The sequence below is a fragment of the Brachycentrus maculatus genome, unplaced genomic scaffold (assembly GCF_059751285.1).
Source record: "Brachycentrus maculatus isolate JH-2025_06_01 unplaced genomic scaffold, ASM5975128v1 h1tg001124l, whole genome shotgun sequence".
Taxonomy (NCBI): Eukaryota; Metazoa; Arthropoda; class Insecta; order Trichoptera; family Brachycentridae; genus Brachycentrus; species Brachycentrus maculatus.
In genome coordinates, this window is record NW_028281822.1 from 123,128 (window position 1) to 267,306 (window position 144,179).

Below are 144,179 nucleotides of genomic sequence, written 5' to 3' on the forward strand. Positions count from 1 at the left end.
CTAAGTCAATCGTTCTTATTCAAAGTCTATAAGTACGGTGACAAGCTTGTATCACGTCAAGTTTTTATGTTATAGTATATAATTGTTTGTATGGACCCCATACGTTGAAGCCGTAATAGTGGTTGGTATCTAGACATGTTTTAGTCTAAGGTCTATGGGATTCAAAAAAAGTATTGATAATTATGGAGTAACAGTGGAAATATATGAACTTATTAATATGTATTATTTTTTTTCAACTCTTTTCTTTTCAAAATCTTATACAATACGTTTTAATTTTTTATGTAGTTTTTTATATAGTATTTGGCCAGTTATTTTTATTTACAAAAGTAGTGAAAAAAAAAGACATATCAGCACAAAATTATCTTTACATTTTAAAATGAAGAATTAAAAGGGTAATCAAGTTTTTTTTTTGCCCTTCGATTAAAATTCGATGTTCATGATATACTACGTATTGTAATATCAACAACGATAAGTACATTTTTGCAATTCAAATTCTACCATAGATAATAACGATGTAAATTCTCTACTTTTCGTGCAGTTTTCTACTCCGCTATATTGAAAACGTACGATAAAAAAACGAACCGTTAATGACACTTTTCAATATCGAATCACACCACCGCGCGACCGGCGCAAATTTTAAATTTAAATTATAAGAAAACATTGCGGGGAGGCTACGCCGAAAACACGACCATCCCCCAGCGGACGTCGCTGCAAACTGAACGGGGTGAAAAGTGGAAAATGGCGTTCGACGTAGCTCGGCGGGAAAATCGACGACAAGAACGCGCATATAGGAAAGAAAGAGACACAATGTGAACCAATAAACCAAGGCAATTCGTTATTTTTGATCTCATAGGTAGGTACTATACTACAAATTATACCTTACTCTCTTTCAACTCATATCCATTTTATGAAGCGTTACCATCTAACTAAAGGTATATTTTTTATTGATTTGGCATTAATTTTGTTGAATGACATGTCGATCATTAAATTTAAACATTTTTTCATTAATTGATCGACATTCACTTTGTGGTAAAATCTATCCATTTTTAATTTAAGTTTTACTAAATAAATACCACTATTTCTTAAAATCTATTGTGACACGTTTTTCGATGCATTCTTCATCATACGGTGTTTGAAAATGATGCGGAATGCATCAAAACACGTGTCACAATAGATTTGAGAAATAGTGGTACTTACTAAGTAAAACTTAAATTAAAAAAAATAAACACCTGTATTAGACCACTAATCAAGTTAAATTTCATACGACTACTTTAGAAAACCACAAGTCACCTGTCGATGAAAACATTTGTAGTTTTCGAAACTCGTCGTGTGAAACAAATTAATCAATTAGTGGTCCAATAAAAGTGTTTAATTTTTAGTAATTAACACATTTCGGACGGGTGTTCTTTAAGCCTGCGGACCGCTGGATAATTATGTACATATAGTTAATACTTTAACAAAGAGATTGGTACATAATATTCATGTGAAAACATTAAATATGTAATTCCTTCTTTTCTGCCTTTGAAATGAGGCCGATGCAGAAGGTAAAAATACCCTTCCCGTCCTTAAGCACCAATCGACTTAACGGATAAAAATACCTTTCCCGTCTAAAGTGTGTTGACTTAAGGGTATGGTGGCGTTTTTAGTTCACAGCATAAAAAAACAAAATATTTCGGGTGCCGGGCCAAAAGTTTGTTTTTAAACATAATTTCAATTGCATGAAATACTTTTTGTTTGTTAAAAAATGTTATCAAGAACTTCCATATTCTTCTTTGTCTATGTTGAGATGTCAAAAAAAATCAAAAAAATGTTGCGGAATGCAACGAAACAAGTGTCACAATAGATTTTAAGAAATAGTGGTATTTACCAAGTAAGACTTATATTAAAAAGGGATTATTATTAAAATGTTTTTTTAAATGATTTACAAATTTAATTAAAATGGACAACATGACTTTTGAAAAAAGGACAACTCATATCGCTCACTCCTTTCAACAACGTCCAATATCAAAAAACTTGATTATTCAGGAGACCGTTTTTAAAGTATAAGAATATAATGAAATGTATTAAAAATAGATATCAAGCCACTTATTGATTTTTTACTGTGCAACACATATTTTTAGGTAAAACCTGAAGGTTTTTTCTCCATTTTAAAACTATTTAGTATATTTAAAAGAAATAATTAAAAATTACCTTTTCTTCAAAATGCAAAAACAACACTTTCTGCCCTGTAGCGGGTAAATATTAAGTTAAAAATATGCCGCTTTTGCTGGGATATAGTACATTTTCTGGGCATTCCGAAAACATGCATAACTGAAAATTGACGATTTTTGATTTATGATGTTGTTGAAAGGAGTGAGCGATATGTGCTGAGCATGAACGATAGTATAAAATATTGATAAGCTAAAATAAATGTAACAAAGTAAGTCATCTCACTTGAGGTATGATCCCAATCATTTTACGCGGCGATATAAAAACAATAAAAACTTTAACTGGGTAAATTACAGAACTTTCTTAAGGGTTTACTCTCAAATATACAATTCAGTACGCGATCGGCTGCGCGAGACGCCACACATCTTGTTCGCGAACAATTATTTTTGAAGAATATATATCGTAATTTGTTTTTTTTTTTAAGAATACATAATATTTGAATTTTATATTTGACCTTACCTTTCAGTAGCTCTTTTCTTTCCAAAACTATATATTTATTTCGAAGAAAAGCTTATTTTTTAAATACAAAAACGGATTTTTAAGCAAATAATTCAATTATGTTCAATGTTAGGGATTAAGCTGCGATTTTTCGTATGTTAGGCCTTAAAATGTAAATTTTCCCAACTGAAAAACGGTAAAAATGTCATTTACGGCAGTTGGTCGTGAGATAAACGATATGTAATATCAGTTATACAAGGACACTTAATAAAAAGTTAATATTAAAATATACGAGAAACGGACAGGATATAGATTAAAAAATTACCATAGATACATTAAAACTTCCAATAAATGAAGGATTTTTTTTAACACTTTTAAATTATTTCACCCTCAAAAATGTTCTAGTTACACGCACGTAGACGTCAAATTCAAATTTGTGGGGCATTTCGGGGTGGCGACGAACGCGACCATCCCCTAACGAGATGTGTGGCCAACTGAACGGGGGGTGAAAAGTGGAAAGTGGCGCCTCAGAGAGCGTGGTGAAAAAACAAATGAAAAATACACACTGTTAGGGGGGAAACGGAATTATGTATGAATGCGTATAAAGGTACATTTTCAATCATTCTCCCAACATATGAACATCGATTTTTTATCATGTTAAAACCCAAAAAGGGCTTGAGAAAAATATCAAAAAATATCTCGAGATATTGATAGAATGATTTGCGGCCTAGTAAGCTGAGCTTCAATAAAACTAACACTCACTACTTCTTTTCGGAAAAAAAAGGAAATCTCTTAATGTAAACATTGCAAATGTGGACAAGATATAGGGGATGCAAACCATACGTTCTTTCAGTGTCCGCTCACAACAGAGGAGAACTTTCTAAATAGCTTAACACGGGCAAGAATCCAACTCCCCACCCAAGTATCCACCCTTTTTTTTAACCTAATTTTAAAACTGCGAGCATAATTTCTAAAATGATAAATGTAAACGCATTTAAACTATGAACTTTTGTATTAATTGTTATTATTATCTTCTATTATTTTTTGTTTGTAAATAAAAATAATACTTGACACTGGCAGAAACATCCTTTTACTGGGTGACTGCCAAATAAATAATTTAAAAAAAATTTTAACATCGAAAACGATCGCCTGAAACAAAAAAATCTGACGAAATATTTGGGTTCCCAACTCACATGGTCCAAACACATTAATAATATAAAAGAGTGTCCCAATTACAGGAATATTATATCGATTGCAGGGTCTTTATCGACGCTTCAATCAATATGTTTTGTCAGAATACTTTTCCACCTGTCATTCCTTTGCTGTATCTGGAGTTTAGGGCACTACGCACCAAATGGTGCCCTACTACGCACCCTATGCACCATTGGGTGCGAAGTAGGGTTAGAAATAATTGAGTTAATCAATAATTGAGTTTTATTTCTCTAGTTATTACCTCCACCAATACTTCAATGTTTTTTGGCCGTTAGTTTGTGTGATCACGTGTCGATGAAACTACTAACTGTAGTTTTCGAAACTAGTCGTGCGAAATGAAATTAAGCTCAATTAGTGGTCTAATACAAGTGTTAATTTTTTTTTGATAATCAACATGTCATTTTACAAATTTAATGCCATATCAGTAAATAATATCTGAATTAGTTTTGATATCAATCAGTTGAAGAATCTTAAAGGATGACATTTTGATTATTTACCAATCAAACCGCGCTAGACAATGCTGAGCGAAACGAGACATATTAAGATAGTGCTGAACATTTAACTGATAATTTTTAAATAGTAGGTTAATAGGTATTCGCGACCTTATCCGGGTTTCCAATACGATAAACAATTTTCGAGAATAATTTTTTTTTTTTCAGAGAAAAAACCTCAAACAATTTTAGCTTCAAATTTTTTAAACGCACGCCCGTTAAATAATGAGGGAAATATATTTTTTAAATACATGTTTGTCATACAAAATATGTATATAAATCAAGTTGTCGTATGTTAATTTTTTATCGTTATATTTGTGAGATGGCAATTGTTTTCATCAGTAAAAATATAACCAAGTAATGTGTACAATATAAATTGAAATAAATTTAATATTTACGATTTCTAGGCATGCCTTGGTTTTCAGTAATACTTTTATTGACTAAAAGCATTTTGTTGATTATAAAAGTTCTTGTTTTTAGGTAATAAATATTCCTTTTTCTTCTTCCTTCGATATGTTTTCAAATGAAAGATATCATAATTAGCACAATATTCTTAAAAATTCAAATAATTGTGAAATTAAAGACATATTTCATGCAAAATTAATTTACACTTTAAGTCAAAATTCTCAATTCATGACTTTGGTTTGCCATTTTTTTAATTACTAGGGAATTAGTAATGAGTAAGAAAATGGTACTGACTGAAAAATTAATATGAATATTTTATACAAACATTTTTATTCACATAAAATTGATCATTTTTATAAAATACATAACAACTGTGTCCATCTTAATAGTGGAGAGCGATAATGTGATTTTTCAGAATCAATTAATAAATAAGCTAACATGAAAACAATATTACTTTCACAATAGCTCTATCATAAAATATATTTTTATTCCTTTCGATTTTCAGTTTCATTTCAAAGTCAGCAAAGATTATTACCACTGTACAAACTTCACAGCTAAATTGAAGTGCTATAAGTCAACTTTGGTTGCAATTAGTTTTACATGGATTTTAAGCATACAATTAATACATCTTTTGCTCCTTTCAAAATTTGGTAACTGAAGTGAAAGACCGATCAAGACTGACCTTATTTCCATGTAAAAGACTACCAAACCACCATTTCACCAGATGATGGTTGAACTAGGAATAATTGAAAAGATTATGAATAATAAATAAATAAAAATTTTGAGATGTCAAAAATTAATATGAAAAATAACTCCTATAATTGGAAATAATCTAGATTGTGAACAAGTATTTGGACACGCTCAAATTATTGTAAAAAAATTAACTGGTCAAATTGTAAGCTAAAATAATAAAAATGAAAATGATATTTTCTGGCGTTTCTTATGTATGTGATTATAATCCAGGATTCGGACCTCACATACTAATATAAAAGTTTCTGCTTGATAAAAAGCTTCTTTTCATCTCACCAATAGATGTCTCTAGTGAAGTTCTAGTGATTCAAGAACAAGGTTTCTAAATTGGTTCATATATATAGAACTTCCAAGAATTTGAGTAGTGTGGTTGTCAATAACGGGTTGAATTGGTGAATGTTACATGTGTGTAAAGTGATCACTTAAACCAGCCTATGACGGTCGTCAGCCCCGTAAATGCCCAGACTTCCATATTCTTCTTCATATTTGATGAGATGTCAAAAAATAATATGAAAAATAACTCCTATAATTGGAGATAATCCGGATTTGTGAACAAGTATTTGGACACACTCAAAATGTTGTAAATAAATTAATAAGTTCTTTAAGGTGGTATAGACATATGGGGTGAATGGATAACAAAAGAATGACTAAGAAAGTATAGAACGAAGACGACCAAATAAAACTTAGCATAACCAGATCAATCAGTACCTAAGATTTGGTTGTGTCAAAAGTCTACGTCACCGGAGGGCACGTATGACTAGATGTATGGATGTGAAGGAAACTAGGAAAGATGTTAGGACAGAATAACGTAGAGTTCTATCCTCTCTGTCTATCCCTGCAAATAATGACGTGATGCTAGTAGCAGTAGTAGTAGTAATAGCAGTTAACACATTGATATAGTGAGGTTTTTTCATCAACCTCGATCCTAACTAATGTACTAATAAGGGTCGTCTACTAATCATAAGTAACCTAATCACAAATAACCGTAAACCCAATTCCAATCCGTACAATATTTTTTGGTGTCTCTCGCGCTCTACCAAAAGTAAGCAAATAGAACGCTTTTAAGCGTCTCCCGCACTCTACTAACAGTATGTAAAAGACGCTTTTAAGCATTTACCGCAAACAATATGTTAATATTAACAATCTTCTCAATAGTGTAGAACAAAGTTTGTAAATTAGTAATTACAATATTATTTATAAACTATTATGGTTATTATTTATTATTATTAGTGTGGGCAGAAGACAGATCTCCTGGCTCCGGAATATACGAGATTGGACGAGGATTATGACCGTCGAGGCGCTGTTTAGAGCTGCCCAAGAAAAGGACAATTACTGTGTGATAGTCAACATCAGGGAGACCTGATATGACACGCATAGAAGAAGAGAATAATCAATATGGTCAAAATTACTTTCTACACTTATGCAAAAATATAATGATAGTGATGGCATACTTACAGTAATATTATCATAATAAAGTATGTTAATAAACATAATTACATTAGTAGGTATCTAAAAAAGTAAAATCAATTATCTTCACTGGATACATTGTTCACATTCTACGATAATGCTTTTATCTACTATTCGAAGTATAAACAAGACAGTAAAATGTTACCATTAGTGTTCTAATTAGAAAAAAAATACAAAATTTATATGATATTGTCAAGTCGGTGGAGCAAATCAATATTTTTTTTAATATGTTCATGATAAATACGATACATTAATGCAACGATGATCGCTGATTAAATGGCAAATAAAATAATTTTTAAAAAATAATGACAGCTGACTCACCTTAGGTGTTCTGATGAGATCCATCTTCAAAAACTTTCACCCAAATGTCAACAAATACACAAAAATTCTAATAAAAACTCAAAATTATTTCATGACAAAAAAACAAGTTTACTACACTAAGAAACATCAAATAAATAAAGTATTTATGTATAAAACAGTAATTCTACACTTCAAAATGTCACCCATATGTTTAGCAACCGCTTGTCAAACAAAACTTTAGTCGTTTTATCTTGTTGGCTAACCTGAACATTAAGTCTCCTGCACATAATATCTGTTTATTTGTAAAAAAATGTCGGAATACAAAATTTCATGCCCTATTTTTCCTGTTTAGTATGTACGTGTGTAGTATGTTTTCTAATAAATATTTTTACCTATCTATTAACACAAGTTGGAATGACAAATAGGAATAATTTATCCCTTTAAAACGGTATCACGTTGTCTAATAAGAATCGTATCAGATAAAATGCTAACCCGTGTAAAGAATAATATAAATAATAAAACCCTTATCTGCACCCCAATGATGCATAGGGCACTGCGTCATATAAACGCAGTGTTATCTTGATCGTTTACACATGAAGGAAAGGTGATCAGCCCTCCGCTTCAGGTACCAGTCTAGGGTGATAATATTGAATAAATATTACAGTGAAAACTTATATTTATTTTAACCCCCTTGGGAATCGAACCCGGGACCTCCAGAACGGTAGCCGAGCGTGCTGACCATTACACTACGGAGGCGGACAAAGAATAAGAAAACATTTACCTATATACATAGACAATTCCATACACAAAAAGTTGAGATGGGTACAATACAATCTCTGTCTACATTCAATTTCATCGGAAAATTATCTCTAATTCAAGGAACTAATTTCTTAACAATTCTCTTACATTTTTACCGTTTCTAAAACGAGTTTTGTAAATAAAAAAATTACAGCATGTATGTATCTTTTGAAATGGATGTGCGATTACTATTTCTTGTCTTTCTACGATTGTCTGTCAATTATCTGGCCTTTAACCTCATACTGAATTAGTAAACGAAACAAGCTTAATAACAAATATATATTTGATTTCAATGATAACTCACTAGAAATCTTATGTTTAAATGTGATTAAAGGTAAATTGTGGTTAATTTAAACAAGTTTTCACAAGTTATATAAGTTGACTTTAGCGCTTTCTGCATACGTAAACCTGGATCAGGAATTTTTTTTCACTGTATACGCTGCTACAAGAAGACGAAAAATAGATCATAAAAAAGTTTTTTTTGGATCGGATACTGTTTGGCGTATGCTAACTACCGACGAAGGGTGTACTTTCCAAGAGTTTTTAAACAATAATTTGTCTCATATGCTTGATTAGTCTTCCCTTTACTCTAAGTTTCGCTGTTGTTTAATTAAATGAATTATTTTTTTAACTGTGGGCTTGGTTTTAACATATTAAAGTGTCATTAAACTTTAAAAATTTATTTTGTACTACGTGGTGACCTCACCTTTTTTTTTACAAAAAATAGGTTTTACTACTCTATTTTTTTGATAAATGTATGTAGGTAGGTAAAATAATTATTTTATTTTTAACCGTTCTACAGATAGGTTTGACGAAGTGTATGTATGTTGTACTTTATCTTTGACTTTTGTCCATTTGTCTATAGTTTTGTTTCAAGGACAATTTTAGCTGTGCGTTTTGGAAAATATTTGTTCGTGGGATCTCTGTTATTGATTTATTTTCGCTGACAGTTTTATCGTGAGAAATTTTACTAGAAAATGGATACAAATAATCCGGATGAAACGGTTCGTGTACATCTTCAAATATTAAATGACAGCATACTCTTAGCAACTCGGGAACATGTTTTTTAACGCTCGTCACTTTTATTTTGTTTGATTTGACATCTGGTATGGATTATATTTGTGCATTATAATACTCATTTCTAATGCAATATGTTGTTTTATTGCAGAATATGGGGGAAAACACCAATAATTCTGCGGTTTTGCCGATCAACACGCCCTTGACAGTTGCCGTGCCACCTCCCGGAATGTCACACGCAGATCTCTTTAGTCGAACTCGTATGAATATGATAAACCAATATATGCAAATGTCGGGTATGTATTGTCATAATTCATTCCATTTTAATTTTATTGTTGACATTCCTTTTTTATACAAAATAACAGACATATGTTTTAGAGTGTACCTTTAATTTTTCATTGAATTTTAAATCACTTAAAAGATGGCTGTTCTTGACTCTATTCCTACCTTTTGTTTATGTGGCCTAAATTAATAAAAAAATATGTACAAACGTGTGTCATAAACACAAAGTGATTAATTAGTACCAGCGATTGTTTGTGATTCATCAACAATATGTTATGACCTTCTCATACAAAAGCACTTTGCCATACCTTTTTTTTTAAAGATGCTAAACTTTTCATCTTTAAAAAGTGATGTGCTCTCTTCAATCGCTATCTTCTTCTTCTAACCCTTATCCGCACCCAATGGTGCATAAGAAACTGCATCATATAAAAACAGTGTTATCTTGATCGTTTAACATATGAAGGAAAGGTGATCAGCCCTGCGCTTCAGGTACCAGTTCAGGGTAATATTGAATAAATATTAGAGGGAAAAATCATTTGTATTTATTTCACTTCCCCTGGTAATCGAACCCGGGACCTCCAGCAACCTCTCCTACGGAGGTGGACAAAATCGCTATATACTATAAGTTAAACTGGGCCATCCACAAATATAAATATATTTTCATATTTAAACACTTCAACAAGAAACAGATTATTATATATAGTTTTGTTACATAAATTTAATCCCTGATAAACATTTTTTGCCTTCTCTAAAGTTATTTTTTAATTTATATTTTCTTCCCCATTGATTGATAGAAAAGTATCAATTTGTATACTTTTTTATTAAATGTTTCCAAATTAAGATTTTTAGTTACGGCAACACTATCAATGAAGGCTCATTTATCAATTCCATCAATAAAATTAAGAAAGGTGTGTTGGGATGGATTGGACATGTGGAACAAATGAGTGAGGAAAGAATGGTAAAACTAATTTATGAGGCGAACATAGTTGGAAAAGATGCGGAGGAAGACCGAGGAAAACTTGTCACGATCGAATACTTGAAAGCGGCCAGGTCAAGAGTCAAAAGAATCGACGGGTATTTATGAGGAGATGCATAAATATGGAAGAGGCGAGGAATGTTTGCAAAGACAAAGTGGTATGGTGTTCCATGTTCGTGTCGGGTTGTGGTCCCGTGTTAGGTGTCGCGGACTGTTGGGTCAGAGTTTCTCGGTTCAAACCCACTCTAGCACAATTTGATACCTATTTCTAATAATAAGCCGCGTAGGGTCATAGAAATAGTATGAAATTGAAGTATTTTTGTAAATAATGAAAACACAAATATTTATCTTTTTATTAAAAAAAAATTTAATTTAAATTCTCTCTGCCTACCCCGGCGTTGAAGCGGAGTGATAGTTAGTTAGTTAAATGAGTCAATAGAACAGTTTAAAAACTGGTTAGTTATTGTCTCCGTGACTTTTCAGACAACAGTATGGACAGCATACCTCCTCCCAAGGCAGACTTCTCGGCCCCCCCTCCCTACGATGTGGCTGCCAACAGCAAACTGCCCACCTACGAGGAGGTCCAAATGGAGAAGTCCCTGCAGGGAGAGACACAGCCCAGGGTAATCAAAATCATATCATTTATTAACCCTTCGGTTATCAAAATCCGATATATCGGCTTTCGGTACTCCAGCGAGAAGTACCAGATCTGACGTAATGATTTATAAAAGTATCAGATACATTTTGGACAGTATTTTAGGGATTCGTTCAGGGTTGTGTAAAAATTTTCGATTCATATTATGTTTTTTTTTCTTCAATAAGTTATACATCTAAATTTAGAAGTTTTGATCATTTATATTTTACAATTATTTGTTATATTACAAAAATACTTAAAGAGATTCGAGAAAAACAAAGCACATCAAACCAATTTTGTTTCCGCGAAAGGTAAGTTGTGTAAACCTGTGATATTATTCGAAAATATAAATTTTAACCTATCAAGGTTAATTTAATAAACAATATATAGTAAATTGATACAAATGTCAAACATGCATTAGAAAAAAAAAATTTAATAAATTTATTTGTTAATGACTGTATTCCTTTCAATACCGGATGTCAACAATTATGTTAGCATCGTTTGATCTTCAGTGTTATGCGTATGGCATAAAAATGAGGTGGACATTGAGCGAGCAGCATTTATTTGCTAGCCATTTAGTTAGTGATTTTTTATAACGTTGCATACATTTAGTTATATAAAATCCGAGAGATATTTTTGCTACACCAAAGATAGAACAATGGCACAGAGTGTTTATAAATTATCTAACACATTTGATATTTGAATTATTTTTGTTTAAATTGTTGTTTTTCTGGCACAGTAACCCCAAAAGTCCTAGTAACTAAAGGGTTCGTTTGTGCCATTGGACATGAGGATTCCCATATAGACAATGGCTTCCAAATTTTGTCATTTGACAATAATACTTGCACTATCTGGTAATATAATAACACTATCTGGTTGTTCTATGTGCTATTATGTTGTTTCCATTCGTATTGATGGGCAATTTTGTCTCAGATTCCGGGTGCTCAGCCTCCGCCGATCACAGCCTTCCTCACCATGGACTCTGTGGAGGGCCAGGCTGACTTTGATGCCGACAATGGAATCCTCGGAACCGATTTTATGTTCTTCACGGCATTCTTTGGTAATTTATTTTGTTCTTCAACTTTATTTATTATACTCAAACTTGACGCATAAATGCTTCCTTTAACTTTTTCTTTTATCAACCCCGACCCTAATTAGTATACTAGTTAGGGTCGTATACAAATCACAAGTAACCTAATCACAAGAAACTGCAAACCCAATTCCGATCTGTACAATGTTTTTTGGCATCTCTCACACTCTACCAAATAAGCAAATAGAACGCTTATAAGTGTCTCCCGCTCTTAACAATATGTAAAAGACACTTGCACTTGACACTTTCTCGAAAACAATGTATTAAGACAGTAAGTAAATTTTTACTTTTTAACATCAGTCTTGATTCGCCGGTTGCATAAGCAATTGAATTATATGCCGTTTGCTAATTCTTATTTACAGGAATGACAATTTTGAGTGATTTAAAAATTCACATTTAATTGACTGTTCTGTTTGTATCATTGGAAAAATATTTCATTTGACTATAATTAACACATTGTTGTCAGCGGGTTTTTCATTAACCCTGCTCCTAAATATACTCAGAAAGTCTGCCGTCCGACCCTCAGTATACTAATCACAAGTAACCGCAAACCCACTTCCGATCTGTACAATATTTTTTGGTGTCTCTCGCGCTCTACCAAAAGTAAGCAAATAGAACGTTAATAAGCTTCTCCAGCTCTCTACTAACAGCATGTTAAAGATGCTTTTAACCTTTCCGGGAGTATGGACGTAAATGAACGTTGGTGCGAATTTTCATTAAAGGAGTATCGACGTTAATGAACGTCGAAGTCTATCTGTCAGTTTGTATAGTAATGACATCTGTGGATATTTGTATTTATCTTTGTCATTAAATAAAACCTAGAGATGGTGAGCTTTATTTTTTATTTTAATTATTCTTACATAATTTTTATCTTCATAATACAAAGAATTCATTTTAAAAAAATCACATTTAATGTAAAAAAACCCACTCTCTAGAGAAAGTCGGACATCGAAAGTGGAAAGGTTAAGCGTTTCCCACGAATAATGTGTTAGTGAAATTTTATTTATTTCTTCAATGGATTGATTTTCAGTGGCTTTCCTGTTCAATTGGATCGGTTTCCTGCTGTTGATGTGCTTCTGTCACACCATCGCGTCCCGTTACGGAGCTCTCTCTGGGTTTGGATTGTCTCTGGCCAAGTGGACCCTCATTGTCAAACATTCCACCGAGTTTGCTAGCCACGACAACTCTTGGCTGTGCTGGTTAATTATGGCCTTTGGTGAGTAACTAGATTATTAATATCTCAATATAAAGAAGAGTAATGTATTCTATCACTGTATCTAAAATTCAAACTAAATTATTGCCTTTTCTGAAAAAATGAAGTTTCTGAAGTTCTGAAGTTTTATGAAAAAAATTGCATGATAACCAATTATTATTAATGACGATGACAGTGGATACCTAACTGCAAAGCTAGCACACTTCGGACAGGTGTTTTTTACGCCTGAGAACCTTTTATTTGGATGTATGCAATGACCGAATCCCGGATTATTTTTATATACTGGGGAACGCCTGGAAACATGATGATGATTTTTTATGCAGCCTATAATTTGACCACTGAATTTTTGAGTGTCTAAATACTTGTTTACAAACCCGGGTTTTCTCCATTCAGGAGTAATTTTTATGTTTTAGTTTGCATAAGCCCTTCGTTCGTATAACATCCATGACCATCTCATCATATGGCTTGCTTTTCTAGACTCTCCACCATGTTATTGATTTTCTTATCTTTTGAAGAAATCAGTATCTCAATTAATGATTTCTTTAGTGAAGCCTGTGACAAAAGTAGGCTTTTCTCAAAACAAATCAAATCCCACCGCTGGCAATAGGATTTGATAATCATAATACATATATAGTGATGACCTTAACAAAGAGATTGGTTCATAATGTTTGCCTAAAAACATTTAGTATGTAATTCCTTTATTTCTGACTTGGTAATAAGCCCGAAGTAAAAATACCCTTCTCATCCTTTAGCATCAATCGACCAAACTGGTACGAATACCTTTCCCGCCCATAGTGTGCTAGTATCGCAAGCTTCATTCAAATTTTCAAATGCAAGTTTCAAACAAAATTCAAGATTGTTTTAAAAATCGGTCTAGGTATTTTCATGTACGGACAAGCCTTTAATACATCGTTGGCGGGCGGTTTTTTTATCGACCCCGAATCTAATAAGTATATTTATCGCAAGTAACCGCAAACCCAACTCCGATCTGTACAATGTTTTTTGGCGTCTCTCGCTATAGGCAAAGTAAGCAAATAGAATGCTTATAAGCATCTCCTGCTCTCTACCAACAGTATGTAAAAGACGCTTTTAAGTGTTTCCCGCACACAATGTGTTAACATAAAGGCTTCATGGGTTTTACTACAACAAAAAAATGTGAAAAGACATTATAATCGTTCATTATCATTTTTAAATTTTCAGGTGTGCTTATCTGCATCCGCGCAATAATCCAATACCTGAATATAAAGAGAGGATGGCGCCTACTTTCGGGAAACGCTCAAGAAAGGTTGCTGGTTTTCAATTAAAATTTTGTAAAAATTTTCATACATTCGTATGCTCCAAAAATTTATTTATTTCAAATAATATTAATTTCTTTAATCATAAAATATTATTTATGAGTCAATGCAAACTATAAAATGATCATTCCAAAATTTCCAAATGTTTGCCAGAACCAATATTAATAGATTACTTACTATTGAAAAATGCGTATCGAAAAATGTGTGGCACTTTATTTTCAATTTACTAATTTACACTATCTAAACTGATTTAATTTACTAAATAAGAACAAGTTCACCATGGTTTAGGAATATATATGCAGTTTTATTTATAAAAAAGGTATTTAATCATTGTTATTTGAACAAAGTAGTCAATCGATAGGCTTTCCAACTTTTTCCTTTTATAAAATCAGTTGATACAAATATAGCGATTCAATTGGTAATAATTTGAGTTTTTCAAGTGCGAGACTCAATTTACCGAATTAACTGGGAAGTGAATTATCCGGTATGTTTTGTTTTCGAAAATTACAAAAAAAGCAGCTACCAAAAATATAAAAAACGTTTTTACCACGATCAAACACACTTCCCTCTTATAAAACATGTGCACATTATATTTGGTATTGCTTGCTTGGTAAAAGAAGTTATATGAAACATATATCCTTTAAAAAAATAACTGAAAGAATGTCGTTCAGTTTTATACTGTCAAAATCAGTTTTGTGTCGAAAGTGGCAACAGTAGTACCCTCATGAATTCAACAGAAGTTGTCGAGGTGTAGTCGGCTGTTTATGTTGTCTGTGAATTTGGGTATCTTAAGCACGTAACTTCTTACATCAATTTAAAATAATTTTTTTATATATTTTTTTTTAGATCTACTGGCAACGTTTTTCACTATCCATCTCGGTAAATCGGGAGTCTATTGTACCTACATGCAAGACTGTAGTCTTCTATAAATAATGCGGTACAATATTGCCTTAAACTATATAAAGTTATTCTCGCATATTTCAATGGTGTATAAATGTATTTGAAAATAATAGAAAATGTAGTAGCGAAGCACTTTTTAAACTACAGTAGACGCTCTCTAACCAGCCTTGACGAGACCGACCTGGGGCCGGATAACGAAAAAGCCGGTTAAAGAGAAGGTGGGTAAAAAACACATTTAAAAAAAAAATTCGCATGGAAGAAAAAAAAACATCATTTTTCAAAACACTAAGAAAACAAAACTTTTACTCTGTATTAGAAACTCACGCATTAGAAATTAACATTTCGCAAATTGTAAAAAATATGTACGGGAAAAAGCCACGCGTCACTCCAAAAATTAATTCCTAGAAGAGGCCAGTTAAAGCGGCGCGGTTAAGAGAGAGTCTACTGTAAATATTTTGTAACTTATTCAAGATAATAAAATGTATGCTGTAGTTCTATGATTTATTACATAACACGTGTAATGATATAAATTTTTTAAATCATTCAAAAATGCTGTAGCTTTATTTTTTATTGATTCTAATGTTAATTTTCTGTTAGGATATCCTTTAAAATGTGTTATAGGTAATTATTTATAAAAGGCATTTTAGATTTATTTAGTTAAACTTAATAAGCTCTGGTTGGTTTTGTTTCTCTTGTTTTTATTTTTTATAGTTGAAAATTAGAGTCATTATTTCTACAATTCGTCTTGTATTGTAGTATTTCTGTGATCATTCAAATTTATTATCCGTTATAATAAAGCAATATCTTGAGAGCCACTTTTAAAATATATAGGGGAGGAAATTACGTAGATTTTTACCTATCCCGTTATTTTTTTATTTAATGGCTCCGAGATATTACTTTATCATTAATAAAATCAATAAATTTATAAATAAATTCACTGATATATAACTTGTTGAAGGAGCTACTCTGTAATTTTACTGGAAATTTTTAGTTTACTCACTGACGTTTCTTGGAAAATTGAATTATAATTGAAATTTGATTATTTGAAATTATGAAAATTGTATATAAAACACACAATGTAAAATATATGGTATTGTCAGACTTGCCACTAAATAAGCGAAGGTTATATTTTTCTATAATATTGCGAACATGGTAGTCAAAACCCAAAACCCTTAGCCACCACACTACGGAAACAGACATAAGGAGTGGAGTCAAAATTAACACGTTGTCGTCGGGACACGGCATTTGCCGTTTTTCGCGGACTGTCGGTCAACTGTGGGACACGGCAAATGCCGTTTTTGTCGACTGTTGGTTATCGGCGGGAAACGGCAATATACGGGTTTGTTATCAGCGTGAAATAAAACGCGTTGAAGGGTAATCTGCTACCTGGGTGCTAGACGATAGTCTGTTGACGTTATTTGAGATGTCTTGTCCAGATTGGCTAGTGTGTCGCTTGTAAAGGCATCCCCAGAAATCTAGAGTTTTTATGCGATCTCAATCTCAATTTTAGTTTGAGCCATTTCACGTATTGGACTATTTTTCATACCGCTCGCACTGTTTTGTTTACTGTTTGGTGTGTTATTATTTGAATATATTAGCATTGTATAGGGAATGATACCTCGGAGGGGAAGACTATTTTTTATAGTTTACAATGCTTCAAAAATTGTGAAATATGGAATACTTAATTAAAAATTATGATTATAATTTATTTTTGATGATCAAATGTCATATATGATTTGTTTGAAAATTTCAATCGAAAATATTATTTGGTTTAGAAATAGTGTCAATTTTAAGAAAGCGCTATTATTTTGCGCCAATCGCGAAAAACACCCGCTATAGGCTAGAGTCTATTGTTCGAAGCGCCCGACTACAATGTGTTAATATACTAATCCAGATTCGTATTAAATGTGGTATCAATATCTCACTTTTTAGTAAGATTGACAACCTTACTTATAGTAATTTACGAATGTGACTACACTGCATTAGTCTTACGCAGTGTTGTATGCACCATCGACAAAGAATAAGAATAGCTCTTTTGACTTTTTCAGAATTCATTATAAATTTTAAAGATTTTTATCAATCTTTTATTATGGTTATAGTTTGGTGTATATTTATTGTGATGGGAATAATGTCTATTTTTATTATATATATACTGCTTGTTAGTTTATTTTTTATGGTTAAATTTCTGAATTCAAAATTTAAATTCTGCGTGATTTCACAATTTAAATAAAATCTTATTCTCCTCTTTTAGGCAAAAATAATAACTAACAATTACTTTAATGCCCTTTCTCTTCACGCATTAAATAGATATGTACATTAATGCTCAAAATATGAGCCTTAAAAAAAATTAAAGTAAAAAAATTGTCATTATCTTAATGTTTTGTGTTGCAGCCCAAGAAAGGTCATTGTGGTGTTTGTTAATTTAAAAATTTTGTCTGAAAGGAATAATATAATCCCAAATAGTTTTAAAAAATCTGCTGGGATAACATATTTATATAAAAAAGCTAATAAAAATTCCTTAATTATGTTTTTTTTCAAAACATCTTGTAAATGCCAACAGAATTTACTAAATATACCACGAAAATCTTTTAAACACTAGTCCCAATTTTTGTTACTTTCAATGTACACAAATGTTTAAAAATCTATATTTTATTTTTATTATTATTATTATTAAGTACTTTACAAAGCCCGTGAAGACTTAGATTTATTAGTGGATTTAGGGCTTTTCAAATATTCATATAGGCAACTGATATTCACGGTTTTAGGCACAGAGAACAGAATAATATACATACATGAAAATTTTATTGGATTATAAAAAATTCAAAATGCATCTGCAAAAATCAACACACTTAACTAAAGAATTGTCAGCAGACTGTGTAAAAAATCCATATAGACCTGGTTTGAGTGAGTGTTTAACATAGTAACTTGAATTTGACTATGAAAATTTATAAGATTTTCACTGTTCGTAGAACATTATAAAGGGAATATGTACATAGTATGTATATGAAAATTTTGGCTTGCCAATTTTTCAGTAGAATTGTGTTTAATGCAATGGTGCAAATAATATGCATATTAAGTAGTGGTTGTTTCCAAGAATTGATCAAATAGCAGTGTTTTTTCTTTATTTCCTGGTAAATTTTGAAAATGTCACTTTTACTGTTATCCAAATTGAGAATATTTTTATGTGTTGTGTGTAGAAGGGTTTAGTTATTTTTTTTATAGAGTGCTTAGCAATTGAATCAAACCATTTTGATTATTTTCCCGTACCTATCGTTTTATTTAAAGTAAATTCATAATACTTGGTACATTGCCTATTTGAAATTAAAACTAAAGTTTTATTAATCGTGCTCAGTCCAACGTATAAAAATTGTAAATATCTAGGATAGTAAACATAGCGTGTATATATTTTCATTGTAATTAGATCAAAACAGATCTCCTTGTCTTTTGCCATCCGTTCCGATATGAAAAACGAAATTCCGGAGTATTATATCAAATGCTTTATATGTCTATGATACTGTCGAACGGTAATTGAGTGAAATTTCGGGTTGTAAAAGATAGCAAAGAGTGAAAAATTTTTCACTAACACATTGGATGTAATAATTTTTTTAAATGTAAATTACTCATCACTAATGTGATGAAAAAAGTATATATACGTTTATTATTACAATGTTAGGAAAAGCTTTTGATGTCTGTTGGTGCGTAAAAATCAAATATGTATTTTATCTTTTTTAATCTTAATAAACAAGACAACAACAAAAAACTGAGTTATTTATTTATACAACACTTTCATGTTATTTGAGGTTAGCGAATATTAAAGTAAATATAGATTTTATTTTTTATATGCAGTGGAAATATCTTCAGCCATTTAACCTTTAGGAGAATAATGACACCTTATTTTCGAAGCATATTTTTTATAAAGTTTTTGCTTTCACGCCTATGTATGTACTATCAAATTAATTTTAATAAATAGTACTTGCAGTGACATCTGTGAAATTTTTTGCATAGTTTTTTGAAGCTTGTATAATTGGTAAATTTTATTTTTATAATGTTTTGGCATCACTGATAGTTGAAAATTATTAAAATGAGCTGTCAATTTTATTGCGTGAATTGATCACAAATCCATGTTTTCCCAATACTGCCATATATGGTAAAGGCAGTAAAAGCATGTACATCCTAGATGTTTGGAAGAGGAATGCAAAGGGCTATAAAGCCCTTTAAAGTTTGGAAAAACGGTAAACTTATAAAGCCTTTATCCAGAGAGAGGAGAGTGGTAAAAATCTATGAAAGTGATGAGATTATGGACACATAGGGTCCCAAGGATGGAGTGAAATGTAATTTTAAAATTATTTAAAAAATAAAGTCACAAAGAGTATCTGAATATAGTTTAGTTTACAAGAGCTCAATCACTGGGAGGTTAAAACAATGTTATTTTTTAATGTGAATAAATCATGTCCGACATGTGCCATGAGCGATGCAAGGTTTTTTTTATGAATGATATTTATGTTTTAAAAAAATGATCCTTAATAATAAAAAAAAACATTTGTGCCAATAAATAGTAAATTTATCATCTTTAAAGGTTGTAAAAAATTAAAGATAAATTTAGATATTTTCGAGATTTATTCAAATTACATAAAATCATAAATTAAATGTCAATAATTCAGCTCTCTTCGTACCACTTGGACTTGACTTTCTGAGAACTGGGTCCGGGAATTAATTTGCTCTTGTACTTATTAACTAAATCTGTGAAACTCTTATCTTCTTTCAACTGCGAGGATTTCTTAAATTTAGTATTTTTATTTGTGTTCTGTTTCTGCTTAGGCTGTTTGATTTTCTCTTTTGTTCTGATATCCCGCGCTCTCTTTGAAGCCTTTTGTTTCTTCTTTTCACTTTTTACATTTTCTTTATGAGTTGCCGCTTCTGTCCTCAGCTTGAAATTACTTCTCAACCTGGTCTTACCCGGTTTAGCCGTTTCTCCTGAATATTCACCCCCGAACCTTCCTTCTTTCTTATCGAAAGTATTTTTATTCCTGTCTTCCGATTTCCACGTCTTTTTGTCAAATTTACTTTTCTTATGCGGTAGCTCTTGGTTTACGTCCATCGGTTCTGATTTTCTTTTTCTTCCATCGGGTTGTGGTTTATTAAACTTCTTTTTATTGAACTGCGCATTTTTATTATCATTGTCATTATTGTGAGCAACATAGGATTTGCTTAAAGGATTTCTAACTAGGGATTTTTCTAATCTTTTCTTCCTGGCGTTTATGACAACTTTGTCTTCTACGGAAAATGACACAATTGGTCTCTGAAAAAATGACAAATCATTAACATCATTTACAAAGGACAAAATTATTAATTTGAACTCATTTTAAAAGGGTCTTACATTATTCTTATCGAAGATAGAAGGATTATTGTTCATACGCCTTAAACACGCCAAGGCATCTTCATGTTTAGTAAACATTACAAATCCGTAGCCTTTTGACCTGTAAAAAAAGGGTTAGTATTTATTGGAAGATGGAGAATTTTTAAAAGCTCTACATATAAAGGAAAAATTGTAACACATTTAAAAAGTATGAGAATTTTTTTGACATACTAATTGATAATATTTTGAATATGTCCAAATTTTTATAATTACATATACAGATACTGGATTAATCCCTTGAGGGAATACAAAAACTGCTCAAATATCACACTTTCATTTTATTTAATTACCTCCAACATATGAATGCTCTAATTTAGCCATACAAGAGAGAGCAATGGGGTAATTTTTTCTTATTTTAGAAGCCATTGATTAAACATTGTTTTATGAATAGAGGTTAATACAACAAGCGATACTCATCGCTTCATATTTTAATGTAAACGGTTTGGGTCCCATAATAATATAATTCCAAGTTGGAGGATCAAAGTAGAAATATACACGCTTGTATAACCTCAAACCCTTGCATTCCAGCTCCAATTATATTTAAAGTAAGGAAGAAGATACAAATATGCAGCACTTGTTATTACCATATATAGCTGGCTATACACTAATCGAGGTTTGGTTGGCAGCCGTAAAAACAAATCAAAAGCAACACCCCTCATACTGATTCAGCCATTGAAACTTACTAACTAACTATCACGCCGTTTCCCGCAGGGGTAGGCAGGGAGAATCGAACGCCACAACACTCTGTCTTTGCAAACATTCTTCGCCTCTTCTACATTCATGCATCTCCTCATACATACCTGACGATATTACGACTCCCGACCCGGCCGCTTTCGAGTATTTGACATACATGACCGTGCCAAGTTTTTCTCGGTCTTCCTCTGCTTCTTTTTCCAACTACATTCGCCTCACAAATTTGTTAAACCGTTCTTTCTTCACTGATACGTTCCAAATGTCCAAACCATCTCAACACACCTTTCTTAATTTTATTGATAATGCTGATCTCAGCCTTACATTCTTTTGTCTTTTGTCAATTAAATTATCGATTACTAAAAATAATTCATTATAATGAATACTCACATGTGTTTTCCGTTAGCACCAAGCGGCCCCTTGAGATGTTTCATGACCCGGCATTCCTTGAGGCAGTACGCCTTAACGTTAGCCATTTCCAGACAAACCCGTCTCAAATCTTCGTCGGCGTAGTGAGGAGGAATGTTGTGTATGGTAAGACGGTACCGGGATATGAACCTGTTGAGGTTTCGGAGCATCTGGGACTTGTTCTGCTCTAAAGATAGCCTTTTTGCCATGTCAGAGGCGGACACTCCAATCGCTGCTTTAGTGTTTGCCAGGATCACTAAAAATGAATATAAATTTTAAGGAAAATGATCAAATCGAAATGGTAACTGGGAGCTTTTATCTCGCAAAAAAATCACAAATTCTATTCTTAAAGAAAATATGGAAATGAATAATTATAGAAACTTTTTTTTTATATTATATGAGTACATCATTAATTTATATTACAAATGCTGGATTTGGTTTTCCTATTATTATATCAAAATTGAGAATGATTTAATATTTCAACATAGATAAAGAATATTATTTATTGATTCAGCATTAACTTTATGGAATGACATGTTGATTATTTTATTAAAATTAAACACTTGAATATACCACTTTAATGAGTTTTATTTATATATACGACTAGTACATATATAAATATACTTCTGGTACAAATTGATTTTAATTTAATTTAACTTCTGGTAGAAGATGAAAACATAAGTTTTCAAAATTAGTCGTATATACCACTTTATCATTTATGTCATTCCACAAAGTTAATGCCGAATCAATAAATAATATAGTCGTATATATAAATAAAACTCATTAAAGTGGTATATTCAAGTGTTTAATTTTAATAAAATAGATAAATAATTCTATTGAGACGAAGTCTGGGTATTCACAGGGTTTACGATCCATCATTAACTGGTTTGAGTGATCACATTATATAATATATAACATCATCACTCTACCCATGACTGACAACCACATTGCTAAAATTTTGTAAAGTTGTATAAAGTCACAAGAGAAAATACACATTTTTTCCAGAATGAACTTCATAAGCATATTATTTTTTGACATCTCATCAAAGATGAAGAAGAATATGGAAGTCTGGGCATTTACGGGGCTGACGACCGTCATAGGCGGGTTTAAGTGATCACTTTACACACGTGTAACATTCACCAATTCTACCCATTATTGACAACCACACCACTCAAATTCTTGGAAGTTCCATATATATGAACCAATTTTTTTGAATTGGTGAATGTTACACGTGTGTAAAGTGATCTCTTAAACCAGCCTATGACGGTCGTCAGCCCCGTAAATGCCCAGACTTCCATATTCTTCTTCATCTTTGATGAGATGTCAAAAAATAATATGAAAATAACTCCTGTAATTGGAGATAATCCAGATTTTGTGAACAAGTATTTGGACACACTCAAAATGTTGTAACTTCATAAGCAATACCTATGGTTGAAATTTGTAAATTAACAAAGACCTTCGCTAATCCGAGTAACCTTTCACGTTATAACAGATGAAAAAACTATCCTGATATTAAAATTTGTCGGTCTATGTGATTTTGCAGTTTGTCATCCATGTGGAGCTTCTAGCTAACTCAATTATTACACAAAATACGAACCTCCTTCCTTGATAAGGTATAAATTTCTCGAGTCTTTGGGTTGCTTTTTAGATTTGCTATTTTTCCCATTTATCCGATCTCGGAACATTGCAGGAAGGGCCTCTAATACCTGACCTTCCAGAGTGAGTCTGTCTGGACCCGCACTTAAGAATATATCTGCATCTTCTTTGTTCTAAAATTTCAAATAAAACAATTTTTTAATAACATTATCCATTTTTCTATATGTAGAAGCCTATAAGGCAAAATAATGTTACATACTTTGCAAAACTGAAGCATGAAATTACATACCTAATATGAAGATTTTTTTACTTTTCTAATGAAAATTTATAAAAATGACAATAAGTCAAAGGAATATTTAGTGTTCTGCACCATTTACAAACAGATTTTTGTTGGAATCATGTGAATAAGCATTAGGAGACAATGAAATGTTTTCAGTTTTTCAAGCCAAACCATTAAATTATCATTTTGTACATATGCCAGTATGCAATTAAGATTACCAGAAAACAAAAAAAAAACTTGTTTCCACTATCCATCAACACACTTAGGACGGAAAAGGGATTTCTACCCATTCGGTCAATTGATGCTTAAAAACGAGAAGGGTATTTTTACCATCTGCACTGGCCTCATTGAAAAGTAAAAAAAAGAAGGAATTATTTGATGTTTTTATATGAATATTATGTACGAATCTCTTTGTTAAGGTCTAAAATATGTGTACACAATTATCAAATTCAAAATGTCTTAGAGAATATCTTTATTTTATCAAACCATTATATATTGATTGCTTTAAAATATAGCAAAAGTCAGAATCATTATTTACTGTCTAATGTTTTAACTAATTATCATTTTAGTTAAAAGTTTACTTTAATCAACAAAAATTAATATTAAAATGTGACATCAGTGCAAAATATCCCAGCGAGTTCATATTTGTTTGGATTTTTTTTGTAAACCCTTTTAAATAAATATCAAAACATAATTAATATTTTAAGCACTTTGTGATTTTTAATTTAGCAACTTAAATTATAACTTGGTTACTTAATTAATTATTATAATAGATTATATATACAGGTTTTGAAGTAAATAGCTTCTTCCTCAAGACTAATTAACACTTCAATTAGTATTGAAGAAGCCGTTTGCTTTAAAACCAGTCAATGTTATAATTAAGTTATAAGATATATATGTAGTGGTTGTATACCTAAGTAAATTTATTACTTTTTTTTAAAAAATACAGGAAAAAAAGTAGATGATTCGAATTTTACCTGAAATCTGATAAATGCCGTTCCTTTCGAATGCTCCGTCAATTTATCCATACAAACCAAACAGTAGTTTGTCTCCCCGAACTGACGGACAAATTCAGTCAGCTCTTCATTACCTATACTGAAAGGTACATTCTTCAGAAATATGGTCCTCCCATCCTCTGCGTCATTGGCAGAAACCCTGAAAAGAATTTAGGAGCTGATGTCATTTCAAAATATTTTTTCGACTCGTATCTGCACCCAATAATGCATTTGAGACTGCATCGGACAGACAAGATAATAATTTAACCCATCGCACCACTAAAAAAGATGACACAATGTGTTCATGCAATACACTATTTCATTTTGACACATTTTTTCATTGCAATAACATTAAGACTAAATTAAATTACACACAAAATAAAAATGATATAACATAAAAGCATACTTTTTGTTGTTGTTCGTAAGCTAGATCATTATGGCTCATCCCCAGTTGTGAAAGTTATTGTCATTTAGTTTAAATGTAAAAAAATCATATAATTTATATTTAAAGCACTAACTTTGAGATTTTCTTGAACAACTTGTCTTGAACAATCAGTTTTGATAAAGAAGCAGTTAGCTTAAAAACCGGTAGACATTATAATTACATATGTAATTTAATATAACTTACATAATATAACATATTATAATAACATATTTATCGTGATTCAAAAACTACATTTAAAAGTTACACTTTAATTATAAAAAAATCACTTCAAAGACAAACTGGCGAATCACCGGATTTTTGAGTCAGTGACAAATTGACCTTGACCGTTGTGTGTTGCAATGGGTTGATCGTGAATTACATATAGAGAACGTGATCGGAATTTCACTCCCAGATTCTTGGGTATAGAATTGGAAAATATATTAAAAGTTACAGATGACATAAGTGAAGGTCAGGTTGAAATACATCACTGCCATGTGTGAAAAAATGAAGAAGTAATAGTGTAGTAGTGTAGCTTGTGTAATTTGGATTTACATATATTTAGTTGTTTTTTAAAAATAAATAAAATATGAATGAATTGAAGCTTGTGTAATTTGGATTTACATATATTTAGTTGTTTTTTAAAAATAAATAAAATATGAATGAATTGAAAACATCCTTACTTTAATTTGCTTGGATCAGTTTCTGTTGTTTGTGAAACGTTATCGTCGTCAGCTTCTTCATCATAATCATCATCATCTTCGGGTTCTTCATCATCATCTTCTTCTTCTTCATCACTCGCTGCTTCACTATCACTGCCATCTTTCGAAACTTCATCTGAAAGTTTTACGTTTGAATAAGTATGTCACCATAAGGAAATATGTAATACATATGATAAACACACTTCAAAAAGTGACCTATGTGAATAATTTTGACAAAACTCATTCGAATGGTTGAACAGTCTGCAAGTTTTGTAAATTTGTTTCTCAAACTATCTACAGTAGAGCTCCCTCTTATCCACCTTTGGCTGTTTATTTTAGTGTAAATCTGTTGTATAATCCAAAATATTGTTTATTTTAGTATAAATCTGTATTTTTTGTGTATTTTCTGATAATCCAACCTTATTTGCACTTCAACCATACACTCAGTCCCAAAGGTGATTTCTTAAAGGGGTGCTACTGTAGTTTAAAAATTTATCAATACTTAAAACAATAATTCAGTACTATTAAAATATTTCGTCATGGCATTTTAAAAATATTTTTGGCTTGGTAAATTTACACAATATACTCAGAATATATATTTTTTGATTCCCTAGGAATTAAGCTCGAAGTCTCATGGATGTTAACTAAATGTAGTAGCCAATAGACTACTACACATTGAAGCAGATATGTAAATGAATATATGTACAGAAAATGTGACAGTTTTGTTCTATTGTTTACAGATCTCAAGTGAATCCATTTGAAGCCAACTTCTTTATTGTAATTGTAAAATACTCGGTGAAAATAAAATCATGTTTTACCATCATCAGCATCCGACCCTTCTCCATCTGATCCATCATCACTCTCAGACTTGATTTCTTTCTTATCTGATTCTCCATCAGACTCCGGTTCTGACTTGACATCATTCTTCAAATATTCTTCTTCGTCTTTTTGCTGCGTAATATATGACATGTATTTGTTTTTGGCGATGGCCCAGTCCACATGAATGGGGCGACCTAAATCAAGAAACAGGGGACAAATAAGAATAAGAAATAACAAAAGCAGTAAATGCAATCGGAAATTCAAATCTTTTATTTTTTTCTAATTACATGTGAATTATTTTCATTTCGAATTATCAACTATATCAAATTATCGAGACTTTTGTGTGAAAATCTTTAGAGGGACTAGAATGACAAAATATTTTTCAAAATAACAAACTTTTCGATAAATATGATAAAATAAATGTAATTTAAAATTAACCTGTCTGGGAGTGAGTTTCTGCAGACAAAACTTTATCTGGAGAGTGCGTTTTTTTTTTTTTTTTTAATTATTTGATTATTTTATATCATAAAATAATTTCAAAAAATAGTAATCAATAATAATAATAATAAAATAATAATAAATGCTATAAGCATCATATTTTCTTGACTAAAAAAATATATATTTACGCCAGTAAACATTTTTTATATCAAAATTATCGATGTTTTATTTCATGGGTTTTCTTTGACAGCGTCATTACGATGACGTCTCACAAACATCGTTTTAAGTTAAATGTCATGGGTAGATAGAAAAATAATCTGAACTGTGGTTTTAGTGTTTAAGTATAACAAGCGATGACAGTACAAGTACCATTTTAGAAATAACCGTCACCGGACTTTAGTTATAAGCGCGGCTGTCCATGTATGCCTATACTCGTTAGAAGAAAGTTTTGTTTAGATGACCATGTATGGCCACACTCCTGGACAGGTTAAAATACAGAAATATCTACAATAGGCTAAAACAGTGTTCCGCAAACTTTTTGTATTCAAGGTACACCTACCAAATTAAGAAATTTCAGAGGTGCATATTTACCATATTAACTAACTAACTAACCATCACGCCGCGTCTCCGCAGGGGTAGGCAGAGAGAATAGAGCGCCACACCACTCTGTCCTTGCAAACATTCTTCGCCTCTTCCACGTTCATGCATCTCCTCATACATACCCGCCGATTGTTACGACTCCTAACCTGACCACTTTCAAGTATTTGGCATACCTGATCGTGCCATGTTTTTCTCGGTCTTCCTCTGCTTCTTTTCCCACTAACATTCGCCTCATAAATTTATTTTACCGTTCTTTCCTCACTCATTCGTTCTACATGTCCAAACCATCTCAACACACCTTTCTTAATTTTATCGATAATGCTTATCTCAGCTTTTTTTTTTTTTACCATATTATGGTAACATATTTAACATATTATGTTCAAAGCAAAATGTGAGCCTACTTAACCGAGCACAGGCAATCAAAATTTGAAACTTTTGTGTTATTTTCACAAAACTAGACTTTTTTCCACGACACACCAAATAATCACCACGGTACACCAGTGTGCCGCGGCACACACTTTGCGGAACAACGGGCTAACGAACGAATAGAAGAAGTGAAAAAGGTGTGACGAACATCACACAATAGTCAGATTATATTTATTCGCCTTACATATCTGTTTTTATTTAACTCTGGCTTAATCTGTATTTCAAGTAATGAAAACAATAAAATGACAGTACCTAAATAAGGTTTAGCGTTAGTGTTCAATATCGCTTTGGTGGCACATTTTACATCCTGGAATTGAACAAAGCCACATCCTACAAGGTCTCCATTGGGTTTCTTCAACAATGTTGCTTCCATCACCTCTCCATAAGGGGCAAAGTGCTTCGCGAGAGATTGCTCCGTAGCTTTGAATGAAATGTTTCGGATGATCAATCTTGCTTTTTTGATATTTTTCAATCGAGCGGCCTCTTGATCTTTAGTTTTTCGGTCCATTTTTTCTGAAAATTTAAATTTAAAATCAAATGAAGAAAGTTAAATTATAAAACAAAAGAAAATACATCATTTTCCTTATCACTTCATGAATTTTACCCCTCAAGAGTGTTCTAGTCAGAGTTTTGTTCCTTGAACAAAATGAAAAGATAAAATATGAACAATATAAAGATTAGTCTTATCCTTCAGATGTTGTAATGTATTACAATTTGTATACATTACAACATCTGAACACTATATATATCAGAATATATTATCCATAACTTGATTATAATATTAACCAGACTTGGAGCAAACAGCTTTTTCAAAATGAATTTAATACCAAATCTATCTAATTTATGAAAATTCAATTATTTGGCAGTTAAAAAGGCTAAGGTAATAATCTCTTGCGGCTATTTTCATTTTGAGTAGCAGCTATACTCAAAGGCATCAGGGATGGTGAATAAGTAGAAACATTTTTCAATTTCTTTTTTAATTTGAATTTTTTTATTTTTTTTTATTTTATTAAGTTCTTTATTGCGTGTGTGTAATACACTTAATTGTTAATTTTTACCAATTATTAGGAAGTGTTTTCGAAATATTATTAGCATCAGAAATTGAACCCGAAGGCTCATACATAAAAGTCAAAAACGTTTACATTTAAAAAAAGAAAATTAAGTATTTTGTTTCTCCAGATTTTGGTCAGTTCTTTTAAGATGTGCAAATAAAGTACATGTGATAAAAGTATGTATCATTCACTCATTTGAATTTGAATTCCAGCTTACGTTTATTTGAAGGTTGTTCAGATTCATCGTTTTCAGATTTGATGGATGCAACTTCTTCTTTGATTTCATCGGCGTTAGCTTCGTCATCGTATTCAGGTTCTGATTTAATCTCTTCAACTTCTTTAGGTTTTGCATTTTTACTATAACCTGGTGGAGCATATTGGTGTTTGGCCACCGCCCAATCTACCTCAATAGATCTGCCTGGAAAATATATGCTCAACATTTAATTACACCACTTAATGCTAGGATTATTCTTCTAAAATACAAGAGGTACAGAAATCACAAACTCTGTTAGATTTTAACATCAGAGTATATACATATATACAATAAGCAGACATAAATGTGTTATATATTAAATGCTCAAAGTATAAGTATAAGTCGGGAAAAATCCACATTTGAGAAATATTTGTGTTTTTCTTATTAACACAAATATTTCAATTTCATACTATTTCTGTGAGCCTGAGCGGCTCATTATTAGAAATAGGTATCAAATTGTGGTAGAGTGGATTCGAACTGCGAAACTCTGACTTAAGAGTCCGTGACACTAACCACGGGACCAACCCGACATTGATATCCCAAAAGGGATTTAAAATCATCATACTGTGACATACCTAAAAATGGATGTGAATTTGTAGAAGCAATTGCTCGTTTTGCGTTCTCGAGATCTTCGTATTGAACAAAGCCACAGCCAACTAAATCTCCATTGGGTCTCTTCAATAACGTGACCTGAGCTATTTTACCAAACGGCTCAAAGTGACTCTTCAAAGTATCCTCTGTAGTCTTAAAAGATAAATTTCTAACAACCAAACGAGCGTTGACATCAAATGTAGGTTTTTGTTTCTTAGAAAATTTCTTGTTTCCTTTCTTTCCCTTAAAATTAAATGACTGCTTTCCTTTTTTGGGGCCTCCTTTTCCACCAGCACCGAATTTTTCTGTAAATGTATCTTCGAATTAGAAACAATATTATATTCAAGATAATAATATAGACATAATATTAACTATATTACTTACGTTTACCCATCACTGAATTTGGATTTTTTTAAAGGAATCAATAAAATATGTATTTCAGCAGCTATCAAAATCGAGCGAACATAACCTACAATTTACTCATGCTTTAAAAACATGCCAAAAAGACGTAAAGTTTGACAACTGCATTTTGTCTATGATCTAAAAGTGTTGTCCTCTAGTCATTTATAGTCTTTCTGACTTCTCTCAATAGGTAGGTAACGAGGTAATATTAGGGCTCGGAATAAAAATATAACGGTGTTTGTTTTCATCAAACACATAACAAATTCGATTTATACTACTTCTTCTACTATTACTTCTATCATCACGCCGTTTCTTAAAGGGGAAGGCAGAGAGGATGGAATATACTTTTTTGGTCGTTCTCACGTAATCCATTCGCTCCACATGTCCATACAACCTTCGGAGAACTTTTATTAATCTTTTCAACTATCTGTAGTTCAGCTTTACATTCCTTTTAATTCTGTAATACGATTGTCTGAGGGAACGCATTTCAACGACGTTATTTCTGCATTTATCCTTCCTTTGCCAATTCCATGTTTTACTTCTATACATCAGTGTCGGTACTACCACTACATTATGAACCACCAGTTTATCTTCTAGGGACATATTTATTATATTTTATTTTATTTATTCTATTCCCTGTATTCACCCTACTCTCAATATCTTTATGATTTTGAGAGGTATGAAAACAAAGGTTCAAAATAATATACAGTTTTACAAAAAAAAACAATATGCTGTGACTAGACTCACTGTAACGGTAAATTAATAACAACCCTGAGTTTGTTTCTTTACAACGAGACGGTTCCTTTTAGAGATAATGGATAATAGTAGACAATGACACCCGAAGTGTGTTACTTGTGTCCAGTTTATTTTGCTGTTTTGTCTTGGTTACTGTCACTGCAGAAAACCCTTTTGTACATAGATAGTGTTAGATAAGCAATGAAAACATTGTATACCGCCATCTGTGGGCGTCGGATGTAAGCAAGCAGAGGTGCGCAAGAGAGCGGCGCAGAGCGAATAAGAGGATCTACGACAGTGGTCGGTCGATTAGAAAAACACGTATATTGTTATTAAATAAACTCAATTAAAAGTTAATCTTTGTTCTCTTTGCATCCTTCCCTATTCCCGTCAACAGGTTATGGGCCCAGGTCGCGATTGATGTGCGGATTGCAAAGATTTTCGTGGATTTAAAAAAAAAAAATTGAGGTTAGCCGGCTTTGTGGTCGGAAGAAAAACGCGGGTGTCGCGGTCGTTTTAAGTTTGTGTGTGAATTACGCGTGGTCGAGAGTAAAGACTTATTCGAAATGGAGGAAACTCACGCTACTCATAGTGTAAAGGCAGTGAAGATTACCAGCGAGAACTGGAATCTTTGGAAATTTCAAACGAAAGTGGCGCTAAAGGCCAAGGGTGTATTTGATGTAGTGGACGGTGCGTTTGAGAAGCCAAGGCAGGGCAGTGCGTCAGTTGACTATGAGAAGAAGGCGAAGGAATGGCAAACGTGTGACAATAAGGCGCAGGGCATCATCGTCGATAGGATGGACGAATCTAGTATGGCTCACATTATAACATGTGAGACAGCCAAAGAAATGTGGAGGAAATTGCAGGTCGTGTTCGAAAGAAAGTCGGAGCTGAGCCTCCATCTACTGCAACAAAGATTTTACAATTTTAAATTTCATGAGACGGACAAGATGGTAGATTTTATAACCAAATTAAATACGATTACCAACAATTTAGAACAGGCTGGAGAACCAGTTGCAGAAAGCATGATTATAACTAAAATTTTAATGTCACTACCCGAGAGATTCAGACACTTCATATCAGCATGGGACTCGGTGCCTAAGGAATCGCAGGAGCTAGATGCACTAACATCCAGATTATTAATAGAAGAGGACAGAAATATTGCAAGCATGCAAGAAAGTAAAGAAGAAAAACGTGCAGACATAGTTGCGTTTGCGGCAAAAAGCAAAATAAAATGTTTTAGTTGTGGAAATTTCGGACACTTCAAGAGTGAGTGTAAATTCAGAGGCGGAGGAGGTGCAAGACCTGCAGGGAACGGGGTACAAAGGTGTCACTACTGTGGTATTCCAGGGCATCAAATAAGATACTGTAGAATAAGGTTGAATAAACAAAATTCAGAACCCAGACAGCCGGAGGAGACCAAAGAAACAAATGCATTTATTAATGTGCCCGAGGCATTTGTAGCGACGCAGCGGGAAACAAACTGGTATTTAGACAGCGGTGCAAGTGAGCACATGTGTAACACGAGAGAAGCATTCAAAAGACTTGACAGCCTAGGCAGTTCAAGAAGCGTAAAAGTTGGTGATGGAACAAGCTTAGAGATTGAGGGAATTGGAAAAGTAGAATTGGAGGCATTCAACGGAAAATACTGGATTAAGACAGAAATCGATAACGTGTTATATGTACCTCGACTAAAGGTAAATCTATTTTCACTGGGCGCTGTTCTAGATAAAGGATTCACGTTCGAATCAAATAAGTATGAATGCAAAATAATGCAAGGAAAACGTGTGGCGACGGTAGCAATCAGAGAAGAAAAACTATATAAATTACAATTTCGATACATGTCATCATATGCAAATTTCGCTACCGCATCGTTGAAAGAATGGCACGAAAAGTTGGGGCACCAGAACATTAAGCATGTAAAAGAAGTGTTGAATGTAAATAATGTATCGTATGAAAATGATCCGAACTTCTTTTGCGAAGCCTGCATACAAGGTAAGCAGCACAAATTGCCTTTTAACAACAGTATAAGTAAAACATTGCGTACGGGAGAATTGATCCACGCCGATGTATGCGGTCCGATGGAAGAATTTTCGGTAGGCGGTTCAAGATATTTTCTTCTCATGAAGGATGACTACTCAAGGTTTCGCAAGGTATATTTTTTGAAAAACAAATACGAAGTTAAAGAAAACATTGATCACTTTATTAAGAGAGCAAAATTCGAATGTGGAAATGAAATTAATACCTTGAGGTCAGATAACGGATTAGAATTTATTAACACTGAAGTGAGAACATTGCTTAATAAATATGGGATTAAGCACGAAAAGACAGTACCGTATACGCCTGAACAAAATGGAAAAGCGGAAAGAGAAATGAGAACGATAGTTGAAGCTGCAAGAACACTGATAAGTGCAAGAAAATTACCGAAGATTTTGTGGGCAGAGGCGGTGAATGCAAGCGTCTATGTAATAAATCGAACAGGCCCAAGTACACAGAAAGGAGTAACACCTTTCGAGTTATGGTTTCAAAAGAGTTTTAAACTCGATCATTTTCAAATTTTTGGCATCGATGCATACGTCCACATCCCCAAGGAAAAGAGATTAAAGTGGGATGAGAAAAGCACAAAAGGAATATTTGTGGGATATGACGAGAATACAAAGGGGTACAGGATATTTTGTCCTTCAACTAATAGCGTGATCCTCGCAAGAGACGTGATATTCAACGAGAGCAATAAGGAAGAGCCAAAACTTCAAGAGATTCGAGCAACAATCGACGCAGGTGACATTGCAGAAGAAGAAGAAACAACTGTTGACAACATTACTGATGGAGAAGACAATGAAGACGAGGAGCAAGGACAAACGGAAGGGGCAGAAGTCAACAAAAGACGAAGACAGCAACCCAGTTGGCTACGCGATTATGTGACCTACTTCACATCCGAGAGATTTGACATCGAACCAACAACATTTCAAGAAGCCATCGACGGAGTCAATGCAACGCACTGGAAGGCAGCAATGGAAGAGGAACTTGCAACAATAAAGAAAAATAAAGTGTGGACTGTTTTAAATAAACTTCCAAGTGATAAGTGCGCGATTGATTCAAAGTGGGTTTTTAAAATTAAGACAAATAGCGAAGGCGAGAAACAATTTAAAGCGCGTATTGTGGCGCGAGGTTTTATGCAAAATAGTGATGAGTTGGGCGAAATTTATGCACCGGTCGCGAGATTAGAGACTTTTAGAATTTTTATGTGTGTGGCAAATAAGTTCAAACTAGAGGTACAACAGTTGGATGTAAAAGGCGCATTTTTGTACGGTAAAATAGAAGAAGAAGTTTTCATGTGGTTACCAGAACAACCGGAAAATCCTGACAAACAAATTGTAAAATTAAACAAATCCTTATACGGTCTAAAAAAGTCACCAAAATATTGGTATGAGGAGTTAAATTCTGTATTACTAGAACAGATGTTTGTGCGTTCTAAAAACGATTATTGTTTGTACATATACACGAAATGTGAGGTTAAAACTTACTTACTAGTGTATGTTGACGATATTCTTATAGCAGGAAATGATGTGAAACACGTTGTTAAAATTAAGAACGAATTGAAGAGCAAATTCGAGATTAAAGACTTGGGTAAGGTGAATTATTATCTGGGAATTAGAGTAAGCCAAGATGTTACAAAGGGTGTTACAATTCTAGACCAAAAATTATATTTAGAAAAAGTACTGGAAAAATTCAACATGAGTGACTGTAACGGAGCAGCAACATGCTGTGACTCAGGTATGATTTTTGAAAATCTAATAAGAGAAAAGTCGGAGAGTGCAGAGATTGAGCACAAGTGTAGACAGATTATCGGAAATTTGATGTACGCAGCTGTAGGGACAAGACCAGATTTGTGTTTTATTACTAACAAGTTGGCTAGATTTCAGAGCAAAGCATCTTCTGATTTGTATAAAGCCTTAAAACGAGTACTGCGATATGTTAGAGCCACCCTTGATGTTAAATTAATATATACTGCTGATTCTAATTGTTATTTGGAAGGATATGTAGATGCAGATTGGGCAGGCGATAAAACGGATCGGAAATCCACGACAGGATATATTTTTAAAGTGTTTAATGGTTGCATAAGTTGGGCATCCAAGAAACAGCAAAGCGTCAGTTTGTCATCTACTGAAGCTGAATATATTGCCTTGAGCATCGCTTGCGCACAAGCGTGTTGGATAAGGGGAGTATTGGATGATTTTGAAATTAACATTACAGGAAAGATTTTAATATTTGAAGATAACCAAGGTGCGATCAAGTCTGCATTGAATGCAGGGACGCAGAGACTCAAACATATCGATATAAGATATCATTTTATCAAGGAGAAAGTTGAAGATGGGTCGGTAGTGTTAAATTATATTAAAACCAACGAGCAAATTGCAGATATTTGTACAAAGATTGTTAACAAAGTTAGGGCTCAGTATTTGCTAAAGAAAATTTGTAATATGTAGTATACGGGTGTTTATTATTTTTTTTAATGGATTTTTCATTGAGGGGGGGTGTTAGATAAGCAATGAAAACATTGTATACCGCCATCTGTGGGCGTCGGATGTAAGCAAGCAGAGGTGCGCAAGAGAGCGGCGCAGAGCGAATAAGAGGATCTACGACAGTGGTCGGTCGATTAGAAAAACACGTATATTGTTATTAAATAAACTCAATTAAAAGTTAATCTTTGTTCTCTTTGCATCCTTCCCTATTCCCGTCAACAGATAGGATGTCGGAAATGGCAAAAGAATCGTTTTTTTGCGTATTTTTTTAACAGGTCTTTTGACGGCTTGGTATCATTTGATCCATGGACCGGTACCGATCCGCAGCCTGGGAGAGGTAAATTAAAAGTAAGTGTATTGACTAAAATTTTCACTCATGAATTACATGAAATGCTAAGTAAAAGTAAATAAGCTACATAAAAAGTAAATCCACTCAGGAGTAGGTATAGGAATATAAGACTTATACAGTCGAAGCCTTACTAGAACGATGATAAGCGGTGTTGTATAAGCCGTAGCTCGATTTCAGTCACTCGGATGTAAGGTACCTAATTTAAAAAAAAAAGTAAATAGTAAGTAGGTACTACATTATTTTTATAGGCTGATGTATACAAAAAATAATCATATAAAAACGTCCATAAGAGTTATAATGGCGTGAATCAATTTAATAATGGAAGAAGTATTCTAGTCATTCGTCAACTACCTTGGTAACGGTGGTGCTCAAAATATTCAGTTTTATTTTGTGGTGAATTGTTGGGAACGGCTAAAAATATATAATAAACAATTGACGGTGTATTTACCGCGATGTGAGTGCTTGTGATGAATTTAAAATCATTTTACTAATGTATAAGTGCTGAAGACTGCGTCGTTTTAATATAGTTTTATTCATAATGACATCCCTTAATTTGCGAGATCAAAAAATGGAACAGCAAGTAAGTGGCCCAATCAATTATTCAAACACAGAAATTATCACAATACAAATCGATTGGGTGACATTCTTAACATTTCATAGCAACCTATATTCGGCGATGTCGTTTATTCGTCAAGTCTTAGCAATTCCTCGTACATTATTAATTGTTGGAAGTAAAATAGGGGTGTGTTTTTTCTAATTTGTTTACAGAGGCAATTAATGGAGCAAAAGATGAGGCAGAAAAGGCAAAATGTTGGAATGGTCCAGGCAAATGATCTCCGCGTGTCTTCGGGCAAACACAGACCTACTTCAGGTACAAGAAATAGAGAGTTACATGGTAATATAATTTTTTTTGTTTGGTTTGTTGTTTTGCTTTTTTTTTAAATTTGACATTGTTTTATTATTACCATTAATTAATCTTTATGGATTCTGTTCATCTTTTTTTTTTTAAATTAGACTCGTCCATGTTTTAGTGGTATTTGAATCAAGTTATGTTTTTTCTACTTCATGTCAATATAAATTTTATGAAAGAGTAGTACTGTGCACATTGAATAAAGATTATTTTTGAAATATTATGTTTAAACGTTAATTTTAGTCAACTTAAGGACTTTTATTGATATCATAAATCATAAATAAAATCATGAATTGTGTTTTGATTATAAATCTATTAAAAAAATATAATTTGCCGCCTGAATGGAGAAGTATCCTATGTAACATACAAGTAAATTTCATCTTTATTAATGTATTGTGTTCTTTATGCTACTGATTTTGTCATGCAGAAAGATCTTGAACTGAAATACATAGCTATTTAAACATTAAATTAAATATTCAAAAGAAAGTACTGCTTGCTGATTGAGAGAACTTGCTAACGAAAGCCTAATTGTCTTCTCTGTAAAATTTTGTTATATCGCTCACTCCTTTCAACAACATCATATATCAAAAATCGTAAATTTTCAGTTGTGCGTGTTTTCAGAATGCCCAAAAAATGTACTATATCCCAGCAAAAGCGGCACATTTTAAACTTAATATTTACCCGCTACAGGGCAGAAAGTGTTGTTTTTGCATTTTGAAGAAAAGTTATTGTTTAATTTTTTTTTAAAATATACTAAATATTTTTCAAATGGAGAAAAAACATGGTTCAGGTTTTACCTAAAAAGATCTGTTGCACAGTAAAAAGTTCAATAAGTGGCTTGATATTTATTATTAATACATTTTATTCTATTTTTAAACTGTAAAAATGATCCTCTGAAAAAAAATTTTTTTTGATATATGACGTTGTTGAAAGGAGTCAGCGATATGAGTTGGAATAGTTCTGCATACAGGTGAGTAATTGCAGAACGAATACAAAAGTGTTCAAAGTTATTCAGGTTGAGTGAACCTATTTTCTTCAAAACATGTTCACTCAATCTGAGCGTGTAGGTATTTATGCATCGACCATGGCCACAATGTTTCAACATACTTTAATATTATGTGCACATATAATTCCTTAGTTATTTTTAGAATAGGTACTTGTTTAGTACTTTGAGAATATTGATTATACAATTCCTACCACGTTGTATTACCCTGTAATTACATCATCCAATAATTAGTTATACTCCACTACACTTGCACATCCATAGGCTAAATTGTTTTGTCTTTCTTTGACACTTCTTTGCTGTTTGTTTATTTATTTTATTCACAATTTGTTAAATCAATTGATTGATCGTTTAATTTATTCACAAATTTTAAGCCTATTTTATATATTGTTTCGGCATTAACTTTGTGGTAAGACATGTTACGATGATTAAAGAAACATTGGTTTTTATACCACTTGAGTTTTATTAAAGACTACTAGTTTCGGAAGCTAAACTTCCAACGTCAGGTCTGAATAATAACTAAAATATACAATATTAATATAAAATATAGCTTCCGAAACTAGTAGTCTTTAATAAAACTCAAGTGATATAAAAACAGGTGTTTCCTTATTCATTGTAATTTTAAGCCTAGTTTGTTGATGTATTTTTACATTATTATTCACATTATTAAATACTCAATTTGTCCACCTCCATAGTGTAGTGGTTAGTGCATTTTGGTAACCATGTATGAGGTCCCAGGTTCGTTTCTGAGGGGGTTCAAAATAAATACCGATGAATATTTCGGTCTGATATTTATTAAGTATTTATAATAACAATAATAATAATTTTACTCTAGCCTGGCATCTAAAATGGAGATCTAATCATCATGTCTGCATGTAGAACAAATACAACAGAACTTTAAATATTTGGGAACCAAATACTTCAATAACCTTCCTACAGATATAAAAAAAGATTTGAAGAAATTCTAATTCTAAAAAATTGATTAAATGCCTAATGTACATGTCAATCAAAATAAAAACACACAAAATGAAATACAAAAAAACTATTATATGTCTCATAAGCATAAACAATAAATAATGAGTTTAAGTCCCTCTCCAAGCACAAGAGCTTAGTCTCTTTATTGGAGAGAACAGCATAACTAATTTTAAGATTATTCATCGTAGAAATGTCTATCAAATATTAATGAAATTATTTTAAAAAATCATGTAATTATATGAAATAAAAAAGTGAAAAAATTATAAAATATGTATAAATAAAATATAAATATAGAAAACTTTGGCATATTCAAGTAACAACAAATTGCATTCTCAAGTAAAAACGGTATCTGGTATTTTTTCCTTAACATTTTAAAGTTATCTCTATTTTTTGCTCAGTATAATAACAAAACTATTAAAAGATGAGGAAAACAAGTTTTAATTGATTAATAGAATGTATACACCTACGTAGACATGTTTTTATTTATGTTCTGTCTCTTTTCCTCAATACATTATGACCTTTGGTTAATACGCATTCAATTTTATTTAATGTAGTTTTTTGGTGACTACTATTTGTAATCTTTTTTAATACCTTAATGTAGTCATTAACCATTTATTAAAAAATATCATTCTGTATTAATAGACTAACATTACTTGTGTTTTTACAAATCGATTAATGGAACTTGGTATTAAGTGTTTTTCATTAAAATAAGCCACTTTTTATGTCATCTATTTATGTTACCTTTAAATTGCCCTATTAGAGTAAATTGCTTTGAAAAAAATCATTAGAAAAAAAACAGTAACTCTAATTGTCAATCATTATAAGGCAGGTTGATCGTTTATTTTGCCTGTTTTGTTGACAAATAACTAGTTTCATTGCTACAGTAACATCATCAGACTAGTAGAATTATCATGGTTGATAATATGGTCTGGAAGAATAAAAGCCCAACAAATATAAAAGTAAAATACAAATTTGATAGCAATATGTAGTAAAAATTGAATATATTGACCAGATGTGTTTACACTTATTCAATTTAATTCAATTTATTTACAATTAACGTGCACATTACAAACTTAAAATTTAAAGCGTATACATTAAAATTGAAAATATGGAAGAATACTATTGCTAAAGGTGTAGAAGAATCCCGCTTTGGAAAACTCCTTCAGACACATGGAACAGATCAATATCTAATGAGATATTGTTCAACATAGCGGTAGCTCTTCCTACAGGCATAACCATCGGCAGGTTGGTCCTGTGTATAGGAATGTGAAACAATCTATGCCGACGCTGTCTTAGGTAACGATCGGGAACATACAGACCAATGTTCTGGATAATTTCAGGATTATCGATCATACTGCGCAACAATCGATAAAAACTTGCTAACGTGATTTAGACCAGTGTTCTCTGGTGTATCATTTATAACCTGGCAATGTTAGTCCACTTTTTGCTGGTCAAACTTATGTACAGTACATTCTTTTTTTAATTTTTTTTTTAGAGAAATATTTGTGTTTTTATTTTTTACACAAATATTTCAATTTCATACTATTTCTGTGACCGTAAGTGGCTCATTATTAGAAATAGGTATCAAATTGTGGTAGAGTGGGTTTGAACCGAGAAAAATCTGACTTAAGAGTCCGCGACACTAACCACAGAACCACAACCCGGCACCTATTGTCACCTATTATTGTTATTTCTATTGTCACCAAGTCATAATATGATATTTTCTTCCAGGTTACGATGGACCAATGCAGTTTATGATGTCACCTGTAAACCCAGATCAAGTTATTCCCTTGCAAACAAATAGAATATCAACATATGATGGTAAGTTGTAAAAATATTTTATCCTTTGTCGTTATTATTTTAAAAAAAGGTATTTAGAAATTGATAGTTTAATAGATTTATATTATCCACTGACACTTCGTGATGGAATTGCATTTTTAATTTATTATTAGATTAAAACCAATATTTTTAGCTTTTCCACTTTTTTATTTGACCAGCGACCGGGTTTCGTCGTTACCGACATGTCCAGTCTGATGATGTCGGTAACGACGAAACCCGGTCGCTGGTCAAATAAAAAAGTGGAAAAGCTAAAAATATTGGTTTTAATCTAATAATAAAATAAAAATAAAAAAATAAAAATAAAAAAAATTGATAGTTTATTCCTGTATTATGTTGACATTTTCAAACTCCATAGAAGGCATAATTATTTTGAATCGATTCATAATGCAGATTCATTCCATATATATATATATATATATTTTTACTGTAAATAATGCAATAAAATGCGCAATGTCTGGGACTCATTGCTTTGCTTGACAATACCAAATGGCACCTCTTTAACACCAGCATCCTGATAGTGCTGCTCTACAGATGCGAGTCGTGGCACCTTGCTAAAGCTTAGAGCAAAAACTAGTTATAGAAAAGTTAGTTTTAGAAAAAAGGTTTTTGAAGAAAATATTGGGTGTAAGATAATATGACTTTGCCTGGAATGAGGATATGAAGAGAAGAGCGCAGCAGAATCATTAAAAAGTCCTTAAAAGGAGAAGATGGACATGGTTGGGACGCGTCTTGAGAACGCCACCTGAGAGCATTAACCCACATGTCTTTTCTTCCAAAAAGATTTTTCACTCGTTTTGTTATATTGTATTAACACAGTGATATATGTGTCATCTTATAATAAAAAAGAGCTGGCAAATATTCCAGTTCTCCCAGATAATCCTGTTTTTATGGTAGTCCTGTAAAGCTGCTTTGGGAGGTATGATTGTCCCGGGTTTTAATTTGTCTTTTCTTTCATTTCGCAATCAGAGCAACTACTTTGTCTCAAGTTTTCGGAACCTAATTCCTGGAATAACACTTGAATATTTATAAGATTTTCCATTTTCAGTATTCAAGTCAGTAAAAACTGCTCATCTCTATTATGAATCGTGCGTCTCTTCATGTGCCAACAACTTAAACATTTACATGTCACTCTAACGTTTATAAAATATTATTAAATATAACAATAGCATTACGTCACTAATATTCCCCATCCTACTGAAACAGTTGACAAGGCCATTGAGTAATAGGTCTCTAGTTATGTTAATTTATTTACGCAAAAATTTAACAATAGTTAAAACATCTTTGTCATCTGTAAAGTTTACTTTGCTCAATGCCATTTAGTGAGTCATTAACATATCTGTGGTTACCTCAAGACAGACATGTAATGTAACTGCCGGAATTCAAATAATATAATATCTTCATATTCACAATTTCAAGAAGGTATGCTAACGCTATTCATAATAAAATTCATACTTCATTAAATTGTTCTGTCAACACACTTTCCTGTTTTTGGGACTAAGCTAATAAACAAATATTACGCGGGCAAATAAAGGCTAATAAAGCAAAGAGCAATTTGTTTAACTTTTTAAATTATTTTTTGTTTTTCCTATACATGCATAAGTAACTATTTTCTACAATGATATATAAGTTTTGAATAAAAATACAAGTTAACTTTTCACCTTGTTTTCAATTTGTTTTGAGTACTTATTCAACTAGTTTTGGCAATATCTCCACTTTTTATATATACTAATTTGTGTTCCTGAAAGGTTAAGTTTTCATAGAAATGTCAAAAAAAATTTCTGAAAAAAAACAAAAAAAATATATTAAAATTTTTATTTTTTACAAGCTGCCCGAAAATGAGTGCCATCATTTAAAAAAAACTATTTCTTGAATCCATTTTAAAATCATGTTAAATATCACTTTATCTGTAAGTGTGATATTGATTCAAAATATTACAGCGAGTATTAGGTAACGCATATTCAGTTTACTTGTCTAAATATCACCTCAAATGGACTCGCACGGTTGCTTTTTCAATATCAGCATCAGGATATTTTAGGTAATTTGTTTTAATATGTTGCTGGCTAGATAAAAGATAAAACATGTTTGATCATTCTGTTACCCCTCGATATTGCTTGTTCAAATTGATTAATGATTGATTGCCAATGACTTGTTAATTAATTGATCTTTTTAAAAATATCCAATATCGCAAATTGGTTATGTATTACTTGTTACGATTATATTTTGATTCAAATGGCTACGTCACATTGTATTATTTTAATTTTTTAAACATAGAAAATGAATAAGTTTTGCCGTATGACAATTACTGTATGTGTATAGAAATTAAAAAGAGTTCCAGATATTGTAATATTGATAATATTATAAACTTTCTGATCATTAAAAACTGTATTTTTGAAAAAAACAATGTATCAATGTCCAATTTCAAAATACCTGTCATAAAGCTGAGCTTCCTCTTATTTGTATATCAATTGTGTTCACAATCACAGCCTGCAGTAATAAATAAAAAAAAAACTCTAAAAAATGCAAAGCTAGAAAATAAAATGCATAGTACATTGCTGCTTCATGTTTTAAAAAGAAAAAAATAACACCCATATATGGAAATCTTAATGATGTGTGGCAGTTATACCGTAAAAAGGTGTATTTCTATGTTAATGTTATTTTTATTTTTCAACAACAAAGGAGATTTGTGACTATAAAAAGTGGTTGTTATTAATGTTGATTCTATCGGAAATTTAACCTGCGCCCTGCACAACATCACAAGTGTTGGTCAACTGTTAGCTGAAAATATGTATGATAACCGTGAATTTGTGACAGCAAACAGTTATAACTTGTAACTTATAAAATAACTTATTTTGAAAAACTCAGTTATAGCATCAATCGGTTTTTAAGAAAACAACTTGTTCCTTAAGGCAATTAATGTAAAGTAATACTATATATAAATATAAGTGATTTTTTTTTTCACTGTAATATTTATTCAATATTACCCTGGACTGGTACCTGAAGCGGAGGGCTGATCACCTTTCCTTCGTGTGTAAACGATCAAGATAACACTGTGTTCATATGAAGCAGTGCCCTATGCACCATTGGGGTGCGGAAAAGGGTTTTATTATTATTATATTAATACTATATAATTTTTTGGAAAATATGTTAAACAAATACACGCTACTAGCACCAATTAGCGTTTGAGTTCGCTCGATAAAATGTGTTGATAGAAGCAATGTCTCCAGATTTAGGTAACCAAATAGAGGTGATGAGCGTAGAGGAGAGGTTGGGCCGCACTGGACTGTCGGGAGCCGGAGACGACCACGCCCTGGATGAAGAGGAGGACGAAGAGAGTAGGCCCGTGGCGCAGGGCGGGGTGCTGCAGAGCGTGAGCGCGGAGGAAGTGCACAGCGCGCCCATCGCGCCCAACCCGCCCGCAAGGGCCTTCCAGCATTCCAACACGACTGAGGTATCGATCATTACCTTATTAATACATTGTGTCGTGCGTCGAATACGGCTCTTGTGTCCATGCAAACATCGCGACCACGGGTTAAATAAAAATAAGGATTCATAGACGGTTTTATGTGTTTTGAAAACACATAATTGTTTTATGGTGTTTAAATAGAATGTAGAATTTAAAAAAGAGTTTTAAAATTTTTGCTAATTTACGTTTATCTATATGACATTATTTTATACGCATTGAATTTGTTAGTTAAAATAAGCTTTATACTTTAACAATCCGCAAATAATGAATAGTTTATATAAAATCAGGGCTTTTTTTTAAAACAAAAAAGGTCTAAGAATTCACTTGTAAACTGTTTTTTTTAATTTATTTAAATATCATTTTAATATTCATTACGATACCATATTTTATAATTTAGATGAATTATATAAATATTGATTGTAATTACGTAAGCATAAACATTGTTTCGTCTTATTCATTTTGAATATTAGAATAATATATGTTGTAGTCGTACAGGAGAAAGTGACCAACTAACAAAAGGTAAAATGTTCAGGAGGGCCATTTAAGTCACTTTTGCTTGGCAAGAAAATAAACATCAAGTCATTTTTACCAAGTCAATATATTATACTTCCATGTTTAAAATCCTTTGGGATGTTTTTCAGGGCAATATTAAGCTAGTATGATATCAAATAGTCAATGATCACGTTTTTGTAAAAAATGCACTTGGTCACTTTCTCCTGTATGACTACGAAATATCCGGTAAAAAAAGGTCTCGGGACCTTTTTTCACTTGTGTTCCACCGCTTTACATGGAAAAAAAGCCCTGTATAAAATCATTCATTGTTTTTAATCAAATAAAATTTAATCATTCAAACATACATACATTATCATGCCTCTTACAAACACATCCTCCAAATATCATCATCATCAAAGTAAGATATTCTAAATGATACCATGTCATACCGATTACAAGATGCAATTGAATATTTGTCCCCAGAACCCTTCGGAGATGGAGGGCGTGGTGGAGGGCACGGTGGAGAAGTTTGTGGTGATGCCGGCGCTGCAGGGGGCGCTGTATAAGTGCCGCATCACGCGGGACCGCAAGGGCATGGACCGCGGCATGTACCCCACCTACTTCCTGCACCTGGAGAGGGACTACGCCAAGAAGGTGTTCCTGCTGGCGGGTAACCTAATCTTACCTCTACGCTCTTGAAACATAGTGTACAATAAGTAGATACCTACATTATTCACAAAAATAAAAAAAACTAATTTTTTATATTGATTTTTCAACATAGATTTTTTTTCTCTCTAATATTTATTCAATATTACCCTGGACCTGAAGCGGAAGGCTGATCACCTTTCCTTTGTGTGTTAACGATCAAGATAACACTGTGTTTATAATGCAGTGCCCTATGCACCATTGGGGTGCGGAAAAGGCTTTGAATGAATCATATTGATTTTTCAACATAGATGATGAAGAATATGATTGGTAACAAAAGCGAATGTGGCTGGTAAAAAAAACCATTGGAAGTACGAGGAAAACTTGGCATGATCAAGTATTTCAAATACTCGAAAGCGGTCAGGTCAGGAGTCCAAATAATCGGCGGGTGTGATGAAGCGATGCATGAATGAAGAAGAGAGCGAAGGTTATTTGCAAAGAAAGATCGGGGTGGTGATCTACCCGACCCTAATGTATGGAAGTGAAGCATTGAGTTGGCAAAAGAAAGATAAAAGTAGACTGTGGAAACCCATCATAGGTTGGTTTAAGTGATCATTTTATGCATGTGTAACATTCACAATTGTAACCATGATCGACTACCACACTTCTTATGTGTGTTAAAATTTTCCCAAATTGTTTTACATACCAGAACACGCTAGAAAATATGATTAAAAAATTTTATGAAAAAAATATTGAATACTTTCATTAGTTATTTTTTCATAATATTTTGAATAAAATGACCTTCAGACTTCCATATTTTTCTTCATCTATGTTGACATATCAATATGAATAACTGCCTAGTGGACAAAACCCAGATTTGTAAACAATAATTTGGACATACCCAAAATATCGTGATACTTTTTTGTTTCAAAATTCAGACATTTTTCTGCGCAAAAGTGAATTTTTTGCAGAAAATTTTGTCCCATTTTATTAATAGGGGAATTTTGCAAAAACAACTTTCTGTTAACATTTTCTTTACGTAGTACAATTTTCATTGAATTATTTTATGAATAAAGACAATTAACCAGTTGTCAGTTTATCCCGAGCGTGACTCGAGCAATGAGTTTGCGTTGTATTGATGACTCCGAGTGCTGATTGGGCAAATCGTATTCCAACTTGGTTGTATTGATTTCTTTGAGCCAAATATATTTATGTATTTGTTTTTATCGACCAACACGAGCAGTGTTCGGCTAGTCCTGTTTCCAGTTGTTTGGTGATGATTTCCTGCACCGATAAATTTTCTTGCCAAAATTCGACTGTTATGGTGCATAGGGCACTGCATCAAATTGACTCAGTGTTATGTTGATCATTACTTACATGAAGGCAAGGTGATCACTCTTGCGCTTCAGGAACCAGTCCAGGGTAATATTAAATAAATATTACAGTGTAGAATCACTAATTTATTTTCACCCCCCCTGGGAATCGAACCCGCGATCTCCAGCACGGTAGCTAAACACGCTGACCATTACATCACGGAGGCGGGCAAAAAAAATTATTCTGTGCTTAAATAAACCATATTTCCAGGACGAAAAAGGAAGAAATCTGCCACGTCAAATTATTTAATATCCACCGATCCGACGGACCTCACGCGCAACGCAGAGAGCTACACGGGCAAGCTGCGTTCCAACCTCCTGGGCACCGCTTTCACAGTGTACGATAATGGAAAGGCATTCCGGAAAGGCGGAGACCAGGTCCATTGCCGACAAGAACTGGCCGCCGTGGTATATGTGAGTATACATTTTGTTCACTTTGGAAATCATTCAGGCCTTTCCTTTGGCTTGATGGATTGAAGATGAATCACAGAGGTTCTTTCTTGTTTTTCTCAACTGTACTCTAAAAAGCCACAGAGTGATATATATACACAATGTTTTTTTTTTGCCAGAATAAACGGATATATAGTTAAAATTCAATCTGTGAAGTCAATAAAAACTACAAAAAGCTATTCGAAGAAGCAAATTTAAATGTTTTAATGTTTTCATTTCAGTAAATTTAACATCCCTTGAATTTTCCTTAAAATGTTGTAAGCAGATTGCAAGATTTTCATCCTTACTTCTTTGGGATAATTTTTAATCACATGGTTTTTTCAAAATATCATACTTACAATCTTTTATGTACATTTTGATTCCCAGTTTTCAGTTTTTTCCAAGAATTTGAATGTAATAAAAAATATTATATTTAAGTGAAGTTTTGAATGTTTTCTTATATACGCAATTTGATAATAAAATTATATGTATAACTTGTATTTGAATCAAGAATTTTACATATTAAAAAGTTTTGTTATACTATGATTTACCAACTAGTTAATATAGAGGTCTGAGTGTATTAAATTTGATGGTTATTTGTATGTAATGTATCTCTGCAGGACACCAACGTGTTGGGATTCAAGGGCCCCCGAAAGATGACGGTGCTGCTACCCGGCATGACGCTGGATCGGCAGCGCGTGGCGATCTGCCCAAGCGACGACTCCGAGTCGCTGCTGGAACGCTGGAAGACCAAGAACACGGACGACCTCATCGAGCTGCACAACAAGACCCCCGTCTGGAATGACGACACGCAGTCCTACGTTCTCAACTTCCATGGCAGGTAAATATATACGGGACAATACGGGTCTCTTAGCATTTGCAAGGAGCTTTAAGAAAAATCTCAAATAGTAACTTCTACGACCATAATGTATTCATCAAATGCCTTGAAAAAACATTCAGGAAACACTAAAATAAGAACAAGGAACTCCTAAATACATATTCCCTTTAAAAAAAATCATTTTAGCCTTTTTAAATTTGTTTCTATCTGTTGGTAAGGTGCTGGAAGATGGTTAGTAATAACTCGCTAGTACTTGGACTTTGATTTATTACAAATCGCTCACTCCTTTTAACAACGTCATATATCGATAATCGACAATTTTCAGTTTTGGAATGCCCAGAAAATGTACTATATCCCAGCAAAAGCGGTATATTTTTAACTTAATATTTACCCGCTACAGGGCAGAATGTGTTGTTTTTGCATTTTGAAGAAAAGTATTGTTTAATAATTTTTTTAAATATACTAAATATTTTTCAAATGGAGAAAAAACCTTCAGGTTTTACCTAAAAAAATCTGTTACACAGTAAAAAGTTCAATAAGTGGCTTGAAGTATATTTTTAATACATTGTATTATATTTTTAAACAAAAACGATCTCCTGAAAAATCAAGTTTTTTCGATATATGTCATTGTTGAAAGGAGTGAGCGAAATGAGTATTATTAGATAGCTAATTGAGCGACTGGTTTCTAGGAGAGACTAATCTAGAATGCCCTTGCCAGACTTTGTGGGTATGCCCACGATTGCAGCTTTGTTGTTGTCACCAACATACCCACATTCCTAACACTATCAGTTTTATTATATATTTTAGACATTATTTGAAAACCTTATCAAATTACTTGAAAATATTTTGCAATGAAAGTGTTAAATATATGCATATTTGGCATAATTGAGATTATGAACAAATTATTACAAATGAATTGGATCCTAAGATCTGTTTTCAACAGGAGTCTACTTAAGGAGTCCAGTTGACCGTACGATTAGATGTATGTAGTCGAGGAAGTAAGAGATACTAAGACAGTCAGTTTAATAACCTAAAAAACATATGTGAAACCTTTTTTTTTACAGAGTGACTCAAGCCAGTGTTAAGAACTTCCAAATTGTTCACGACTCCGATTCCGACTATGTTGTCATGCAGTTTGGTAGGATCTCCGAGGATGTGTTCACAATGGATTATCGGTACCCACTTTGTGCTCTTCAGGCGTTCGCAATAGCGCTCAGCAGTTTTGATGGGAAGTTAGCTTGCGAGTGATGGCCAAAAACCATAAGATGCTAAGTATTATTATTGTAATAAGATTCTCAGGTTCCGTGCAGAGAAAAAGTACGCATTTCGAGAGGCTAATGTAATATAATAGTGGTGGAATGAAATGTGGTTTATGTTAAACAGCAGGCCTTTTCAATTATTTATTTTAAGAATGTTTATTTATGAAACTGTTTTTTTACATGATTTTATTATGTAATTCTTGACTGCTATATTTGCAGTTTATAATCGAATTGAAATCTTGTTAAAATTGGATAATTAATTAAAAAAATATAATTTCAACTCGGAAAAAAAGCAAATGCAATATCAAAAAGGTTTTTTTGTTTAGCTAGATTTTATATTATTATGTATTATGTTCAATGATTCCTATCATTCAAAGAATGAATATTCAGTTGTCAGTTAAAATGAGATTTTGTCTTTGAAATGTATAAGTATGTACTAATCATTACAAACTTTCATGCATTTGAACACAGACTAAACATGCTTTACTAAATTATTATATTTTTATATTAATTCTCTAATTTTAACTGTTCCCAAACATCTATGTGCCTAAATAAACAAGATAATAAAAAACGAACACATTCATGTATGCTTTATTCCGTACTTTAGTTAACATTAGCTATTCTTTTTACTACTCTTTTTTCGTATTTTAACTCAGTTCCACCACTTATTGAATTATAGTGTACTAATAATGTTATATTTACTACTATTGACTGTTGATCTAGCTAAAAGTATTAATGTAATCACATGTAATTGGTCTGGAATCTACTGATTGATTTTTATCGCTTTTTATCATTGGGAAGATTAATCTCATTGTATTATGTATGTGCTGGTCACTAAATTTACATTCTTAGATTTTTTTACAATGAATATTATATGTATATATTTTTTACTATCCAAAATTTGTCAACTCTTTGATTTCTCGTATATATTTATTGTAAATATTTGTAACAATGTCATTAATTGAAACAGCCAATAACATTTTGTTCTTTATTTTGGAGCTTCTTACTTAAAAATTATTTCTCAAATACTAATATTTATAATTCAATATCAACAAACCAAAAATAATTAAAAAACCTTAATTTAAATGTATGTATGTGAGGTAACAAGGCAAAAAAAATCCCTCATTTGGAATTTTTTTAAAAATGTATCTCTCTCTAACCCCTTATCCGCACCCCAATGGTGCATAGGGCACTGCATCATATATACGCAGTGTTATCTTGATCGTAAACACACGAAGGAAAGGTGATCAGCTCTCCGCTTCAGGTACCAGTCCAGGGTAATATTGAATAAATATTAGAGTGAAAAAATCACTTAAATTTATTTGACCCCCCTGGGAATCGAACCCAGGACCTCCAGAACGGTAGCCGAGCGTGCTGACCATTACAATACAAAGGCGGACAAAATGTATACTTCGCATGAAATATATGTATTATTATATGTATATGTATTAATTAAAATATAATTATCATTTATATACTCCAAAATAATAATTATTGCAAAGTGGCATTTTTGCTTCATACATCTTGTGTACATATATGTATTACATAGGTGATGTAATATTATTGAACTATAAATGAAAATTATTGGTGATTTTCAATTTCAAAATATCTGAAAGAGATTTTATGTATTAAAATGAATTTTAAATCATTAATTGAAATTTTTTATTACATACATAAGTTTCTTTAAATTTTCATTAATATTGAAAGAATAAAAAAAATGAATACATATGTAGTTCTAAATTGATATATTGTATTATATACATTTGCATCACATGAGCATGGGTATATTTTTCCCCAAAAAAAGAATTTAAAAAATCACCAAAACATTTTAAAATTAAAAATAATTATTTTTATATAAATGTAATTATGAAAACAAAAAAAAACAAACCATTGAGGATTTGATCATGAAATATGTTCCTTGCGAATTTTTTTATGAATGAACAATTTTTTTGTTATTTTTGATAAAAAAAAAGTAAATATTTTTCTTCTTTAATTTCAGTGCCTTTAATTTAACGATTTTTCAATTAGAGTTTACGTTGCTGTTGATATTTATAAAAAAAATATGTTTAAATATTGTAATATGTATGTGTACTAAATGTTTCTTCTCACACCAAAATTATTGAAATACATAGTAACCAAATAAATTAGGTATTATTTAAATATCAAATGCATATATACATACATTCATTAAATAAATTTTAAGTGTATAAAAACCTAATTGGATGCGATTATTTCAGATAAAATAAAATGGTAATCAAAGAATCGCAAAAAAATGAAAATATTCCTTTTCTCTGCAAATTTAATGTTGATTTTAGGAGGGAATTGCCCAGCATAGTTGAGGATGTTTTTTGTAATGTGATGCAAGCAGATATTGTGTAGGGGGAATTGCATTTGTCTTGCATTTGTGATGGAATGAATAAAAAAAATATGTATATTTATTTCATAATATGTATTGAACAATTTGTGAAAATCCACATTCCATTTATAAGAAATGCATAAGTCTGTGACGTAAAGTTTGTATTTTGCACAGTTCGGTGCACAAATTTAGTGTCAATGTAAGCCACAAATATATGCTCAATGGATTTTTATATATATACAATTAAATAAATATTAAATATTACATAGTGTGTGTAGATTTTTTTAAACAATTAGTTATGTAATTTAGAAAAATGAGAATTCTGGTTTTTCCTCATCATGCTATTTGTTGTATCATTGAAATATGATCTGTAAATGTTTACAGCCATTTTTAATTTGTCTTGGATCGTCCCGGTAATAATTATTTATTTCATTTATAAATTTTAACCCTCAATCGAAAACACATATTGACCATTTCCCGGTAAGATCAAGTTTTTATTAGTAAAATTTGTCGAAAGTATTTTATTGTTACTATCGTGATGAAGTTGAGGAAAATAAATAATGAAAAATTTTGTAATAAAAACTTCAAAAATGTTTATGATCCATTTTATACGTAACTTATATTTTTAAAAGCAATTTTACTATTTATTTTTATCTAAACTTGGTAATGATTTGTTTACTTTTTTTTTTAATATTCCTTTGAGATAATTATTTATCCTGTATTTATAAAATACACAATGTATTATCTAAACTCTAGTAAATAATTGTTTAATTTCTTATATTTTCAAAATATATTTTATCTACACATAAATGCATGAATTAATAGTCAGAAAAGTCTCCTCCAGCCATTTGTTCACTATAAAATATGCTTATAGTACCTATAGTTATTATTTGTGTATAGCCATGTATTTTCAAAGACAAGTATTTTTATTCCTATTGTATTTTGTTGTGAATTAATGTCACATTCCCATAGGTAAAAACGTTTTGAAATTGATGTGTGTATATATATTTATATTAGGTAGATACTTAAACATAATATTACAAATAATTGAATGTGCCTGCGTTGAAATCAGATATGTATTTATATTATATTTATGTACATTATATAAATGTGAGCTTATAAGTGGGATTATTTAGACAAATTTGAAATAAATTAATAAAAATATTAATATTTTCACATACACAATTATAATATTCCCCCCTGAGCTGTCTTCACTTTCTGATTTGCTAAATTTAATTTAACATTGTAATTTTAATTAGTCATTTATTTTGTAATTTTGTATTTTTAGATATTTTTATGAATAGCTATAACTTTGGAAAACTAGTAAAATCACAAAAATATATAAACTGTGAAAATGTATGAGCCAGTTTGTGGTTCCATGGTTAGCGTTGCAGAATCCAAGTTACCGGGTTCAAACCCGCTTGAACACAATTTGATTCCAATTTTTGATAACGGGTGGCTTATACCTACGAGATTGAAATATTTGTGTAAAAATATTATCAACACAAATATTTTTATTTAAAAAAGAAAACACTGAAGTACAATTGTGATAATTTTCCAAAGTTATATGTTGCACAAATTTAGGTTTAATTTTTTAAAGTATTCAATATATTTTATTTCTTGTGGATAATATGATCGACTAAGAGTTATTATGGAGTGAGGTATGAAATCCAGAAACTCAGGGCCAATGCAATAAATCGACCTAAACCAATCGGAGTCGACTCTTGATCGTTCCTAACCTCTTGTCTTATTTTAGCTTGGCAAAAAGTGAAAGCAATTTCTATTCAATACCCCTTGGTCATTTTTATGTCTGTATTTTTGGAAATGGCAGATGACATAAAAGACAATTTTTAAAAAATTAGTTTGTTACATCTGTGTATAATAAAACTTATCCAAATGTCAACAATATGAGCATGTGTTCAATGCATAAAATTGCATGTTTGAGGTTATGTTTCTACAATTGACACCTTAAGCCGTATTCATGATGAAATATCTATGAATGAAAAGAGTTAAAATAAACCTCCCTTTGTATGTCTTTCAACAAGACTTAGCAGGATATAACTCTTAGCCGGTGATATATTTACAAAATTAATGCATATTGTTTACTGATATTTACTTTGAGGTACAGAGTTAATTTTCTTTTTGAGATTATTATCAGTTGTAAAGTTTGCCATTGAATAATAATCATGTCATTGTGTCTCACTACTAGGCATTGAGAATTCATAGTTTAAAACATGAGCCCGCAGTATGAGGGGTATAGAATTAATACCAGAAGTGTCTACTTGCTGTCCATTAGCGGCAAAATATTTTAATGATAAAATCATAAAAATACATTTCATTCAACATTTATTCTCGATGTCTTGCAGTCAATTTAAGTCACTAAGCTTGCCTAAATATATTATGGGCCTTCCAGACATTTGAGAAAGCAAATGTATCATTCGGTTTGTCTATGGTTTCCAGTGGGGGCGAAGCGGCCAAGTAAAGGGAGTTTGGTTATTTAGGTAGGGTCGGGTTGAATTAAAATTTGTGTAAATCATATTACAAATATTTGAAAAAAAAAATCCATTACTATTGGTCTGTTGACAGTCAGCATATTATTTATAGACAATAAATAATAAATAACTAGAGATATGTTTTCGCCTCCACAGGTCTGTAATCATATTTACAAATGCCTGAAAGTCCCATTAGAAAATACGCAACTGCTGTTGAAAAGCCATACCATTTTTGTAAGTCACCTATTAGGGAACAAAACCATTTTTAAGTATTATTATTTTATTATTATTGTACGGAACACAAACATCTAGTCGTTAGTTAGTATTTTTTATGTGTTTACTTATTATTGCAAACGCAAAGTGATATCGCCGGAATAATCTCAATTCATCAGTACTTTTGTATTTTCTACCTTTAGATTTATGGTTGTAGTAAATAGAAAATTTATTCCTATTTTTTTCCATAATTTTAAAATTTAATTTAATTATAAATAATGCATTGTATCATTATTTGAATATTTTTTAAATTGATGTTCTGATGATTGTATTAACAGTTTGGATTGATCCAAAGTAATTAAACAGTTGAATACTTATATGTAAAATGGAACCATTTCACAATATTGAAATAAATCACTTGTTTATTTTGTAACTATGCACAAAGTTTTTCATTTTATTTTTATGTGTTTTGTCTGTATTCTGACAGGGATACCAGCGAACTCTATACAAGGCACATATTTTCTGCTTTCAATTTCATTATAATTTAAAATTTAAGCTTTATCATTTGGTCTTCTTCATTAAAAAGTCAATGAAGTCAATAAGCATGTTTCCCTTTCTTAGGCAAACGACGCCTTATTTTTACAATTTGTTAAGAAACTATGAAAATTTTACGTGTCATATTAATATGGTTGAAATAGCTAGTAATTTTACACAATTCAGGATTATTAACGTGTTTAAAAGGTGGAATGGTTCCTTTTTGTTTATTTCCGACCAATTTTCAAAATGAAAATGGTTTGTTTTTACAATATTACTTTATTTGTTTTGTGCAAAATTCAATTTGAAACTATCCCATTTGAAATGCATAGAGAATTGAAGTTTATATACATAAATTAATCATGAACATGCTTGCGGACCATGTTGTATATTAAAAATTTCATATATATTTACTTTCAAGATGTATTACAAATGTCACCTGTGGTGAAGTATTACCAAATTCCATGCCATTTTTCTTCAACTAATGATTATTACCTTGTATCAAAACAGTAAAAATACATATTTACACTCAGTGTTGGGTTAAACCATGTTATGATGTTACCAATGTAACTTAACCTCTCATGTAGTAAGATATAAATGACATTTTAAAACATCGTTTGTTCAGTAGGTCTAGCCGATAAATGATTCAATTGTGTTGTATCGTCAATAAACGGCGTTGATAGTACGATCTCGACATAATCTGTAAATAATCCAGAAATAGTCACTACGCCCTAAACGTGGGGTCACTCTCTATGCGATCTGGTATTTTACAGTCCCCCGGTTGCGGCGGTACGCACGGAGAGGTTAATCATGATCATGGTTATATGTTATAATGTAAACAATGTAATTAAATCATGACCGTGTTATAATGTTTATAATGTAATGGTGTTAGTAAAACAAATTAAAAAATCTAAAAAAAAATCCAAATTGTTCTAGAGCAGCGGTGTCAAACTCAAAAGGCACCAAGGGCCGGATAAGGTATTTTGGGTATGACGGCGGGCCACATAAAAAAACTCAAAAATCTCGTTTTCATTTTTATTTAACTTTAAGTGAATAATTTATCATCAAAGATAGTCACATGATACCTCATGTAGATCCAAGTAAATGATTTGGTACAAGAATATCATATGTTCCTGTACAAAAAAATAATTTCAATAAAGAATTAAAATAAATTGAAAAATATAACCGTGGGTATCCGCGGGCTGCGAGTTTGACATGCCTATTCTAGAGCATATTTCCTAATATGTATAGGGACACGAATTTCACTACAAACTCTGTAAAATTATGAATGTGGTGATTTACAAATGTAAATGTGGTTTAACTCAAGATGCGAATAATAATTAATAATTTAATCATAATTTACGAATAATAGTTCATCAAATGGTTTTAAGTGTATTTGATTGATTGTGCCTTTTATTTAATTGACATTTAATTGAATCGAGCAAGAGGCGTATTATATTATAAATATATTTAAATTACATGTACGTATAAGAGGAATGTATATACATATTATACAATCATCAAGGCATTCCTTTTATACTATGTTTTAAATGGAAAAATGTGTTTATTAGTTTGAATAGAATGAAACTGTATACATAAAATGAGGAATAAATTATTTATTGAAATCCTTCATGTTGTTTTATTGTATGTGATTTATGTATATGTGATCTCCCCATTTAATTACTAGGATTTATTCTAACGATGTGGTATTTAACCCTTAAAAATAATAATAATAAAACCCTTATCCGCACCCCAATGGTGCATAGGGCACTGCGTCATATAAACGCAGTGTTATCTTGATCGTTTACACATGAAGGAAAGGTGATCAGCCCTCCGCTTCAGGTACCAGTCCAGGGTAATATTGAATAAATATGACAGTGAAAAATCACTTATATTTATTTTATCCCCCTTGGGAATCGAACCCGGGACCTCCAGAACGGTAGCGGAGCGTGCTGACCATTACACTAACCCTTACACATTTAACCCTTAGGTTACCAAAATCCGATATATCGGCTTTTGGTACTCTAGCGAGAAATATTGTATCTGACATCATGATATATAAGAGTATCATACATTTTGGACAGTATGTTAGGGATTCCTTCAGAGTTGTGCAAAATCTTTTAATTCATGTTGTTTTTTTTAAAAAAGTTATTCATCGAAATTAAGAATTATTGATATTTTACATTTTACAATTAGTTGCAATGTTACAAAAATACTTAAAGAGAAACGAGAAAAACGAAGCATACCAATTTTGTTTCCACGAAAAGTTAGTTGTGTAAAGCTGTGATATTATTCAAAAAGATACATTAATAAACAATATGCAATAAATTGATACAAATATATTACAAAAATAAAAAAAATATATTCACTCACACCTACTATTGTACTCCTCTCAAAACCTGATGTCGGTATTGTTTGATCATCAGTGTTATGCGTATGGCGTAAAAAGGAGTAAGTGAGCAGCATTAATTTACTTATTAGTCATTTAGTTAGTTATTTTTTATAACATTGCCTACATTTAGTTAAATAAAATCCAAGAGATATTTTCGTCGTGCCGAAAATGGCACATAGTGTTTATAAATTATCAAACACATTTTATATTTGAATTATTTATGTTTAAATCATGTTTTTTCTGGCATGGTTAGTCCAAAAGTCCTGGTAGCCAAAGGGTTGTCATTTGGGCGGTACCCTTATCAACTTCTTTGGATGTCTACTTATTCCACATCAGAGATCTATCTCTGATATTATGACATTATGCATTGTTACGCATAATGTATTATATCAGAGATAGATTTATGATGTCGAATAAGTAGGTATGCAAACAAGTTGATGATGGTGAGCTTGGATGATATTACCGCTGTGTTCAGCGGTAATATCATCTACGATATAACACATTTTAGAGCGATGACAAGACAGCTGCCATGTCGTAGTTGGGTAGACGCTAGAAGAGAAACTGATGTCACTGATTTAATTTCTGCCAATTGCAGAGAATTCAAGAAAAATTTATTTTCAGTTGGTCTGGGTGTTAATGATGTATTTTTCACATCTAACTTATCCTAACTGTCCTATCTGCAGACAAGCCTCTAAAAATTAAAACAGGCTTTTTAAAACAGTTGTTCTCTGATAACGATGACGGGATGCGAAGGCATGATGATTACAATGAATTGCTGTGAAGTTCAGCAGGCGTAGGATAAAGTGTGAGTAGTTGTGAAGGGCTCATATAACATTTTTGGTAAATTAACTCTTCACCAGTACAAGAGATTGAAATAATTTAGTTTTTCACATCAAATTGGACGTTTCACAAACCAAATTGGACACCTAACAAATCAAACTGGACATTTTACAAAACTAATTAGAGGTTTTATGGTATTTAATTTTTTTTAAATATAATCACTAGTACTATATATACCGTCTTTTATTCTAAAGACTAGCAATTGCATTAGTCGTCAAGTTGGCAAGCCTGCGCAGCGCACTGTCATAGTTTGAGTGCGTAATGTGTATGGTTTGAGACAAGATTTTCAATACTATTTTCAATCATCAGTACCATTTTGAATATAAATTTTCAAACTTTTTTTATAAAATACTATATAATGTCCAATTTGGTTCTTAAAACGTCCAATTTGAAGTGTAATGTAACACCGCTTATCATGGCCCTACTAAGGCTTCAACTCTAAGTTTTATAGCCTATAGGCTAATTGTGAGTGGATTTACTCTTTATATCTAGAGTTACTATACTGTCATGTGATTCATGAAAATTCTCTGAGCAAAAACACTCGTATCAAAGTAGCGGTGACCTTATACATGTCAGAGGGAGATGGCAGGCGATTGCGCTCTCTTTCCCTCTACGCCATGATTATCTACGGCTATCTCCGTCCGCTATTGGTCGGACGCAGTGACTATATATACGGGGGTCACCCACAAATAAATTAGACACATTTTCTCAACCACACCGCTCCATACTTACTCTCTCTACCTCCCAACTTCACTCTTCCTAGGAACATTCGACCGCTGCCACCACCTCCAGCTCGAGTCCACTCGATATTGGATTTACTCGGAGCCTACGTCACCCGGATTGATCGACACTGCCAGTACACAGAATGATACTGGTCTTACAACCTGGTTGTCTTCTTCAGGTTGTAGCTGCTGGTACTACATACTGGCATACCCGCAAGGGGTATTAAGGTAATCATCTTTGGAGAGCCAAGGAAGAATTATTGTTTGATGGCCGCGGACACACTAACGCCCGGCTACTCTGTGATTACACCGGCACCTACTCGGAATACCACACATTGTACGGACGCAATTAATTCGCCGCGTCTGGTACAGAGAGATAATGTTATATTTTTTAACACACTAAGGACAGGAAAGGTATTTCTACCCGTTCGGTCGATTGATGCTTAAAGACAGGAAGGGTATTTTTACTTCCTGCGCCGGCCTCATTTCATTCAGAAAAGAAGGAATTATTTAATATTTTTTTATGAATATTATGTACCAATATGTATGGTTAAGACCTTAACAAAAAGTTGTTAAGGTCTTAACCATACATACACATTTATTGATTCCCATTGCGAGGGCTCCGCGTAAAAAACACCCATCCTTGGTGTGTTCATATTTCAAACATAATAAAGTTACAAATTACTTTAGCTAATGCACTTTTCTATCCTATAGCCATGCTTACTATTAAAACATTGTTGTCAGGCAGTTTTTTAATCAAACCTGACCCAAGTTATACTCAGTCTGCCGCCCGACCCTCAGTATACTAATCACAAGTAACCGCAAACCCAATTCCCATCTGTATGTTTTTTGGTGTCTTTCGTGCTCTACCAAAAGGAAGAAAATAAAACGCTTATAAGCGTCTCCCAATCTTTACCAACAGTGTGTAAATGACGCTTTTGACTGTTTACCGCAAACAAAGTGTTAACAAAATAAAATAAAAAGTATCATGTTGGAAAAATTACCAATAAACTTTGACTTTTCCATTTAAATCATCATAAAACCTATAATGCCATTGGGTAAACAACGAAACCATTGTTACGATTAAAATGTGAAGAAAAATCTGATTGCCATAAGAACTAATTTTCTATATTGAGTTCTGAGTGGAAGTTTATGAGGTCGCTTTATTATTTTTTTTATCCGTTTCTTCATTCTCAGACGATCCACTCGCTAGGAAGACATTATTATTTCTGCAGTCTGTAGCTGTATATCAGTATTGTAAAAGTAATAAGAAATAATTACAATATTGTACACTAAAAATTATTATGCTTGAAATTTAAATCTTGAAAGTAAATCATTGAATTGAAATAAGGCCATTAAATTAGCAATAATTTACAATTCTAAATTTCAGTGAACAAATAATGAATGACTGGAATATAACATATATAAATCAAGTACATCCGGCTATTTTTAGGGGGTGTAATTCAATGCGGATTTGGTATAAACTGAACCTGTCATTTTTAGCTAAAGCTTTTATAATGACATCAGATGTGATAAATTAGCAGCCGTCAAAAACGTTTACAAGGATATTTGTGACGCTACAAATCCAAATACAAATGCGCATCACTTTAAAAACATTATCATTTTAACCTGTCCGGGAGTAAATTAACGTCGGTGCGAATTTTCCTTTAAGGAGTATCGACGTTAATGAACGTCGAAGTCTGTCAGTTAGTATGAAATAATTTGTATAGCAACGACATCTGTGAATATTTGTGTGTAATTTTGTCATAATTGAAAAATATTTCAAACAGGTTTTTTTAAAAGTTTTTTAAAATTATTTTAACATAATTTCTATCTTCATAATAAATTGATTTAATGAAATAAATAAAAAAATTCATGTAAAGAACCCACTCCCCAGAGGAAGTCGGACATCAATTTTTGCACTCCCGGAAAGGTTAATTGGGGTTTCTCAGTTAAACCCAAAATTCACAAAAATACAAAAACTTCATTTGCTCTATTTAACGGCGATATAAGCCCGATGGGTACAGGCTTTAACACTGATATACAGACAACTAGACCAGTGGTTCTTAACCTGGGTTTGGTGAGTCAGTCTTCCCGGGTTCGGCGGAGGTCAAAACACACGCCCGAATTATTGTTGTAAGATATTATGAAAAATGATACGACATATGACATATTCATTTATCCAATAGATCTAGTATATTATTTTAAAGGATATTATCGATTTAGCAATAAATTTTTCCAATCAAGGGTTCGGTGAGACTAAAACTGGTGAGGTTCGGTACCTTTAATGCGGTTAAGAACCACTGAACTAGACTTATATTCACTTTCACTGAAAAATAAAGATTCGAATATAAATTAATATAGAAAAGCAAACAAAAAAGGAGTTTAGACACTTATTTATTGTAAAATGTCATACAATATTTTATCTTAAAATACGTTAGATTAGCGTCTGAACATGGACTTATTCAGTTTTGGCGGCAGCGGCCTTGGCTTTCTTGGGCTTGATGGGGCGCTGCGACCGGAGCACGGCGGACGCGCGGCGCAGGGCCACCTTGGTGAGGTCGCTGCGGTACTTGTTGCACTTGATCAGCCTGCGCAGCTTGTGGAGAGCCCTTCTGGAGCCGGACTTGAAGGTCCTGCGGACGATGCTCTTGGCGGGCTTGCGACGCGCGCTCGCCTTCTTGTACACGACGGTGAACCCTTTCTTGTCGGGACTGTCCACGACTCCGATACTCTTCTTGTGGATCAATCCATTGTACCGGAATGAATTCAGGTTAGTAAGATTGTTAGGTTCCTTACTGAAGGGCTTCTTGATGTTGCGCCGCTTGACCAGGAATGCATTGTTGTTGCGGATGATCATCCATGCTAAGTGGGCCGACATGGTGAATTTGTGATATTTTTGACAATATCAAGCTTAAATAGTCAAAAATCTAGGATACGATTTTGACACACCACGCTTTCGCAGAACTCCACGAAAAAAGAACCATAGACGCTGTCAAATTTCAACACGTGGTCATAGACAACAGCGGATATTCTTTACTTTCCAGAAATAATATCTATGATTTTCTTGTAGGTAGAGACTTCCATGATGCTTTATGGTTACATATATTGTTTATGTAACTGAAAACGAAATGGTGGCAATTTCAAATCAAGTTGGTAACAAGTATTGGGAATTTCGGAAAGTTCGGTCCGTTTTACAACAGAGGTCTCTAGCTGCTTCAAGCCTTCAAATCTGTAATTTTTTTAGCGACTGAGTATGTCAATTAAATTACTGAATTTAGATTTTAAATTACTGACAAATTTGTCATTCTTATATTTGTTTTATCGCTCCTTAAAATGTCGACTTTTGTGGTAAATAAAAAGCATTTGCGGGAAGTTCTGCTGTTCTGTTTTAATTGGAAGAAGAGTGCAGCTGAGGCGCATAGAATCCTTGAGGAAGTTTATGGCGATCATGCCCCATCGGATAAATCATGCAGAGAGTGGTATAGACGCTTCAAAGCTGGTGATTTTAGCATTGACGACAAAGATCGCTCTGGAAGACCGAAAAAGTTTGTAGACGAGGAATTGGAGGGTTTAATCCATGAAGATCCAACTCAAACACTCAAACAACTGTCAGAATCATTAAATGTTAGTGTGTCAACAGTGAGTGAACGTTTAAAGACCAAAAACAAAAGAAAAAGACGAAGTGTTTTTTCGACTCGGAATTCATCTACTGCCAGAAAGATGGGGAAAAGTGGTGGCTAACGATGGACGGAATTTTGATTGATGTATTTTTTATTTTACCTCTCAAATAAATGCGATTTTCATACGGACAAAACTTTCCGAAACACCCAATATGACGATTTTTTTTAAATTTAATTTTCAGAGCATCATTATTACTATCCGTAAATAATATAGAAGAGGTAAAGAAGACTTTCCATCTCTGTAGTTAACGTGATTGGATACCATTCTGGAGGACCCCTGGTTAGATTCTCAGGGGGGGTCAAAATTAATTTTGGCGATTTTTCATTCTTATATCTTCATGTAATTAACGACCAAGATAACACAGTTTTGATATCATGCAGTACCCTATGCACCATTGGGTGCAGATAAGGGTCAGAAGAAAAAGAGGAAATGACACAGTTGAAATTTTAATTAAACAATTGTAATCCATGTTTAAAATATACACAAGGTGGAAGGATTTGAAATGAAACAATAATTTTTAATAAAAATGATAATCACATTTATTGAAATAAAGATGTATCGATAAATATACATAGTTAAAATATGTTACCGAAGAAATATGCAGTGACATATTCAAGGCAATTTGCTTTATGAACATAATATTAAGGCACCCAATAAATTTATTTGACTATTTTAAATTATAATAAGCGGATACTTGTTTCTAATATAAGCTCTTAGGCCAATTTCAGATGATAAAATATTGCAGTTTGACATTTAATTATTAAAAACTTTTATAATGCGTATTTTACATTTCTATTGTCTAAATACGTGAAAATGGCCTCAAAATAAAATATTCCCTAGAATACAAATACTTTAGTGGCTTATGTGATACTAACATGTACATATAGATTTAGCAAAACCAAAGGAGTAATATTAAAAATAAAATGTATTTTTATACTGAAATATTCATTTATTGATAGTGTTTTTGTGCTATTGCTATACAAAGTGAATGTTGGTGTTTTATCAACTAAATTGAGTCAAGCAAACAGCGTGAATGAATCTGAATGTATATATTTTGCTGGCATAATGAGTGCTATTGAGAATAATGTATACTGATTACTTGACAATATTAGAATTTGACTAACAATTTATGTATATTTTGAAAGAGTAATGAATATAACAATTTTCAAAGATATTCAATAAGTTTTTATATTGTATTTGACCTCTTTTCTCCAGAAATAATAGTTTTACTGGAGAAAATGAGTATTTTATCATGTTTATTGGATGAATTTCAACAATTATAAGTTAAATTTCGACGTGTGGTTTCTAAATTTTCGGGTTAAACAGGCAAAAGATCATTTGCTTTAATGCCGAATGATGATACAAGTATTTTTAAAAACACTACAAACTATGTATGTATGTATTTCTTAACACAAATAAAATACTACTAATTTTTCACAAAAATGATAGTCAAATATGATGGTAATCTTACATTAGTATGATATTTATTCAGTTATTGCATATTTTTGGACAAAATTTATTTTGATATGTGTCGTAATTTGTAAGGTATACTTTATTTCACTATATTTTGTTGTAAGAAATATAATACATACATGTGTGGCAAACTAATATTATGTAATCCAATAGTTTCAAGCTTTCATCTAAGGCACTTTACCACGATAAATAATATGTGACTGTAAAAATATACATTTCTGATGAAAAATGTATTATTTTCATATTTTCAGTGTTTCTAATTAAAAATTAATGTATATTTACAGTCAATTTAATATATTATGAAGAGATGTGCTAATACTGATTGTCAGAAACACTCATAAAGCAAACAATAATAAAATGGTACAGTATAGATCGTTAAAAAAATAGATATGTACATTTAAAAAAGAAAATTACATACAAGTAATTTTGTTGATCCACAAATAAACATGAAACCGAATTCAACAAGTTGAAACACTTTTTCGAGTTTTTACTTGACCATAGCTATAAAAAAGGCTCAATTGTTCTGGAAGAATAGTATCAATTTGACCACAAAATTTCAAACAATATTTTTATTATAGTTATGTAACTCTGATACTGCCAGAAAATATAACTCATTTTATTTATTGTTTCAGCATTAACTTTGTGGTAAGACATGTTACAATGATTAAAGGAAACACTTCGTTTTTTACCACTTGAGTTTTATTATAGACTACATGTTTCAGAAGTTAAACTTCCATCATTCGGGTCTGTATAATAACATACAGACATCTGTATAATACATATAGTTATTATACAGACCTGAATGATGGAAGTTTAAACTTCTGAAACATGAAGTCTATAATAAAACTCAAGTGGTAAAAAACGAAGTGTTTTCTTTGATCATATAACTCATTAATGTTGGTAAGAGAAATCCTTCTGTTTTGTTGTTTTCTCTTTTATCATTGACATATTTTTTATTAATACAAATTTGAAGCGGAGCATATTTTTGTATTTGAAAAAAAAAAGTTTAAATAATAACTCAATTTGTCAATGATACTAGAGACTATAAACACTCTTTGAAAATGAGAAATTTTGTAAATTTTGTTACCATGTTTATTTTTTCAGTATTGTTGGTAAACACATCTTGATAATTTCTATACAAATTACCTTGCATATACATATTAGTTAAAGCCAACCTGTGCAGTTCATATATATTAATATTGAATAAAGCAATCGATCAAATAAAATCTTTAAAATATAAAATAATGACTACCAGGTATAAGAATGCGTGTCTGCTATAACTTTTCAATAAACACATATTATTGAAAACATGGCAATTTTCATGACAAACTGATAATTTAAAACAAATGTTTCTTCAGAAAAACATCCATTTATTTTTTTCTCAAAGTAGAGAAATAAAACAAGGATGTTCTGAGGAAAATAACAAGAAAAAACTTAGGAGAACTTCAATTTTCATGTTCGCTTTGCACATTTCAACATGAGATCCCCTTTTACTAAAAAAAAAGATATCAGATATGAAAATACAGTGGAACCTCTCATAATTCGTTCAAGAATCTTACTCGCTAAGCGAAATATTTTTTGTTTTGACTGGCGCGGAAGTCCTGGTTCACAAGTTAATGTTGTGAAAAGAAGACTTGACCTTTCTCTGTACCTCGTTATGAGAGGTTCCACTGTACAATCCTTAAGTTGAAACAAGTCGGTCTGTGTTTTGTGTAGCACAAATGAAATTTAAATTGAAATAATGTTTATTTATCAAAACTTGATTGCTCGTTTTAAAACCATTTTGGATACTAATAAATAAACATTTACACTCAAACTTTGAAATAAATAAAACTCCTTTTCTAAAATACAAGGGGGATGCTACATACATATATATTCATTGATTTAAAAAATATATATTACGTATATATTTAAGAGTAAAAAAGCATTGTACAAAAAACTTACAAACTAAAGCAAATTTCATCAATCAAACTTTGCGATACAGCTAAAACATGTAATATTTCAATTTTCAGACTTGTGTAGACCCATTTTAAATGCCTTATGAAAATATTCCCTCAAGCTTCTGAATCAAAGAGGATCCTAAGTATTCTACAAACATATAAAATCACAACTTAAACTCTCATATTTAAAGTTTACTTTATTGCTAATAAACAATTTCAGTATATTTGCACTGCCTGGTTTGAAAGAGATTTAGATATTAATAAGTAGTAAAATATTTTTATTTTTATTAAAACGATCCTACTAATACAGATGCCGTTTTAAATAATAGGAATCATGGTATGTATTGCTTATAAAAAAATAATATCAATATTGAGAGAAATGAAAATCAAAATACCATTTTTAAAATTACATTTCAGATATTTAAAATAGTGACAACCAATTTACTCTAAATAATACCTGTCACTTTCAAAAAGTTCACAGAAATGACATTTATGTAGATTATATGTACATAAGGTTAAATATATTTTTTCCTTGTAGTGGCATCAATGTTGGTATTTAAAAAAAAGTCAGTTCGAAATGTTCTAAAGTTAATTTTGAAATCAGTTGCAGTTAAAAAATGTAGACTTTATTATAGAAATTGATAATATAATAGAAAAATCATGCGATTTATTTATTGTTTTTGCATGGAATGACTTTTCAACTATCGGTATCACAATAGAAAAATGAACCACTAATTTAAAAAAAGGCAGAATTTAAGGTGAACACCGTAAAATACGATATAAATTAAATTCAAGGCCTTTTCAAAATTAATCTCTACAATGTTTTTAATCTAGTAATTTGGAAAAAAAGAATATCACTACATACAAGGAAAATATATAATCAATTCTCTACGTCCATGAATTTTTTTAAACCTTTTAATATGTGTAGTAAATACAGCTAAAAATTGTCACATACTTTCAAATAAGATTCCATGGAATTTAAAAAAAACTCTAGACATAAAAGTTTCTTTCTCTCGAATGTCGATACGTATGTAAACAGCTTAATGAATTTCTCAAAGCCGTAGTTTATTATCTAAATTGTCATGCAAACTAACAAAATCTATGAAACATTAACAGTAATATCAACCTAGATACATTTTATTAATATAAAAAAATCTAAATATAAATCTGTAAATGTTGTTTATGTATAATAAAAACGAACATAGACAACACATAATAAATAACAGACAAGAAACTATACAACATAGTTTATTAATTTTGAATGATAGACAGTATATTTATCTTAGGATTGGTCGATAGGAAGATGAGGGAACACTAATAGCAGTCTGAAGTTTGGTCACCCGGGCGGGGCGCAAGGGAATACATACTCGGAGGCCTAAAAACAACAAAAAAAACCATCAGCAACCTTTAACTCTTAAGTATTTTTTTAACTAGTGAATCCAAGAACACAACAAGCCTATTCTAAGGGAGTTGGCGTATGTGATTTTAAAATACGGGAACAAATCTATAGGCGGTTAGGGATTGGGTTCGTTAGTTGGTGATGTTATTTTGTTTAGTATAGTTCAATCTTACTGACTTTTTCTAGCATTGTTTTTGGCATTTTTTTTATACATACAGTAGAGACCGGACCCCATTCCAGTAATCGGATAATTGTATTCTTTTAATTGATTGGTCTTCGCCCTCTATCAAAAGTTTCCTTAAAAGTTGGCCTGTAATGGCGCTTTATGGTTTTGATAACAGACTGGTACATTGGATGCAACAAGCATGTGACATTTGGTGGTAAAAAATTGTTTTAAACTGGCTATTCCCTGTTTCCGACAATTCTTCGGTGGGATGAGCTGGTGAATTATCAACAATCAAGCACTTTCACGGTGTCTCACAGTTTCATGGTTTGGCACTCTCATTCGCTAGTTTCATCGGCAATGTACAATTTTTTTACTAAAAACTTTAAAAAAAACTTCCTAAGAACACAACTCTAAAATTTAGATTAAGCTTCACATACGGTGTTTGAAAATGATGCGGAATGCATCAAAACACGTGTCACTATATATTTCAAGAAATAGTAGTATTTATAAAGTAAAGCGTAAATTCAAAAAATTAAAATTTTCACTAAAATCCTTTCTTTGGAGACTGCTGATAACTTCTTACCACTTAAATCTAATTCCAGGACATCGAGCCTGTATTTCTTAAGTAATTTCGTTTGCCGTCCAAATATTTTTTCTGAAATTCTGAAAGCGATTTGGATAATCAGTGATTCGGATAGTCGGAGATCGACTAATTGGAGTTCTACTGTAATATTTTTGGTTTAAATATGATAAATAGGAACTGGAGAGAACGTCCAAGATGAATTTATACAAACCTAAGTGAGGACTTTCTAGGTATTCCTGTAGCTGGTCTAGGAAGTCCACTTGGCTTCGGTAATCTCTGCGCAGCGGGGGCTGAGTTTTGGGGAGGCACTGTTAATAAAAAACAAAATAAAAATAAAAAAATCACAAAACAAAATTTTATTTGAACACATTGTTGCCAGGCAGGTTTTTTATTAACCCTGACCATATCCTTTCCAGGAGTACAATAATTGATGTCTGACTTTCTCTGGGGAGTGGGTTTTTTTACATTAAATATGTATTTTTTTAAAATAAAATCGTTGTATGTATTATGAAGATAGAAATTATGTAAAAATATATTTTTTTTAAAAATCAAGCTCATCATCTCTAGGTTTTCTTCTATGACAAAGTTAAATCCAATTATCCACAGATGTATATATTACTATACAAATTACATTATACCAACTGACAGATGACTTAGACGTTCATTAACGTCGATACTCCTTTGAGGAAAATTCGCACCGACGTTCATTTATGTCCTTATTCCCGGAAAGGCTGATTATACTCAAGTCTGCCAGACGCAGGGCAAATGAACCAAAATCGAAAAATGTGTTTGTGAAAACACAAACCTGCAGCGGACGATGCAGCGCTGGGAGGCCTCAGGTTGGAGGACTGAGGAGCCGGAGCAGGGGGGGCCTGGATCTTGATGTAAGACTGGCTGTTGGTGACTCCGGCGACAGACGGCCGACTGCTGGCGGGCACAACCATCTAAACAAATCAAAGTAAATAATAAACGATGGACTTCTTAAAACAGGGGTTCCCAAAGTGTGCGCCGCGGCGCCCTGGTGCGCCGTAGAAAGTCAAAGGGGCGCCGTGAGTCGATCCTCTTATCATTACCCGAAACCACAAATATTCACGGGTACCTATAAAGCAACAATTTCTATATGAGAACTAGCATCTTTTTACCCAACTTCTATTATTGTAGGTACCTATTTCTTTCTATTATAATAAATAAACATATGTATATAGTCACATTATCTATTCCAAATAGCTTACTAAAGTAGGGCGCCGTGATAAAATACTAAACTTGGAAGTGCGCCGCAGGCTGAAAAAAATTGGGAACCTCTGTCTTAAAATATACATAGACTAAAAATATATACAACAATTTTGTAACAACATGTGGCTTTACTGCAGAATGTTTCGTATTCCCTGGGTCATATTATTTTTTGACATCTCAACATAGATGAAGAAGAATATGAAAGTCTGGGCATTTATAGGGCTTACGACTGCCATAGGCTGGTTTAAGTGATCACTTTACACACGTGTAACATTAACCAATTCTACCCATGATTAATAACCACACTACTCAAATTTTTGGAAGTTCTATACATATATGATCAAATTTCGAAACACTGCTTGAATCACTAGAATTTCACTACAGACATCTATGGTGAGAGGAAAGAAGCTGTTTTAATTGAGCAGAAACTAAACTTTTATTTGTATGTGAGAAAGAAAACAACCTTCTCATTTTATTATTAAAGCTTATAATTTGACCAGTTAATTTATTTGCAACATTTTGAGTGTGTCTAAATTTGTGAACAAGTTATTTGGACACACTCAAAATGTTGTACTTTTTTTTGACATCTCAACATGGATCGGGAAGAATTAACGGGTGACTCACATTGCCTATATTATGTTTGGCTCTCATGGGCTGCCCGTAGGAAAGGCCGCCCCCAGAGTTGGCATGTGCGGCCAAGTTGGCGCTCATCCTGTTGGCGTTCCCTTCCAACTCATGCGCCTGTGATCTGGGGGGAGCGGGACGGGTGAAGTCTCGCCGAGGCATGTTGCTTGTGCCGTCCTGTAACATAAAAAGAGATTGAATGAATTAATTATTAGTTTAACGAGCAATTAAGTTAAATGAAGAGATATTTCAGACAAAAGAAATGTATTTTCTATTTCTTTATTTTAAATTCTTTTGAATTTCACAATTTTATTTATTTATTTTTTAATTTATTTTATTTCACAATAAATATATCATAATTACAAGTGCAAAACAAAAACAAAACAAATTAATATAATATATTTTACAAAAAAAGATTTCGCAAAGGCATGGCCTGTGTTGGGTATGTATTTTATTTTAGCGTATAATTAGATGTTTGTGATGTACTTTTTACATTTACCTTCCCTATCCTTACTATCCTACCTGTAGTTAAGCCTACAAAAGTAGAGGTTTTGCGGGTTATTTCTTTAAAAAAAAGAGTCGTTAACACATTGTTGTCGGACGATTTTTTCATCAACCCCGATCCCAATTAATATGTATATATATACCAATTATTACCACAAGTAATCGCAAACTCAATTTCGATCTGTACAATATTTATTGGGGTCTCTCTCACGCTCTCTACCAAAAGTGAGCAAATAGAACGCTTATAAGCGTCCCCCCCGCTCTATCAACAGTATATAAAAGACACTTTTAAGCGTTCCTGCAATCAATGTGTTTGATATTTATAGCTAGCCTCACATGCTGAAGACAATATACTCGAGTGCTATTATTTATAGCCAAATGAAGTCACATCCTTGGAGGACCTCTACTGGACTCCGAGAAGGTAAAGCTCCTACTCGGCTGTCCAAACTTAAAACACAATAAGGGACATTTTTTTTGTAGCAGGTTTTTTTTTTAATTTTTGGACTAAGTTTCTACTTAGTCCAAAAATGCAAAAAAAACCTACTACAAAAAAAAGTCCCTTACTGTGTTTTGAGTTTGGACAGCTGTACTACCAAGACAGGTCATGAGTTACATGACTCACGTAGGTCTTGGCAGTGAGCTGTAATACAGAGGGAGGTCACAATAGACCTAATATGGTCGGAGTGACATAAGGGATGCAAGATCCCTTGACCTCAAAAAAAAAACATTTATAGCATTTGGTTTGTGGTTACTCATTTTTGAAGAATGTTAGTATATAACCACTAGTCACTACCATAGCACTATTCACACACATAACTACAGAAAATATTAATCACATATGTTTTTGGTCAACCCAAGGACCAATGTGCACAAAGGATTGCAGAACAACATAACGACACTAAAGACTGAGGCCATCAGTGCATCTTTAGACCATTACACTACAGAGGTAGATTCAGTGAGTCTCTAAATTAGCAGTCTCTGTGTGAATATGCACAAACCTTGGACACCAGGGTGTAGCTAGCTTGTCGCACCAGCGGCGCGGGACAAAGAGCCGGATTGGAGGCGTGGAGGGTGAGGCGGGACGAGGGGCGCAGGGCCCCGAGCCCCCCGAGCCCTCCGATCCCTCCCATGGCCGACCAGCGGGGAGCGGCTGAGGAACAAACAGATGCACATTTATACGCCTTTTTTAAAATTTTTTTTAATTTTATAGTTACATTTTTTTATACAATTTCTATACATTTATACATATGAAAAAATAAAACTGCGCTCTTGTGCTTGGAGAGGGACTTACACTCGAGGTTTACTGTTTCATTTGATGAATGATAATGGTCTTTCTCTTTTTATTTATGTATTTCTTTTTAAGATTCACATGTAATGGGCGATAATTTTTTTCTTAACTATTTTGATATTCTTAATTAACAATTATCTTCTAATTTTTTTTATTTCTTTAGGGAGTTTATTAAAGTATTTAATTCCTAAATATTTGAAGTTTTGATGAAATTGTTTAGTATTACATTTTGGAGCTGCAAAATTATTTTGGAATCTCGAAGATAAATTTTAGTATTTATTTAATTGTATTACGCAATAAAATAATAAAATAAGATGACGGTGGCTTGTCAACTCACGAGGTATTCTGTTGAGCTCCTTGTGTGAGCTGTACTGCCGCAGTTTGGAGGCGGGCAATCCGCTTTTCCTCCGGAGTTCGTTGTTGGAGCTGGTGAGCTGCTGCTGCTCTTGTCCCAGTCCTCCCAAGCCTCGGGCGGATCCCAGGGGGCTACTCCTTGCGTGGACCGTCTTTGCTGGGCTGCCTCCCGCTGATCGGGATACGTACAGGCCTGACGAAGAAAGAAAGTCATTAAATCCCTCTAATTCATCCAGCACAATTATTTTAATAATTTTGTGTAAATGAAGAGAAATGGATGAAATCAAAAAAGAGGTTAGTAGAAAGTTGTCATGCTCTGTTTACTCTCTACCAATAACCTAGTTATGGGTGGGGGGGTTTACCAGTCTCATTAATTCCTGTCCTTTCCTTCTCCTTCCTACAAAATCTATTTTTTATACCATACCCTTTACCCTTTTACTCCCTTCCTCACACACACACACACTCCCACTCTTTTATTTTATTTTTTATCTAGTGATGTTTTTGATCATTATTATAACATAAATGTGGAATTGTGTAATCGGATTTTTTTATGAATGTAACTATTTCTTATTATAAACTTTTACTAAATGTAAAGCTGTACAATTTCCAAAAAAAAAGAAAAGAGACAGGTATGTCTTGAATACAATAGACAAAATTTCAGTGAGAAAGTAAAAATGACTAACCGCAAAGTAAATGCTATAAATATTAAAAATATTAATACGTTTGCGAGAAACGCTTAAAAAGCGTCTTTTAAGTACGGTTGGTAGAGCGGGAGATGCTTATAAGCATTCTATTTGATTACTTTTGGTAGAGCGCGAGATGCCAAAAAACGTAAGGATCGGAAGTAGGTTTGCATTTTCTTGGGATTAGTATACTGAGGGTCGGGCGGCAGACTGTCTGAGTATAATTAGGGTCGGGGTTGATGAAAAAACCGCCCGACAACGATGTGTTAATAGCAAACTCTTTGATGCACATATAAGGTTTATTCATTTTAACTACATAAGGTCATTTTGCATGAACATGAATGATTTATTGACTTTTCTATCAGAACAGTGTTATATGCCCACATGAGAGAATTTTTTTAATACAAAAAATTGTGGTGAATAACATTACCCTATTTTCCGTAGGCAGTTGGAAAATGTAACCAATGGAATTTTTGTACTAATTTTATTTGAAAAAACTTTTATTAAAGCGTAAAATAGTGTAGCTTAGTAATATTAACCAAGAGCAGTATTTAGAGTCGATCATGCGAATAGACAATAAGGCAGTTGTATGTTTATTACATCTCAAACATAAAAAAACATAATCTCAGATCATTTAGTTGGAGCTAGAAACTGATGCCAACTCTAGCGCAAGCCTAAACTTGTATTGTATCGCCTCTAAAGTCACAATTATAAGATATTTAAATTTAATTTTAAAAAGAGGTTTGACGTTAAGAATTGAAATTGATAACAACTGTATTTGTCAGTATTTTTGGTAAAAAAAGATATATATTCTTATGCATAAATACAATTCTCATAAATATATTAACCTTGCGGTGCTAAAAATTTCCGTGAGCTACGATGATATGTATTTTGTACACCATATGAAAATATAATTTAAAAACCAGAAAAATGTAAATATTCCTAAATGTTTCTTTTATTGACCATAGTTGAAGTTCAAATGCATCAATTTTGTAATGTTAGCTCTGATAAGTATCTGAAACTGAAAAAAACAAAAAATAGCAAGTAGCCGATTCTATATTCCGAGCTCATATCTATTATAATTTTTATCGACATTTTCATTATTAGAGTTGAATTGTAGTAAATATATTAACGTTACATTGTCATAGTATTCATTTCTTTAATGAGAATTTCATTGTCCATTTGCAATATCGGATTTCACGCTAAAAGGCTCAAAAATCTCTCATTGGCAATTGCAATGTTTTGTTAACACACTATCTGCGGGAAGGGTAATTATACTGTTTTACTCGACTGGTGGTGTTCGGCGGGAAGGGTAATTTTACCTTACCATTGTAAAGTAAATTCGTAAATTGCGTGTAAGTTATTTTTACGCATGACTTTTGCAGCATCTTTTGATCTCATTTCATATCATATAAATTTATACAGTATGGTTAAATGTTATCACTTCTTTTCAGAGATGTTTATCTCTATTATGAGCGCGAATCCGCCCGCAGATAGTGTGTTAAGAAAGGCCTAGTATAGTTAGTGTTCATACCGTTATCCGATCCATAGCTTCCGGGGGGCTTGGCCTTATTCATGGCGTTCAGCCCTGACTTCTGCGCAAACGGCATCCTCATGGAACCGGGCGGGTTGGCCTTGATCTCCGGCGCCGAGGACTCCCGCTTCACGGGCAGCAGCCTCCTCGGGGAGCCGGCCATCTTGTTGAGGCTGCCCAGGCTGGAGCTGTTGGCGCCGAACTTGTTGGGCTCCGTCGGGGAGTCGCTGATGTTGCTGGAGGCGGAGGAGGAGGTCACCATCTCCTTGGGCTGGTTGAGGATCGGCGAGAGGGTGTTCTGGTGGAATAGCATCGCGGCCGAACCCACGTCTTGCTGCAACGGTTTCGAGATGGGAGTCGAGATCACTTGGTAGAGCTCTGCGGATAAAAGAAGAAAATATATTTATAGGTGATTAAAATAATCTCATCTATGTTCAAAAGGAATAAGCTCAACACACTACGGACGGGAAAGGTATTTCTACCCGTTTGGTCAACTGATGTTTAATTTAATTTTTTTATTTTATTTCTTAAGTTAGCTTATATTACAACTAATATAAACTATTATTTACACTTAATTTACATCATCTATGTATATATTTACATCTCCTTACAGTAAACAAAACATGGACGGGAAGGGTATTTTTACCTACTGCGCAGGCCTCATTTCAAAGTCAGAAAAGAAGGAATTACATAATTAATGTTTTTTATGAATATTATGTACCAATCTCTTGGTTAAGGTCTTAACTATATGTACTTAATTATCAAATGTCGTCGCTAGCGGTCCGCAGGCATAAAAAAACACCCCTCCAAAATGAGTTCATATTTATGAACTCATTTTGGAGGGGTGTTACTTAACAAATGTGTTCATAAATACTTGACTGATGGTGTATCAATCGATGTTGAAAACCTTACCGGTATGCGGAAGGATCTAAGTCCATTGCATATATACGTACACAGGTTTCAAGAATTAATTCAATATGGATGTTCAATAAAGGGCAGAATGGTGAACAAACTAAGTGAATAAAGTAATCGCTTCAGCCGGCCAAATGCCAGGTCGTAAACCCCGGGATGCTCAGACTTCAATCTTCTTACATAAAAAAGGGAAAAATGATACATGTTTCATGTCAATTTGAGAATACTTAAAAAAAAAACAATACATTTCTTCCACCTTTTTTCACATACAGTCTTCACTGATGTTTGAATTTTTATTTACTTGGGATTTAGCAGGGTTCATTGATGATAAATATCCAGTCATTTATTTTGTGGTAACACCCTTGGGTTGTCACGCTGACGTAAGCAGTACGGAGGCGTTTCGATACGAACTAAACCGTAGTTTTCCGAGCGGACCCGACTGAAGCGAGAGAGCTGAAAAGCCGCGAGAGTTGCTTGGGTCGTTGACGAAAACAGACGTTTTATTTAGATCTTAACTTTACTTCTTTAACTCCATATATTGTAAATTATTTGTCATTATTAAATTCCAGTATTTAGCATAAATTCAATTAATTAATAAATTCAATTCAATTAATAAATTCAATAAATGTATTTATTTCAATAAAGGAACCAACTGTACATCATTTTGTTTTCATTCTGTGCACTACTCCTTTACATTGACAAACACGATCACCAACACGTGATCACAGAACGCGGCCACACGAAGCCCCAAAAATAGCTGATCCCGAAACCCATAGCTATAAAAGTGGACCAAACAGCTATAATTTACTGAATATTTTTTTATTATTGTCATAAAAATATTTACTTTGCTCTTGCTCGTAGGCGAGGTGTTCCAGATCATCCATGTTGTGACGAGCTAGTCGGTGTGGACTGGAACTGCCGCTGCTGTTCTGTTCCAGGCTGTCACTTGAGCCTCCCGCCATCGTTAGACTATCCTACTCAACAAAAAACAATCATGTCAAATTTAAAATGGTATTACATATTTCTTTAATTAAATTTTTACTTGGTAAATACTATACGGTGTTTGAAAATGATGCAGAAGGCATGTCAAAATAAATTTTAAGAAATAGTGGTATTTACCAAGTAAAACATACATTAAAAACGGATAGATATTACCACAAAGTGACTGCGAAATCAATAATTGAAACAGTATTATATTTATTTATTCACTTCCATTCACTAACCTAATATAGTAAAATCATGTCAATTTGTATAATGATAAAATGAATTTTTCCATAATTTAATGAACGAAATTCCAGCCCCACAAATAATTTTTGATGTTTTAGAAAATATTTATCTCAAAATAAAAATAAAATTATAAAAAAAACATGGAAAAATATCAGTAAGGGAAAGTTATTTTTCAATTTATTTAAAATACCAGTTTTGTTTACATTTGTTAATAAAAAAAAACAATTTTAATATGAAATGCGAGTGAAAAAAAGCCACTCAATTAAGAATTTAATAAAAAAGCAGTGAGTCTGTTAATTATATATTAGTTAACAGAAATTAAATGTAATATCTGATAAATTATTCACGGTAATGATGATTAAGTACCTTTCTTCTCTGCGGAGTCCAGGTGAGTCTCTCAGTCGGAGACACCTCTCGGCTCTCCTCAGTCCCGGATATGTTTACCAGTTTTTCAGTAGAAACATAACACTGCTTATTGCTATCGATCACATTAGTATCAAGATCTTTGAGATCCTCCGTATCCGTATTAATCAGAGTTGCTGTGACATTTCGTATGGACGGCGGAGTCAACTTCCTGAAGGTCCCGTTGCGTTTCGGAGTTTCTCTGTCTCTCGAATCTGCGTCGTATGTACCGTTAAGCTTCTTGGTGAAGGTGTTGTTATTTTCCACTCTATTGTAGTGCTTCGGCGATAAGACTTGATTGGGAAGAATGATGGTTTGTTCCATTTCCATCTGGGGTCTAGTGACGGTCCTAGTTCTCTGTGGTATTATATTTCCCTGTGGCAATTTATTGTATGTGATGTTTAAACTTTCTCTTCCAGTTTCTTTGAGGAAAGAATCGCTCATTCCGTCTGTCATGAGGAACGAGTCCTCTTTGTTTATCGAAGAATTCATGTTTTCTTTTTCGCTGTCTTTTTTGCTGCGCTTTTCCATGGACCTCAAAAGATCTCCGGATAGCCCTCTTAAGTCTTCGGTGTTACAATTCGCATTGAGCATCAGGAATTTGTCGAAATTGTCGTCCGGTTCGGGCTTGAGGAATGATTTACGTAATTGGAATTTAGGTTTTCCGTTGGGCAAGTTCTCTTCGGTGGGTTCGAGGAAGGTGTTGAACGTTCCGGAATTGATCAGACTGCTCTCCATGCTGTCCTTCTTGGACTGCTGAGTCCCGGGAGAGCAGAAAGTGGTGGAGTTCACGAGGCTGGATTCCATGGAGCTGGCCAGGCTGGGCGGGAGGGACCCGATGAGACTGTCCTCCTGGCAGTGAGACAGCATGCTCGTGTTCATTTCCTTTTCGTCCAAGATGCTGGTGGTCATGTCGAAATGCAGCGAGTTTTGCGCAGTGTTGTCTTCGAAGTTTGCATCCTCTTCATCTGCTGAAGGAAAAATTAAATGCAAAATACATGTTAATAATTTGCGAGACAAGTAAATGTAAAATCAGTATATTTGATAACATACCACAGGCATATAATCCAAAGCCGGCTTAGAAATAGAGAAAAATAAAAATAATTCATTCAAATTATAATCATTTAAACATGAGCAAGTGTATGAGTATGGGGTATGCAACACTGAGAACCCTAGCCATTAAGAATAATATTGTAATAGTTGATTAATTTGAAACATTAATATTAGGTTTGATAGTGCAATTCATTTTTGTTTTTTAGATAAAATATTCATGTACACAAATATTACAATTTCATACTATTTTTGAAGGCCGAAGCAGCCTGCTATTAGAAATAGGAATTAAGTTGTATTAGAGTGTGCATTGAACCCAGAAAGAGACAGCAACACTAACCTGATTTGGAACTAATCATACAAAACTATAAAAACAATGTCAAAAGATGTATGTACAAATGATATTTGTAATCTGTTTAAAAGGATGTACTATATCAGTCGTCTCGTGAAAGTCTTCAGTATAATGTATTATAATTAATGATAGTTACCATTAAACGTAACATCTTTTCTGGAGCACATGGATCCTTGACGAGAGAATGTTCCGGAATTGAAGGTTCCAGAGCCATCCATAGCAATAGAACTGACCAAACTCGGAGGAGACATGTTGGCTAGAGAATCGTTCCTGTGATTTGAACCTGTTGATAAAAAAAAATACATGAAATTATAAAACAATGTCTTAATTAAAATACTTACAATAAATTGTACGGATGACATATTTTTTATAGATTTATGCTTTTGCCAAATGTTTTCAAAGATATTTAATAAATAAAATATTTTAAATTTAAGTGGTATTTACTAAGTTAAGCTTAAATTAAAAATGGATAGATTTTACCACAAAGTGACTGCCGAATCAATTAATGAAAATAAAATATGGTTTATATATATTTTATCAAGTAGAAAACACAATGATAGTTTTAAATATTGATGAATGAAATTATTTAAAGAAGTGTTTTCTGATGTTTAAAATGGTAGACGATTCTTCTCTCATAATATCAGACATTTATTTAGAATCTATAATTGGTCAATTTCCTTTACCACTGATCTTATTGAACGTGTTGTGAAGGTTGTGAGCTGGTTCCGAGAGGTTGATTTGTATGGGTTTGGAGACGCCATAACTACTGAGGTCATCATCGCAAGTATACGGCGGCGATGAGAACTCCGCATCATCTGACATCTGCAAAGGAAAACATTACGTTCAGAGAATGAAAAAAAAAGCGATCTCTCGGAATGTGCGACAAAACGATGTATGATAGATGTTCGAATAGTGAAATAAGGAAGGAATGCAAAGCTGAGACAAGCATTATCGGTAAAATTAAGAAACGTGTGTTGAGATGGTTTGGACATGTAGAACGAATGAGTGAGGAAAGAACGGTAAAATAAATTTATGAGGCGAATGTAATTGGAAAAAGGAGCAGAGGAAGACCGAGAAAAACTTGGCACGATCAAGTATGCGAAATACTTGAAAGTGGTCAGGTTAGGAGTCGTAACAATCGGCGGGTATGTATGAGGAGATGCATGAACGTGGAAGAGACGAAGAATGTTTACAAGGACACAGTGGTTTAGCGTTCTAATCTCTCTGCCAACACCGGGACGCGCGTTTTATTTTAACACCGGAAGGGAAAGGTTAAAAAAAATCGATTTGTAGTAAAAACAAGATTTATTTTTGAAATGAACATAGTAATGGCCTTATTATCTATATTTTACAAATTTTTATTAGTAGTAGCTCGAAAATCATCAACGATTCGTTTACGAGAGACGGCTTTTGAATTTCTTCTAGTGGGTTGAATATTCTGAAATATCGGTAATAATTTCAGTATTGCTAATAGTTGCTTACGCGTGCACGAAGCAAGTTTAACTGATAACTAACTGTTGAATGCGAATTGAAGTTCGGTGACCAAGCCAGCCCCTAAAACAACCTTTTTCTATCCCTTACAGGTAAACAGTTACTCATTCCAATGGGCAAAAAAACATTTGTCGTCTGCTCCACATACTGTTGTAATAGATACCAGCGAAAAATAAAGTGAGCTTGTATTTTAACTTAATAATACTCCAAAAGACGCGCCGAATGGATCGGCCACGTCCACAATAGAGGGGACGATGGAGGGAATAAACGCCAGAGGACGCCCACGCCGCGAATACCTAAGCGACTTATACGAAGACATGGACTGCTCGACGTATGAGGAGCTGAAGAGAACTTCCGAAAATGGGCGAGAATGGCGAAAGAGATGTCATCTGTTGCTACAGACCAATCCGCAGGATTGAGACCAGAGAGAGAGAATACTAATGATAAAAAAATGTCAAATGACATTCAACACGGGACCGACGAGAAAAAAATTGATGTCAAATGTGATTCGAAATTGGACCGGTAAGGGTTAAATTTATACATATTTCCGTTATCGCGATTATTCAACATAACGATTATGTATTATATTTCAACAGTATTTTATACATTCAACAGAATATGAGCCCACATAATAAGCTTGTATTAATTACTCTGGTCTAGTTAGCACCATTTTGTGTCAATATATTCAATTACAATATTATATTATAAAGTTATTAAGTTCGTTCACACACTAATCTTACGCAAGTGACACAATTAATATACTAATGTAACACACATAACACCATTCATTTCTCTTCAGCATAGAACAATTTTTTTATAAAGAGTTGTAATTTATTCAAACAAGTAAATTAAGGAAAAAATATATAAATGATCTATTTTAGGCTACAATGCATGAAATCTCAAGTTGGATTCGTAATGTGGTAAGTGCAAAAATTACCAAACTTACGTTGATAATTTTAAAATATGGCAAGATTTTTTTAAAAAGAAATATTTGTGTTCGTATTATATAAAAAAATATTTAAATATCATACTTTTTTTGTAGGCCTGAGCGGTTTGTTATTAAAAAATATGTATTAATTGTGAGGCTCAAGTACACACAGCGATCCATGGAAAGATCCATGCTTGGTTAAAGTCTGATGGATGAAATTTAAAATTAAGATATCAGGAAAAGAACTAAAATGGAGGATATCATGTATCGCGTGGCAAAACTCAAATGGGCAGGACATATTGCTAGACAGGATCCCACAATATGGACCCCACAATTCTTACGATGGAGACGTTGGGAGAACAAAAGAGGTGTCGGAAGACCCCAAAAAAGATGGTCCGATGACATAGTCACTGTGGGGGGTGGAAACTAGCTGCAAGCAGCAAGTGACCAGAGGAAATGGAAAGAAGGGGAAGAGGCCTATCCAGCAGTGGAGGACAGGGAGCTCATGAAGAAGAAAGAAGAAGAAGATCAAGTGTGCGTAGAGTGGATCTGAACCCAGAAAGTCTGACTTAAGATTTCGCGACACCAACCAGACCAACCTGTAGATTTGCCATTATATAGTTTTAATGTTATGAGTAAATATTACTACTTTAATCAAATGCAATATATGAAGAATTGAGTACACATCGCTCACTCCTTTCAACAATGTCATTTATAAAAAATGGACAATTTTTAGTTATTTATGTTTTCGGAATGTCCAGAAAATGTACTATATCCCAGCAAAAGCGGCATATTTTTAACCTAATATTTACCCGCTACAGGGCAGAAAGTTTTTTTTTTTTTAAATATTTACAACATTTTGAGTGTGTCCAAATACTTGTTCACAAAATCCGGATTATCTCCAATTACAGGAGTTATTTTCATATTATTTTTGACATCTCATCAAAAATAATATGAAAGTAAATATTTTTGAAATGGAGAAAAAACATTCAGGTTTTACCTAAAAAGATCTTTTACACAGTAAAAAGTTCAATAAGTGGCTTGATATTTATTTTTAATACATTTTATTATATTTTTAACCTTTAAAGACTATCTCCTGAAAAATCAAGTTTTTGATATATGACATTGTTGAAAGGAGTGAGCGATATATGAAACAAGATCTCTGTCTTAAATTGTGGTACATCCATTTTTTTTTATTTGTGTTACAAAGTACCTAATTAAGTGCTGGAAATAATTGATCATTCACCAAATATGTATGTAGCTTCTTACTTAACACACTTCGGACGGGAAAGGTATTTCTACCCGTTCGGTCGATTGATGCTTAAGGAAGGGAAGGGTATTTTTACCTTTTGCGTCGGCCTCATTTCAAAGGCAGTAAAGAAGGAATAATCCAATGTTTTTATATGAATATTATAAACCAATCCCTTTGTTAAGGTCCCAACGAATAGTATATACATAATTATCAAATCCCGTTGCCAGAAGACTGAAGAAAAATACCTATCTGAAATGTGTTAAGATGAGTATTTTGAGATGAGATTTTTCATTTTAATAACTGCGACTGTTACCAATAAGCGCTTTCTTTATAATATAAATAAAATTGAAATACCATTTTGAATTCAAATGAATATTAAGTGATTTTTTACGGTTGATAATATCCACCAAAATTACTTAATTATAATTTTAGACAATCTAAATGATGACTCATTTGATTATCGCTTAAATTACGAAAATCGAAAATAGAAAATCGGCTTGAATTGTAAACTTCAAAAAACATTCGAGGTCATCAACATATTTGCTAAATAAACCAACTGGATAAATATTTCAGGCATTTCACATTTCAGAAATCAGCATTTACGCCAAAATTAAAGTGTTTGAAAAATAACTAACTATACAATTATGTTGAGACTGATTTATAATAAGTTATAATTCCCATGCACACATAGTATAGCGGTGAGCACATTTGGTATGCATACATGATTTTTAGGAATAGATTCCTAGGTAGTAAAGGATTTTTTTTGACATCTCAACAAAAATGAAGAAGACTTATTACAACTATGGAAGAAAATATGGAAGTCTGGGCATTTACAGGGCTTACAACCATCATGGGCAGGTTTGAGTGATCACTTTACACATGTGTCACATTCACCAATCCTACCCATGATTGACAACAACACCGGTAAAATTCTTGAAACTTATAGATATATTGATCAAACTCAAAACACAGTGCTTGACTTCACTAGAGACATGTATGATAGTATAAGCTTTTTATTAGGAAGAAACTCTTTCATCTGTATGTGAGGTCGGAAACCTGGACTACATTCACATAGTTGAGAAATGAAAGAAAATGTGATTTTCATTTTTATTTAATCTTATAATTTGAAGAGTTAATTTATTTACAACATTCTGTGTTTGTACACGGTATTATACTTTGGTCCAGTATTATACCAGGGATGGTATTTTGAGTATGTACACGGTCCACGAATTCCACGGTAATTATAAACCATTTATATAAGACCAGAAATACTTATTAAATGATCAACAAGTCTTTCATGTAGTTGAGATGACGATGCGATATTAAAAATATCGACTCATTTTGATAAACCGACCTTGCATGAATTGCAAAATAAATAACAATTTTACACATAACTATGACATAATTGTATATGTTTTATAATCTAATAATGACTTCATTCACAGACGTCTATAAATTTTGATTATAATGGATATAAAACATTGATTAGAATTACAAATTTTTGAATAAAAATATTTTAGAGTGAAAATAAGCTGATTCTTAGTGTGAAGATTATCAACATGCGTGAAGTCGTAATAAATTATATTGCACACCAGAAATAATATACAGGATAGATTATTAGTATTAAAAAATATACGTATAAGACTTTCACGGCAAAAATAATTAAGTGATTCCCAATTATGATAAGCAATCTATATATTGACAAAAATAATATTTTAGATTCCAGTTGTGAGTGATAATGACATGATTATGGCTCTTTTTTTTCACATTACATTAAACGGTTTGAGGCATTTTGAGCTTATTTTGCAAAATTTTATAAAAAGGATTTGATTTGATCTGTCGATAGTATACTTCTTCTACAAACCCTCATCCACAACCGATGGTACATAGGGAACTGCACCATACAAAAAATGTTAACTTGAGTGTTAACACAAGAAGGAAATCCCTTACGGTGCTTAAAACTACCACATGCAACGGTGTATTTTATATATGTATTGTGTATATGTATTTTGTACATTATATGAAAATGTGATTTATAAAGGGGAAAAATGCGAAATATTCCTAAATGTCACTTTTATTGATCATAGTTGAAATATAACAATTTTGTAATATTAGCCCTGGTATATGAAAATGAGAAAAAAAATACTTCGTAAGTAGCCGCCATAGCTGACGAGAAGACAAAACCACCCCAAAAGATGACTTGCGCGCTGCTAACAATAGATTGGCGGAAACAGTATGAAGGCACGTGCGCGTGTACGCAAAGTACGACACGCATGCACACACTGGGAAACGTTTGTGCATTGGTGATTCTATCCCCGATTTTTAAACAATTATTTATTTCCGTTGCTGAAAATGAATAACATTATACAATACTTTTATGTGTTATGCATTATATTAAGGAGAATACAAAAAATCGGATCTTGCATATATTATATTTTATATTGATATTCTCATTTTTTAAATTGAATTGCAGTAAATACATATCACCGGGTGGGAAATGTTACATGAATAAATTAATGTAGTTGTGAATTTAAGCATCAACCAAAGTTAGGTAGTGCAAACGTCTTAAATATAGTCACTCTCCTTATCATTCATTATTTTATGTAATACCACTTTATAATACTCTCCTTATCATTCATTGTTCACTTTGTGAAACAATATCATAAGTGCTGAATATCAAATATATTTCTAGCGATGAAAAGTATTCTACTAATGCGAAGAGAGTTGAAAATAGAAAAGATTTAATTGAAATTTTACAAAATATTTTCCTCACTAAAAATACCAGACTGGTTGAGTATATTAGAAGGGTCTCCTATTCCATTTGGACCAGTGAATAATGTGGACGAAGTGTTTACGGACCAACAGGTCCAACATCTTGAATTAGTCGAGGAGCTGGATTATCCCACCGTGGGTAAAATAAAGATGGTTGGGCCGCCGGTCAAGTTTAGTAGTGGGGGTAATTATATCAGATCGCACCCTCCTTTACTGAGTGAACACACTACACAAATTCTCTTCCAATTTTTGGGATATACCGATAAAGAAATTGAATCTTTAAAATTTAAAGGAGCTATCATTCAAAGTATGAAGGATTAAGTTTATGCCAGCGATACACGCTATTTTAAGATAAATAAATGTTTTAATATATTATATCATATTTATTTCTGTATTTGTATGTAATGAAATAAATTCACATAGTGAAATAAAGTTTATCTTTATAAAAAAATATTTTATGATATTATTTCACAAAGTAAACAATGCTTTTAATATACAAAATATTAAATATAGTCACTTACATCCCCGGAATCCAATCTGTAAGTCCCATTATGTCTTGTGGGTCCTTCTCCAGTATAGCTGTCTCCCTCTCGGTGCCTTGTGATGGTGTTGGAGTTGAACGTCTGTCTCCTTTCTTCGGCGATGGGTTTGGAATGTTTGGTGATGGTCCGCGAGCCGGACAGAAAGTTGGCGTGGCTGTTTGGGTTTATGCCCTGCACTACAGACTGCAAGCTCGGCCGAGATAGTCTCTTTTTCGGGCGTGTGAATGTCCTGGAGTCGAATTTCTGCTTCTGTAAACCTGGAAGAAAAATATTTAATCATTATTGTGTCGGGTTATGGTCCCGTGGTCAGTGTCGCGGACTCTTAAGTCAGAGTTTCTAGGTTCGAACGCACTCTACCACAATTTGATACCTATTTCTAATAATGAGCTGCTTAGGCTCACAGAAATAGTATGAAATTGAAATGTTTGTATAAACAATAAAAACAAATATTTTTCTTTTTTTAAAAAATAAATTAAATAATTAATACCTTTGATAGAGCGCGAGAGACGCCAAAAAACATTGCATGCATTGCATATTTGAAGCACTAACTTTTTTTTCCTTTTTTTTTTCATTTTATAATTAAAATGTAACTTTGTTTTAAAATCACTATAAATATTCTATTATAACTTAATTATAATAAAATATTTATTGTGATTTTAAAACAAAGTTACATTTTAATTATGTAAGGTTTTATTTCACAAAAGAGACTAAAAGCATCATAATTTAATAATTTAACGAAAATTATTGGTTAAAAAACCAAAATTTATTGTATTGTATTACTCTCTCAAGTACACCCTGATGGAGTTATGGGTTGAATTGAAAATATTATGATTATTATAGTGCTGATAAAGGATGGAAAAGATAAACAGTCGGACATTACTCACACACTAACACACAGGTAAAACAGCATTGTTTGTAATCATCATATAAACATGTTACAGATATATTCAGATATGAAATGATTGCGTACAATTTTATAGCATTGTTCACATTTTTTAATATGTACAGGGTGGCACAAAATTAATCACCCCATCGAAAGGTGCTATAATTTTCGCAAATGGCATTATACGTCAATCATATTTGATTTGGAAGGAATGCAAAGCTGAGATAAGCATTATCGATAAAATTAAGAAAGGTGTGTTGAGATGGTTTGGACATGTAGAACGAATGAGTGAGGAAAGAACGGTAAAACAAATTTATGAGGCGAATGTAGTTGGAAAAAGGAGCAGAGGAAGACCGAGAAAAACATGGCACAATCAGGTATGCCAAATACTTGAAAGTGGTCAGGTTAGGAGTCGTAACAATCGGCGGGTATGTATGAGGAGATGCATGAATGTGGAAGAGGCGAAGAATGTTTGCAAGGACAGAGTGGTGTGGCGCTCTATTCTCTCTGCCTACCCCTGCGGAGAAGCGGCGTGATGGTTAGTTAGTTAGTTTTCATATTTGACACTTGTGAACTAGACAGCTGCAGTATACAGGCAGATTGATAAAACGGGCACAAGTGTGTATCAACACTGGCGCCAGCTGACGGATATCACCTTTTCATATATCAAAAATTGTCAATTTTCAGTTGTGCATGTTTTGGAATGCCCAGAAAATGTACTATATCCCAGCAAAAGCGGCTTATTTTTAACTTAATAATTACCCGCTACAGGGCAGAAAGTGTTGTTTTTGCATTTTGAAGTATTGTTTAATTATTTTATTAAATATACTTAATATTTTTGAAATGGAGAAAAAACATTAAGGTTTTACCTAAAGAGATCTGTTGCTCAGTAAAAAGTTCAAAAAGTGGCTTGGTATTTATTTTTAAAACATTGTATTATATTTTTAAACTTTAAAAACGATCTCCTGAAAAATCAAGTTTTTTGATATATGACGTTGTTGAAAGGAGTGAGCGATTTATCAACTGATAAATACTGAAAGAAATCCTTGTATATCAGTAAGTTCTGACTAATTTTGGTACTCTTCAGCGATATTTAATTATCAGCAAAAGAGTACTTTTGTATTACCATTTCTCTTTTTATTTCTGGTTTTTAATTAAAAACATGATGTAATATTTATTATTTACAATGTACAAAAGTCTGAGGACGCCTTTAGTGGGGTGAAAGTGCCCATAATCGGTTGAATGAGTGTAATAAACATTGTGAAAGTAAACCGAGTATTTATATTTGATTTATACAATGAATTGATAATACTATGCAAAAAATAAATATGTATTTTTTTTATATATGTAGGGCCTGCATGGAGTCTGAAGCAGGGGATACATGCGTAATATTTATGTTGACAATGTAAAGTTTTTTATTTAAAAGAAATATTTCAACAAAGAAACAAAACAACTTTTATGGCAAAAAAAAACAGAACTGGAAAAACCAGTTTGCAAAAGTGTACTGTACTAAAGTAAATAAATCATTATATAGGAGTCCATGACATTCAGACTAGTGGATGAGTATAAAAACAGGTTTGGTGATATAGCTGGAATTATAACCGCGAGTTAAATAGTAATAAAAAAGTATATACGATATACTGAAAAACAGTTATGTTAAAAGAACTAGATTTGGAAACTGTGATAGTCATATTTGCTATTGCAATTGGACTATGTCATGCAGAAACCATCCAACCCATAATTTGCAAAATTTTGCTTTTTGATGAAGGCTACTTCATCAGTAATATATTTTTTATTTGCTGAATAATATATGACAAAAATAATATTCCACGTAAAAAAGTACACGTTTTTTATATTGGCCTCTTTTACTGGTTCGGCTTACTAATAATTGTTATATTCTGATAAATATTTAAAAAAAATTGTTAAAATTTTTAATTTGAATGGTTTTATTTGTATGGTTTTATTTGTTTGTTTTATTTGTATGGTCAATAAGGATCTATCAGATTTGGTGGTGTCATATTTGGAAAATGTGACAAGACGAATAAGAAAAATAAATGAGCTGTGACGGATTTTGAACTAAATATGTTATAAATCCTTGTACATGGCAAGGAAAATTTTCAAAGGCAACCAAATAAAAAAATAAATAATAATGTATGGTAAAAAACATATTCACAAGACATTTGGCAGTCGCAAAATAATTTATTAAAATCTTTTTTTTCCCTGAGCTATAAATAACGATTAATCATGCCCACACATAAATCAATTTCAAATAAAATTATCTGCTGAATCCAAATCAAGAGAATATGATATCACTGACATGGTTGAGTGCACAGCATAAGAGATTTCATTTGTCAATCTCAAAATTGAATACATCATTAAACGCTCCAGTTAATCCACTGTACATTGCTTAGAATCCATCTCACAAGGACTAGAAGTATAAAATAAAAATATACATATCGCTCACTCCTTTCAACAATGTCATATATCAAAAAACTTGATTTTTTAGGAGATCGTTTTTAAAGTTTAAAAATTATTGAAATGTGATAAAAATAAATATCAAGCCACTTTTTACTATACGACAGATCTTTTTAAGTTAAACCGGAATGTTTTTTCTCTATTAGAAAAATATTTAGTACCTATATTTAAACAAATAATTAAACAATACATTTTCTTCAAAATGCAAAAACAACACTTTCTGCCCAGAAGCGGGTAAATATTAAGTTAAAAATATGCCTCTTTTGTTGGGATATAGTACATTTTCTGGGCATTCCGAAAACATGCACAACTGAAAATTGACGATTTTTTATTTATGACGTTCTTGAAGGGAGTGAGCGATATGTTCGGATGCATTCAACACCATTATCAAACACCGAAACATTAAAAACATTGTTTGAAACGGTGATAAATATACTGACGTGTTTCAGTCACAATAGACTTCAAGAAATAGCGGTAAAAGTTAAAATAAGAAATATATAAATTTATACCTAAATATTTGTAATATTCTTTTCAATGTCTATGCACATCAATATTATTTGAATTTGAGTATTATAGTAATCAGTAGCTGTATATTTTTTCATAAATGATCAATGAATTAATATGAAACAAAGAAGTTTGACATTGGTATAGTGACAGTAAGACTAATGGTGTTGAACCTAATATGGAAAACAGAATTATTAAGATATATTTCTGGTAAGCTGCTCTCAATATACTTATAAGAACAAAGAACCACTTTTGCAGATCGAAAACCACACTTAACTTTCTCAAGTGATGTAATTTATTAACAACACATTTGGACACACTCAAAATGTTGTAAATAAATTGGCTGGTCAAATTCTAAGCTAAAATAAATTAAAAATCATGTTTTCAAGCATTTCTCACGTGTGTAAATATAATCCAAGATTTGGACTTCACATACAAATGGAATGAGTCTCTGCTTAATAAAAGCTTTCCTCAACCCACCATAGATGGCTATTGTGAACTCGCGCATACTGTGTTACGAGTTTGATTGATAATCATGGGTTGAATTGGTGAATGTTACACGTGTGTAAAGTGATCACTTAACCAAGCCTATGATGGTCGTAAGACATGTAAATGCTCAAAATTCCATATTATTTGTCATCTATGTTAAGATTTTAAAAAATAATATCATTTATTGAATAAACAAAATATAATAACTAATTCTTATTATTTATTTCATAATTTAATTATATATTTAAAAAAAATTATATTTTCAAAATAAACAAAAAACACGCACATAATAAATTGGGCCTTGTCAAATTAGGAAAAACATTTGCAATAGGCAATGGTTATAATTTAATATCCCAACTATTGATTCTGCTTCGTGTAATCGACTTGTATTGTATATTGTTACCTTGAAGTGATTATTTGTCATTGTACAAGTTTTTATTATTTATTGGATTAGCTATAAACCTTTTAGTTTAAAACTGGTTTATTTTAGTTTTTTTTTGAGACAGTAGAATATTATTTAACTTTGCTTTTTTTATCTGCACTTATCCGCATGTATTACAATGTACATTCTAAAAAAAAAATTGAGCGCGAAAAGACGTCTAACCCCTGGCGCGCCTGATCGCATTCTGAATTTGATTGTTCGAGATCTCAACCTTAATGCTAAGAGAAATGTTAGTTTCCAGTCAAGAATTTGACCTATTTGCACCTTTAAAAATACAAAATTGTTCTCAACCCTATCCGCACCCAATGGTTCATAGGGCACTGCATCGTAGTGACGCAGTGTTATCTCGATTGTTAATAGCATGAAGGCAAGGTGATCAGCCGTGCGCACAAAATTTTAGCATATATTTTACTCAACTTTCTTGTCAGTAAAATTATAACTTCATTTGAGAATTCAATGTCAAACACATGAAAATTTCAACATGAGGGTGTATCAGTGTCAAGGTCTAGTTTACGCAACACATAACAAATTTACTTAAAATAGATCAAAAGACCGCTCGTGAAAAAAACTGTCTACAATTTCCTTATGAATGAGAAAGCAGTATTTAAAAACTAGTCGGCACATTCTCTCCCACTCTATCCGCCTACACCAGAGAGAGGTAAAAAGAGAAAGAGAATGCAAATCAGTGCCAAAGTTTGCGACACCCACTGTAAAAATTCAACGCTCAATTACACATGACGACAACTCGGTACACAGAGTGCATACTGCAGGAAATGTATATCAAATATTTAGTTTCTATACAAACATGCTCATTATCCATTATTTCAATTCATATAAAAAAATTGTATTGTTAAATATGAGTAGTCCACTTGCAAACCACGTTATGTTAACAAAAATCTGTTTTTTAGCCAATGGCTCCAATCGGTAGAAAATTAAAAGTATTGTCCATTACTACTACTACTATAACCCTTATCCGCACCCAATGGTGCATAGGGAACTGAATCGAATCGACGCAGTGTTATCTTGATCATTACTTGCATGAAGGCAAGGTGATCACTCTTGCGCTTCAGGAACCAGTCCAGGGTAATATTGAATAAATATTAGAGTGAAAAAATCACTTATATTTATTTGACCCCCCCTGGGAATCGAACCCGGGACCTCCGGCACGGTAGCTAAACACGCTGACCATTACACCATGGAGGCGGACAATATGACATAATCTCCCAAAACTCGTTAAGTTAGGAATACTACTACTATTACTACCATCACGCCGTGTAGGCAGAAAGGATGGAACGCCACACTCTTCTGTCCCGACATACACTCCTTGCCTCCTTCACATCCATACATCTAGTCATACATGCCCTCCGATTACGCAGACTTTTGACACTACCAAATTTTAGGTCCTGATTGATCTGATCGTGCCAAGTCTTTTTCGGTCGTCCTCGTTCTGTTTTCCCGCTCACATTCGGCACATATATTTTCTTAGTCATTCTCTCGTTATCCATTCGCTCCTCATGTCCATACCACCGTAAAGAACTCTTCCTAATCTTTTCAATTATTCCTTGTTAAGCCTTACATTCCTTTCTTATATCTTCGTTTTTAATTCTGTCATATAATAATTTTCCACACATTCGTCTGAGGAAGCGCATTTCAACAGAGTTCACTTTGCCTTCGTCTTTCTTTTGCCAGTTCCACGTACGAATAAAATGGAATAGAAAAATTAATACTCTTGCAAAATTCGCTATGCCGATCGACAGTTCTCTCTCAAAAATTTCGCAAAAAAGTATAAATCGGTAGAAGATTTAATATTCTACCTTTGCCACGATTCGGTAAAAAACAAAACGTGGTTTTTAAGTGGACTACTCATATGTCTGAGTGGTGTAATGGTTAGCGTGATTAGCTACCATACTGGAGGTCCCGGGTTCGATTCCCAGAAGGGGGGGAGGGGTTAAAATAAAAATTAGTGAATTTACAACGGTAGTACAGGCAAATCAGTCAAAGGGTTTACAGTAAAAAAAAAATCGACACAATTACAATTTTCAGTTATTTGAACGTTAAAGTAGATACTAACTTAAAACTAAATAACTAACTAACCATCACGCCGCTTCTCCGCAGGGATAGTCAGAGAGAATAGAATGCTACACCACTCTGTCTTTACAAACATTCTTCGCCTCTTCCACATTCATGCATCTAATCATACATACCCGACGATTATTACGACTCCTGACCCGGCCGCTTTCAAGTATTTGACATACCTGATTGTGCCAAGTTTTCCTCGGTCTTCCTTTGTGTTTATTTACTGTGTTTATTGTTGCTACCTAAACTTCCTTCCTTCTTTTCTTGAAGGGCACTGCATCATATTAACGAAGTGTTATCTTGATAATTAACACATTAAGGAAAGGTAATCAGCCCTCCGCTTCAGGTATCAGTCCAGGGTAGTATTAAAGAAGTATTCGAATGAAAAAATCACTTATATTCATTTGACCCCCCCCCTTAGGGGTTTAAACCGGGACCTCCAGTACGGTAGACGAGCGTGCCGACCATTACACTACGGAGGTGGAGTGTGTAATATATATAATTGTGTAATATATATAATTGTGTAATATATATAATTGTGTAATATATATAATTGTGTAATATATATAATTGTGTAATATATATAATTGGCTACGGCCATTAATAAATTAAATAAATTAATAAAAATAATAAAACACTGTTGACAGTTAAAATACAATAGCTAATGACAGTGGAACATGCTCCAAAATACTTCGCAATAATAACAAATAAAAAAATAATTGCATAATTGTTTCTTAAGTAAGCTTATATAACGACTAATATAAACTATTATTTACACTTAATTTACATCATATATATATATATATATATATATATATATATATATATATATATATATATATATATATATATATATATTTACATCTGGTTCTGGTTCCAACCCTTATGTATGGAAGCGAAGCATGGAGTTGGCAAAAGAAGGATGAAAGCAGACTGAATGCAGTCGAAATGCGATCCCTCAGACGAATGTGCGGCAAAACGATGTTTGATAGATGTTCGAATGATGAAATAAGGAAAGAATGTAAGGCTGAGATAAGCATTATCGATAAAATTAAGAAAGGTGTGTTGAGATGGTTTGGACATGTGGAGCGTATGAGCGAAGAAAGAACGGTTAAACAAATTTATGGAGCGAATGTAGTTGGAAAAAGAAGCAGAGGACGACCGAGGAAAACTTGGCACAATCAGGTATGTCAAATACTTGAAAGCGGCCGGGTCAGGAGTCGTAATAATCGTCGGGTATGTATGAGGAGATGCATGAATGTAGAAGAGGCAAAGAATGTTTGCAAAGACAGAGTGGTGTGGCGTTCGATTCTCTCTGCCTACCCCTGCGGGGAAGCGGCGTAATGGTTAGTTAGTTTTTTTTTTATATTTACATCTCTTTACAGTAAACAAAACATTTATTTTAAAATTCTTTCAGATTCTTTTAATTTTTCATACATTTAGGCATCTCATCATACATTTCCAAACCCTTATATATTAAACAATTTTGCGACTCGGTTTTTTTCAACAATGGTAGTCTTATTTTATCTTTATTTCTACTAATATGTTCATGACAATTTTTGTTTAAATTTATCGTTAAAAAAAATATGTATAATAAATAATAAAACCCTTATCCGCACCCCGATGGTTCATAGGGCACTGCTTCATATAAATGCAGTGTTATCTTGATTGTTTACACATAAAGGAAAGGTGATCAGCCCTCCGCTTCAGGTACCAGTCCAGGGTAATATTGAATAAATATTAGTGAAAAAATCACTCATATTTATTTGACCCCCCCTGGGAATCGAACCCGGGACCTCCACAACGGTAGCCGAGCGTGCTGACCATTACACTACGGAGGCGGACATGTTAAAAGATCAGCATATTAAATTTAAGTCTCTTTTTTTTTTATAGACAACCAGTTTAGTTCTTGTCTCATTTTTTCTATATAATTATATCTTTTTTTCTTAAGAACTATTCTCATCGCTTTATTTTGTATAATTTCTAATTTTTTTAATTTTCCTTCATTTGCTAAAAATAATATTGTCGAGCAGTAATCTATATGTGGAATAATGAATGTTTTATAAATGAGTTCTAATTGGTAATTGACACGATCATTAATTAGCTGTAACATTTTAACTTACCATATTCGATGTTCTCCAATACAGATATATTTTGCTCCAAATTCTGCTTGTAATCAATCGTATCCTGATCTAACCAATTGCACTCCTTTCTCCATTTATTAATATCGATATCGTCTCTAGCAGAACTGGAACAATGTAACCTGTAACAATTGAGACTAGTTAGTCAGGTTTAGGAAATAAGGTGACGACCGAAACCTCGTTGACGGTTGACATTACATCAATGTTAAACAGGAACTATGAAAAATGTTTAAAAAGCGTTCATACCAAGTCTGTTCATTCTCTAAATCAAGAGTATCGACGTCAATGATGTCCAGCTCCTTGATATTATATTCCAAAGAATTAATCATGGTTCTATTTCTGTTTTTGACATTTGGCACATAAAAAAACTGTTATTTTTTTCATAAGTACATATTGAAACTTTCAAACACTATTTCCAGATATGGTTTAGCGAGCATAGAATATGCTAATGATAATTTAATAACACACAAGCTAATGGCATATTTCAAAAACTTATTTGAGAAAGGATAATATTATTAAAATCAGTCGAAGAATCACAGTTATCAACGGCTCTCCTCATCACATCACCCCACTTCCTTATTTCTTTTATGATTGTCATAGATAAATCGTTGTAAATATATAATTATGAAATTGTAATGTGTTGACCACACTGCGGATTCATTGAAAATTATTCAGTACCTAGCGATCTCTGAAGAGATTTTTAACCCTTTGGTTACTAAAATATGACAAATCACCTTTCCGTGCTCTAGCGAAAAAAAATATTTTCCTCTCGATGATAACAATATTACGTATTTGGTATTTAACAAATTTTGAAAAAGGTTTATGATTAATATATGTAAAACGTGAGAGCTCAAGAATTACCCTTTAAAGAATTGATGAGTTTAAATTAATGAATAATGAATTTAAAAGAAAACACATATCATATTAAAGGAATATAGACATGAGTCGAAAATTGTAATGGTTAACTCATGAATGGAATAATTTTTGCCTTCATTTTATTTTTATTGTCCAAAACTATATAAAAAAATATCGTTTGTGATTTTTGATTCAATATCAACAATCAACAATTATTTTTTATAACTAAAAATGGAAAAAGTATAACATGCATTACGTTTTTATATTTTATAAAAATAAACATGTCGTTTTTATCTTCGTACTTATCTAATAAAGAAAAGGAAAATAAACTCATCATATTGTTTATGGTTCAATGTGACGTTTCGTTTATGCGTCCGATCATATCTCTTTCTATGGTCAATCGGAAATTTCGGCTCGGTGTTTTTGCGGGCTTCAGATTCGTTTCAGTTTGTTTTCTTCGATATATTATTTGATGAGGGTCGAGTAATTAGGCTAAAAAGTCGCGATGCCTCCGACAATTCAAACTGGGACCAATGCTGCTGACAAACGACCAGCGCGAGAAGGAGAACGCAAGTAATATATTTTCTTGTGTAAAATTTGTCATAAAAAAAACATTTCGAATTCAATAATGCTTATTTTACTCGCATTGTTTTAGGTCAGAGTTAGTATGTCGTGTAAAATACTGTAATACTCTTCCCGATATTCCATTTGACTTGAAGTTCATTACTTATCCCTTTGAGTCTACGCGGTTCATCCAGTATAACCCCACATCTCTGGAGAGAAATTATAAATATGAAGTGTTGACGGAACATGATCTTGGAGTAAATATCGACCTGATCAATCGGGATATTTACCAGACCGATGGATACGTACACCTCGATCCTGCCGACGAAAAGTTGCTGGAGGAAGATGTTCACACTCCACAGGATTCCAAGAGATCTAGACATCATGCCAAGAGTGTTTCTTGGTTGCGGAGATCTGAATATATCTCCACAGAACAGACTAGATTCCAGCCCCAAAGCATGGAGAAGGTAAATTCTAGTTTTCCAGTAAATTAGTGTATTTCTGCTGTTTTTAACTGTCCATCTTTTAGTAGGCAAATCACTATAAAAAGTTTAGTGTACGATGTGCCTGAACTGGATTCGGGCAAATCACTGTGTCAACATAATACCTACCCGAATTGTATTCGGGCAAATCACACAAGGGGTTAAAGAACACCGTTTTAAGTAATAACAAATATTTGTGAATGGAAGAAGTTTTTGATATCTTATACTCTCAATACTTATTTTTCCTTAGAAATCTAGTGCTTTAGCCTGATATGCAAATGGGCGGAAATTTATTAGCAATAGAGCAACTGCAAATATCTTTCTTCTTCTTCATGAGCCCTCTAACCTAGGCCTACATATAGGCCTCTTCCCCTTCATTCCATTTCCTCGGTCGGTAGCTGCTTGCAGCCAGTTTCTACCCCCCACAGCGACTATGTTGTGGGACCATCTCATTTGGGGTCTTCCGACACCTCTTTTGTTCTCCCAAGGTCTCCATCGTAAAAATTTTGGGGTCTGTCTTGTGGGGCCCTGTCTTGCAATATATCCTGCCTCTACTTATGATATCCTCTACTTTGGCTCTTTTCCTGGTATAACTAACTAACTAACTTACCATCACGCCGCTTCCCTGCAGGGGTAGGCAAAGAGAATAGAACGCCACACCACTCTATCCTTGCAAAAATTCCTCGCCTCTTCCACGTTAATGCATCTCCTCATACACACCCGCCGATTGTTTCGACTCCTAACCTGACTGCTTTCAAGTATTTGGCATACCATGCCCTGCCAAGGTTTTCTCGGTCTTCCTCTGCTCCTTTTTCCAGTTAAATTCGCCTCAAATATATAAAATTTCTTTTACCAATCTTTCCTCACTCATTCGTTCTACATGTCCAAACCATCTCAACACACCTTTCTTAATTTTATCGATAATGCTTGTCTCAGCTTTGCATTCCTTCCTTATTTCACTATTCGAACATCTATCATACATCGTTTTGTCGCGCATTCTTCTGAGAGATCGCATTTCGACTGCATTCAGTCTACTTTCATCCTTAATTTGCCAACTCCATGTTTCACTTCCATACATTAGAGTCGGAACCAGGACTCCGTTTTGTACTGCCAGTTTCCTGGTATCTTCATTTTTTATTCTATCCATCAGGTTTAGACCAAGCATGGATCTTTCCATGGATCGCTGTGTGCATTTGAGCTTCTCTACATTTCTCTTTGTCAGATACTTCAAATATGTTTCAATATAAATATTTTTCACCCAGGTTGAAGCGAAGGTGGGTTATAACGTCAAGAAGAGTCTGGGAGAAGAGACCATGTACATGGATCGGGATAGCCAGATCAAGGCTATTGAGAAGACCTTTGAAGATGCCAAGATACCCATTGAGAAGCACTACAGTAAACCCGGAGTGGTACCCGTGGAAGTAATGTCCATCTTCCCTGACTACGATACGTGGAGATATCCATGTGCTCAGGTCATATTTGACTCTGATCCCGCTCCGCAGGATAAAAACATTGCGGCGCAGATTGAACAGATGTCACAGGCTATGATCAGGTGCGTTTTATCTTTCTGAACACATTGTTGTCGGGCGGTTTTTTTATCGACCCCCACACTAGTTATACTAGACAGTCTACCGCCCGACTCTCAGTATGCCAATCACAAGTAACTGCAAATCCAATTCCGATTAGTACAATGTTTTTTGGCATCTCTCGCGCTCTACCAAAACGGTATGTAAAAGATGCTTTTAAAGCGTTTTCCGCAAACAATGTGTTAATATGCTCATCAATTATCAACACATAGCTTAGATCATGGGTGGCCAACATTTTCCATAGCCGGGCCAGATTTTAAAAACATCTCAGCTCTTCTGTTACTCTTCTCTTCTTTAGTCCAACGTCTGTACTGCTTGACGACGGTCTTGAAATCGTCAGGATAGTGAGATACTCCCATATATGGGATATGATATGAACTACGCACGATGGAATGTTCTTTTGGAAGTTTTGTGTCCAAGGAAAAAATGTGTGATTTGCTCCGCGGGCCGCAAGTAGACACCCGGCGGGCTGCGGGTTGGCCACCCTTGGCTTGGATTGTGATCAAAAAAATCTTCAGAGAAAGGGTTATACTATTTTTGTGAAGTATGAACACAAAGACATTTGCTGCTTCAGTTTTTATGTGAATATTAGACAAATTATTTTTTAAAGATGGGAATAAATGGAAAGATATTCTGATAATGGATACCTTATTTAAGCATTTAATTTTGATGATTTTTCAGGTTAATTAATGTGGACTGTCTATCAGTTTCAACAAATAACTCTTGTTTTCTATTGTAATCACGTCTCACATTTATCAGTGGATATTTCGATACTTGGGAAAATTGCTTATCTTCGATTTTATATTACTTATTTATTGTTTATAGGAAAATGATTTTGTGTTCTTGAATGAAAAAGTAACTATTTTAGCGTCACATCATTTTATGTAGGGTAGATAAAGAGGATAGAATCTTACTTAATCTTTACATACAAACTTAATTTCTTTCACACTAAAGAATTTAAAGTACCTAATGACGCCTTTACATTTCTTCTAAAGTCCAACTTTCTGTATGTTTTTCTAAGTACAGTGAAATCTCTATCTATTGTTCCTCGAATAATCGTTTTCCCGGATGTGTCGTTTATTTCTTCTATCCCAAATTAATTTCATACTAAACTAAATCGCATCGATCTTTTCTGTATCACCATTTACCGCATTTATCGTTCGAATTAAACTGCATATTTGATACATTTTGTCTGTTTTTTTTTGTACATTCTTTTCAATTTTCTTACATTCAACGGCAACTTATACTTAAAAAACAAAAGAATTTTTTCAAATTCTCTTCAGGTTTGTATATTTTTTTAAATAAATACATTTGCATCTGAAACATGTATTCTTCTTAGAAATTTAGCCTACCAATGGTTATGCAGATTGGGAGGACGGTATCTTTACTCGGTCGTATCTATTTGCGTATTGATTTCTTAATCCCGCATTCATTGTTTTTCCCGCATATATAGTTTATTTTCATAGGTCCCTTTAAAAACGATAGAAAGAGGTTTCACTGTATATAACAATGTCATTTGTAGAGGTGTCATGGATGAAAGTGGAGAGCAGTTTGTGGCCTACTTCCTCCCTACCGACGAAACCCTGGTGCAGAGGAAGAAGGACGTGGCAGATGGAGTTCCCTACGCAGATGATGAGCAGTACGAGTACAAGATGGCTCGAGAATACAACTGGAACGTCAAGAGTAAAGCGTCCAAGGGATACGAAGAAAACTACTTCCTTGTGAGAACTCATATATTTACTTTTTTTAAAGAGAATATTTATTTCTTGAATGTTTTCCGCAGATACTTTGTTGCACATTTTATAATATCTTTATAAAATTTATTAACTTTGTTTTCACCACTTTTTTATTAATACAATTTAACCTACCGGTTTCTACTATACCTTGTCATCATCAGGGTTTATTTTAAATAAAAAACATTAAAAACATAAATTAAAAAACCTAAATTTTAGGATTTTTATGGAGTGTGTGAAAGTTTTTTGTGAGAGTATTTTAATGTTTTTGATTTGGCGTTTAATTTGTACAACTCCATTTTAATTTATTTATTGAATGTTAAATAATAAAAAAATTCTTTGCAAGAGAAGGTCTGTCTAGAAGGAAGCCTTGATGCTTTTGTATCAGATCTGGGAATGCGGTGGGACAGCTTTCGAAATAATCAAATAACTTGACTTAACTATGAGAAAAAAGTATTGAAAAATGTTTTGAAAATTGAAAGCATTAACTTTGTGGATCATATTGATATATTATTTCGAGAAATAAAAAGACTTTGTTTTTTGTAAAGAAATAAAAAACTTTATTTTTTGTTAGTCATAAATTAAACCCTGAAGAGGGCAACAGGTTGTTGCCGAAACTAGTTGGTTAATAAAAATGTGAGTGTCAAAAAACAAAGTCTTTTTATTTCTCAAATTAATATATTAAAAAATGTGTCTAGACCACCAAAGAGATGGATTTACATCTGGGAATCGACATCGCAGCAGGCTGATCCCTCTTAAAAAGAAGAGACATTATTATTGTCGCACCACTTGAGAATCTGACCATGCACTTGTCTGTCTAGGTTATCCGCAACGGCGCCGCGTACTACAACGAGCTGGAGACGCGCGTGCGGCTGAGCAAGAGGCGGCAGCGCGCGGGGGCGGGGGGCGCGGGGGGGCCAGGGGGCACGAGGCTCGTGGTGCGCCACCGCCCGCTCGCGCTCAACGAGCACCGCATGCAGAGGCTGCGCGAGAAGCAGCTGGAGCCCCCGCAGGAGGTGAGCTATGCGCATTCTCTATCTCCTTTCTTATTCTCTACAATTGTGACGCACTCGCTCACAAACGAAGTCACATCCTTGGAGGACCTCTACTGGACTCCGAGAAGGTGAAGCTCCTACCACCAAGACAGGTCGTGAGTTACATGACTCATGTAGGTCTTGGCAGTGGACTGTAATAGATAGGGAGGTCACAATAGACCTAATATGGTCGCAGTGACATGAGGGATGCAAGATCCCTTGACCCAAAAAAAAAACTCCTTTCTTCCATGTTCGCTCAATAGGAGATATCACGAGTCTCGTGTTGGAGATTTCACAATATTTCCAACACGAGAGGTCTCTAAGTCACTCTGTCATGTGCCATCTCCTCGGCTTCCTCCCGGATCAGTCTGGCATCTCGAAGTTTCGCTGAGTACAGTCGGTGAATGGTTGTCAGCGGTCTTCCGGGGTGCTGGAATCCTCGTGGTTAATGAAAGTTATGTTAGAAGAGGCGTGAAGGGCTAATGCTTTCAGGTGGCATTCTAAGGATATGTCCCAACCGTGTCCATTTTTTCCTCTTTAAGACTTCCTGTATGAAGGTTATTTTTTTCAGTCATAACATTTTACACCCAGTATTCGCCTCAGGCACCTATTTCTAAAAACTTTCCAGTTACGCTACATTATTACTTTTCATAAAACGAGGCTAGAATCTCCCAACACTATTCATGAATACAGTTTCTCATAAAATAAAAGACATTGGAAAATATCAGAATAACAACCAATTTTAATGGCAAAAGCAAATTGCGTGATAGAATTAGACTTAGCAAGTTGAGTGTAGCATGGCTATTTTGTGCTAACTTTGATTTTGTGATTGTAGCTAGAGAAATTAAAGATTATTATCATATCATTTATATTCAAAGCATTTACTTTGTGGTCAAACATTTTAATTGATATTAGTAATGTTAGTAAATAACCACTCACCGACTACTTCTGTCTACCGGTTTCGAGACGTACCCGTCTCTTCGTCAGGACATACACTACAATTTAACAATCATGCGAACAACACTACACCACACCCACTTAGTACTATTCACATACACTATCACTACACATGCAAAACATGCAGAGCGAGTTGTTAGTCCCACCATGCCAGTTTCCCAAAAGCATGGTGGGACTAACAACTCGCTCTGCATGTTTTGCATGTGTAGTGATAGTGTATGTGAATAGTACTAAGTGGGTGTGGTGTAGTGTTGTTCGCATGATTGTTAAATTGTAGTGTATGTCCTGACGAAGAGACGGGTACGTCTCGAAACCGGTAGACAGAAGTAGTCGGTGAGTGGTTATTTACTAACATTACTAATATCGATTATTATCAAAATAAATATTGAATTACACTAGCCCTCTTAATTATTTTCTACTCCTTAGACAGAATGTATTGTATCAGTAAATTTAATTACCTTTTCTGGGCAGTCCTTGATTTTTTTTTACTAGTTTCAGAATATTTCATTATTTATTATTATTTTTAATTTGCTTGTTTTGTTTGTTCTTTAGGATGAAGAAGAGGAGATAGAACCAGAGGAAGAAGAGGAGCAAATGGATACAACCGAAAAAGAAAAGTAATAATTTTTTACATACATAGTTAAAATATTTATCTAAATTCTCTTAATCCTTTCAGGACAACTGGTTACTGCTGCTAACCACAAATTTAAAATAAATTGTCTACAGGTTTCTAGTTAAAACCATAGTGCAATATGTGTTGCCTATGTTATAGAAATAGTGCTTGTATAGATTTCATGTTCGTATCATTGTCTTGGAGCTTATGTCAGACTACTTATTGTGGCGATGTGCACATGTCGGGATATTTATAGGTTATCTGTATCTTAGTTTATCAATTTTGTGAGTTATAGTCATTATGATGCTAAAAATAAATAGTATTATATATAACCTCATATTTTCTAGAATAAATGCTTTTATTTATACTTTATAAAACATGGTCTTTGTTGCTAACTTCCAGGGACACAATGTGTATTTTTAATTTTGTGGAGGGATAAATATGGTATCAATCTGTGTGCACAATTTTCAGTAAAATTTAGTTTACACTTACACCTATTTGTAAATATTTTTTTAGAAATAAAAATATGTTCAGTAAAATATTTTTCATTCTGTCCTCAAAGGGTTAAAGAAATATGTAGTCAGAAAATAAACTCTCAAGATTGTATCAAAAAGTTCCACTGACTGTTTTTTAGATTGAAAATAATTGTAATTTTGTAAATTACTCTCTAGATCCAGAAGTAAATCTCGTTCTCCTGCCGGATCCAAGGAAGGATCTCCCCAAAAATCGCCAGCAGGATCTAGGGCGGGATCGGAAGCCGGTTCGAGAAGCTCAAGGTCCAGATCTGGATCTAGAGACAGGTCTCGCTCTAAATCTAAATCCCGATCGAGGTCGAGGTCTGGATCCCGCTCCAAATCGAGGTCGAGGTCGGGATCCCGTTCGAGGTCAGGATCCAGGAGGAGTTCGGTGGCTTCCCGGGACGGGTCGGGCTCTCGCAAGGGATCCAGGAAGGGGTCTGCATCGCCGCAGAGGTCGAGAAGCGGTTCTAGGGCAACCTCGAGGTCGAGGTCGGGATCTAGATCGGCCTCGGGATCCAGGTCGAGGTCGGGGTCTCCCGCGGGATCCAACGCCAGCGGAAGGAAGTCCAGGTCAAGGTCGAGGAGCGGATCCGAGAAGTCTAAAAGCCGTTCCAAATCAGGCAGTGGATCAAGACAGGTGAAAATTTACAGAATTAAAAAATAGTAGCAGAGGAGATAATCCAAATTTGTGAACAAGCATTTGGACACACTCAAAATGTTGTAAATAAATTGACTGGTCAAATTATAAGCTTAAATAATAAAATAAATAGGATATTTTCTAGCGTTTCTCATGTACATATATAGAAGTTTCAAGAATTTGAGTAGTGTGGTTGTCAATCTTGGGTAGAATTGGTGAATGCTACACGTGTGTAAAATGATCATTTAAACCAGCCTGTGACGGTCGTAAGCCCCGTAAATGCTCAGACTTCCATATTCTTTTCATCTATGTTGAGATGTTAAAAAATTATATTAAAAAATAGTAATTTCAAGTGTCTGAAAATATTACAGTTACAAAAACGGTAGTAAAAGTACGATTTTATTATTAAAAAAAAAAATAGAAATTACAGTAAAACCTCGATATAACGGACCTCTATTTAACGAACTTCAGATACAATGGACAAAAAATTTGGTTAAATGTAAAAAAAAATATAACGTGTCAATATTAAACATGCTTAAATTCAAGTTTCACTGCATGTAAACCATTTTTATCATTATTTATTGATTTGGCGTTTAATTTGTAGAACTCTATTTTAATTTATGTATTAATTTGAAATCACACAAATTTTTTGAGTCTACTAAGTTGTATTTTATCAACAAAAACACATAAAAAATTAATCTTGTGACAATTTTTTCGCCTTGTTAGGGCATTATCAAACGAATGTTGATTTAAACTAAAAATACATGCGTGTTTGATTTAAAATTAATACATTTTCATCATAATCACGAAAAGATTTTGTTTTGTGTTTGTGTTCTGTATTGTTTATTCATATTTAAATCCAGTGTTCGTTTTTTTGATGACCCTGATGAAATAAACTCACCTTTTCATTTACATATCGCTCACTCCTTTCAACAACGTCATATATCAAAAATTGTCAATTTTCGGTTGTGCATGTTTTCGGAATGCCCAGAAAATGTACTATATCCCAGCAAAAGCGGCATATTTTTAACTTAATATTTAGCCGCTACTGGGCAGAAAGTATTGTTTTTGTATTTTGAAGAAAAGGTATTGTTAAATTATTTTTTAAATATACTTAATATTTTTCAAATGGAGAAAAAACCTTCAGGGTTTACCTAAAAAGATCTGTTGCACAGTAATAAGTTCAATAAGTGGCTTGATATTTATTTTGAACACATTTTAGTATATTCTTAAACTTTAAAAACGATCTCCTGAAAAATCAAGTTTTTTGATTTATGACGTTCTTGAAAGGAGTGAGCGATATGTTTTATCTCTGCATCTACTTTTATAAGTGAATGTTACATTGAATTAGTTTTGCTGCCAGTTTTGTATTTATTTTTAAAATCTGTTTGTTCCAGGGGTCTGGAGGTTCTCGTAGTGCTTCTGCCTCTTCTAGATCATCAGCACGCAGCGGTGACGACTCTGAATGAGTTTCATTCTACTTCTAATCACATCTCAGTATCTCTACGTATTAATAAACTTATTTTAAATAATAAATAATTCAACATAAATATCTAGTATTATTTTTTAAAGTGCCTAGAAAACCAGTAAACATATCTTTTCTTACCCTAATCTGCACCTGATGGTGCATAGGGCACTGTATTGTATTGACGCAGTGTTATCGTGATTGTTACTTTCATGAAGTCAAGGTGATCAATCCTGCGCTTCAGGGACCAGTCCAGGGTAATATTAAATAAATATTAATATGTAAAATCACCAATATTTATTTTCACCCCTCTGGGAATCTAACCCGGGACCTCCAGCACCGTAGCTAAACATGCTAACCATTATACCACGGAGGCGAACATATAGTAGGGTTATTAATTGATTCGGCAGTCACTTTGAGGTAATATCTATTTCTAATTTAAGTTTTACTTGGTAAATACCACTATTTCTTAAAAACTATTGTTACACGTTTTTCTATGCATTTCTCATAATTTTCAAACATACTGTGTTTGAAAACGATGCTAAATGTATAGAAACACGTGTCACTATAAATTTTAAGAAATAGTAGTATTTACCACGTAAAACACGCACAGAAATCTGATAAATGGTGGGTCAAAAGAACTTTTGCATTATTTGTCAATAAGGCCTTTTACTTTTTAAAAATTGATTTATTTAAAAATGATATTAAACAATAATAAATGTACTTAAAATATATATATTTTAAACATTGACTAATATGCTGAACGGTTAAACATACATGTAAACAGTTATGGTAGAATGAAAAATAAAAAGAGCAGTTTATGAAAAACTTTTTTATATTTATTTATATAAAAATGTAAATTATAAATACATTTATGAATAACAAAAAAAAAACAACGAAAAATGTATGCTTCAGTTATACGCTTCAAAGTATATCACTGAATGGTATACTATAGTATGCAATAGTAAAATTTATTTAACAAATGTAATCTCTATTTGCTCACAAATCTAACAAAAAGTGTGATAAATTTAATAAATGCAAAGGAAAAAAAAACGTCTTACATGAAAAATATGAGATCACTATCACAAAATGGTTGTTCAGTACAAATAAATATTTCAGTCGTAACATTTTGTATATCGTTGTGTACATTATAAATTGAAGCCTTAATAATAAATAATCGAATTGGCACATTTCTGCATAAAAGACAATATAAAACATTGTTATTTTTTTTCACAATACATATTTTAAACGTAAATAACAGGTATAAATTCTGACTTTGCTCCTATCACAATGAAAAGATGTTTTATGATTATCCCTTCACGGGGCTGTTTGAATGATAAATATAAGTTTTACAGCCAGCGATATCTTAAAAAACTATTAATCTCGATACATAATTCCGTTTAATTTATGTTTTTCAATCTATAGATACTATGAAGAAAAAAGCTAGATACTTTGGCCTTTTGTTATGGGTAGAAAAAACAAAATAACATTTATTATAAGTGATCGAATTTAAGTTGAGTTGGAGTTGAGTTTAGTAGCGATGGTGATTTCTATGGTGAGACTCTAAAACAAATCAACAAGGGTGCAGCTATATCCGGATGCCACAGAAATTCAGTGTGGAGGAACAAACACATATAAATTTAGAGTAAAATGAAGATATACGAATCATGTGTTGGACCAAAAGCCGCTTATGGAATTGAGGCAAGGGCAGATACTTCTATGACAAAATTTCGACTTCGAACCTTTGAGGTGAGAAATCTCCAATCTATAATAGGAAACACGTTGCGAGACCGCTTCAGAAACATTGATATCCGGAGCATGAGTAAGAAGGAAAATATTGTGAGGTGGGGACGACAATGGAGGTGATACTAGAATAATGGAATGTCAGAAGACAGACTTTCATATATTGCTCTTCGAGGAAACCCCGAAGGACCCCTGAAAAGATGGAGAGATAGACCTTCTAGATCCCTGAAAAGGTGGAAAGATAGTTACTATTCGATATATCAAGGTCAACAAGCTATGGGACAGATAGATCCCTAGAATCTATAGAAAGATGAAGAAGAAACAAGGTAAAGCGGAAGATAAGTGGCATAGGATGAAGACACATATCTTGGCTACATGCCAGATGTTTGGAAGGGTGGTTCGACTGTAGCACTGAGTTAATGTTTAGAATGATTGCAAACAAAATAGCAGTTGCCATAATGAATGCTAACCCTCAGTGTGGAGTAGCACCATAAGAAAACTCTCGATTTTTTAATAATATATAGATTTATGACTTCCACTGACACTTCGTGATGGAATTGCATTTTTAATATGTTATTAGATTAAAACCAATATTTTTAGCTTTTCCACTTTATTTTTATTTGACCAGCGGCCGGGTTTCGTCGTTACCGACATCACCAGTCTGATGATGTCGGTAACGACGAAACCCGGTCGCTGGTCAAATAAAAATAAAGTGGAAAAGCTAAAAATATTGGTTTTAATCTAATAACATATTAATAATATATAAAATTTCATCTTTATTATACATATAGAGCTTTGTCGCTTTTAATATGCCTTTGATGTTCAAATTATTTATTGAACTGACAATGTTCAAATATGCCTAAGATATTATTTAATCAACATAGTTGGTAAATCAGTTTTTTTATAAATGCATATAAATAAGTTAGATGTTTTTATGTAATAAGAATAGGAAATCGAAAAACATCAGTCTTTGAAAAAGATTTTTAGAAATTGATTCAATTTTACGATTACACAATAATGGTGTTAGAAATTCGTAAAAGAATGATTTATTTAAGGCATATTTGGAAGAATTTTTATTTTTTCAGCTCATATAATTAATTATTGTTTTCAATTTAAAAATCTTGTCATAAAAAAGGTTATGAAGCAATGAAGGTATGAAATAATATATAGAAATAAGGAATAAGACATGAAATTCATAAATTGCTACAAATAAATTCTTTGGAATAACTATAAATGTGTGTGTATATTTTTTTTGTTGAAAATCTTATCCCCTTAGTCAATATGTATATGTAATTAATTTTGCTTCTATTATACATATGTAATTTTGTATAATTTAAAATTCTATGTTTATATAAATCTTAATGGTCACTTCCTAACATTGAGTAAGCATTGCATTATTTTACTTATTAGTGTTTTAATCTAAATAAAAAATAAAACTGATGTAGGTTTACAAATCACATTATTTTTGTTTGGTAGCAGCTACTACATTTTCTTTTTTAAGTGAATATATTCCACTAATAACTTTTCATGATTATTGGATATTTTTGGTATTCCTTTTATAAACTATTACAGATCATTGTTTAATAGGTTTTTTTTTCTAAGTTATGACAAAAAATATTTTTCTTTATTACAGATGTTAATTATGTCACTATGGATAAATTTACTTTAAGCATTTCGTCGTAACATAACGCCGTAACATCAGTCGCGGCAAGCATCAGCGAGCATCCGAAACTATGGATGGAGCGCTCAGCTCGGTGTACTGACTGCCTGAATGCTCGCATCGTAACGTGTTACGTTACGTTAAATGCTCCGGTCAGTCTCCACCTTTAAAATCATCAAATTGTTCACAATGATTTGATGTTTAAAAATTAATAACACAGGAAGCAAATTATTTGTATTTGATATGATGCACTTAATTGTATGTATTTGAAAAATGTAATTTTTTTCAATGGAAGTCTTCTCCAAATTGAACATTTGATCAGCAAAAAGAGCTTCATAACGATTACGGTTAATAACGCAGTATGATATGTTTCTTTCATATTGTTTATTTGAACTTTAAAGCTGCAACTCTTCCAAAAATCAGTTACTGTTAGTATACTAACTACCTCTCGTTGCAGTTTTCACAAGCAAAATTATAGGCCCGTAATATCTCGATCTATTGGCCAAATTAATGACGTGGCATTGTATATACATGCAATCTCTATTTTAATGCGATAGTTGTCTTTATACATACATGCTGTACCATAAGATAAGTGATGTCTGTACTATTTCTCAGGACAAACTGGATGAAAGACCATGGGCAAGGTGTGTAAAATTTATACCTTACAATGTGCGCCAATGCGTCCTATTCACAATATCAGATGCTTGCGCTAATCCCATGGTAAAGCACCTATGCCTAAAAGTGGGGACTGACTAGAGTCATTTCATCGTAATGTGTTACGTTACGATGCGAGCATTCGTGTAGTCAGTATAGCGTTAGAAGTGCTCCATCCGAAGTCAGATGCTCACTGCAAACGACGCTACGACGAAATGCTGCGGTCAGTCCCCACCTTAAGAAGAGCTTTTTTTATGGCGAACAACTAGACCGATCAAACCGACAAGGAGAGATATTTACCGTGGAGGTTTGTAAAATATCTTGATAATAAATTGTCACCAGTGGATTTGATAGCAAGTAGCGCTTAAATCTGTATTTGAAAGTTAGCAGCAATTGTTCGAATTCGGGCAGTGGTTTATTGATGTGGATCTTCTCATCTGATTCCTCTTGAGCACTACGGTGTGCGGTTTCTTCCCTGGTGATTCCTTGATGGCCGCGACCCGGAACGTCTGTTGGCTATGCAACTTGTGCGCTAGAGTCATGAAGATGGCATCCACCGTCTCCAACTCGGAATCCAATCGTGCTGAGGTTTCAAATAACTGTAATAAAGAAGATTCGTACTTATACTGTTTTATTTATTTATTATTTATCATCATCCACAATGAATTATTATAATAATATAAACAGGAACTGCGTAGTAAAAAATATACAAATATGACAGAATAAATAGTAATATAATTTAGGAAACAAAAATAGCATGAGAAATAATTTTTAAAACATTTTTACATAACATGAGATGTATATGTAAAATGGTGGAATAAAAATTACAGATAATCTAGAGATTGTCAATTTTGCTCTTATTTGTGATATAAAATTTAACAAGGAACTTGGTGAACCCTCTTCAGTTCACCCCCGGATATCATATTCAACAATGTTGATTATACAGGATATTTTATAAAAATGACTAACTACATGGGCCGACAATTTACAACTTTTATTTTGTAACTGGAATTCGAAGTATTCAAATTAAAGGCTTTGTTAATGATTTTCGCGATCCCTATGTTATAACTGTTATATGTGGGATTGTTATCAATTTACTCTGAAGTCATATCAATGTAAGCACTTCTACAATCAAAGTTTATGTATGTTTTGAATATTGAAAGCATTAACTTTGTGGATCATATTGATATATTATTTTGAGAAATAAAAAGATTTTGTTTTTTGATCAACTCACATTTTTATTAACCAACTAGTTTGGGCAACAACCTGTTGCCCTCTTCAGGGTTTAAATTATGACTAATATAGTCATAAATTAAATTAAAATAGTTGTAACCGGCGTGGGTTACGTGCGATGACTCTGAAGAAATGTACACGCCTGGCCTTCACTCGGAATCTACCAACTTGCCACCGTTGTAAGGGGTGACGCTCCAGACGGCCCCGCCGTACCGAGTTACCGAGTAAGCTGGATACGGACGGAGGTGACTGGATGTATGAGCCGGGAAGAGCGGCACTGGACCGACAAGTCAACCTCAATAGCCCTGATAAGGGCTTTCCGAAACTGGTCCGTGAATCGGTACAATGAGGCGAAACGGTCCAGGCTGGCGGCGCGGCGAGTCGTCCAAGGAGCGGGAGCGGAGAAATGAAACACAGGTTTCAACAGTCACACCAGAACTAGTTTATTGTCTCAAAATGCGCCCTATATATACCCGGCCGTGATCGCGTACCGCCCGACAGTGGGAAAGTACAGCCAATCAGCGGCCGGGGGAGAGAGACAGCCATATCTCTGTCTCTCTCTAATGGGCACCGGACGGGCTACACTTTTATACCGTACCGGTGCCGTTCCAACAGTGCAACAATTCGTTATTACATTAGAGTTATTACAAGCCATATTTATCCTATACAGTATCCGTAATATCTATTAATTCTACATATTTTCTCATCCTTACTTATATCTAATACATTTGGTGCCGAAGCCATATAAAATTGGTACAAGTTTCTAGAGGCCCTTCTTCGGGCCGCGTTCCGACGGGCGACCGTCTCGCCCGCCGCCAGGCGCCTGGAATTCCTTTTCAGGGCCGCCGCACGGGGTGTGCGATCTGTCCATAACAATAGTCATAAATTAAACCCTGAAGAGGGCAACAGGTTGTTACCGAAACTAGTTGGTTAATAAAAATGTGAGTGGATCAAAAAACAAAGTCTTTTTATTTCTCAAAATAATAAAGTGTATGTAATTTATAAATATGACTGTATTAAAAAAAAAGTAGGTACTTACAGGCATCCCATAATGGTCCGCTAGTCGTTGTGCCATTGAGGTGGTAATGACTTTATTCTCGGGTGTGTCACAGTGTGTTCCGACCAGCACTCGAGGAATATCTTGCCCCAGGCCTTGGTCAGTGCATTCTGAAACCCAGCCTTCGACAGACTGGAAAAATATGTTTTTATTTGTCAGTAAATAAAGTGTTATTTTTTGCCCCTAATCTATACAAATTTTATTACTATTATTACTTTATTTTTTAATGATAAGTACATGTCCCTCACTCCTTTCAAGAACGTCATAAATAAAAAATCGTCAATTTTCAGTTGTACATGTTTTCGGAATGCCCAGAAAATGTACTATATCCCTGTAAAAGAGGCATATTTTCAACTTAATATTTATCCGCTACAGGGCAGAAATTGTTGTTTTTGCATTTTGAAGAAAAGGTATTGTTTAATTATTTTTTTAAATATACTAAATATTTTTCAAATGGAGAAAAAACCTTCAGGTTTTACCTAAAAAGATCTGTTGCACAGTAAAAAGTTCAATAAGTGGCTTGATATTTATTTTTAATACATAGTGTCATATTTTTAAACTTTAAAAACGTTCTCCTGAAAAATCAAGTGTTTTTATTTATGACGTTCTTGCAAGGAGTAAGCGATGTATATATTGTGATAGTAAGGTCTCTTTTTAAATCAGAAAGTTGATGCCAGCCAGCTGTTTACTAATAGACTTTGAGTTAAAAAGCTCAATTGAATTGTAAGGGTCAGAGTTCAAATGGCCTATCCAGCTACAATGTTCATTTCACATACTTATTACGATAGAAAAAATCATCCTGGATCGATTAAGCGTTTATTATTTTTTAAAGGATTATTTAATTAACCGGATCCACGCGGCTCGCATAACCGTTTGTGTTTTTACAAGACATGCCCCATACGCGGCTGACATAAGCGTTTGTGTTTTCACTTTGCTCCAAGTTTCGAACCTCAGTTCAACTTGGAGGGATTTTTTCATGGTGTGGAACTTTGGATAAAATAATACGTCAATCCTCGGCCTTATGACATCTGTTGAAATATCTGACTAATAATTTGTAACATCACAAGGATAAATAAAACAACAGATCCCTGATTTTTCTTGCGGTCGGTAATTAGTCCGCGCCATAATCATGCCCTATATCTGTCTCACTCTCGACGCTACGCATCGCCAGTGGGTAAGAGTGACACACGATGCGTGCTTTGATTTATTTATGTTACGATCTAATTTGTTTATATTACGATATATTTCAAGAATAATGTGACACACGTGTATTATAGAGTACCAAAAAGGCACAATGAATCCCATTGAACGTTTTTGTTTAGGAAAATAAATCGTTTCTTAACTAAATACATGATAAAAGTAATCATTTAAAAAACGGCAAAATACCGCCGCGCACGGGCGTCTCTTAGGAACAAAGTTAACGCGTTTAAAAGGTTAAAGTGTTAAAAGTTTTGTGAGTATTGAGGAGAAAATATAATATAAAAAAACGGCAACAACAAAACCGTAGATTTTGATCTGTGTACTTACATTAAAGGAGTTAACTTTGGTCATATCGTATACAATAACGACAGCATTTACATTTCTGTAGTAATGTTTCACCATGGACTTCCGAAACCTTTCCTGTCCTGCTGTGTCCCACAGTTGCAACTAAAACAAGAGATCGTAACATTAGCTAATGTATATATATAAATATATAAAAATAAACAACAAATAAAAACCATAATCCAGGATTCGGATCTCACATACTAATATAAGAGTTTCTGCTTAGTAAAAAGCTTCTTTACATCTCACCAATAGATGTCTCTAGTGAAGTTCTAGTGATTCATGAACAAGGTTTCTAAATTGGTTCATATATATAGAACTTCCAAGAATTTGAGTAGTGTGGTTGTCAATAATGGGTAGAGTTGGTGAATGTTACACGTGTGTAAAGTGATCACTTAAACCGGCCTATCACGGTCGTAAGCCCCGTAAATGCCCAGACTTCCATATTCTTCTTCATCTTTGATGAGATGTCAAAAAATAAATAAAAACCACATGTTTAAAGGTAAACAAATTGACTATACATACCTTGACGTCTTCGTCGCCTATTTTAACTGTTTTTTCGTGGAAGTCTACTCCTATGGTAGCGTCTGTCTTTTGTAAGAAACCCCTTTCGCAGAATCTGTAAGTAAGGCACGTTTTCCCAACATTGGAATCGCCAACTATAATTATTTTGAGTATCTTGTTTTGTAGAAGGCCATCGATGGGTCTTCGATAGCACTGATTGTTTTCGAAAAACTTCGAACCCGGCATTTGGTTCATTTTGGCAAGTTAAAAACAGTTCGTCAACATCCGTTACTGATGGCGATTTGTAAACACAACCACGTCAATTTGACTTTGACAGCAAATTGACAGGGCTGCCAGTTGCCAGGTTGCAAAATTATTTTTTAGCTGCGTTCATTTAGGCAACATGATCAGACGATCACTCGGTAGGAATAACATGAAGTTAGATAGGCATTAGAGTTATGCAAAGTAATTTGTTAATTACGTTTTTATAGGTGCCACGTGTCTTAAGGAATTTTAAAGGATTTTTAATTGCAGTTTAAATATTATTTACGAACCGATTCATCCTTATCATAAATAATTGTATTAAATTGATTTAACTCTGTGAAAGAGTATCCGTGTTAAAATCAATTGGGAACTGCTAAATGCACATTCTTAAAGAGTATCTTTTTTCATTAAAACCTTATCAACACCCAATGATGCATATGGTACTGCAAAGTATGGAAGAATGTTATCTTTATCGTTAAATATATGAAGGAAAGGTGATTAGTCATATATACATTTTAGCTGTCGGCAATATTAAATAAATAAGAAAAACGCGCCAGGAAAATCGAACCCGGGACCTCCGATGCGGTGGCCAAACGTGCTGACCACTTTACTACAACCACGTACAAGGGAAGAGTTTACTCTTTAAAAAAATATTATTCATTTAACAAATAGTTTATTCTTAAGTGTTTTCAAATTTAGCTGAAGCTAACGGAAACTCTCTTACAGAATCACCAGAAACTTTTGTTTAGATTTGAAATACATTTTTTAAGATTCCAACGAAGGAAAAATCATTTGTTGCTTACAAATTATTTTGTCGACAGGGTATTTCATATTTGGGAACAAGATTAGTTAGTTTTTTTTAAAAAATATATCCATATTTAAAAAAAAAACTAACTAACCATCACGCCGCTTCATAAATTTGTTTTACCATATTTAAATATTTCATACATTTTTTTATTTTAATATTTTTATTAATTTATTATAGAAACATAAAGTTTTCATGTAATGCATGGAGTTGGGTAAAATAAGGATGAAAGCAGACTAAATGCGATCCCTCAGACAAATGTGCGGCAAAAGGATGTACGATAGATGTTCGAATGGTGAAGAAATAAGGAAAGAATGCAAGGTTGAGATAAGCATTATCGATAAAATTAAGAAAGGTGTGCTGAGATGGTTTGGACATGCGGAAAGCACGAGTGAGGTAAGAACGGTTAAAAAAAAAGAGGCAAATGTAGTTGGAAATAGAAGCAGAGGAAGACCGAGGAAAACTCGGCACAATCAGTTACGTCAAATACTTGAAAGCGGCCGTCGAAATAATTGGCGGGTATGTATGAGGAGATGCATGAATGTGGAAGACGCGAAGAATGTTTGCAGTATGGGTAGTTAGTTAGTTTATTTTTCATTTTAATATGACTAGATATACTACATACGTTCTAGTACGGTCTGCGATAGTACATAATTCTCTTGGATAAACCCTACGATCAATACCATGGCATAAAAACTCAAGTGTTTGCATAAAACTTTCGATGGAATTTGCTCACGGAAAAATTCTCACAAATCTGCACTATTCAAAAAGTTTTACCCGTTTTTCAACGCAACTTTAGGGGAGTTATTTGCAGATCATTTTAAAATCCAATATTTTAGAATTATTTTAAACGTTAAAAAAAGTGAATTATTTGGTAATTTAATATTTAAGGTAAGCATGCGGATCTGTAATGGTTTTTGATTTTCATATTGGCTATATAAGAAAATGATCCCGGAGTCTTGTATGGAAAAGAAAGTATTCAATACTGAGGCAAACATAATAACACGGATACATAAAGCTAATATTAATGATATAACCTATATAAATAAAAATATAAACGTTCGTTTGTTCAAAATGTATATTTTCATTTTTCATTAAAACCCTTATATCCGCACACCACATGGTGCATAGGGCACTGCATTATATAAACACAGTATTATCTTGATCGTTAACACACGAAGGAAAGGTGATCAGCCCTCAGCTTCAGGAACCAGTCCAGGGTAATATTGAATAAATATTAGAGTGAAAAAAATCACTTACATTTATTTGACCCCCCCTGGGAATCGAACTCGGGACCTCCAGAACGGTAGCCGAGCGTGCTTACCATTACACTACTTACGAAAATCTTAAATCTCCTAAACTTATTCACCGAGTGTTTTGAAGTTTACTATCGCAATGGCAGCGCCATCTGTTGAATATTGGTCACGGCGGACGGATGGTGCTTTTTGACAGCAGTGACAGTTAAGTGTTTTTAAAACAGTTTTAATAAAATAAATAAATAATGCAATAAAAAAAATTATAACATAACTGTAACAAATGGTCAATATACTCATGGCGGATAGTGTGCTTCTTGACAGTTACTACTTTCACTTTATATATTTTTTCAATGATTTGAAAATGACATTATCTGACACCCGTCGTGTTGGTTTATTAAAATACGTCGGATTACAAATTAATGTAGTGCTAAAACACTTTTACGAGCTGTTAAAAATATTGGAAGCAGAAATAAGTTTCGTGCATTCGAGTTGAAATTCATTTCTTTCACCGACTGGGGTGAAGTTAGAAACTGGGAATGTTTTCCCGACATTCATCGCTAGAATATTAAATTTATTTAGTCGCCTTTTCCTCTTCTTTAGCAAAGTTTTCTTCCCTTTGCTTTCCCCTATCATGTGCCATGTGCAGCTGGAATCAACTTGATGAAAAGCTGGCGACATAATGAAAACGTGATCGGCATGACATCCCCTGGCTTATATTATGCTTGTTTATTCTTTTCTTTGTAATTATGTGGGTACAGTAAAAATACATGTATGTACCTACGAGTACATATATATTTTATATCGCTCACTCCTTTCAACAACGTCATATTATATCAAAAATCGTTAATTTTCAGTTATGCATGTTTTAAGGATGCCCAGAAAATGTACTATATCCCAGCAAAAGCGATATATTTTTAACTTAATATTTACCTTAATTGATTCGGCAGTCACTTTGTGGTAAAATCTATCCATTATTAACTAACGTTTTCTTCTACCACTAATTCTTAAAACCTACTGTGACACGTGTTTCGATGCATTCCGTATCATTTTCAAACATACGGTGTTTGAAAATGATGCGGAATGCATCGAAACACGTGGCAGAGTAAATTTTAAGAAATAGTGGTATTTACTAAGTAAAACATTAATTAAAAATTAATATTTACCCGCTACAGGGCAGAAAGTGTTGTTTTTTCATTTTGAAGAAAATGTATTGTTTAATTATTTTTTTTTAATATACTTAATACTTTTCAAATGGAGAAAAAACATTCAGGCTTTACCTAAAATGATCTGTCGCACAGTAAAAAGTTAAATAAGTGGCTTGATATTTATTTTCAATACATTGTATAATATTTTAAAACTTTAAAAACAATCTCCTGGAAAATCAAGTTTTTTATTTATTTATGACGTTGTTGAAAGGAGTGAGCGATATACGTTTTCGTGACACTTAATCAAAAATACGTTTTTAAATTTGATTGAAATGTGCATCTCCACAATATTGTTATGGGATGTTACTGAAGGATGGGGGGATGTTGAAAGATGAAGAGGGGGTAGGAGCTGTTTCTTAAATTTATTTTATTTTTTATCAGTAGGAACAAAGACAATAGGGGGGGTGCTTTAGTCATTGTCATATTGGGACACAATTAAAAAATTTAGACCTAGCTTCACATTCGGTGGTTGAAAATGATGCTGAATGCATCGAAACACGTGTTACAATAGATTTCAAGAAATATTGGTATCTACCAAGTGATACCTACTTTAACAAAAAAAAATAGATATTACCACAAAGTTACTGCTGAATCAGTTTTTTTTTTATAAACTTTATAAAATTAAATAACTTTGTTCTAACCACTTTTTTATTAAAACAATTTAACCACTATTCATTGCATAGCAAAGTATCTGCGGAAAACATTCAAGAAAAGTTAGCTATGCAATGAATAATAAAAATAACATTTAGGATTTTTACGGAGTGTGTGGAAGTTTTTTAGGTGAGAGTATTTTAATGTTTTTTAATTAAAATAAACCCTTATGATAACAGGGTTCTTGTCGAAACCGGTAGGTTAAATTGTGATAGTAAAAAAGTGGTTATAACAAAGTTATTTAATTCAATAAAGTTTATAAAATGTACCACAAAGTATTTGCGGAGAACATTCAAGAAAAAGTTTTTGTTTAAAATTTTAATTCTTTAATTTAAAAAAATTAAAACCACCATCCACCCTCAGCGGTTATAAGTCCTGGGGGACTCTTTGTCAGCTGTGCATAGAAGAATAATTGTAATTCATTCTCAAGGAATAAAAACTCTATGCAGATTAATGAGAGTGAAGGAGGATGTATGGACCGACACTTTGTCCCTACCCCTCAGGATCCCTATGCCTATTAAAAAAACGAATAAAGAAGAAGAAAAAAAAAAGAAAATAAAAAAAAAGCTAAATCAGTTAATGGAAAAATCTTGCTTGGATTTTGCTATTTACTATTTGTTTTGTTATTTCTATTTTACTATTTCTTTTGCTATTTCTTTTGCTATTGGCGGTAATCGAACCCGCGATGCGTTTCACAGTCGGGATCTATCCTATTGCTTTCATAGTATATCTTCTACCCAATAAATCTCTCCTATTTTCCAGTCTATTTAATAATATTTTACATTGATATTTTATTTTTCAAAATGTTGTAAATAAATTGTCTGGTCAAATTAAAAGCTTAAATAATAAAAATGAAAATGGTATTTTCTGGCGTTTCTCATGTGTGTGATTATAATCCAGGATTCGGATCTTACATACTAATATAAGAGTTTCTGCTTAATAAAAAGCTTCTTTACATCTCACCAATAGATGTCTCTAGTGAAGTTCTAGTGATTCAAGAACAAGGTTTCTAAATTGGTTCATATATACAGAACTTCCAAGAATTTGAGTAGTGTGGTTGTCAATAATGGGTAGAATTGGTGAATGTTACACGTGTGTAAAGTGATCACTTAAACCAGCCTATGACGGTCGTCAGCCCCGTAAATGCCCAGACTTCCATATTCTTCTTCATCTTTGATGAGATGTCAAAAATAATATGAAAATAACTCCTGTAATTGGAGATAATCCAGATTTTGTGAACAAGTATTTGGACACACTCAAAATGTTGTAAATATTTTACATATTGTTGCTGCTTTGTCGCAAAATTCTAACTTATGCTATAACACATCTAATAATGCGGCAAGAGATTACATTATTATTATATTTGCGGAGACAATACTTTTAAGATAACAAGTTTCCATAAAGAAAAGGTACTTCGATTTGCAAATATTTGCACAGGGATCACGTGTCACTTACATAGTTATCCGATCTTCTAGCAAAACAACGGCAATCCTTCACCGGTGACACTTTCAACTCCAAAACACAATTTTTCGAATGTGTTACACATTGGATATCCGTTACCAAGTAGCTCACTCCTTTCAAGAACGTCATAAATAAAAAAAACTTGATTTTTCAGGAGAACCTTTTTAAAGTTAAAAAATATAATACAATGTACAATATTAAAAATAAATATCAAGCCACTTATTGAACTTTTTACCGTGCAACAGATCTTTTTAGGTAAAACCTAAAGGTTTTTTCTCCATTTGAAAAATATTTAGTATGTTAAAAAAAATAATTAAACAATACCTTTTCTTAAAAATGCAAAAACAACACTTTCTGCCCTATAGCGGGTAAATATTAAGTTAAAAATATGCCTCTTTTGCTGAGATATAGTACATTTTCTGGGCATTCCGAAAACATGCACAACTGAAATTGACGATTTTTGATTTACGACGTTCTTGAAAGGAGTGAGTGAAGTGTGTATTCACTAAATATTAACCATGTATTAGACACACCTTGATTTATTTTCTTCTTCGACCTCTTTTCGCGCTCAGATGGTGTTCAAAGTACGGCATTGGATTAACGCGGTGTTAACTTGTTCGCTAATTTCACGAGGGCAAATTGATAAGTCTAAATTGATAGTTATGGGAGTGGAATATATTTTATGATATGCAGATGATGTTAGTGAAGGAGCTCAGGGAGAAGGATATTACTCTTTTACAGGAAAGGAAATAAGGGAGGATTAGAAGGAGTAGAAAAAGGAAAAGGAGAACAGAATTATAAAAGCACTTCCTTAAGTAGAGAAAATAGTTTTATTGATTTACTTACTTTTTGAGGATTAACAGAATTGTAACAAAAACATGATATAAAATTGTAATATATCTTAGTAAAATACTGGTTTAAATCTCAATCACAAATGTTTCTAGTTAAAGACAAACATATATTAGTTGCTTTAAAATTATAATTAATTCAATAATACTACGAGTACTTTAGACTCATGTTATTATATATATATATATACATATATATATATATATATATATATATATATATATATATATATATATATATATATATATATATATATGTATATTTATATATATATATATATATATATATATATATATATATATATATATATATATATATATATATATATATATATATATATGTATATATATATATATATTTTTATATATATATATATATATATATATATATATATATATATATATATATATATAAATATACATATATATATATATATATATATATATATATATATATATATATATATATATATATATATATATATATATATATATATTTATATATATATATATATATATATTTATATATATATATATATATATATATATATATATATATATATATATATATATATATATATGTATATTTATATATATATATATATATATATATATATATATATATATATATATATATATATATATATATATATATATAAATATATATATATATATACATATATATATATATATATATATATATATATATATATATATATATATATATATATATATATATATATATATATATATATATATATATATATATATATATATATATATATATATATATATATATATATATATATATATATATATATATATATATATATATATATATATATATATAAATATAAATATATATATATATATATATAAATATATATATATATATATATGTATATATATATAAATATATATATATATATATATATATATATATATATATATATATATATAAATATATATATATATATATATATATATATATATATATAAATGAAGATGAATAAAGATTTTTTTCTTCGCAACAAATATATGGATTTGAAACAACAACAAACTTAAATATTCTACGAAACAAAAATTAAAAATTCAATACATATATCTATATATATATATATATATATATATATATATATATATATATATATATATATATATATATATATATATATATATATATATATATATATATATATATATATATATATATATATATAAATATATATATATATATATATATATATATAAATATTAATAAAAAAAATAATATCAATAAATTTTTATTCCAGTTTTACTAAGTGATGGGTGCAACACTTGGTCAGCCATATATGTTTTACAACATTTTTTTATATAATGAAATCAAAATTACAATGATTAAAAGAAAATGTTTTTTTTGGAGAAATGTAGTAGATGAAGATCAGCTCGCTGGCAAACGCAGCGCTGTGCTCCAGTGCTGCCACATCTCCAGCCCCCATCTGTGCTCCACAAGCCGCTTTGTGATGAGGTTGGAGCTCTTCATCAGCCTCCAAGCCTGCCACTCGGTGTCTTAATAACCCATCCCAATGTGGTAGGCGTGCTGTGGCAAACATACTACTCGCGCTGCTGTGTCGGTGTATATATACACATATTTAAATTAAGCGTCGTGTATAGTGGTGTGTTGAGACTGTTACTTAGCGATATAACCATGTCAAGATACTAGTATACGCTACTTGCTAACCAGACTCTGCTTCATGCTCCTCGTATTTTGTACTATGGGCTGGTACGCTGTACCCAAAATTATTTAATATGGGAATATCTGTGATACTTAGTATCTCTGCGTATTTCTGAACCCGGTGAGTCCTGAGCCGAGCGATATTTACCACGTCATGACTGACATCGACTTGTATATTTGTCTATTTTCATCATTTGTATCTAATAATCCAATAGACTAAGAAAGAGATAGCTTTACAATATACAATGTAAAACGACTGACCGGCAAGTCATTGATAAGCTAAAATTAGTTTTATGTTTTATGTTTAATGTTATCGCTGGTTATATTGGTTTGAAACAGATTAGTGAGATTTGACTAGTGGCTAGTGGCTAGTATATTGTACGTATTACAGCTCCATACAAGTATCATGATTTAATGATCTCTTGACGTATGATAGTATTTGTACCTGTGACTGATATACTAGGAACACCTCTAGTCGTGTGTGTCAATGTCAAGTGTATCCATGTAGTTGATCATAAAGAGGTCATGGCACGATTGATGGGTGCATTAGTGACCGCTTTTGTATTGTACTTTGTACTGCAAAGAATAGTACAAAGTACAATACAAAAGCGGTCCTACTGGAAATAATTTGGCGAGTCTACTCCGTCTCGGTAGGATATTGAAATTGATAGTAGAAAGGAGGAGTGCACAGTCTATTCGCTGTGTCAGGATTTCGTGAGTAAATATTCGTCTGGAAATGCTTGCTGTTTTTGTTAAGTCGGAAATAGGAGGTGAATATTTTATTTACTATGCTTGTTGTCCGTGTATTTTATAAATTCATCTTGTATATGTTCAACACTGTCTACGGATAGGTACTTTACACTGAGGTTTCCACATTATCGAGACATATTCCAGTGGACTTCTGGATAATGAGTAAAAAAATATGTAAAATACATATTGCAGATTCTAAAAGAAAGTATTTTGTAGTACAATCAATAGCCCGCAACTTAATTTTTGATCAATGGTAATACCAGCAGATATGACGATTAGTCTGGACAGCGACAATTGTGAAAACGAACACAAGATTTGTTTTATTTTTTGACATTTCAAACTGGATGAAAAAGAATATGGAAGTCCGTTAACGCCCAGACTTCCACATCTATGTTAAGATGTCAAAAATAACTCCTAATCGGAGATAATCCATATTTGTGAACAAGTATTTGGACACACTCAAAATGTTGTAAATAAAAATTAACTTCTCAAATTATAAGCTAAAATAAAAAAATGAAAAGGATATTTTCTAGCGTTTCTCATGTATCTGATTATAATCTAAGATTCGGACCTCACATACAAATTAAAGAGTTTCTGCTCAATAAAAAGCTTCTTTCATCTCACCATAGATGTCTCCAGTGAAGTTGTAGTGAATTTTAGCACTATGTTTCGAATTTGAATATATATATATATATATATATATATATATATATATGTATATTTATAAATATATATATATATATATATATATATATATATATATATATATATATATATATATATATATATATATATATATATATATATATATATATATATATATATATATATATATATATATATATATATATATATATATATATATATATATATATATAGTGTGGTTGTCAATCATGGGTAAAATTGGTGAATGCTACACATGTGTAAAGTGATCACTTAAACCAGCCTATGACGGTCGTTATCCCCGTAAATGCCCAGACTTCCATATGCCGATATGTTGAGATGTCAAAAAATAATGAAAAAAATACGTGTTTAGTCATATTTTCTAATTTTGTTTTTACCTTATGTTTTTATGTTTTCTCATTTGTTTATATAAAATATGCTTTTTATGCCTATTTATTATACCTGTGTATTGTTTTTATATTTTGCCATGTTTTAGTTTTGGTTATTTTTAAAAATTTTTTTTTAAACTTCATTATTTGTGTTCCAGTCTTGTTAACCGTAATCTTATGTCCTAACATGAGAAATAGAAATTACTCATCGGGAATATTAAATAAATGCCTTTTGTAAGTAATATATTTTGAAAAATAAATAAATAAAAATTAATAGACGAATAGTTTCGATTCCTTTACTATTCTTTTACTAAAAAAAAACTAAGCATCATAATATAGTTTTTTTGAAAAAATGTCGAAAGCTTTAAATAAAGCTATTTCGAAGCAATTTCTTCAGGTCCATTGGATAAAAGTCAACTACACTCTCATTTTTATTGGCTAACCTTATCGATAAGACGAGATATGTAGATATTTTGTGTCGAAGACTTTGGATGTCGAACGATGCGGAACAAAAGGACGGCCATTTTACAAGGAGCTCAGAGCCGAAGAAAGATATCTGCAAATATGGCAAATTTAAGAAAGAAGGTTTATATTATAATAAAGATATTCATTTGTGTCGCCCAGTTTCAAAATCCGCCAGATCCAATTTTATAAGATTTAAAAATAAATACTGTATCGGAATGCCAATTATGGGTTTTTATTGTTTAAAATATTTATATACCTACTTGAAAACCCTGGTAAAATACTTAAAAACAGCGTTGTATTTCAAATTCCGCTATATTCATGAAACTTGCCTTCTGAACCATATCGGCCAATCAGCGATCGGGGATAGGTCAAAAATTAAGATTACGTCATTATCGGTTTGTGTCTCGTGTTTTTTTTAAATACTGAAAAAAATGGGAACATTCTCTATTTCATAATATTTTATCTAAAGATAGACAAATCTTTGAAACATAAATGTAACCCGGAGAATTTTGCATTTTTTTGTAAAATCGACTTACATGGATCTGGCGGATTTTGAAAGTAGGCGACACATTTATTGAGCTCGTGTAAGGATTTCATAATATGTAGGGGCTTTTTGAAAAGTACCCATTAGAGGTAAGAAACTATATTTGTATTTAATATTTTTATTATTATCTATTGATTTCCTTCCTCGAAGGTTACAATCTTTGTAATGATTGGTTTGCTTCTTTAATGGTCAGTATCCACTCTTCTCTATCCTGCGCTCGTCTCTTCAACTCGGCGAACCCGCTATAACGCATATCGGAGATATTTGGTCCATGTAGGTTAAGAGGGTCGTCCTCTGTAGTTTGTGGCTTCGCACATGCCTTCCGTAATCGTAAGAAGCAGGCCTGGGTATCATATATTATGTCCTATTCAATTGGCTCGTTGTTGTATTAATTTATTTAGACTTTAAACTCTTTAATTTTTATGTGAGGTCCGTTTTACTAACGAGAAAAAATAAAACACATCTTTTTTAGTTGAGTCGCTTTTCCTCTGATGTAAAGTGTGACCATTCTCTTTTAGTGAGCGTTCTTTTTACGAATTTTGAAAATGTTCTCTTCGAAAATTGAAGTTTATTATCTATCCCCTTTTCTATGGTCGAACATTGGAACGTGTTTTTATGTCGACTTGTTTATGGTCTACGGTACTTGTTCAGCCATTTTTAGAAATCTGTTTCGGAAGGCGATAAGAATTTCATTCGCGCGAATACAAAATGCGAGCCAACGGTATAATATACCTTTGTATTCACAGATATTTCTTTATGCGCATGCATAATAAAAGTTTATTTTTTACTTTAAAGCCTAGTATTCGTTAAATAGCAACTTAATTTTCCTTAAGCCTAGGCAACATTTGACGTGATTTAATTTTTTTTTTAAATACCGTTTTTGTATTGAAAAAATAAGTTATTTTTCGAAATAAAAATACGATTTTATAAAGAAAAAAGTTGCTGAAAGGAAAGAAGTTAGAAAAAAAAATAATTTTTTTTCTATTTATTCTCTAAAAAAAAGTCAAATTCCAATATACATGTTATTGAAATGCTATTTAGTCAATGTCTGATAGATTTAGTAGTAAACAAGACATTTTGACATGATGAAGAATTCTTTAAAAAACATATTTTATGTTTATTTATAATTTTTCATAATTTTTTTTTTAATGTAAAGAGAAATATTTGTGTTTTTCTTATTTACACAAATATTTCAATTTCATACTATTTCTGTGAGCCTAAGTGGCTTATTATTAGAAAAAGGTATCAAATTGTGGTAAAGTGGGTTCGATCAGAAGCTCTGACTTGAGAGAAAAAAATAATATGATTTAAAGGAAGTTATAAAGACATGAAAAAATCTTGTACAATATAATTTTTTGAAAAGTTTTTTTCCTTGTAATGTTCAAATGCAATTGATGTCGATTTTATAATATTCGATTATCATTCCGAATTATTTCTTTGATATCTTTATAAAGTTCTTTCCTAAGGGGATAGTTCGATTTTGTTTAATTGAATGTTGGGCTTGCGGAACTTTAATTTCCACGTTCATCGTAGGGGGTTGTTTTTACAGAATAAGGGTGATGTATATTTATATAGTGAAGTTCTAGTGATTCATGAACAAGGTTTCTAAATTGGTTCATATATATAGAACTTCCAAGAATTTGAGTAGTGTGGTTGTCAATAATGGGTAGAATTTGTGAATGTTACACGTGTGTAAAGTGATCACTTAAACCAGCCTATGACGGTCGTAAGCCCCGTAAATGCCCAGACATCCATATTCTTCTTCATCTTTGATGAGATATCAAAAAATAATATATTTATATAAAGAAAGATTTAAAGTAATTTTAAAACAAAGTTACAGTCACAGTTTCATGACTGATTAATACTATTATTAATTAATACTATTAAACAGTCTAATTAATACTATTAATCAGTCTTGATAAAGAAGCGGTTAGCTTCGAAACCGGCAGACATTATAATTAAGTCATAATAAAATATTTATAGTGATTTCAAAACAAAGTTACATTTTATTATAAGAAAAAAATGTTAAATCGACGATATCAATATATGATAAGAAACGCAGTGATTCATTTTAGGACACACTATATATTGTAAATAAGTAAAAAGGAGAACAGGATCTTGTACTGTGTAAGGCAGTCAGAGTATGTCGAGACATTTTCTCTGTTTACTTGCAGAAAACTTTTAACGATAAGCCATTTAATTAAATTGTGGTAAAAGTTTACAATCTACAAAGCTCAGCGCTGTAAAAATAAAGGCTTTAATCACCGGCGCGTGAAAGTGAATTGTACAATTAAAAGATTTTATTTTGAACTTTGAACAAATCGCTTACACTAAAAATTAATTAAATCTGTATCTTATAAAGTCGATTTGATTGAAATTCACTGTATATCTTATTATAATTTATTTATATTGTCTACTAGTTTCGAAGCAAAAAGCCAAAATTTTGGGGAAGTATAGCAGAGGAAGTATAGTCTTTATAAAATATTTATTAATGTAAAACTATTTTGAAAGTAACGAAATGGAAAATTATAAAGTTAGAGCTTAGAGCTACAAATATTGATTATAACATAAAATCAATTTCAGAAGTTTTAAAACTAAAGAGAATTAAATATATTGACTTAAAAGATGTATTTTTATAAAGTAAAGGTATAATAATAATTATCATTATTATAATATATATATATATATATATATATATATATATATATATATACATATATATATATATATATATATATATATATATATATATATATATATATATACATATATATATATATATATATATATATATATATATATATATATATATATATATATATATATATATATATATATATATATATATATATATATATATATATATATATATATATATATATATATATATATATATATATATATATATATATATATTTATATATAAATATATACATATATATATATATATATATATATATATATATATATATATATATATATATATATATATATATATATATATACATATATTTATATATATATACATATATATATATATATATATATATATATATATATATATATATTTATATATATATATATATATATAAATTCCAGCCTACGCCAACGTAAATGATAAATTTGGTTATTGTATAGGATTAAGGGTCTCAGTTCATATATAAGGGTAAATTTACGTTTGTACATATTGTGAAGGGTACCTGACCACAGCAAGTATGCTCCGTGTTAAAGCGATTGTTAGCTGAAGTGATAGTCTGCGTGGGCGTGACAGTGACACACAGCAGCCTTCAGACTGGCATGTATTACAATATCACGAAAGTAAGGTAAGCAAACCCCCCTATAACGTGGAGATAGGTACCGCGTTATCGGAGGAAATGTTATAGGGTGTTAATTTTTAATCAGATACTGGATTATTCACCCTACAGGCATGTATTACAATATCACGAATATAAGGTAAGTAAATCCCCTATAACGGGGAGATAGGTACCGCGCTATCGTAGGATATGTTTTATGATGTGAATTTAAAAAAAAATGTTGAGGTCCTCACCAAAACGTTACATTTTCATTATAAATAATTTTAATTAATCAGGAATTCTAGCTTGTAAAATTGTTACGTTTTGGTGCGATTTAATGATTTCATATCGGTTTAACACAGGATTGATCACGTTTTATCGCAACTTTAATTAAGATTTCGATAGAATACAGTAAACAGAACAGATGTGCATTTTTTATTTTTTTTATTTTTATTTATTTTTATTTTTTATTTTTTTACAAAAATACATTTTTGAAATAGGTAAATATACAGAACATCTTATATATAACGTTTCTACCTCTCTAATAAAGTAGATACTTGTGTTTAGAGAGGGAGTTCGTTTCACATTTATTTTTATTTTTTTTATAAACTAAGTAAATTAAAACAAAGTAAATTAAAATTAAAAATAAAAAATTAACAAGGTAAATTAAAAATTAAAAATAAACATTCTTTGGTATGGAGTCTAGGAAGGGGTGAGTCTTAAATATTTTTTAATTTTAGTTTTAAAAGTTTGATAATTTTTTATAGATTTTAAGTTTTCCGGAAGTTTATTAAAGTTTTTTTTACCTATGTACGTATAATGGTTTAACGCTGCTGTTGTTTTACATCTGTGCAAAATTAAATTATTAGAATATCTAGAGTTACTTGAATTTTGCACTTCAATTGTTTTTTCTTTAAAAGTTTGTAAGATAGCGGCTTTATTAAAAATTTCTTCAATAGTTGGTATATTAAGTTCTTCAAATACTAGTTTTTTCTGGGCTTTTTAAGAATTATTTTTGCAATCTTTTTTTGAATAATAGAAAGTGATTTTAAGTTTGTCTTATAAGCTCCTCCCCAGCCTATAATTCCATACTGCAGAATTGATTGTATTAAAGCATAATAGACTGTTTTTATAAGTTTTAGAGATAAAATATTTCTTAGTCTAATGAATACATAAATAAGTTTCCTAATTCTTTTGACCATAGTGGCTATTTGTACTTTCCACTTCAAATTACTATCAATTATAATGCCTAGGTACTTAATATTATTCGCTTTAATGGATTTTTGTGCAATATTGGAAATGCAACTTTTGGTTGGACCTCCACAATTGTATTTATACATAAATGACTGAAATGAGTAATTTAAAATGAAAATCTTCTTCTTTTAACCCTTATCCGCACCCAATGTTGCATAGGGCACTGCATCATATTGACGCAGTGTTATCTTGACAGATGAAGGCAAGGTGATCACTCTTGCACTTCAGGGACCAGTACAGGGTTGTATTGAATAAATATTACAGGTTGAAATCACAATTATTTATTTTTCCTCTCCGTGGGAATCGAACCCTCCAGCACGGTTGCTAAACACGCTAAGCATTACACCGCGAAGGAGAAAATTTAAATACAAATTGAAAACATCAACTCCCTTTGTTGTATGTTCCTTCTAATAACGCGGTTTTTATCTCAACGTTATAGGAGGGTTTACTGTGCTTCATTCAGGGTTGACAACCTAATCGTATTTCAGGCTTTCGAGGCATATAAATTAGTCTTATTTCCAGCCAAATACAACGTTGTACCTACTTACTTAATTATTTTTATTACCGATGTTAATTATGTATAGTAATGTCTTCGGGGGTTTTAGTAGGCAGGAAAGGTCTGAGTCCACTGTCGGAAGAACATATTCGGGTTTTAATGGGTTTTTCTGATTCTTCCAGGAATTTGGGAATAACGTTTTCTAAGAATGGAAAAAACTTATGACAAATAAAGGAAGGAGAGTAAATTCGGGAAACAGCGTAAATGATGCACTGAATTTTTTCACTACATGAAAAATATATTCTGCAACGACAAAAATGAAATATATTCAGTATCAATCTAAAGCTTTGATAGAAAATGGTTGAGTGCTATATTATTTTTTGACGCTCATCAAAGATTAAGAAGAATATGGAAGTCTGGGTATTTACGGGGCTGACGACCGTCATAGGCTGGTTTAAGTGATCACTTTACACACGTGTAATATTCACCAATTCTACCCATTATTGACACAATCTACTCAAATTCTTGGAAGTTCTATATATATGAACCAATTTTGAAACATTGTTCTTGAATCACTAGAACTTCACTAGAGACTTCTATTGGTGAGATGAAAGGAAGCTTTTTATTGAGCAGAAACTCTTTTATTAGTATGTGAGATCCGAATCCTGGATTAAAATAACACACATGAGACACGCCGGAAAATATCGTTTTCATTTTTATTATTTAAGATTGTAATTTGACCAGATAATTTATTCACAACAAATGTAAATGTTTTTGCCCCGTAAATGCCCAGATTTCCATATTCTTCTTCATCTTTGATGAGATGTCAAAAAATAATATAAAAATAACACCTGTAATTGGAGATAATCCAGATTTTGTGAACAAGTATTTGGACACACTCAAAATGTTGTTAAGTGCTATGTCTGCATTTGTGGTCAGTACTTCTTTACGGAGTTGAATCATGGACCCTAAAAGTAATATGAACCGCACTATGAACCGAATGGAGACATTTAAAATGTGGCTACATTGTAGAATACTGCGCATTCCATGGGCCGATATGGTCAGCATAGAAAATGTGCTCCAAAGAGCAAGAGCAGGGAGACAGTTGCTGACTGATATCAAGGTCCGGAAGGTATCCTATCTGGGGCATGTGCTAAGAGGAGAGAAGTACGAGCTATTGTACCTAATCGTAAAAGGCAAAATAGAGGGTCGACGAGGTGTGGGCAGAAGGCATATCTCTTGGCTCCGGAATATACGAGATTGGACGGGGATCAGGACCGTCGAGGCGCTGTTGAGAGCCGCTCAGGACAAGGGCAATTATTCTCAAGTGATAGTCGACGCCAAGGGACCTGATATCAGAAGAAAAAATATACTTTAGCGAAAAAATCGCTTGTGTAGTATGAATTAATAGACGCGGGAAGAGTTTCGTCAAACCAGGACAAACCAGTTTACGTGTGTTTTCAATATAGGTAATACATTTTCCAAGTTGATTTGATTTGAGTCATTTTATTAAACCGTAGACATGTTTTCACGTGTCACAATATGATCAAGTATGTGAGTCTGGAAATGTCTATGTACACGGGTGGTTTTTAAGTTCGTGGAATGAGTTGCGATATGAGAAAATACGGTATTTTTTTTTCATTAAAATCTCGGACATCAAATGCATCTATTACATCTTTGAATATATTTATGTATTATTTAAATACGCCTAAACCCACAGTACACAACAGAGTCCTGGTTCCAACCCTAATGGACGGAGGTGAAGCTTGGCGTTTTGGCAAAATAATGGAGGAAGAGACTTTTTTATTATTTTTTTTTTTTGCAGAGACCCACCAAGCCACCTTGTGTGTCTTGTCGGTGGTCTTAACTTAATTTAGTCAATGCGATCATCCATCAGACGAATGAGCAGCAAAAATGATATATGATAGATGTTCAAATGGTGAAATAAGGAAAAAATGCAAATCTGAGAAAAGCATTATCTATAAAATTATAAAAAGTGTGTTGAGATGGTTTGGATATGTGGAATGAATGAATAAGGAAAGAAGAGCATAACAAATTTATGCAAATGAAATCGGAAAAAGGAGTAGAATAGACCGAGGAAAATATTTCATGATCAAGTATTTCAAATACTTGAAAGTGAAACACACATTTTTAAATTTTATTTGTAACTCTTTTTTCAGTCTTGCATTTTTTCTTAATTTAACTTTTCGAATATCATGCATCGTTTTGCCGCATATTCACTTGTGAGACCGCATTTCGATCAGTCTACTTTCATTTTTCTTTTGACAACTTCATGCTTCACTTACATAAATTAGGGTTTCTCCATATTATATTTTCACAATTTCACATTTCGCTCACTCCTTTCAAGAACGTCATAAACCAAAAAACGTCAATTTTTAGTTGTGCATGTTTTCGGAATGCCCAAAAAATGTACTATATCCCAGCAAAAGTGGCATATTTTTAACTTAATATTTACCCGCTACAGGGCAGAAAGTGTTGTTTTTGCATTTTGAAGAAAAGGTATTGTTTGAGTTTTTTTGACGTATACTAAATATTTTTCAAGTGGAGAAAAAACGTTTAGGTTTTACCTAAAAAGATCTGCTGCACAGTAAAAAGTTCAATAAGTGGCTTGATATTTATTTTTAACACATTGTATTATATTTTTAAACTTCTAATAATCGTTCTACTGAAAAATCAAGTTTTTTGATTTATGACGTTGTTGAAAGGAGTGAGCGATTTGTCCGCCTCCGTGGTGTAATGGTCAGCAAGCTCGACTACCGTTCTGGAGGTCCGGGGTTCGATTCCCAAGGAGGGTAAAATAAATATAAGTAATTTTTTTACTGTAATATTTATTCAATATTATTACCCTGGACTGGTACCTGAAGCGGAGGGCTGATCACCTTTCTTTCATGTGTAAACGATCAAGATAACACTGCGTTTATATGACGCAGTGCCGTATGCATCATTGGGGTGCGGATAGGAGTTTTATTTTTATTTTATATATTTTCACATAACATTACATTTATATTTTGTTAAATTATATATTTTTTTGTTTTTATATAATATAAATATTTTTTGAGCCTTATTAAATAAAGTATGCCTACAATTTAAAAACTGAGTCCTTGTCATTTCGCGAATATTGAAAACTACCCTCGTACATACAATATTTGGGTAATATTCTATTGGTCAACACAGGGCATAGTAACTCGATACTACTATTGTGCGATGAAAGTGGATTGTATTATAATGTAAAGCGCCTGACACGTTTGACATTGGATTTGTGGAACCAACAGATTGAAAAATACAGAAATCGTTTGATCTTTTTAATAAAATTTCACTTAATATTTAAAATTTGCCAAGTTGCTGATAATACAATATTTTTAATTTTTTATATATATTTTTTTGAGATGAAAAATAATAAGAAAAATACTCCTATAGTTGAAGATAATCCAGGTTAATGAACAAGTATTTGGAGGCACTCAAAATGTTGTAAATATAATATTTGATACTTTCGTAATTTTGTGGTAATATGTTTCCATTTTAATTTAATTTTACTTGGTATACATCCATATTTTTAAAAATGTATTGTGATACGTGTTTCGATGCATTTCGTATCATTTTCAAATATCATATATGAAGCTGAAGACGTTGAAGAATGAAGAGGGGAATCATTTAATAGATATTGTAATTGATAAGTGTAAGTCCCTCTCCAAGCACAAGAGCACAGTCTCTTTTATGGAGAGGCACAGCGAATCGAAATATAAAAGTTCTCCGTATGTATAAATGATTCAAATGTATTATGTTATAAACAAAAATGTAAATATATTAAATGAATAAAAAAAATAAAAACACATTTAATAACAATAACTTAGAAATCCTAAAACATTTTGGAACAACAGAAATTCATAAAAAATCAAAAATAATAAATTTACATATTAAATATTAAAATTTTCACTGATTTTCAGAGTCTACTAAATTGTATTTTATTATAAAAACACATGAAAATGTTTTTTTTTGGCAATTGTTTCACCTTGTTATTCACATTTAAAAAAAACCTCATAATTAACAATATGAAAAATGACTAAAACCTCCCCATTTTTTCCCATGTTCCCACTGGTAAAATATAGATAATAATAAATAAATAAATATAAGAAGCAGCTCCCACCCTCTCTTTACCCTTCAACGTCCCAAGGACACAACACTAAAATTTAGACTCAGCTTTACATACGGTGTTTGAAAATGATGCGGAATGCATCGAAACAAGTGTCCCTATACATATAAATAATAAATTAGCTTTTTTTACCTATAAAAATGATAATGAAAAATATTTAATGCCTTTTAAGTTTTCTCTCGAATGTTAGTAAGGTAAGATATTAATGCAGTTTAATCAAATATTTGAATTTCTTCCCCTCAGATGCAGTTTTAATATTTACCTCGTGGCTTGTTTCACAGATCTAAGTTATATTATATTCCTATTGTAATGGGTTTGTTCTTTGGATTTAAAAGGAAATTTCTGAGTAAAGATGGAATAAAGTAGTCAGTAAGCGAGAACTGAAGAGAAAAAGACTTTCGAACTTATCTGTTTGCCTTTCGTCTGCTCTAAGATGTTGAATGCGAAAAATTTTACTTACTATTTTGATACATTTTTTTTGAGGGACGTGATCATCCAGGGTTCGATTCAAAATGAAATACTTTTTTAATATATTTTTTTAAATATTGTTTCATATAATTACAGATTCATGCAGATTTTCGTAGTACGCAAAGAACCAAGGAAGCCGTGATATATGTATTATGTACGTTCTTCTCCATCTTGTTCCTCATTACTGAGGGTTGTGACCCTTGTAGAAGCAATGATTCTTCTCCAGTTATCCCTTGACTGCGCTGCACGTAGCGCTCCAACCACCGAGGTGCCTGCTGCTGCCTTAACTTGATCGGTATTCCTCTCCCTCTCTTCCGATCACAACCAGTTGCTAAGTGCAACGTGTCCAAAGAACTAAGGAATCCGTCGTGTACAGACATTGGACAGAGTCAAGCCATCCAAGTGTAACTCCTGATGAATGGACTCGTTGGTGCGTCTAGCTGTCCATGGAATTCGGAGTATGCGCCTCCAACACCACATTTTGAAAGCGTCAATTTTTCACCTTTTCTGCTGCTTTTATGTACATACAAATATCATAAGAACGAAGATATTAGTAAAGTGTATCTGAACTAGGGATATGTAAAAAATTTCATTGATTAATTCGGCAGTCACTTTGTGGTAAAATCTATGCTCTTTATCAGGCATGTCAAACTCGCGGCCCGCGGGTATTTTTTTTGCGGCCCGCGGATATATTTTTCATTTATTTTAATTGTTTATTGAAATAATTTTTTTGTACAGGAACATATGATATTCTCTTACAAAATCATAAAGTAAAATCTACTGTACCTCATGTGACTATCTTTGATACTAAATTATTCACTTAAGGCAAGATAAAAATGAAAATGAGATTTTTGAGTTTTTTGATGCGGCCCGCCAGGATACACAAAATACCTTATGCGGCCCTTGGTGCCTTTTGAGTTTGATGCCTCTGCTCTTTATTATACTTTTTTTTATGTAATTACGTTATTAGAATTAAAGAAAATAGTATGTAAAAAATAAAGGCAAAACTTAAAAAGTAAAATAAAGAGACTTCAGGGTTTTCAGCCAAGATTAATTTTATAATTATTAGGGTTGTAGATAAAGAGCGGGAAACGGAAGGGGTATTATAACGGGGGCTAATTACTGCTTAAAAAGACAGCGTTCGTTGGTTTCCTAACGCAATTAGTGTTAATGTCAACACTGCGCTGCATTTTCGTAGGAAGTGCTTTTGTTTTATTTGCATTGCATTAAATTTAATTAAGCATTGTTTATTTAGAAATAAAACAACAAAACAACTTTTCGTGCATTTTGCTACTTGAAAGATTTTACTAGGGGTAAATAAACTCGCAGAATGCTAATGAGATACGACTAGTTTCGACGGTAAAATACTCCCATTTACGATGTTTTATTTTTTAATTTTTTGATCCTACCCATAGCGTTGCAAAAGGTATTCGGCTGTCCAAACTTAAAACACAGTAAGGGACATTTTTTTGAAGAAGTTTTTTTGTTGCAATTTCGGATAAGTAGAATCTACTTAGTCCAAAAAAGCAAAAAAAACGTACTACAAAAAATGTCCCTTACTGTGTTTTAAGTTTGGACAGCCGCATTGTTGTGTATACTATACAAACTATTGCAGTAAACTTTTTTTCAACTCCATTTTGTCTGTCAAAAACGTATGTACATAAATATTGTAGTCCTACAGGAGAAAGTGACCAAGTGCATGTTTTTACAAAAACGTGATCATTGACTATTTGATATATTACTAGCTTACTATTGCCCTGAAAACATCCCAAAGGATTTTAAACTTGGAAGTATAATATATTGACCTGGTAAAAATGACTAACTGCACTGATATTTATTTTGTTGCTAAGCAAAAGTGACTTTAATGGCCTTCCTAAACATTTTACCTTTTGTCAGTTGGTCACTTTCTCCTGTACGACTACGATATATATGTACCTTTTTAATGCAAAATGAGCTGATTTTATAATTTACATAATTTTGAGTGTGTCCAAATACGTGTTCATAAAATCTGGATTATCTCCAATTACAGATATTATATTATCGTCAGCCCCGTAAATGCCCAGACTTCTATATTCTTCTTCATCTTTGGTGAGATGTCAATTTTTTTTTTCTATTATTTATTTTTTTAGGAATTCTGATGTAAAACTTTGCTTTGGTTTAGTAAAGTAAAAATAATTTATATTAAATTAAATAATTTTTGTGTTTTATTGTGAAACATAAATAAGAATCCTGAAAAATGAAGATTCGAAGAAGTGGCACTCAAATACCTGAGGGGGTAGATTTTCGGAAAATTCATAAAAGTGGAAATATCTCGAAAACGAAGGCACTTTTACGGAGATCATATTTTAATTTTTTGGTGAGTCATGAGCTGGCCTAATAAATAGTAGAGGTTTCCTATATAGTTATCATAACTAAATTATCAGTAATTAAATAAAAATAATGGTCTTATACAAGTGTTTTATTTATAAATTTAAAGCAATATTACCCTGGACTGGTACCTGAAGTGAAAGGCTGATCACCTTTCCTTCATATGTTAACGATCAAGATAACACTGCATTTATATGATGCAGTGCCTTATGCACCATGGGGTGTGGGTTTGAAGAAGAAAGAATTATTTCTTGAATGTTTTCCGCAGATACTTTGTGACACATTTTATAAACTTTATAAAATTAAACAACTTTGTTTTAACCACTTTTTTATTATTATAAATAAAAAATAAGCAATGCACAGTAAAAATAAAATTTGGGATTTTTTACTAGGTATGTAATTTAATATAAGTATTTTAATGTTTTAAAATTTAATAAACCCTGCTGATGTCAAGGTTCTTGTCGAAACCGGTAGGCTTAAGGGTACTAATAATACAAAAAGTGGTTAAAACCAATTTGTTTAATTTTATAAAGTTTAAGAAATAATTAAGTTATTCCACAAAGTTCATGCCAAATCAATGTATAATATATTTCCAATGGTTGAAAGATTAAATGAAATTACGAAAACTTAGTTTTGTCGTGTACAAAAATTGCACATGTTTTATTTTAATAAACAGTTGTCAGGAATTTACGAATGTTCTTTGAATTACGTCACAGATTGAAGAAAACCCGGATCGATATTTTTCTACAGCTTACAACCGTCCTAGTAAAGTTAGCGGCATCTTTTAATTGATTTAAAAGTTCATTTCGCATAAGCCTTATCCGCAGGGTTGAACCTAATCAAATGGGAAATGATAAATAATGTTGTTAGTTAGTTTTCAGCATTTGACGGGAGGGGGATGTATGCTCTGTGCCGGGAAAATTAATGAAAGGGAAATCGGTCAATCCAGGAATGTGGAGGAAAGTTGGGTTCTCCCGACATTCCCACGGGAATAATAAATCAATCATTAAATTCTTTAGATAAATTGTTCGTTTCTTTATCGATTCCCACCAAATATTAATATGACGTGGTAACTTAAGGTTAAAGTACGAAGTATTAATCTTTGAGCGTGGTGTGAGTAATACCATATATCGGTAGTGTAAAGGTCAAATATAATATCATTCAATTTTTTCATTTCTTAACCTGTCCGGGAGTATGGACATAAATGAGCGTCAGTGCAAATTTTCCTTAAAGGAGTATCGACGTTAATGAACGTCGAAGTACGCCTGTCAGTTAGTATGGTGTAACTTGTATAGCAATGACATCTGTGGATATTTGTGTGTAATTTTGTCATAATTGAAAAATATTTCGAATAGGTGTTTTTCTAAAAAAAAATATGTTAATATAACTTCTATCTTCATAATACATCGATTTAATGAAAAAAAAATTTTTTTTCATGTTAAAAGAACCCACTCCCCAGAGAAAATCGGAAGTCAATTTTTGTACTCCCGGAAAGACTAAGGTTGTTCCACAAAATGTCTAAAATAGTCTATTCCATAATCTGGCAAAAGAATAAAGCTGTAGATGCAATACTTATTTAGTTTTCTTAAGATATGTATATATAAAAATACATAAAACAAATAAGTTATTTAATTTCACAAGTTTGTTTTTGTTCTCCTGTAAAATTTGGTCTGAGACAGATATACCCCATTGCCTTTACACTACCGATATAATAGCGTATATTAACTTTCTTTATCAATTTGTTTGTTTATTGCAACTATCTAGTTCATACATTTCAAATATGATTGACGTAGAACGCCATTTGCAAAAATGATAACATCTTCCGATAGAGTGATTAATTTTGTGCCAACCTGGAGTACACTTTTTTTTTTACAAAATATTTTTTTTTTACAAGTTCTAAAAATGGGAATTTAAAGTTATTTACAAAAGGACATTTCACAAGTTACGAAATTTAAGGTATCAGAATCGTCCATTTTAAAAGAAAAAACATTTTTTCTTCACTATATACACCAATACTTGTACTGTATTTTCTCAGCATTTCTTCTCCATATTATAATAGATAAATTTAAACGTTGTTTTTCATTCACAGATGATTTTTATTAGCGTATTTTTTATTGTTATTGTACATATTTTTATTAATATTGTTAAAGAAATTGCCGGTAAATATGTATTTTTAAATATTTAGGTTCATACTATTTTAGTAGGACTAAGTGGCCCATTATTAAAAATAAGAATCAAGATATATTAGACTGGGTTCGTAAATATTCCATAACACTAAACACGCCACCACAACCCGGCACTGGCTGGCGTTATGCATAAAGTAACCAGTTCACTAATTTTAAGGATAAAATAAGTTGTGTATAGGTTTTGCCCCCTTTTTGCAAACAGACCCATTTCAAATTTAGTACTATTTTCTGAAATATGAAACATCAAGAATACTCCTATTTACATATTTTAGAATAGTTATCTGCTGCGGTAACACCTTATTTTATCTTATCTTTTTTCGGGTCCATATTATAATGCAAATACAAGATAACAAAATAAAGCAACACGTGAATAGTGCCTTGATGTTCATCATTATAATTCTTCATTGAATACTATTGTAACAAAAAACGCGCTAAGAGTATCTGAAATGAAGACTCTTAGGAGCATATCTGGCAAGAGTCTACGAGATAGAACAAGGAACACCAGGATAAGAGAGATATAAGAGATAGAAGATGTCGTTAGGTGGGGAAGGTGACGAAGAAGACAACGGTATGGGCATGTGAGGAGAATGGAACTGTCCAGACTCTCCCATATTGCACTGGACGGCTAACCCCAAGGTAAATGACTCCCGGGCAGACCACCAAAGAGATGGATTGACAGCTGAGAATCGACATCGCTAATCCTGTCTCAAAAATATGCTATAAGGCCTACAAAAAGAAGAAGTGGAAGAAGATTACGAATTTTCTTGAATTTACACGTTCGTTTAGAAATTTCTATTCAACTTGTAATTGAAAAAAAAACATATTACACATATAATAATAATATTTAATAATCCCGATGACTAATTTTTATTTCTCATTTTGGGACATGGGATTAAGGTTAACAAGACTGAAAGACAAATAATAAAGTTACAAAAAAGATTTTTTTTAAATAACCAAAACTAATACATGGTAAAATATAAAAAATAAACATGCATAATAAATAGGTATAGAAAGCATATTTAAAAGAAATAATGAGAAAATCATAAGATAAGAAGCATATTTAAAATAAACACACGAGGAAATATAAAAAATTGAGACAATATAATAAATGATTTGTAGAATCTGATTTCTGTAGATTTGTGGAAATGACATTGTTTTATACTTGGAAAATTTTAATATTTATGGTGATAGGGCAAGATATGTTAAAAAACTAACTAATAATCACTCCGCTTCCCCGCACGGGTAGGCAAAAAGAATAGATCGCCAACACAACTGTCTTTGCAAACAATCCTCTTTAATTCCAACCTGGCCATTTTCGAGTATTTGAAATACTTGGTCATGCCCAGTTATCCTCAATTTTTAAATAAACGTATTTTAAAGGTTTTTTTCTTTTTTTTTCTTTATGTGAAAATAATTTTGATTAGAGCAAACAAAGTTTTAATGGTGGCATGGATAGTTTTTAGCTTTACGATGGATTAAAATTAAAAATAAATTTTCTTATTAAATTATATTTGAAAAACTTTTTATCACTTGATTACTATATTGTTTCTACTATTTTTGGAACCTATATGGATGCTTATAATGAATATGAACCCGTAGGAAGCATCTGTATCTTTCGAAACTAGTCGTATCAATTTAATATTCAAGTGGTAAAAAATAAGCGTTTTATTAACAATTAAATTATATCTTACTTCAAAGTTAATGCTAAAACAATAAATAAGATAAAATTTTCCATTTTTATGAAACAATCGTCAGCAATTTTAAACCGTACTAAAAAACTACATCGCATTTCGTATTTCAGTTTTCATAAAAATTCAATCAGTTATAAATATAGTATTTTATATGCACTAAACGCCAAACTGATTGATTTATACTTCGATAGCCTTATGAATTTTAAGGAGGAATTTTTACGACGAAAAATAGCCGAATGGAAAAATTCATGAAAGATTTCTGACTGATTCCGATTTCAAAGAATTTTCGGGTCATTTTATAACAATCCATTGACCATTTCAGCCGATAAATTTTAACGTCTGAATTTTGGACGAACGTGATTTACAATTGTCCCCGACCAATGATCGTGCGGCCACAAAAAGAGGTAGTATTTCACGACCTTTTCAGTAGTTGGACCTCAGTGGGTAGGTTGAATATCACGAAGAAAGTCCGAAAATGGTCCCATTATTGTAATCCGTTTGAAAGTTATTTTATTGCTAATATTTAATGGAATTGAATGATTTGTCGATAAAACAAAATTTTGCCGCCCTTTTGCATCGAAATTTCTAGTTCATAAGAGAAAATAATCGATTTGCCATGTTTTATTTTGTTTTATACATCGCTCACTCCTTTCAACAGCGTCATATATCAAAAAACTTAATTTTTCAGGAGATCGTTTTTAAAGTTTAAAAATAGAACAAAATGTTTTAAAAATAAATATCAAGCCACTTACTGAACTTTTTACTGTGCAACAGATCTTTTTTAGGTAAAACCTGAATGTTTTTTCTCCATTTATACATATGGAAAATTTCTGGGCATTCCGAAAACATGCATAACTGAAAAGTGACGATTTTTTTTATAAATGACGTTGTTGAAAGGAATGAGCAACATGTTTATGATTAAAATTTACGAAACAGTTTGAATGTATCATTTTATTTATTTTTATTGATCAATTTGGCATTAATTTTGTAAAACATTCAATAAAAAAATGTTTAAGACCACGTTTAGTGTGTTAATTATCGAGCATTAATATAAATTATTCACTATTTAGAGTATATTAATGTGAATGCGACTCTCGACTAGTTTTATTATACAAACTGTCTATATTTTCACCTCTTGATGAGAACATCTGTCGTGTTTTCGTTAATAAACTCAAAAATGAATTTAAACTAGTGTTTTATTTTTAAAATCAAATATTTCTTATTTCATTCATACAAATATCAAACTAAAAATGTAAAAATGATTATTATAGGTTAATATAATTCTACATATATTGAGCACATCACTTGAATTTTATCATGCCAATACGTTAACAAACTTGGTTGCGTTTTAAGTATTTCCAGCTCCTTATTAAAATATTTGACAATTTGTTATAAAAAACTAAAGCTTGAAAGAATTACAAACTGAGACAAGTTGACAAATACCATCCCAATCGGGAAGCAAAAAAGTAGCAGTTACAGATGTGGTAATATACTATATCACATCGCATATAAAAGCCAATTTTCATTTATATACTCTAGTAAATCTTAAAATCACATTGAAACATGAACTAATTAAATATTCCAGTATCACACTTTAAGTGGAAGCGACACTTTGTCTTTGTAACATTTCTTTTGTGAGAATAAACTTTCCATAAGATTTTCAGCAGGCGAAACTTTTTACAAAACTTTGAATTCATTTAGGTGAGACAGCGGAATTAGATCGTCGGGATATCACTGTATAAGCAAGGTAGACGGTATAGTATTTGGTCGTTTGAAGCACTTTGATTGTCATTCACACATACTGTATATTGCAATTCAATTATATTAGGTTAAAATCGTTAAAAACAATAAAAAATGTATTAAAAAAGAACTCCACCGACAAGACACACAAGGTGGCTTGGTGGGTCTCTGCAAAAAAAGTTCTAAATATGTATAAATTGTGATTTAAATAAATATATACAAATAATTTTTTTTTAAAAAAACAAAAAACTATATATTGCATTACTCTCGTTTCGAAATAATGAAAAATGACAGTAATAAAAATTAAACACTTGTAGTAGACTATTAATTGTGTTTTATTAATTTTACTCGACTAGTTTTGAATATTTTGGATGTTTTAATCGACAAAAACAATAAAAAATAAAACAAATAAGTAAAAATGAATTGAAACTCAAGCGTGTGAAAAGTGGTATGGTAGTGACGTGTAGTATTGTGTGCATAATTTTGTTGTGATTGTCCGACGAAGAGATGGGTACATCTTAAAACGGGTTGACAAAAAAATCTCGGTGAGAATTTGCTAATACTTTTGTCAAAAAAAATATAAATGTAAAAATGAATAAACACAAAATTAATACTTTAAGTATTAAAAATGACAAAATGAAATTAAACTTAATAAACAGGTCTAATACAAGTTTTATGAAAATCAATTTATCAATTTTTTCAATTTATGATAATCAATATAAATTCCACAAAGTTAATGCCAAATCAGTAAATAATAAAATTCAAAGACAAATTACAAAAAAGTTGAGAAAGTAAAATGAAACTAGACTTGTTTACGTGAATAAACTCAAAACTGGTCTTGTATAAGTTTTTATTTCATTTTTTATATCTACAATATTTTTGACTATGTCCAAATCTTTGTTATTATTTAACGTGATGATAAAAATACTACTCTTCTCATTTCCTTGTAACTGATGGATTAAACTTCCTCTCTCTAAAAGAAAAAATAACCTAAAAAACTTTCCAGTTGATAACATTAAGATAACGTTTATCTCAGTTTCAGATTTTCTCCGCAATTAACCGTTTATATTATACATCCACAAAACAATATTTGTTTGGTATTTGTCTAAGTCCAACAGCTCATATTATGACTAGTGTCACTCAGATTTCATATTTATTTTGAAGAAGCAATGCAGTTTTAAATTTTTTTAAATTAAAATATCACAATTTATTCATGTCGATTACTTGTGTCGAAGCATCTATCTTTTTTATATGAAAGAAGATGAAAGTATTTCGGGGCTTACGACCAGGTATTTGGCCGGTTTAAGTGCTCACTTTATACACCCTTTTGACATTAACCTTTTTGCCCATTATCGAACATAGCATATTGAATTTTTCAAAGATGTACAACATATGCACTGTTGTTGGATTTCTTTCATTTGTTTGTTGTAATTTCGATAAATTTATAATTTTTGCTGACGGTTGTGCTTAACACGTTCACTGCGTATAAAAAAAAAACAAAATACGGATAAATTTTAATTCGCAAATTTTTGAAAACCCATAACTTTGTTAAAAATAATATTTTACTTACATTTAAACATTATAAAAAGTGGGTTCCGTTTTTTTATTTAACCCCATTTTTTTATTCAACACGACTCCCGTCAACGCGTGGCCATAATATTTGTATGGACACGGGAGCCGTGTTCGTACAGAACGTGTTAATTGATCGTTTTATGCAGTTATGTAATGATGATTTGAATGTAAGAATATGAATATTAATTTATTTTCATACATAAGTTTTGATTTTCATAGATAATTTGGCTACGGGTGTTGACTTCAGATGTGTATTTGTGAAATTTATAGATTTACATAATTGAACGCAAAGAGGTTTACAGACATGTAGTATATAACGATAATATTGAAATGTTTTTCGAGATTGGCGATATACCATTATTTTACTCTAAATAGAAAGCTCTGAGGACTTGTCTGTAAAGCTATTTGCGAGCTTTGCCTAAATACCAATTATATCATATAACTGCGCTATAAAGTGCGCATCGCTCGTTATGTTTCCGATAATGAGCTTTTGTTTGGTGATTTGAACACTGATTTCAGCGCATTGTTCACTGTTTCCGGCATTTTCTCGCTCCCAAATTTCTTTCTCGATCTTTTTGACCGTAGAAAAGAAACGTTTTAACAGACAAATTCATTTCTTACATAAAATTGATTTATTATTTGATATTTATAGTGGTATGAAAACATATACTTTTCAATCATAAATTTTAGAAAAAACCAGGTTAATCCAATTAAACATATTTAATGATATATATATATAA

General features: G+C 32.3%; 8 protein-coding genes across 12 annotated transcripts in view; 3 read left to right on the forward strand and 5 right to left on the reverse strand.

Annotated features, from left to right (window-relative positions):
• The window catches only part of Mtmr6 (Myotubularin related protein 6), a 93,384-nt gene extending 85,860 nt beyond the window's left edge, over nucleotides 1-7,524 (reverse strand). Inside the window, exon 1 of the mRNA XM_088276031.1 lies at nucleotides 7,293-7,524. Within this exon, the coding sequence (XP_088132157.1) occupies nucleotides 7,293-7,316 (24 nt within the window). The 5' untranslated portion in view covers nucleotides 7,317-7,524. The remainder of the gene's footprint in view (nucleotides 1-7,292) is intronic.
• A 1,414-nt stretch (nucleotides 7,525-8,938) lies between these two features.
• Nucleotides 8,939-15,775, forward strand: Ndfip (Nedd4 family interacting protein). The gene is made up of 7 exons (XM_088276033.1): nucleotides 8,939-9,073; nucleotides 9,238-9,382; nucleotides 10,828-10,967; nucleotides 11,912-12,038; nucleotides 13,099-13,284; nucleotides 14,482-14,566; nucleotides 15,423-15,775. The coding sequence occupies exons 1-7, from the start codon at nucleotides 9,047-9,049 to the stop codon at nucleotides 15,457-15,459; spliced, it is 747 nt and encodes a 248-aa protein (XP_088132159.1). The 5' UTR covers nucleotides 8,939-9,046; the 3' UTR covers nucleotides 15,460-15,775.
• Nucleotides 15,776-20,056: 4,281 nt separating this feature from the next.
• LOC148299481 (RNA-binding protein 28) lies at nucleotides 20,057-30,699 on the reverse strand. The gene is made up of 11 exons (XM_088276032.1): nucleotides 30,547-30,699; nucleotides 30,147-30,467; nucleotides 29,536-29,736; nucleotides 28,519-28,779; nucleotides 26,802-26,996; nucleotides 25,966-26,119; nucleotides 24,844-25,021; nucleotides 23,588-23,759; nucleotides 21,973-22,246; nucleotides 20,854-20,953; nucleotides 20,057-20,775 (listed from the first exon to the last, which is right to left on the reverse strand). The coding sequence occupies exons 1-11, from the start codon at nucleotides 30,554-30,556 to the stop codon at nucleotides 20,134-20,136; spliced, it is 2,508 nt and encodes an 835-aa protein (XP_088132158.1). The 5' UTR covers nucleotides 30,557-30,699; the 3' UTR covers nucleotides 20,057-20,133.
• Nucleotides 30,700-36,554: 5,855 nt separating this feature from the next.
• On the forward strand, nucleotides 36,555-49,689 carry ktub (Tub domain-containing protein ktub). Of its 2 annotated transcripts, none has more exons than XM_088276035.1 (8): nucleotides 36,555-36,751; nucleotides 36,940-37,042; nucleotides 40,791-40,880; nucleotides 44,123-44,346; nucleotides 45,337-45,523; nucleotides 47,083-47,285; nucleotides 47,921-48,141; nucleotides 49,203-49,689. In XM_088276035.1, exons 1-8 carry the CDS (start codon nucleotides 36,710-36,712, stop codon nucleotides 49,384-49,386), a joined length of 1,254 nt encoding a protein of 417 aa, XP_088132161.1. In that variant the 5' UTR covers nucleotides 36,555-36,709; the 3' UTR covers nucleotides 49,387-49,689. The 2 variants fall into 2 exon arrangements, with proteins under 2 accessions (XP_088132161.1, XP_088132160.1); XM_088276034.1 differs by having other exon boundaries at nucleotides 36,558-36,751; nucleotides 36,940-37,066.
• Nucleotides 49,690-61,327: 11,638 nt separating this feature from the next.
• RpL28 (ribosomal protein L28) lies at nucleotides 61,328-61,967 on the reverse strand. The gene has a single exon (XM_088276041.1). The coding sequence runs from the start codon at nucleotides 61,825-61,827 to the stop codon at nucleotides 61,408-61,410; it is 420 nt and encodes a 139-aa protein (XP_088132167.1). The 5' UTR covers nucleotides 61,828-61,967; the 3' UTR covers nucleotides 61,328-61,407.
• A 4,600-nt stretch (nucleotides 61,968-66,567) lies between these two features.
• Nucleotides 66,568-94,945, reverse strand: LOC148299484 (uncharacterized). 3 transcript variants are annotated; one of them, XM_088276038.1, is made up of 14 exons: nucleotides 94,596-94,945; nucleotides 94,332-94,471; nucleotides 85,319-85,596; nucleotides 79,038-79,176; nucleotides 78,491-78,637; nucleotides 76,917-77,923; nucleotides 76,168-76,297; nucleotides 74,412-74,789; nucleotides 72,178-72,387; nucleotides 71,551-71,702; nucleotides 70,049-70,225; nucleotides 68,997-69,135; nucleotides 68,403-68,499; nucleotides 66,568-67,418 (listed from the first exon to the last, which is right to left on the reverse strand). In XM_088276038.1, exons 1-14 carry the CDS (start codon nucleotides 94,676-94,678, stop codon nucleotides 67,358-67,360), a joined length of 3,138 nt encoding a protein of 1,045 aa, XP_088132164.1. In that variant the 5' UTR covers nucleotides 94,679-94,945; the 3' UTR covers nucleotides 66,568-67,357. The 3 variants fall into 3 exon arrangements, with proteins under 3 accessions (XP_088132164.1, XP_088132166.1, XP_088132165.1); XM_088276040.1 differs by lacking the exons at nucleotides 94,332-94,471; nucleotides 94,596-94,945 and adding exons at nucleotides 85,827-85,956; nucleotides 86,120-86,139; XM_088276039.1 differs by having other exon boundaries at nucleotides 66,710-67,418; nucleotides 76,917-77,920.
• Nucleotides 94,946-95,574: 629 nt separating this feature from the next.
• On the forward strand, nucleotides 95,575-104,878 carry LOC148299485 (RNA polymerase II-associated factor 1 homolog). The gene is made up of 8 exons (XM_088276037.1): nucleotides 95,575-95,777; nucleotides 95,860-96,235; nucleotides 97,513-97,802; nucleotides 99,359-99,557; nucleotides 100,391-100,585; nucleotides 102,113-102,177; nucleotides 102,845-103,328; nucleotides 104,726-104,878. Exons 1-8 carry the CDS (start codon nucleotides 95,710-95,712, stop codon nucleotides 104,795-104,797), a joined length of 1,749 nt encoding a protein of 582 aa, XP_088132163.1. The 5' UTR covers nucleotides 95,575-95,709; the 3' UTR covers nucleotides 104,798-104,878.
• A 2,762-nt stretch (nucleotides 104,879-107,640) lies between these two features.
• LOC148299486 (putative Ras-related protein Rab-33) lies at nucleotides 107,641-113,532 on the reverse strand. 2 transcript variants are annotated; one of them, XR_015839073.1, is made up of 5 exons: nucleotides 113,208-113,532; nucleotides 112,668-112,787; nucleotides 111,123-111,272; nucleotides 108,361-109,449; nucleotides 107,641-108,199 (listed from the first exon to the last, which is right to left on the reverse strand). XR_015839073.1 is itself a non-coding variant. In XM_088276030.1 (4 exons), exons 1-4 carry the CDS (start codon nucleotides 113,439-113,441, stop codon nucleotides 109,234-109,236), a joined length of 720 nt encoding a protein of 239 aa, XP_088132156.1. In that variant the 5' UTR covers nucleotides 113,442-113,532; the 3' UTR covers nucleotides 107,999-109,233. The 2 variants fall into 2 exon arrangements, 1 of the variants encoding a protein (XP_088132156.1); XM_088276030.1 differs by having other exon boundaries at nucleotides 107,999-109,449.
• Nucleotides 113,533-144,179: the final 30,647 nt, after the last annotated feature.

Coding starts and splice junctions, on each gene's coding strand:
- Ndfip (XM_088276033.1), top strand. CDS start 9,047: ATGGATACAAATAATCCGGATGAAACG. Junction 10,968..11,911: donor AGGGAGAGACACAGCCCAGG/GTAATCAAAATC, acceptor ATTTTGTCTCAG/ATTCCGGGTGCTCAGCCTCC. Junction 12,039..13,098: donor GTTCTTCACGGCATTCTTTG/GTAATTTATTTT, acceptor ATTGATTTTCAG/TGGCTTTCCTGTTCAATTGG.
- LOC148299481 (XM_088276032.1), bottom strand. Junction 26,120..26,801: donor AGGGTCGGATGCTGATGATG/GTAAAACATGAT, acceptor TAAAACTTTCAG/ATGAAGTTTCGAAAGATGGC. Junction 20,954..21,972: donor GGTGCTAACGGAAAACACAT/GTGAGTATTCAT, acceptor CTTTTTTTACAG/GTCAAAAGGCTACGGATTTG.
- ktub (XM_088276034.1), top strand. CDS start 36,710: ATGACATCCCTTAATTTGCGAGATCAAAAAATGGAACAGCAA. Junction 40,881..44,122: donor TAGAATATCAACATATGATG/GTAAGTTGTAAA, acceptor CAATGTCTCCAG/ATTTAGGTAACCAAATAGAG. Junction 44,347..45,336: donor AGCATTCCAACACGACTGAG/GTATCGATCATT, acceptor ATTTGTCCCCAG/AACCCTTCGGAGATGGAGGG.
- RpL28 (XM_088276041.1), bottom strand. CDS start 61,827: ATGTCGGCCCACTTAGCATGGATGATCATCCGCAACAACAATGCATTC.
- LOC148299484 (XM_088276038.1), bottom strand. CDS start 94,678: ATGATTAATTCTTTGGAATATAATATCAAGGAGCTGGACATCATTGAC. Junction 79,177..85,318: donor ACAGATTGGATTCCGGGGAT/GTAAGTGACTAT, acceptor TTTCCTTTGCAG/ATGTCAGATGATGCGGAGTT. Junction 78,638..79,037: donor CACGTTCAATAAGATCAGTG/GTAAAGGAAATT, acceptor TTTTATCAACAG/GTTCAAATCACAGGAACGAT.
- LOC148299485 (XM_088276037.1), top strand. CDS start 95,710: ATGCCTCCGACAATTCAAACTGGGACCAATGCTGCTGACAAACGACCA. Junction 100,586..102,112: donor AGCTGGAGCCCCCGCAGGAG/GTGAGCTATGCG, acceptor TTTGTTCTTTAG/GATGAAGAAGAGGAGATAGA. Junction 102,178..102,844: donor GATACAACCGAAAAAGAAAA/GTAATAATTTTT, acceptor ATTACTCTCTAG/ATCCAGAAGTAAATCTCGTT.
- LOC148299486 (XM_088276030.1), bottom strand. CDS start 113,441: ATGAACCAAATGCCGGGTTCGAAGTTTTTCGAAAACAATCAGTGCTAT. Junction 112,788..113,207: donor TAGGCGACGAAGACGTCAAG/GTATGTATAGTC, acceptor CTCTTGTTTTAG/TTGCAACTGTGGGACACAGC. Junction 109,450..111,122: donor CGGACCATTATGGGATGCCT/GTAAGTACCTAC, acceptor TCTTTATTACAG/TTATTTGAAACCTCAGCACG.